The sequence below is a fragment of the Mauremys mutica genome, chromosome 6 (assembly GCF_020497125.1).
Source record: "Mauremys mutica isolate MM-2020 ecotype Southern chromosome 6, ASM2049712v1, whole genome shotgun sequence".
NCBI lineage: Eukaryota > Metazoa > Chordata > Testudines > Geoemydidae > Mauremys > Mauremys mutica.
Window position 1 is genome coordinate 122,095,855 of NC_059077.1, and position 138,503 is coordinate 122,234,357.

Sequence of the window (138,503 nt, forward strand, 5' to 3'; positions counted from 1 at the left end):
GTATCTGAAGTGTACTGGCCTAAGCATGCAGCAATTCTCCAAGAGGGACATATTTCTGGAGTTTACCGTACCCACCCTGCACACAGCCACATCAGATACCATTTGAAAGCTTAGTTTATGTATGTTTAGATGAGGTATGATGTGGAACTGTTAAGTGGTGCCATAAGCCTGTAGTTGAGGGCAAACAATGGTACCGAAATGAGACAATGTCACCTTTTGCACAGTTCCAGAAACACTGCAAGATGACTGACTAACTTAAACCGTAAAAACGGTAAACACCTTAAGGTGGTGTTTACTGCTCAAAGCCTCCAACTGACAATGTATTAAAAGATTTGTTATTGGTTTTGCATGAGCAAATATTTTTTTCAGCAATGATGAAGCTGCGTATTGTCATCTCTAATACCTGCAAATATCAACATTTTGCAATATACTAACATGAAATGATTTCATATTGCATTTTCTTAATTGTCAAAGTATCTCACGTGTGATAATACTTGTCTGTATTTTCAATTGAAATTCCATTTCACACTGAAAGTTGTGCACCAGTAGCAACAGATTGTGTGCTTATAGTTTGTATTGCATAGTGGGTAATAAATAAATATCCGTGAATTCCTAATGTTATGCTTCTCCATTTGTAAGCTTTTGTACATACAATGGTATCATCTAGTCTTCCTGGTAGAAGGTTTTAATTTGTAATGGTTTCCTCATGCAGTAGTAGCCTTTGAAATATTTTAGAAACTAGCTTTTTAATTCACAAATCTGTATACTTGTACAAAACAAAAAAGGATGGTGGTAATGCTAACAATGTACTTTGGGAATTTTACCTCTCCAGGGAAGTTACAGTATATGAAGACATGGAGGATACATGCTCCTTAAAGCTTATGTTCTCCACAAACTTTGAAAAATGTGGTGTTTGCCAAGAAAAGCAAAAAGGAAGAATAAAAAAAAAACTTTCAAAAGCCAACAGTGCTGGGCAGAATTCTGTGATGCTAGCAACAGAAGCCAAGAGAGATGAATTATATTGGTGGCTACAGGAAAAATTTTCCTGTTTGGATGATGTGCCACCAATACTCTCCCACAAGGATTGCTTTCAGCAATACATAAGCATGTCAAATTTGGTGCACACAGAGTTGTATTGAACTCATGAAAGAAAACTGGCTCTGAATCTGATCAGAGAGCATGACATTCACCTGCCTCTATAGTCACCAGAACAAGTACGTCCTCTAGCGATTGGTCCTGTTGCATTGTTTACTTGAGAAAACCCAAGAGGCAAGAAACTTCATAAAATAGAAACATTTGAGAGAGCAACCAACTTGAGGGAGGCAGCACTTCAAAAGAAAAGATGACAACATGCTGTACAGAGTATCTGTGGAAGACTTGGTTGCTAAGGATCCGGTTTATCACTCAACATGCTGCTCTTCCTACTTGAATAAAGCAAATCTTAAAGCAAAACCATCTAGTTACACTCCAACAATAGTCACCTTATGGACATTGCATGCTATCCAAGCTGCTACAAAGATATAAAGCCCTCAGACGTAGCAACTGCAAGCTATTCCAGTAGCAATTAACAGGCAAGATCAAAAAAACATTATAGTTCTGCAATTTCATTCCATGTACAGCATGGACAAGGCGAGTCTACCATTGTTCTATGCAGTGCAATAACATTACCGGATGCTACCCAAGCTGCTAGTAATCTGAAGCAGGAACTTAAGTTGTCCAAATGTTTTGTGGAAGTTCTTCTAGCAAGTGATCCTGATTTCAAATGAATGAGTGGTTTTGTATAATGCCGCTTCAACCCTTTGGTCTGCAATAGCCAAAATGAAAGCCTCAGAATATTATCCAAAACCAGGTCACTGACACAGGTCAGCTATTTTTCTGCCCTAACCAGTGCAGCAGTTTGTCCATTGGCTGAAAAAGAAGCATAAAATTCAGCCAGCAATGAGTATCATCCTTCAGAAGACGTTGAAAGAAGGTGCAGAGTGCATAGTATTTAGCACCCCCATATATAAGCCTCGCTGCACAGCAAACCCACGAGTTTGGGTCTCTCAATTTTATTGACATACTACCACGTCCGTGGATTCTGCAACACTCATGATGAGCTGAGGAAGGTCATCACTGGTGCGGCAGAAACTGAAGTAGAAAGACTCCTGGGAGGTGTGTTCATTCCACACCTGGTGCCACTTCATGCTGGTGGAAATCTCATCCATGAAGGAGAGGATAATACAGACATCAACGCAGAGACCATTGATGGAAAGAACACCTTCCATTCAATGGCTAGAGTGATACTGAAGAACAGTCTGCAGACAGTTCTGCATCACAAGAAATATCACTGAAGCATGGGGAAGAAAAGTCACTTACGCTCTCCGGGCAATCTTCCTTGCAAAAAACTACGTACATGCTAAGGCAATGAAGATGTCAAGGAACGATGATAAAAATGTTGATTAGAAATGTCATCAGCCCTATTACATTTCAATGATACCTGTACACATTTATTATATTTTGTTTTACAAGATAGCATGTTGTGGTGCTTTGAGGTCACAAAGAAATCAACTTTTGTGTCTTGACATAATATATAGTCTCATGAAGCTAAAAAAAAGCAAATATTTCAAAGTGGGTCATTTTAACATGTTGATGGTGTCATTGTTTATCCCATTTCTATGGTAATGGCACCACTTGACAGCTCCACATCATACTTCCTCTCAAAAGTAGGCATAATAAGCTTTCAAATAATGTATGATGTGCTTATGTGGAGAAGGGGCACATTAACTCGACCAAATCTGTGGCGTCTGCCGCTCGCCTACATGTAGATAATACTCTAATTCATCATGTATCCAGCTGGGGTATTTGTGGTTTTTTTCAATATAGGCTCAGTAATTTGTGGATGCTGAGATCTGGATGCTATAACAAATGCAGAAACTGATAGCACGGCCTGTTGCTAAAAATGAGAAATGCAAGTGATTATAGAACATTCTCCTCCTACACTATCTACTTTGGTACAAGGCAAATAATGATTGTTCACCAATGTTTGTTCCATGCTAAAATGTCCAAGTGTGCACATTCCTTTTCCAGAACTTTCTAGTTAGCCTTTGCTTTGGCTAAGTGAGAACTTTAAACATCTGTCTCTAGTTCAACTTGACAACCCACCATCATTTTCTAGACTCAACCTATCATGTTTTTGCTAAAATTAAGTTTTTACAGCTGTTGTGTTCTCTTCTTCTCCTAATTTTGTTATTCTATTCAAAAGCAGTTTGCCAAATGGCATGATTTTAACAAACAACAGTGCAGGTCTCTTTTTTAACAGTTATTCATATAAGTTAGGTGTTAAACTGCCATTCTTGAAATACTCAGTGATTTTATTTATATCCAATGCTTGGTATAATCTTATCTGCCTACATCATCATCAGAAACCAAAGTGAACTTTCAGTCAAGGTATCTTGTACTCCGGATACTGTTTAGATTACTATGTCTCTTTACTGTGTGTTTCTACACCATCTAAAGCAATGGAGCCCTGACTCCTAATTAGATCTCTCTTACTCAATGCCTCATGCACAAATTAGAACATAAGAACGGCCATACTGGGTCAGACCAATGGTTCATCTAGCCCAGTATCCTGTCTACCGACAGAGGCCAATGCCAGGTGCCCAGAGGGAGTGAACCTAACAGGTAATGATCAAGTGATCTCTCTCCTGCCATACATCCCCACCCTCTGACAAACAGAGGCTAGGGACACCATTCCTTACCCATCCTAGCTAACAGCCATTAATAGACTTAACCACCATGAATTTATCCAGTTCTCTTTTAAAAACTGCCATAGTCCTAGCCTTCACAACCTCCTCAGGTAAGGAGTTCCACAAGTTGACTGTGCGCTGCATGAAGAAGAACTTCCTTGTATTTGTTTTAAACCTGCTGCCCATTAATTTCATTTGGTGACCCCTAGTTCTTATATTATGGGAACAAGTAAATAACTTTTCCTTATTCACTTTCTTCACACCACTCATGATTTTATATACCTCTATCATATCCCCCCTTAGTCGTCTCTTTTCCAAGCTGAAAAGTCCTAGCCTCTTTAATCTCTCCTCATATGGGACCAGTTCCAAACCCCTAATCATTTTAGTTGCCCTTCTCTGAATCTTGTCTAGTACCAGTATATCTTTTTTGAGGTGAGGAGACTACATCTGTACACAGTATTCGAGATGTGGGCGTACCATGGATTTATATAAGGGCAATAATATATTCTCAGTCTTATTCTCTATCCCTTTTTTAATGATTCCTAACATCCTGTTTGCTTTTTTGACTGCCTCTGCACACTGCGTGGACATCTTCAAAGAACTATCCACGATGACTCCAAGATCTTTTTCCTGACTCGTAGCTAAATTAGCCCCCATCATATTGTATGTATAGTTGGGGTTATTTTTTCCAATGTGCATTACTTTACATTTATCCACATTAGATTTCATTTGCCATTTTGTTGCCCAATCACTTAGTTTTGTGAGATCTTTTTGAAGTTCTTCACAGTCTGCTTTGGTCTTAACTATCTTGAGCAGTTTAGTATTAGTAATTACCGCTATTAGATTTCCGGCAGGTCCTCTTGGATTTCAGATTCCAAGAAAGCAGCTCTCAGGGTCCAGTGCACACCAAGTTAGTTGAAAACCAAAGGGACGAGGGCTCAGAAGGAAGTCAACTGTGTATCTGTTTCAAACCACCATTGCAACAGCATCTAATGAATTGCACTGCCTATGACACCAGCAAGGTCAGGAGACACACTCCAAGCTGAATACGAGTGCAAAACTAGAGCAGTAAGGGAAAGCTTTTAGTTAAATTCCTTGCGGGCATACACCGAGTGGACAGCTAAAATCAAGTATAGGGAGGAGTCTTATCTGGAAGGTACAAAATTGCTCCTGGGGAGCAGCAGAGGAAGGAGGTAGAACGTAAACCGAAGCTCTTCTACTGGGTCTCAGTAGTAAGAGGAAGAAGCGAAGACTTAAGGGAGCAGGTGACTGCCAGATTGAGGGCTCCTCATTGGCCTGATCCACATCTTTTCCAAACAGCTTAACACCCTTGGGAGGATAGGGTGACCAGATGGCCCAATAAAATTGGGACCATCCCAATATTTAGGTGTTTGTCCCGCATCCCGATCTTTGGTCAGGATGCAATTTGTCCCGATATTTCACTCCGCCGGCAGCACTCGGCGGTTTTCTTTTTCTCCCCCCACTGGCAGACCGCCCCTCTCCATGTGTCCCAATATTTTCTCCCTCTCATCTGGTCACCCTATGGGAGGAAGATCCGCTAGTTTAGACTTTACACCTACATCTGCACCAGAGCTTTGTATCCAGATACAACTGTACTTGAAAGCAGCATCCAGTGGGTCTGACAAGAGCCCAGGCATGATCCAAAGTGCATCACGCAGGTAGGAGGCTGTCAGAGTAGGTTCTGCTAAGATGCCCACAGTTGTTTAGTTTGGATGTAGATAAGCAGGCTGGGAGGACTGCAACAGGCTTGACACTCATTCAATCCTTTCCAAAGGGACTTAAATGCAGAGGCCAAAAGACAGCCAGATGTACAGTCATGGTAAACTCGTACACAAAAGCAGGAGTGAATAGAGGAGCAAGACAACTGAGGTGAGTTCTCTCCCCTAATCTCCAGAAAACTGATACAAGTACTGTCTGTAACTGACTCTGCCTCTGAGACAGTAGACGGACTCACAGAGTCACTGCTGTTGCTGGATAGGATGGGAGAAAAGCAACATTCAACAAGCATGTGAAATGACCACAGAATGCATCAGCGAGGAGTTATTTCTTCCTGATACAGTATTACCCAATTGGGCAGTATATACTGCTGAGGCCCAAAAGAAAGCAGCAATTGTCTGATTCATTAACATGAGGTGCCGATGGGTTCTCTAAGGGTATGCCTACACTACGAAATTAGGTCGAATTTATAGAAGTCGATTTTTTATAAATCGATTTGATACAGTCGATTGTGTGTGTCCCGACTTAAGACCATTAAGTCAGCAGAGTGCGTCAGTACCGAGGCTAGCGTCGACTTTTGGAGCATTGCACTGTGGTAGCTATCCCACAGTTCCTGCAGTCTCCGCTGCCCATTGGAATTCTGGGTTGAGCTCCCAATGCCTGATGGGGGCAAAAACATTGTCGCAGGTGGTTCTGGGTAAATGTCGTCAGCCCCCCGTGAAAGCAACAGCAATAAATCGTTTCTCACCTTTTTTCCTGGGTTACCTGGGCAGCCGACACAGCACGGCAAGCATGGAGCCCGCTCAGCTCACTGTCACCATACGTCTCCTGGGTGCTGGCACACAAGGTACTGCATTGCTACACAGCAGCAGCTCATTGCCTTTTGGCAGCAGATGATGCATTACAACTGGTAGCCATCGTCGTCGTCTCCTGGGTGCTCTTTTAGCCGACCTCAGTGAGATCGGTTGGGGGCGCTTGGACATAAATGGGAGACGACAATGGCCAGCAATCGTACTGCACCGTCTTCTGGCTAGCAGTCGTATTGCACTGTCTCCTGCCAACCTAAGATGTATAAGAGAGATGGAGTGGATCAAACAATAAAGAGACCAGATTTGTTTTGTATTCATTTGCTCCCCCTCTCCCTCTGTGAATAGTGGGGGGAGGGATAGTTCAGTGGTTTCAGCATTGGCCTGCTAAACCCAGAGTTTTGAGTTCAATCCTTGAGGGGGCCATTTTGTATGACAATCCTGTAAGCCATGTCGTCAGTCACCGCTCCCTCCATCAGAGCAACAACAGATAATCATTTTGTGCCTTTTTTCAGCGCAGACGTCATAGCACGGCAAGCATGGAGCCCGCTCAGATCACCGCAGCAATTATGAGCACTGTAAACACCTCACACATTATCCTGCAGTATATGCAGAACCAGAACCTGCAAAAGCAAAACCAGGCGAGGAGGCGACGGCAACGCGGTGACAAGAGTGATGAGGACATGGACTTCTCTCAAAGTACGGGCCCCAGCAATGTGGACATCATGGTGTTAATGAGGCAGGTTCATGCCGTGGAACACCAATTCTGAGCCCGGGAAGCAAGCACAGATTGGTGGGACCGCATAGTATTGCATGTCTGGGACAATTCCCAGTGGGTGCGAAACTTTCGTGTGCATAAGGGCACTTTCATGGAACTTTGTGACTTGCTTTCCCCTGCCTTTAAGAGCCAGAATACCAAGATGAGAGCAGCCCTCACAGTTCACAAGTGAGTGGCGATAGCCCTCTGGAAGCTTGCAATGCCAGACAGCTACCGGTCAGTCGGGCATCAATTTGGAGTGGGCAAATCTACTGTGGGGGCTGCTGTGATCCAAGTAGCCAATGCAATCAAGAGCTGCTGATATCAAGGGTAGTGACTCTGGGAAATGTGCAGGTCATAGTGGATGACCTGCAATGGGATTCCTTAACTGCAATCCCAGTGCTGCAATGGGATTCCTTAACTGTGGTGGGGCGACAGATGGAACCCATATCCCTATCTTGGCACCGGAGCACCAAGCCAGCGAGTACATAAACCAAAAGGGGTACTTTTCAATGGTGCTGCAAGCACTGGTGGAACACAAGGGACGTTTCACCAACATCAACGTGGGATGGCTGGGAAAGGTACATGACGCTTGCATCTTCAGGAATTCTGGTCCGTTTCAAAAGCTGTAGCAAGGGACTTTCTTCCCAGACCACAAAATAACCATTGGGGATGTTCAAATGCCGATAGTTATCCTTGGGGACCCAGCCTACCCCTTAATGCCATGGCTCATGAAGCCATACACAGGCAGCCTGGACAGTAGTCAGGAGCTGTTCAACTATAGGCTGAACAAGTGCAGAATGTGCATTTGGACGTTTAAAAGCACGCTGGCACGGTTTACTGACTCGGATAGACCTCAGAGAAACCAATATTCCCATTGTTATTACCGCTTGCTGTGTGCTCCACAATATCTGTGAGAGTAAGGAGGCGACATTTATGGCGGGATGGGAGGTTGCGGCAAATCGCCCGGCTGCTGATTATGCGCAGCCAGACACCAGGGCAGTTAGCAGAGTACAAGAGGGCATGGTGCGCATCAGAGAAGCTTTGAAAACCAGTTTCATGACTGGCTAGGCTACGGTGTGAAAGTTCTGTTTGTTTCTCCTTGATGAAACCCACCCCCCCTTGGTTCACTCTACTTCCCTGTAAGCTAACCACCCTCCCGCCTCCCTTTGATCACCACTTGCAGCGGCAATAAAGTCATTGTTGCTTCACATTCATGCATTCTTTATAGGGGGATAACTGCCAAGGTAGCCTGGGAGGGGTGGGGGAGGAGGGAAGGACAAGGCCACAGTGCACTTTAAAACTTATTGAATGCTAGCTTTCTGTTGCTTGGGCAGTCCTCTGGGGCGGAGTGGTTGGGTGCCTGGAGGCCCCCCCACCGTGTTCTTGGATGTCTGGGTGAGGAGGCTATGGAACTTGGGGAAGAGGGCGGTTGGTTACATAGGGGCTGTAGCAGCAGTCTGTGCTCAAGCTGCCTTTCCTGAACCTCAACCATACACCGGAGCATATCAGTTTGTTCCTCCAGTAGCCTCAGCATTGCCTCTTGCCTTCTGTCACCAAGCTGACGCCACCTATCATCTTCAGCCCGCCACCTGTCCTCACGTTCATATTGTGCTTTCCTGGACTCTGACATTGTCTGCCTCCACACATTCTGCTGGGCTCTGTCAGTGTGGGAGGACTGCATGAGCTCAAAGAACATTTCATCGCGAGTGCGGTTTTTTTGGCGTTCTAATCTTTGCTAGCCTCTGGGAAAGAGAAGATAGTGTGAGCGTTGAAACATTTCCAGCTGGTGGAGGAAAAAAAGGAGAGTGGTAGTTAAAAAGACACATTTTAGAGAACAACGGGTAGACTCTTTCATTGTAAACCTTGCTATTAACATTACATAGCACATGTGCTTTCGGTACAAGGTTGGATTTTGCCTCTTATTGAGGGTATGCTGGTTTGGTGTGAGAGATCACTCACGCAGGCCAGGCAACAGAATTCAGCTTGCAGGCAGCCATGGTAAGACAGTCTTTTGGCTTCTTTAACCTTCATAACATGTGGGAATGGTTTCAAACAGCAGCACCCTCATTTCCCATACCAAGCAGCCGTTGGTTGGCCATTTAAAATGGGTTGGCAATTTAAAAGGAGGGGCTGCGGTTTTCAGGTTAACATACAGCACAAACCCAATGAACCCCCCTGCCCCCCCCACAATTCTCTGGGATGGTTGCTACACACACACACACACACACAGTGTGGCTAACAGCGGGGAACATTTCTGTTCAGCCACAGGCAAACAGCCCAGCAGGAACAGGCACCTCTGAATGTCCCCTTAATAAAATCAACCTATTTCAACCAGGTGACCATGAATGATATCACTCTCCTGAGGATAACACAGAGAGATAAAGAACGGATGTTGTTTGAATGCCAGCAAACACCGGGACCATACGCTGCGTTATGCAATGATTCTAGACTACGTGCTACTGGCCTGGCATGGTAAAGTGTCCTACCATGGAGGACAGAATAAGGCTGCCCTTCCCAGAAACCTTTTGCCAAGGCTTTGGGAGTACATCCAGGAGAGCTTTATGGAGATGTTCCTGGAGGATTTCAGCTCCATCCCCAGATACGTTAACAGACTCTTCCAGTAGCTATAGTGGCCGCGAATGCCAGGGCAAATTAATCATTAAACACGCTGGTTTAACCATGTATATAATATTTACAAAGGTACACTGACCAGAGGTCCCTTCTCCGCCTGGCAGGTCCGGGAGGCAGCCTTGGGTGGGTTGGGGGGTACTGACTCCAGGTCCAGGGTGAGAAACAGGTCCTCGCTGTCGGGGAAAATGGTTTCTCTGCTTCCTTGCTGTGAGCTATCTTCCTTGTTCCCAAAACCCACATCCCTGTTGCGTACTACTCCATTGACGGAGTCAAAGCACAGGGTTGGGATACTGGTGGCGGCACCTCCTAGAATGGCATGCAGCTCATCATAGAAACAGCATGTCTGGGGCTCTGACCTGGAGCAGCCGTTTTGCCTCTCTGTTTTTTTGGTAGGCTTGCCTCAGCTCCTTAAGTTTCACGTGGCACTGCTGCAGGACCCTGTTATAGCCTCTATCCTTCATGCCCTTTGAGATTTTTTTCAAATGTTTGGGCATTTCGTCTTTTTGACAGCGATCAGATCCTGTACCTCCTATTTGGTTCATGCTGAAGCTCTTTTGTGATTCTGGGACTCCATCGTGGTCACCTCTGCTGATGAGATCTGCACTCACTTGCAGATTGCCACGCTGGCCAGACAAGAAATGAGATTCAAAAGTTCACGGGGCTTTTCCTGTTTACCTGGCCAGTGCATCTGAGTTGAGAGTGCTGTCCAGAGCGGTCACCATGGAGCACTCTGGGATAGCTCCCAGAGGCCAATACCATTGAATTGCGTCCACACTACCCCAAATTCGACCCGGCAAAGTCGATTTCAGTGCTAATCCCCTCATCGAGGGAGGAGTACAGAAATTGATTTTAACAGCCCTTTAAGTCGAAAATAATGGCTTCGTGGTGTGGAGGGGTGCAGGGTTAAATCGATCTAACGCTGCTAAATTCGACCTAAACTCCTAGTGTAGACCAGGGCCAAGTTTATTTTAACATAGCCCCTAGTGTTTGCACCTCTAAGAAGTTCAAGAAACAACTCAATGAAAAAGGCATTACTACCTCCTAGATGCTTCAGGCAGATGCTGCAGTGATACACTGGATGGAACTTTTGAGGTCTCCAGACAGTACTCTGTTAAATCTTGGCTACCAGACTGTATGAAGCTGGGGTGTTTTCCCTGTTGCTGATGGAGTTCCCCTCCTTGCTGAATATTGCTAGAGTGTTCTTGAATTATCCCTGAGCTCAAACTACTTCTGAAGAGCAAATCCATAAAGACCCTTAGGGCAGGATTATATTGCCCCAAATAGCTGGTGCTGCCAAAATATTTGGGGAGGCGGGGGGAAGGAATACTCCATCTTCCCCTTATTGACAAATGTTTTATTCCTGCTCCTATTTCAATTTATTTCATTCCATTCCCTGGCCTATCAGTGCACACACTGGATTTTTCAGGAAAAAACATAAGCCCTCGGATACTTAGCTGATAGTCCAAATGATACTGTCTCCCCCCTTCCTTTGTTGTGGTGTTTGAAGACATTTGTTTAAATGGGAAACGAAATATGACACCTGCCCCATTAGATTATATTCTTTGCAAACTCACACAACACACACTACCGTGGATATATTGTGTGGCAGCTCATTACTGAAGGATTGGCAGCATATCACTGAAGTACTGGTATCACCTTAGATGCACTAGGGCAGGGGTACGCAGAGATCTTCCAGAGGGTACATCAACTCATCTAGATATTTGCCTAGTTTTATAACACGCTACATAAAAAGCACTAGCAACGTCAGTACAAACTAAAATTTCATACAGACAATGACTTGTTTATACTGCTCTGTGTACTAGACACTGAAATGTAAGTACAATATTTATAGTCCAATTGATTTATTTTATAATTATATGGTAAAAATGAGAAAGTCAGCCATGTTTCCGTGATAGCGTGTATTTTGTACTTTTGTATTTTTATGTCTGATTTTGTAATCAAGTCGTTTTTATGTGAGGTGAAACGGGGCTACACAAGACAAATCAGACGCTTGAAAGGGGTACAGGAATCTGGAAAGGTTGAGAGCCACTGCACTAGGGCATCACTCACTAAGGTAATGGGGACCCTTTCCTGTTGATGGAAATACGCAGCAATTCTTGCAAGAGACAGTGACCCTTATGTCGAAAGAGTGCAAGTGTCACTGAAATCTCCCTTAAAACTTTGCTCCTCTTCTGCTCAGGAAGAAACAATGGTAATAGTGATGTCATGGTTATAGGGTTAGCCACAGCTCTGGCCTCTTTCTGGCCTCAGAGCATCCCATCAGGTATTAGGACTCCAATGCTTACCTGTCTTGGGGTGCAATCTGCGTTTTCCCATTCTTAGACCAACATATGCTTACAACACCCCATTGATGCCAACTGCTTATTACTGGTCAGTCCCCATGAGGAGATTCAGGTGCCTGCCTGATCCTCCATTCGGGAGCCAGCTACCAGTGGTAGTGACCAACCACCTTCTTAAAAGAACAACACTTATTAGCAAATGGATCAAAGCATTAGAGAAAATGATTTTGAAACAAAAGGCCTACGCGCATCTTTAGTCTCATCTAATCTTATGCTTCACAACAAGCTATATTAGATGGGCTTTCCGTGAAAGCTACAAAAAACAAACATTTATACTCTCTTAGGAATTCCAGGAACTCCTGGGACCCAGGCTGGTCACGGTTTGTGTCTAAATGTCTGTCCCAGTCTGTTTTCTCTCTTTAAGAGAAGCTGGGATTTTCCAACTCCACACTCCCTGTGAGAGTCACTGGCCCCCAATAACCACACTGCTTCTGGGTCTGTTACAGGTCACGGTGTGAAGTCTTCCTTTGCTTGAAACTGTTTTTTCAAGATTGGCCAGCACAGACATCTCAGAGAATAACCCCATCAAGGTGACTCCATTGTTTGGCAGCTAGGCCCATTCAGCCTCCCTGGCTTGCAATCACAGGACTTCTGACTGTACCCACCTGTGTCTGGAAGGAAGTGTGTTGAAACGGTGTAATCCCCAGATAGTTGAAAACATCTTGGAAATCCTAAACGCAAGCCACATTACAAGGTACAGATTCATTGCTGAGCATCTCCACATTCGTCACAACTGGAAATAACAGAACCAAAGAAGAAAGCTTGCTACTTCCCTCACGTTAGCCGTTTGTCAACCACTCTATCGTCTCAATCCTCTCTCTCTCTCTGCCATAGATACTGAAAGTAACTTCAATTGCACAAAATGCACCAATAAGTCTTTTTCTTTCCCCCTCAAGCATGACATATAAACAACTTTCATACAAGCATAGACCACAAAATATATCCAAGAATCATCACCAGGTGAAAAACTCCTGTTTAGAACAGTCTCCAAATGTGAAACGCCACTCAAACCTCATCGGCAGGCATCTCTGAAGCATATTATATATTCACAGAGGCCTCATCCTCACTGTTGACAGCACTTCAAAGCATGCAAAACAGCTCACTTCAAAGTCAAAATCAAGCGAACTGTTCTTCCTCTAAGCCCAAATATACCGCGGCTGGGGATTTCTCAGATAAAGGAAAATAAAGTTTTTAGAGTAAATGGCCCACATATTGGAAACCTGAAGACACTGAGTAAGTTATAGGACAGAATAATGAGACCATCAATTTTGATGCCAGCACTAAATAGTTTATATACATTTCTATCGGTCTGAACCACTATGAAAACAATTAACCAATTCTTTGACTTAACATTAACTCACCACTACCAAGGGTAGTGCCTCAGATGTATGCAGATAACAGAACGTCCATATACAAAAGCTATTGAATTTTTTTTTAAAATCAATGTTTAGCTTAAGTGTAATTCTCACTGAAGGAGTATTGGAAATATTCAACCAGGGAGAGTCACAGTAGGCAAAGGACTATTAGGATTTCTGAACTTTTCCTGGGCTTGCTTACCTCTGAGGAGAATTTTAGTTTGTTGCTCAATAAGAGCTGCATTGGCAGGTGCAGAGCTTTCAGAGCTCGGTAGGAACATGGGTATAGTCACACTAACATGACTATTAAGCTATGTTTGTGAGGCTCTGGGAATTCCACAACCAAGCTCAAATAGTTTCTACTATTGTTCTGCAGATTAGCAATTGTGTTTTGGGATGATCATTTCTTTTTGGTTTATTCCCCCTACATTTCCAGGTGTTTAGTTTTCTATGACTCACAATCAAACCTAATTTAGTTCCATCAGTTCAGACTAGCACAAAAATCATGAAAATTAAAAGGTAATGATCAAAGAATTTATTTTTATGTCCAAAATCAACGCCAAAGACAATCTGAATAACTACAAATATAATATATTATACACAAAGCAATACAAAACATAAACTTATAAAACATGTTTTGCAACAGTATAGTTCAAAAGGTCACATTCACAACAGATGCTGATGGCGGTGCCTTTATCCATTCCTGAAATGAGGTATATGTGCGCATCATTCTTACTGTACACCTGAGCAACTTTCTCACCACGTAGATGCTTATTAAAAACATTAGGCTAGTGTGCAGATTTGTGTTCTTATGTATTTTTGTGTAGGGCATGGCTCAGGGGTCACAGTTGGCAAAAACAGTTGGTCATCACTTAACTATTCCAGCAAGTTACAAGAGGGGCAGCGAGGAACATACAATTACACTATTGGGAAAGACTTCAGTTGGTTTCTAGCACTGTTAATTTCTCTCTAGATGCCTGGAATACTTGCCAATAGTGCAGTGTGCTGGACTAACCAGAAACACCGATGCATAAATCACTGGTCTGTAGGTGCGTTTTCAAGCACCCAACAAAGCAAAAAGTCATGGAGAAATGATAGATGAACTAACAATGAGAATAAGGAGGTTTATGAAATATAGTGCTTGCTGACAGCAGAATTAGTGCTAAACTTAGAAGTTTATTATTTATTCACTTTTTAGTGACACACATGAACAAAGTGACCTTTCTGAAACAGATATCTCCCACCGATATTTAAACGGCCAATCAATGGCAAAACTATCTAATGAGCCTCATCTCCTCAGGACGATTACACGTCACTACCATTAGTGCAAGTGCAGGAACAGACCGCTACGTGGTTTAGAACCAGAGTTCCTTACAATTCCTAGCAAAATGGCAGAAATATTAAACCTTTTGCCTCTCCCAATATGAAGAAAACACCACACACAATTCTGAAAAATATACATTACTGTATGCAGATACTGCAAAGAAATTCACCTAGGTTTTTATATGCTTTGCAGTTTACTAGTGTATCTAGATCACGGGTTCTCAAACTGGGGGTCAGGACCCCCTGAGGGGGTCACGAGGTTATTACATGGGGGGTCGTGAGCTTTCAGCCTCTACTCCAAACCCTGCTTTGCCCCCAGCATTTATTATAATAATAGGAGATATGCCTGTCTCCTAGAACTGGAAGGGACCTCAAAAGGTCATCGAGTCCAGCCCCCTGCCTTCAGTAGCAGGACCAAGAACTGATTTTTGCCCCAGATCCCTAAGTGGCCCCCTCAAGGATTGAACTTACAACCCTGGGTTTAGCAAACCAATGCTCAAACCACTGAGCTATCCCTCCCTCCAATGGTGTTAAATATATAAAAAAGTGTTTTTAGTTTATGGGGGGGGCGGGGTTGCACTCAGAGGCTTGCTATTTGAAAGGGGTCACCAGTACAAAAGTTTGAGAACCATTGATCTAGATTAACCTTGAGATTCATTTAAACCTAAAACAGTAAATCCTTTTGAGGAGTTCCTACATAATCCCTGACGATCTTAAACAGCTAGGGAAGAAACCGCTAAAATAACCCAGAAAGCAACCAAAAATTAGATCAACTCTTTGAAGGCAAATTTACCTCTGGTTCATGAACCAACACTCTCTGGAGTGGCATTTTAGCTAGCCTAAGACCTTTTTCTAACTTTCAACCAGAGAGAAAATAGACTATTAGTATCTGTCAATCATTAACAATTAAAACAAAATATGGATTTGGGCAGGTTGGTTTTTTTTATTTAAAATTTGTTAATTGTGTCCAACAGAAGGTTGGACTCCAATATGACCCCGCACAGTGACATTAGCAGATGAGGAGTAAATCTGATACCATGTACAGTGTGGCAAATATATCCATACGCACAAATGCACGAAGAGTCCAAAGTACCTAAAATAACCTCCTCCATGCAACAGAAGTCACTTTATTTGCTAATGAATAGAGTTCCATGTATTTGGCACAAACATTTTACCAATTTAAGAAGTTTTGTATTTAGTGTAACATTTTGTGCAGTGCTAGTGTTGGATTCAAGCAAAAAAAAAAATGGTATACATTTCAGGGGGAAGATGCATTATAGAACTATATATAGGGGATTGTTCTGGTATATGCAGTATTGTATAGTACCGTTGTATTGTACTAGCTAGTCCTTTAGGTTCTTGGAGGAAAATGGACAAACTTGCAGCCTGAGAGAATTTTAGTTAGTTTTTTTTTTGCTTTTATTAACAAGCATATAATATTAATTGGCAAAACACTGAATACAAGCTTCACTATCATAAAATCAAAACATTAAGCAATAATCCCAAAAGGCTTATTCAGACAAAAACTAGCCACCAATAGTACAAAAATTACACAGCAACACAAAGCATAAAAAATGTAAACTTTCAAATGAAACTAAGTCAAAAATATGATTTTATACTGTGATAGTTTCAGTATCTTTATATACCACATATTGAGGATAAAGGCTTAGTGGTTGCACTGGCTTATTGTCCCTTAACCCTAAATTAATCTTGTTCCAGAAAAAAAGAAGTTTCCTTTTGTCCAGTTAAATCATTTGGATGTTAAGGATTATATTAAACCAATGTTGTAAATTAAAAGGACTTGTGCAGGCATGCCGCTAAGTAACTCTGCTCCTGTGAATAATCCCACTGATTTAAATGGAACCATCCATGTGAGTAAAGTTACAAGGTTCGGATTTGCAGTATTGGACCTTTACGCCCCAGTCCTACAATCTGCTCTGGGGCAGGCCACATTGACTTCAACTGGATTCCGTGAGGGCAGAAGGATCTACCAGGTCCTACCAGATTGCAGGACTCAAGCTTAAGTTTGTACATGAGCAAATTCAAACTCAATACTATTAAAAAAAATTAAAAATGTGGGCTTACCATGAGGAGCAAGTTTCCAGAAAATCTGTACCTAAACTCCGCTTTCATCAAAGCGCAGAATCAAAGGGCAGTTCAAAGCTAAATTATGCACCTTAAAATAAATGTTCTCTCTGCACCTGGTACCTAAGGAAATGTTAAGTGAACCTCTCCATTATAGTTAAGTATAGTTAAGTTACGCAAAAATTCTAGCCTATACGACGGGATTTTTTCTTTTCTTTAACTTTGAAGCAGAGGAACAAATATGTAGGTTGCTTTAAAACTTCCAGTGAAGCATCCAAACTGAAGTGATTACCTGAGGAAATACAGAAACTGGATTTTTCTGTAGAGTACAGTTTAAGCTGTCTGCATTAAATGCATTTCTTAAGTACAGATTACAATATAAATTTATCAAAGACTCATCTGTTGATGTACAAACTGGTTGGCTTTTTCCTATTACACTTATCTCAATGGTAAGATTCAAATAATTGTAAAACAGGGTAGCTATACCTCTACATTTACCATTCATTGGGGAGGCGGGGAGAGAGTCCAATGACTCTCCTAAGACTAATTATGCTGTTATGAAGACAATAGAGCCAGATAAGCTTTCAAAGGCTCAGAGCCTATTGGAAAAAATAGCACCATCATAGTTGTAGTCTGATATTTCATATGGTCCCATATCCCCAGAGGTTATAGTGTTGTGTGTAGTATTGCACAACCAATAAAAAATAAATATTCCCAGGTTAGATGGTACACAAAGATACCAGACGTAACAATGGCACAAAAACAATTTCGGATAGGCTGCAAGTCTTGCAGATTGCTTCCACAATTCACATTACTGTTTCTTGCCAGATCATTTATTTTAAAATATTGCTGACAGGTAGTTCTTGCACTTACACACAATTTTAAAACCCCAAACTTCACTTCAAAATAATAATTAAAAAAAACCAAAAATTAAAAATTAAAAAAAACAACAAAAACCCATTTGAATGTACATTTTAAAAATCCCACCTACATTCCTTCTCAATTTAGCGGTAAGTAGATGCTACATTTACAATTTAAACATATGCCTTATAAATGCATGTTTCAAACCTATTGCACAAAAGCATAAGTAATGCTCTTTATCCATACAAAAAACAAATAAAAACTACTCAAACTCAAAGTAAAAGGAAGAAGCTTGTAAAAACATCTCACAATTTCATTTTATATGCCCGTAAATAAAGCTGGACCATTGAAACCAAAATACTTGGATGGTAAAATAAGATAGAAGGCTTAAAATAGAATAAATAATTTTATAAAGTTAATTTTTTTTAAAACCCCCAAATCTTATTTAAATTCAATATTATATATTCTATCTGAATTATCTATTTTAAATGAAAACTATATCTAGTGAGACTATGAGCCTGGGTAATTAGTCTCATTGCTGCTGAGGATAATGCAACAAGATACTTGTACTGCAATTACTTACCAGCGTAAGCAGTTGTGAAAACTACTTCACAGTAACTCCATCTTCACTAAAACCAAAATAAACTGAACATGACCAAGCAGGACCAAGAGATATCTAAGCTGAGCCTGGCTTTCAGACATTAAACAATATTAAAAAAAATCAATAGTTATTTTTCCCCCATATAGTTTTGACATTAAATCAACTGTCTCTTAAGCTTCACAGAAGTAAAACAGAAATTTCAGAAATAGAATCCTTAAGGTCTCACACTGACTGTTGAATTTAATTGGATGCTACTCTTTCTACAAAGCTAAAATCAAACCAACTGGTGCAGCAAACCCCTATGGGAAATAGTTTCTGTAGTGAAGATATTCTGACATGATGCAATTTAGAAAAATAGGTATTTTTACCACTGAGGTTTTATCAGGTTAATACATTTAAAAAAGCAGAGTTACACACAATTATGAGCTATAACCAGCTGTTGGTGTTAATACAGGCTTCAGATTTATGAATCTATACAGATATCAACTGATATTTAAATATATTGATATAGCACCATAGCAAATTCAAGTGATTCCAAAGATAGCTACAAACTTACAAATATATATTCTGTACTGTAGATTGCTACAGTGAGAGTTAGAACTGAATGGCAGAAGGTTTTATGAATGTGCATGTTCATACCGTTTAATCGCTCCTCAGTTTTATTACACAGGAAAATATTCAAATTCTGATGTACTTCAGTGGCACTGCAGTAACATCTGGTTTTACAAAATGCTGCTGTAGTGCATATTCTGAGGTAGACACATTGTGTATATATATTTATTAAACCCTTAGATGCAAATGAATCAGATTGATTAGGATAGGGTCACTTGGCTGAAGTTCCCTTACACACCCCACAATGCGGACAACTGATTAACAGGTCCACAAAGTCCTGGTAAATCAATTGACGTATAGGGTCACATCACCTAGGTTCATTTTGTGAAAAGCTCACAATGGGCCAGTTGCTAAAACTAAACTACTGAAGTCTCCCCGTTCCTCTTCCGACACTTGTATTTTTTTCTTCAAGTTATACGTAGATAAAAGCAGAAATGCAGATAGGTGCATACACGAACAGAAAGACCAAACCAGAGCTAAATTCTATTCCCCCCCACCTCCAATGCTGAAATACTCCAGGCCTAGATGTGAAGTCATCCTGCCTGGCCCAACGAGCCCTCAGTACATTTACATCTCTCATGCCCTAGATTTGCAGAGAGGGCACTCCTACTAGTCCAGTAGATTTCCCTTGTTTCTCCGTTTGCACCCATTCTGATTTCCTCCTCATTCACCTCTATGATTATGAATAAAAATAAAAGAATGCAGCTTTATAATGCTGTTTTGAAATATATATAGGTGAGACTGTGTTCCCTCTCACAAATGTGGCAGTAGGAAAGCTAAGGGAGGAGGCAAATGGAGGAACGGAAGGCTCCAGCTAAGAATGTGTAAGGAGGCACACAGGAACATGATGTTTTGGGGAGGAGGTGGATTTCTTTCAGAATCAGGAGAAAAGAGAATGTACATGTTTGGATAAGCCAGTATTTTTCATGATTTACTTCCTGATGTTGAATCTAATTTTAAATAATGAATTTTTGCAGGGCAAAGGAGCACAACTGGATGGAGTAGGGTGGTGCCAACAGGCATAATGCTTATGTTAGCCAGTGACATTTGCCTTATGGAGGAATAAAAGGGTTTAATAATATGTATACAACACTGGTGTTTTCAGCTGACAGGGGAACTTTCCCTCCTGAGCATTTAAAAAGAAAGTAATAACCTCCAGCTGCCAGTGTGTCATATTGCACACCCTCTTTTCAGTATCTTACAATCCCTGTGCCAATCAAACATTTTAACATTTCATATTTTTATTATATGTTATACAGTATATCGCTTGCAGAAATCACTTTCAACCAGTATTAACAGTTTTTTTAAGTCACCTATTTTTAAAATGTTTTCAAATTTTTTTTTTTAAGTTAATACCCCGCTAAGCATTATCTGAGCGTGGACTTGATGACATACATAGAGTAGCGTCCGGCATCTCTCAAGGCTGAACACAAAAGCTAGATTAATAGATTTTAAGACCAGAAGGTGCCGCTGCGATCTAATCTGACCTCCAAGATAGCCAATGATTGCACTAAAGAAAACAATAGCTTCTTAAGGAAACCATTAAAGGAAATCTAGAACTGGTCAGTAATTAACAGCTGAATTTTTAAACCAGTGACATGGAAACTTGTGTAATTTTCTATGGGGTATGTTTCCCAAAATAAAAATGCTTTAACCACTAGTTACAAATTTAGCAAAAAAACAAAAACAAAAAAAACCATTCTCCCTAAAGACAAAAAAGATTTCTGCAAGCCTCTACTGTATAAAGACAAGTCTACCTTAAAATTCACAAATTTAGCACTTAGAGTACTCTTGTGTTATGATCGGATGCAATTTATGCCACAGCAAAATATTGAGCCATGTTAAAAAAGTAAATGCATTTTCATTAGCCTCATCAAAACATGCAGGGGATGCCAAAACATGAATGAAATATAAAATGAGATCAAGCATTGTGTGAAACTCATGGAGTTTTCAGATGCCTAGATTTTTAGGAAGTTTTTAATGCAGCATAAATATCACCAGTCTCTATAATCATAAGGTACGTTCAATGCTCTTCAAAGGGCTCAATGAAAGCCAAAGTAACTGAGGCATACTATGTAAGACAGGAACACCTTGCAGAATAGATCAAAATAAGCTTCAGAAGTTTCAAAAGATGGAAAGTAACTAAAGGTAATTTTGGTGTCAAAACCAACCTTTTAAATCACCCCCACAACATTTTAACTTATATTTGCGTAACTGCAGCAAAGAGATGAATCAAGTTGAGCTACATGGAACTGTGAAGTGTTTTCAGGATCTGTAAACTTAGTGCTGGTAGTGTCCTCTTGTGATTTATTTATTTCGTACAAAAAAAGTATAAATATTTTCTGTCCAGAAATCTGGGCAACACGTCCCCAGAAGAAATATTCAGAAGGTTGGTTGGCTGTGAGAGCACTACAGTCTTCCAAAAAATTCTGCTGGTTCGTGTCAGATGTGAGTTAAGTGATGCACTAAGAAGGTGCCTGATGATAGTCTCTGCAAAAAACGCTGTCCAGAAGGACAATAAAGGTCTCTTACAGCAAGTCCATTTTGGGTCTGTAATGTAGCAGGAGAGGTGCTTTCTGCAAGATAAAATAATGAGCTAATTTAAGAAGCAAAAGCAAAATGAATCCTCCTATGTGATAGGTAATCAACTTATCAAAATATGTTATTGATTTATATTTTAAGGCCAGAAGGGACTGACCATGTATCATCTAGTCTGACTTTATGTATAACAGATCACAGAAGTTCACTCAGTTAATTGTACATTGAGCCTAACTACAACATCCAGTCTGCTTTGAAGAGAAGAGATGGTGAATCCACCACTCAACCTTTAGAACAAACTACCAAGGTAACTACCTTCACTGCTACAAATTTGTCTTATTTTTCTAATTTGAATGTGTCTGACCAACTTCCAGCCACTACTTCTTATTATGTCATTCTCTGCTAGCTTAGAAAGTCTTTTAGTACTCAGCAATTTCTACCCATGAAGGTACTTTTACACTATAATCAAGTTACCTATCAATATTATTTTTGATAAGCTAAACAGATTGAGCTTTAAGTCTCACCATAAGGTATTTTTCCAACCTTCAAATCATTTTAATAGCTTTTCTCTTCACCCTCTCCAATTTTTCAACATCTTTTTTAAAAGGTAGACACTAGAATTGGACCCAGTATTCCAGTATCGGTCTCACCAATGCCACATATAGAAGTATTTCCCTATTCCAGTTCATTATTCCCCTTTTTATATGGCCAAGGATCACATCCACAGTATCATATTTGGAGCACACGCTGAGCTGCTTGTCCACCACTATGACCCCATAATCATTTTCAGAGTTACTGCTGTCTAAGGGTACGTCTACACTTACCTGCCGGTTCGACGCGGAGAGTTCGACTTTTTGGAGTTCGAACTATCGCGTCTGATCTAGACGCGATAGTTCGAACTCCGGAAGCGCCGCGGTCGACTCCGGTACTCCACCTCGGCAGAAGGAGTTGGCGGAGTCGATGGGGGAGCCGCGGAGTTCGACCCTGCCGCGTGTGGACGGGTGAGTTGTTCGAATTAGGGTACTTCGAATTCAGCTACGCTATTCACGTAGCTGAATTTGCGTACCCTAATTCGAACCCCCTTCTTAGTGTAGACCAGGCCTAAGATACAGTCCCCCATTCTGTAGGTCTGGCCTGCATTCCCTCTTCCTAGATGTATCACACTGCCTTTGGCAAATATAATTTGTTCGAACGGGCCCAGCTTAGCAAGCGATCTAGATCATTCTGCACGACTGCCCTGGCCTCATCTTTATTTAGCACCTGGCCAATCTGTGTGTCATCTGCAAATTTTATCTGCAATAATTTTATATTCACTTGCAGTTCATTGATAAAAAATACCAAATAGCATAGGTCTAGCACTGATCACTGGGGAACCCCACTAAAAACATTTCACTCAATGAGTATTCCCTATTGACCATACGCTCCAGTCCCGGGTGCGGGTGGGGCTAACCCCCGAACCCGCTAACTATCTAACACTAAACTGATTTAAACTATCAAAAACAAGAAAACCTAAGCTAAGATATTAACTATGTACAAATTTTTACAGAGAAAAACTATGAGGAAGCTAGGGAAGCGGAGGTCAGACAAGCTGCACGCCACTGTTCCAACGACCGACACGGGCGGTAAGAAGGAACTGAGGGTCGGGTGGGTCGGCTGAGGTATATATGCGGTGCCGTTATGGCGCCACTCTAGGGGGCGCTCAGCCGACCCACTGGGGTTGCTAGGGTAAAAGTCTTCCGGCGAACGTGCACGCGGCGCGCACACACCTAACTGGAATGGATATGAGCAATCACTCGAAGAATATTACATCTACGCAACTACCTTTATTAACCAAATCTGTAATTGTCAAAAAACAAAATCAGGCTTAACAAGACATTTTCCATAAAACCATGCTGGCTGGCATTAATTATTTGCCCATCCTTCAGTTCTATATTGTTTAAATCCTGTATCAGCTTCTCCATTATTTTGCCTGGGATTGATGTCAGGCTATTTACTCACGTCATCCTGCTTGCCCTTTGCTAATGTTGTGCCCATATGCACAGTTTCAGGCCAGAAGGGACCATGAGATCTTTTAGTCTGACCTCCTGCATACCACAGGCCATTAGTTTTCACCTTTTTCTATTAAGGCCAAACACTTTAGTTAGACCAAAGCATTCCAGACCTCAGGAAACTAAACTACTGTGTGTCACAGGGAGAGAACATGAGAAACCAAGGTGCCACCAATGCCTGAAGCCTCTGCAATGACAGGGAATGGATTTGGTGAGTCATTCTCAGATGATCCCAGCAGGCAAACCACATCCTGCTGCAGAGGAAGGCAAAAAAACCCCAAAGTCCCAGGCAATCTGACCTATGGGAATATTCTTTCCCACCCCCAAATCTAGCGATCAGTGTGTGAGCAAGACACCAGCTGGGCATCGAGAAAGAACTGTCTGAACCACCTCAGAGCAATGGCCAACCACCCAGTGTCCCATCTCCAGTTGTGGAGAAACTCTTCCCATCTTCTGGAATTTCCCCATTATTCCAAGGGCTCCTAGGTGCTATGGTAATATAAATAATAAACAGCACCAGCAATCCAGAGATGTCCTGAACCAACCCTTTTAGGGCTCTTGGGTGCACATTATCTGGGCCTGCTGGATGACCTTTGGTAAGTCACTTCATCTCCATGTGCCTCGGTTTTCCTGTCTGTAAAATGGGGATAATGTTTCTTATCTGATTTGTAAACCACTGAGATCTACTGATAAAAAAGCACTATATAAGAGCTAATTATTATCATCATCCCTAGCATCCTTAATGTCTTCAATTCCTAATGGACTGAAAAGTAGTTCATCATCGTCACATAACACAAGTATATCATCTTGCTTCTTTCCAAATACAGAACTACACATTGATCACTTTTACCTTTTCTGCATTAACATTTGCACCAGCTCCATGTAGTAAAGAGGCTATATCACTGTTAGACTCTCTCTTTTTCCTGATTTATCTGAAAAACCTACTGTCCTTAGCCTTGCCAGCCATGGATATTTTCCTGTTGTCTTTAGCGTTCCCTTTCCAATTTTTTACACTTCATAACTACTAATTTATATTCATAACTATCTACTTCCCCTCTTTCCCCAGTTGTTATATATTGTTCTTTATTTCTAGTTGTTGCCTTCACTTTGCCCCTGAACCAGGATGGACTTTTAACCAATTTTTTAGCCAGTTTTAAAAGTTACTGCAGGTATAAAACTATGTACGACAGATACTTTATGAACTCTGTTCTATAACCAGATTAATGACTTAATTTTAATTCTAAATATCAGTGAATTCATGAAAAAGCAGTTGTGTCGTACCTTAAATCTCCATCTAGTGACAACTACAAATTTGAGCGTATGGTCCTTGCCAAGAATTTCTTCATTGCATAATATATCCAGCTGATTGAAAAGGAAGAGAGACTTAAATTCATTAAGGGACACATCGAACACACTTCTGAGACAAGACAATGCACATGGATAAAAATCATGTTAAACATGTCCAGAATCATCTGAAGACAATGGAAAAATCCTAACCCTTGCCATAGTGTGGGAGTTGGAGATACAAGGTGGGTGGGGTAATATCTTTTATTGAACCAACTTCTGTTGGTGAGAGACACGAGCTTTTGAGCTTTCACCTTGAAGTGGCTTTCACCTTGAATGGTCCCTTGAAATGTGTGTTAACTACTCATGCTAAACATGTTCCACCTTGTACTCAGAGTGACACAGCTCAAGAAGAGCTCTGTGTGAGGTCGAAAGCTTGTCTTTCTCACCAACAGTTGCCATAAAAGATATTCCCTCACCCGCCTTCTCTCTCTAGGCATTATATGGCAGATGACAACCTGGGATGTAAGCAGTATTTTTAATGGCTGGTCTCTCCCTCACAGGGACGGCATTTTATATAAATTAACATTGGCTACAGTAGCTTTTTGCAGATTTGAAAACTAACATTTTAGTAAAAAGGTGTTAGAACCAGTAAGAGTCTCTGTGATAATTTAGATAATTTAAGTGTGTAATTACTTCAGTCCTTAAGTCTATTCTTCACTTGGGACAGGGATGCAACATCCCTTTGTGAGAAAGGACAGTTACCTGTTCCATAACTGGCGTTCTTCGAGATGTGTTGCTCAGGTGTATTCCACAGTAGGTGTGCGTGCTCGCCACGGGCACTGGTGCTGGAAGTTTTTCCCTTAGCAGTACCCGTATTGGGGTAGCACCGCCGCGACCCCTGGAATGGCACCTGTATATCACACTATAAGGGGGACTGCGCGCTCCCTCCACCCTCGGTTCCTTCTTGCCAGACAACTCCGACAGTGGGGAAGGATGGCGGGGTGAGGAATAGACATGAGCAACAAATCTCAAAGAATGCCAGTTACGGAACAGGTAACTGTCCTTTCTTCTTCGATTGCTCATGTGTATTCCACAGTAGGTGATTCCAAGCAATATCTGTTGGAGATGGGTAGGAGTTCACGATAGCCTGGGATGGAGTACCGCTCTGCCAAACCCAGTGTCATCCCTAGTTTGGGAGATGATCGCATAATGCGAAGTGAACATGTGAACTGAGGCCCAAGTGGCCACCCTACAAATGTCTTGGATAGGGACATGGGCTATGTAGGCAGCTGATGAGGCCTGAGCCCTCGTTGAGTGTGTTAACGATTGGTGGCGGGGGAACCCCTGCCAGATCATAGCACGTGCGTAGACACAAGGTAATCCAGTGGGAAAGATGCTGGGTGGAGATTGGTTGCCCCTTCACCCGCTCAGCTAAGGCAACAAAAGCTGCGAGGATTTCCAGAACGGTTTGGTCTGATCCAAGTAAAAGGTCAGCGCTCTGTGGAGGAATGGGGCTTAGGACAGAGCACGGGGAGAAAGATGCCCTGATCCATATGGAAGGCGGAGACCACCTTCGGGAGGAATGCCGGGTGTGGGCGAAGCTGGACTGTATCCCTGTGGAAGACCATATAGGCAGGTTCCGAGGTCAAGGCCCTGAGTTCGGAGACATGGCGGGCTGACGTCATTGCCACAAGAAAGGCTACCTTCCATGAGAGGTGAGACCAGGAACACGTGGCCAGGGGTTCAAAGGGAGGACCCGTGAGTCGGGACAAAACCAGGTTCAGGTCCCATTGCAGCACGGGGGGGCCTAGCATACGGGAATGAGTGGTCAAGGCCCCTAAGGGAACGGGAGGTCATAGAATGGGAGAAGACTGCGTGCCCTTGCACTGGCGGGTGGAAGGCCGATATGCCGCCAGGTGTACCCTGACAGAGGCGGGTGCCAGTCCTTGGGTTCTAAGGGACAGGAGCTAGTCCAGGATAAGCTGGAGAGGCACAGAGGAAGGGGAGACTCCCCGCTCACTTACCCACTTGGAGAACCTGGACCACTTCACCATGTACGTCCGGCGTGTGGACAGTTTCCTACTTTCCAGGAGGACCCGCCTTACCTGCTTCGAACATCTGCCCTCCTCCTCATCTAGCTACGGAGCAACCACGCTGTCAGATGGAGTGCTGCTAGGTGAGGATGGAGGAGGCGGCCCCCGTCCTGGGAGAGGAGGTCCGGGAAAGGCGGCAGCATCCTCGGGATGGGGGGGCGCCAAGAGGCAAAGGAGGGTCCCGTACCAGTGTTGGCGGGCCCATACTGGGGCTATGAGGATGACTTTCGCTTTGTCTGCCTTTACTTTCTGCAGGACTTTGTCAATGAGGGGGAACGGTGGGAAAGCGTAAAGGAGCTGGCCCGACCAATACAGGAGGAACGCATTGGAGATCGTGCCCTTCCCCACTCCTCCCCGGAGCAGAACTGGGGGCAACGCCAGTTCTGGCAGGTTGCAAAGATGTCGATCTGGGGAACTCTCCACTCTCGGAAGAGCCGGTGAGCGACCTCCAAGTGGAGCGACCACTCGTACTGGGGGGAGAAAACTCTGCTGAGGTGATCCGCTTGCATATTGCAGTCGCCTGGGAGGTGTATGGCCCTCAGGGAGATATCATGGGTTATACAGAACTCCCATAGGCTCAGGGCTTCCCGGCAGAGGGCTAGGGAGCGAGTCCCGCCTTGCCTGTTGATGTAGTACATGGTGGCGTTGTTGTCCGTGAGGACCCTGACCACCTTGCCATGAAGGTGCGTGTGGAAGGCCACGCACACCAACCGTACTGCCCTGACCTCTTTGACAATTATGTGAAGGGACAAGTCCGGGATCAACCACGTCCCCTGAGGTTGCACATTCCATGTGGGCTCCCCAACCCAGGCCTGACGCATCGGTCACCAGGTCCATAGACGGGTTGACATCCCGAAAGGGAACCCCTTGCAGCATGTTGCTTGGGTAAGACCACCATTGAAGGGAAGCCAGTATCGGGGGACAGAACCATGAGAACCTTGTCTAGCCCGTCCCGGGCCTGGGAGAATTGGGAGGCTAGCCAGAGTTGGAGGGGCCTCATTCGGTGCCTGGCATGGCGGACCACGTACGTACATGCCGCCATGTGCCCTAGAATTCGAAGGCACGCCCTTGCCGTTGTCACCAGGAAAGCCGTGACTGAGGTGATGAGATCTCTTAGGGCCTTGAACCTGTCCAGGGGAAGAGAGGCTGTGGCCCTTGAGCAGTCCAGCAGTGCCCCAATGAACTCTATGCACTGAACTGGAACTACGGTTGATTTGGTCTCATTCACCACTAGGCCGAGACCGGCGCATGTCGACACAAGCAGCTTCACGTGGATCTTTACCTCAGAATGAGAGTCTCCCTTGAGAAGCCAGTCGTCCATCAAGGAAAGATCTGTACCCCCTCCCGCCTGAGGTAGGCCACTACCACAGCCATACACTTTGTGAAAACCCTGGGTGCCATGGATAGGCCAAACGGAAGGACCGCAAACTGGTAGTGGTCCTAGGAAGCTGAAAAAGCGCCTGTGCCCCTCAAAAACATGGATGTGAAAGTACACATCCTGGAGGTCCAGGGCCGCATACTAGTCTCCCGGGTCCAGGGAGGGGATAACAGAGGCCAAGGATACCATGCGGAACTAGGAGCGGGCTAGAAAATGGTTTAGGCTCCACAGGTCCAGGATGGGCCTGAGGCCCCCTTTGGCCTTGGGATCAGGAAGTACTGGGAGTAGAATCCCTTACCCGGGAATTCTACTGGTACTCTTTCCACCACCCCCAGGTGCAGGAGACGGTCCACCTCCTGCCCTAGGAGGTGGGTAGGCTCCGGGTCCCTGGGGCCTACAGGGGAGAACGGGTGGTTTGGAGGGGGTGACGTGAACTGCAACCTGTAGCCCTGGGAAATGGTGCTGAGGACCCACTGGTCCAATGTGATACAGGACCACGCCATGCAGAAGGCAAACGGTTGCAGAACACACACTTTATTAATTGGGGGGGGGTCTCCCTGGCAACTGGCCCGGTGCCCCCCTGCAAATAGTCAAAACCGCCTCTTTCCCTGCCTCTTGCCCTTAGCAGGCCCAGGCTGCAGGGTGGAGCGGGACTATCACTGAGACTGGCATTTTTGGTCTCTCGGTCTCTTATACAGGGGCTCATATCTGATCCTCGCAGGTTGAGCTGGCGGTTGTGGTTTGGCCTTATCCTTAGCTGGATGGTCGTAGAGGCCCAAGGTCTGCAGGGTGGTGCGAGAATCCTTCATCCCATGCAGCCTGACATCCGTCTGGTCTGCGAAGGGCGCCTTCCCATCAAACAGGAGGTCCTGCATAAGGGATTGGGCCTCCGTCGACAGTCCAGACAGAAGGAGCCACGATGCCCTGCGCATGGAGATCGCCAAAGCCATTGAGCGGGCTGCAGTGTCGCCTGCATCCGATGCGGCTTGCAGGGCCACTTTTGTTGCTGCCGCCCCCTCTTCTACTAGCGCCTTAAAGTCCTTCCTGTCCTGGTCTGGGAGGAGAGGCTCAGACTTAGGCAGGAACTCCCATAGGTTAAAAGTCATATCTGCTCAGTAAGGCTGGGTGGTTGTCTACCCTGAGCTGGAAACTTGCCGCGGAATAAATCTTTCTACCAAAGGAGTCCAGTCATTTGGCATCCTTATTCTTGGGGGTAGTTGCAGGTTGGCCCTGACACTCTCTGTGGTTTACCGACTCTACCACAAGCGAGTTAGGTGCTGGGTGGGAATAGAGTTACTCATGGTCCTTGGTGGGCACTTCCTTTCAGCCTTCTTGGAGATTGGGGCCAAGGAGGCGGGAGTTTGCCACAGGGTGTTGGAAATGTTGGCTACACCCTGGTGCAGGGGCAGAACCACGTAGCCCGGTGCCGAGGGGGACAACACGTTAAAGAGGGGATCGGAGGGGCCCTCCATTTCCTCAGCCTGCAGCTGAAGGCTGGATGCCACTTGCTTTAGCAGGTCTTGGTATGCCTTAAAATCCTCCTGAGGGCTTGGTGGCAGAGGTGCCATTATGATGTCATCTGGTGCCAGGAAAGAGCCAGCGCAGAGCCATGGGCCTCGGTCGGTACTGGGGGGTTGAGCTCAGATCAGAGTTCAGGCGCGGGTCCGCTGACTCGTGGCCCGTCGATCTGTCTCTTAGACAGCTGGACGAGGCTGATGGAGCCTGAAACGCTCCGACAACCGAGCAGGACCCCATCTGGCGGGCATCGGCAGCCATGGTGCCCACTGGCACCACTGTCCCTGCCACTGACCCGGCTGAGGGCCCGGTGGCGGTAGCTGTCCTGGCCAAGCCGCACGGGCCAATGGGTGGCTGGGTGCCAAGGCTGAGATCACCATCGAGTGCCTGCGATGCCACCTCCCTTGGGACCTGGACCTCGAAGTTGAGGAACGGTACCCGCCCGAAGAGCGGCTTCAGTACCCATGACGGCAGCAGGGGAATCTCGAGCGCGACATCTCGTTGAGCGGGAACTGGAACGAGAACAACGTCTATCCTGTCGAGACCGGCTGCAGTAGTCGCGTCACGAAGGGAAACATTTCCGGCACCTCTCTTGATACCAATGCTTGCTGGCAGGCAGCGTAGAGGGTCCCCGAAACTCCCATCCAGGTCATGACCGAGACGGTCTGGTCAGCGTCAAGGGAGGGCGTGAGCTGCAGGATGACTGGTCACTGCGTGCTGAACGGCGCGGGGAATGGTCCTCAGAGTGGGAACTGCGACCCGCAGGAGAGGTTTGGTGGGCCCCCAATGGGGGTCTGCCCCAGGACCGGGGACCTATCACCGGTTGTGCGCCAGGAACCGAGAGACTCGTGTCTTTTGCGGCCTGCATCGCCTCTGGCATCGACGGTATCCGTACCAGTGGAGATGTGCACACGGATGGCGCCGGGCTGCTCCGCTCAACACAAGTCGGAGGCCTTGAGCCCTGGGGGGACCCTGGGCTGCCCGACGCGAGACCAGCCTCCCCTCTTTCCTTGCCTCGGCGCCGCTACAAGGTAGGGCCCTTTCCCTGCTTCTTGGAGGGGGAACGGTGCTGGCTAGTAGAGGGTGCCTTGCTACATACCGACGGAGCAGCGGCAGGAGCCAAGTCTGCCCGGCACGCCGGAGTTGCGGCCAACACCGATTCCATCAAGAGAGCACGGAGTCTAATGTCTCTCTCCTTGATCCGTGGCTTGAATGACCTGCAGATCTTACAACGTTCACTGATGTGAGTCTCACCCAAACAGCGGAGACACTCAGTGTGCGGGTCACTCCTAGGCATAGAATGGCGACAGGAGTTGCACGACTTGAAGCCTAAGGTACGGGGCATGCCCCGAGCCCACTCTAACAACTGAAGAAACAATTCCACAAACGGTACTACTAAGGACGAGTAGAAAGGCTGCAGCAGAGCTGGAGCACAAAGTTCCAACTACCTTCACTGGCGGCAAGAAGGAACTGAGGTTTGGGGGAGTGCACTCCAGGGGTTGCCGCGGTGCTCTCTCAGTACGAGTATTGCTAAGGGAAAAACGTCCGGCACCGGTGCACGTGGCAAGTACGCACACCTATTGTGGAATACACATGAGCAATGACTCGAAGAACTACTCCATGCGACCACACAGGGGAAAAAACCACTTATACATACAATTAAGAGCCAATAAAATTAAGCATGTTCCTTCACACTACTCAAATAAGATTTTTAATTGGTGACCGTAACAAGGGTACAAGTGGTCTTCTCTTGTTATATACATGAAGAAGTGAAGCTGTTTCACATGACAATTTCTATTTTAAGTAAAAGTAGCCTTCACAATAATTTTGAATAGAGGTAGGTCGGTAGATTACACACTGATTGGTGCTAGGAGTGGGTGATTGTGGCTGTGGTCAGGTAGGAAGGGGAAGGCTTCAGAGTCTGAAAGGCTGGCTGTTTTTGTAGGTTGTATTCTGAGCATGGGAGAGGATGTTTCAGAGCTGTGGAGAGGTTAGGTAGGAAGAGGAGAGAGGTGTGTAAGTGGGGACAGGGGTATTTCTGAGCAGAAAGGAGGTTCTGAGCTGGGAAGCAGATAAGGAGTTGGCAGGGCTGAATACCAAGGCAACACTCAATTGGGAATGAGGCTGTGAATGAACTGGTGGCATGTCCGTTGGGCTAGGACATGGTAGAGTAAGTACTAGATCAGGGGTTCTCAAACTGGGGGTTGGGACCCCTCAGGGGGTCGTGAGGCTATTACATGGGTCGCAAGCTGTCAGCCTTCACCCCAAACCCCACTTTGCCTCCAGCATTTATAATGATGTTAAATACATTAAAAAGTGTTTTTAATTGATATGGGGGGGAGGGGTCATATTCAGAGGCTTGCTATGTGAAAGGGGTCACCAGTACAAAAGTTTGAGAAACCCTGTACTAGATTGTGTGAGGAGAGGATAGGACTGTTTATAGGGACCCTTCATAATAATGTATCCTAGTTTTACAATCTGAAATGGAGGAGGTCAGAGGGAAGATGACCCCCTTTTTCTTCCTACTTCTTCATTCACCTCTCTTTCCCCCCACCAAATGGCTTCCCAGTGACCCACAGTCTCCTAGTTTTTCCACTTTGGAAGCATGATCAACCTGCAAGGAAGCATAGGAGCACGACCAACAGTCCCTCCAGATTATGTTGGATACATGCTGACCCTATACTTTGGGTGAAATTCATCCTTGTGCGTAACAGCAACACAAGGGCTATGGACCACTTAAGCTATATGTCTTAAAAAAAGACTTCAGTGGTGGATAGGCCTGGCACTGGCCCTATACACTGGGTGAAATTCTCCATTTTCTCTTACACACATGATCAGATAAACATACAACACTAATGGAAGACTATGCCAAAGCTTACTTTAATGACAATCATTTAAAACTGGATGTGGAAAAAGAAGAGTTAAGGTATTAGACAAGCCATGTGGCTCATACTACTAGCCCAAGAACCAACAAGGGCTGAAACCCCAGAGGATTAAGTTGGGGAAGGAAAGAGGTAAGTGCTTCAACATTCATATTTTACCTTTTTATTTTTATAAAAAGGTTGACAGATTTGCCTAGATCCAGCTCAGATGAAAAAGCTATTTAAGTCCTACTTCAATAATCACATTTTACCTCAAAAGTGGTTTGTTCAGTTCTCTCTAAGAACAAGATTACAAGGAAAAGCTTTGCTTTTAAAAAATGAGCTTCATACGCTTGCGACAAGCTTATTTACAGTGTGATTTTTCTCTTATGTTAAAATATTACCTCATTAAAAGAAGAAAGGTTAAGTTTTTTGGCAATGAACTTCTTTAGATGTAAGACTGTTGCTTGTGCTGAGCAGCGGATCCATTTTCGTTTCAATCCACGCAATTTGCTGCTATTGCATTCCAAGCAGATGCTTACCTTCAGGGAAAAGCAAACACAACCCAGAATTGGTTAACAGGATTTCCTGCAATCCTGATTATGCATTCTATAGGCAGCCTTCATTGGTCTAGCAAAATAAGGTCAAAACTTAAAAATTAAACATCTTTGCAGTCAAACGTTCACTGCACTTCACTTAAAAGCAAAGGAGTGGTCGGTCTATAACTTGTCATCTTACAGTTACACTTCACTTAACTCTTAAATGTCTGGATAGAAGTTATCAGAGGGGTAGCCGTGTTAGTCTGGATTTGTAAAAGCAGCAAAGAGTCCTGTGGCACCTTATAGACTAGCAGACGTATTGGAGCATGAGCTTTCGTGGGTGAATACCCACTTCGTCGGATGCATGTAGTGGAAATTAATAGATAGAAGTGGATAAAAGTTGACAGCCGCTAATCTGTACATTTTAGAGGTCATTCTGACTAACTCAGGAGCAGTCCAGGTCAAACCACAAACCAAAGGTGTACACACTGTAACAAGTCACTTTTTCAATGACTGTTTACAGTGTCATCTTTATATAACTTTAAAGGCCACGTTAATGTACACTCAGATTACATGCATGGTTTAAAAAGGATTATCAACTTGAAAGTTATTTTGTCTGAGATTTAAAGGTGTTACAAGAAAACAGATAAAAAAAATCAAAAGAAAGCTAGTAAAGCACCAAAAGATTTTTGCTCAAATTACTGATAGGTTAGGCTATAATTTTTTCATGGAAATTTTAATAAATGTCATGACAGGGGTGCAGGGGGAAAAAAGCCTATGTCACAGAAATGGGGGAAAGCAGATGGCCCACGGGGACGTGGGGTGGCTTTGACAGCAAGCTCTCTCCACACTCACCCCAGTGGCAGCTCCTATCCCACAAGGCTAGGCCAAGTTTGTTGGTCCGGGCATTGTGACCTGGCCCACGTGCTCACAGCCCCACTCAGATCTGGCACATCCACCCCGTCACCATCTACATGGGGTGGACGCACCAAGCCTGAGTGGTCTTGCAGCCATATGGGCCAGATTGCAATATTTGGAAGGGAAGGAAGCCGCTGCTGCAGGGGTAACTAACTTTATTCAAATTTAAGATTACCATGAACACTGACAGCTGTCCCAAAATCATAGCCTTACTAACAGGCACTAAACCGTAACAAGGTACTTTTATATTACAGTTTAATTTTTAACTAATCCTAACCTGAGACTGAAGAACACTGCACTGTCGGAAACATGAAAAGCAGAACAGGGGGCAATCTTCATGACTTTCAGAGAAGGTGGTGCATGGCAACAGAGCTCCACTTAGCAAAGTGATATCCCCCACCCACCCCCCCAAAAAATATCTTAGTGGTTTGTCACCAAACCCCACACCACATTAGGCAACTTATCAGGGTCCCCATCCCAAATCAGTAGGGCTTACCAAATTCACAGCCATGAAAAATGCATCACAGACCATGAAATCTGGTCTTGTGTGCTTTTACCCTATACTACACAGATTTCACAGGGGAGACCAGCATTTCTCAAATTGGGGGTCCTGGCCCAAAACAGACTTGCAGGAGGGTTCACAGGGTTATTTTTTGTGTGTGTGTGGGGGGGAGAGTGCGCAGCATTGCCACCCTTATTTCTGCACTGCCTTCAAAGCTGGGTGGCGAGAGAGGGGTAGCTGTTGGCCAGGTGCCCAGCTCTGAAGCCAGCGCCCTGCCAGCAGCAGTGCAGAAGTAAGGGTGGTAATATCATACCATGCCATCCTTACTTCTGCACTACTGCTGACGGCAGCTCTGCCTTCAGAGCTGGGCTCCCAGCCAGCAGCCACCGCTCTCCAGCTGCCCAGCTCTGAAGGCAGCATTGCTGCTGGGTAAGAGTAGCAGTACCACAAAGACACCCCCCCACAATGACCTCGCAACTCCCCCCGCTTTTTGGGTTAGGACCCCTAAAATTACACCACCTTGAAATTTCAGATTTAAATAGCTGAAATCATGAAATTTACAATTTATAAAATCCCATGACCGTGAAATTGACCAAAATGGACCGTGAATTTGGTAGGGCCCTACAAATGAGCCTTCGGCTCCACATATTCCTGCATGAAGTTATTAATGCTCACCGGGGACTGGCAAAGCTTACCGAGGTTCATGGCGTTGGGCCCTATATGAACCTCCTAAGGTTTGCCAGGGAGTTGGCTGTGGGTCAGAAGAGGTACAATGTCTCCTCATGCAGTCCTGAGCAGGTGTATAGGAAGGGGAACCCCCCCCCTGAAATTCTCCCACAAAGCCCTCTTGCAACAGCCAAACTTTAGGAATGCAGGAGAGGGTAACTCTCCATTTTCTCACTGGGCTTTGCACAGGAGAACTGAGGAATAGACAACCCCTCCCTTGTTGCTTCCTTTTGCCTCCCCAGGCCTGTCTCCGGAACTTGCAGCAAGTCAAAGCAAGCTCAGCAGCTCCTGACAGTCTATTCAATGTATTAATAACCTTAAAATTAGACTAATCAACTAGCATCTCTTGCTTACACAAAGACTGGAAGTGTGGAGATCCTTTGCTTGGGACACTCTTGGCCACATGATAAAAGTATAGTTACAGACTGCTCCATGGACTCCCACTTTGCCCAGTAAAAAGCACTAAATCCCCACCCAGAAGGGGTAGACGTGGGTAAGGTGTTTAATCATCTCCTACTAGCATCCTTCCAACCCTTCATAGCTTGGGAAAACACAAATGGGACTTGCAGTGTGCCACAAGGTGGATTAATGAGAGCAGCTTCAGACAGGGAGCAAGTGTCCCAAACCTAAAGGAGCCTTCAGAGAATGCTTTGCCAGCAGCCCTGTATCTGGGTGGCATCCTCACTGAGAGATCAACTTTCAGGAAAGTAGGTCCCAGGCCATTTGTGTCTTTATAGGTAAAAGCCAACACCTTCAATTGTAGCCAGTACTTGGGGGACGGGAAGCCAGTGTAGATTTAAAAGCACAGTTTCCTATGCTTTTTGGTGGGGTGGGGGGAATTCCATAACAGATGAGTTAGTTTATTCTACATGTTTTTTATCTGATGAGTGGTTTAAGTTGTAGCCCCATGTAGAGCATGTTGCATTAAATTTATTCTGGAGTTGACGAAGGTGCAGTTAACAACAACAATCACCTGGCCATACGAAAGGTAAAAAACTGACCTACTTTACTAGTAGATGACAGTCCAGACAGATTGATAAAATGCACACCTGCCCCACAAATGACAACTGAACACCCTCAGTGGAGGTGGTATCTCTGTCATTTTTTCTGTTTTTTCCCCGACCAACATCACAACTCCAACTTCTATGGATTTTGCCTCAGACATCTGGCTCTCATCCAAACAGCAGACTAGGCAATCAATTGCTTTGCCTAGGTCAGGGGCTATGGAGCTGGTCCTATGACAGATATTTTGGTCCTGATCTTGAGTATAAAAAGATGTCATTAAGTTCTCTTCCTTCCTTTCTGTTTTTGCTACAAAGCAGCAAAAAATCATCATCTGTATTAAATATATTTTAAGGTGTTAGATAAAGTTGTAGATTTAAATTACTTTGCATTTTTATAGAGTAATTTTCTCAGCCACAGATCTCACATATCAGTTTTGAGGCACATTTTTTAATTCATTTCAGGATAGAAGACAATCACAATTATAACTGCCACTGATCCTTAATGACATTTTCTTGAAAAACAAACGCCACTCCTTCCCTATACATAAAGGCACTTGGTGCAACTTTATACATTCTACTAAAAAACACAGAAAAACAGTGCCTTGCTTCCATCGATTGATCAAAGTATGGATATAAAGATTATTCGTCCCTCATAGCACATAATGAAAATAAAGCTAAATGGCAACCTAAAACTAAAAAAACCTGGCTGATTTCAAAGTAAAAGTTGCCTGAAAGATATTCTACCTGTTCATCACTTCTGTGATAGTCATTATCTTCTTCCTGTTTTTCTTCTGATGTTTCTTTGTTTGAACTCTCATCAGCTTTAGTTTCACCTTAAATGAGAAAGGAAAGCATTATTAACATCTTGTAATTTCATGTTAAACTGTAGGTAATCTCAATCGATAGTAACAAAAATCAAATCAAGAGAAAGCAAATGGGGTTTTATAAGTTTTTGAATGCATTAGACTGGAGGTGAGCTCATTTTATAAAAATTGAAAAGGAGCTTAATCATCTTTGGTATTTGGTATTTTCTGAATGCATACTTAGCTAGATGTAGATGCACGGGCAGTGCACCTATGTTTCAAGGGCCCTAATCCAAAACCCACTGAAGACAATGGACAGACAGACACTGGGCTTTAAATCAGGACATAAATGCAAAGCTAAGTAAGAACGCATTTGTTGCTTTGAAGAACTTACAAGCTCTCGACAGTCACCATGTCCAAAAACATTTTTCCTCCATAAAAAAAAGATATTATCAATGCACCATTACTGTCCCAAGATTGTATTCAAAAGTCAGGAATTTCAAAAACTTCAGGTTGCCAAAGAAATGTCAACTCTGCCAAGTATTATATACGCAGTAATTTCTATTCCTCTTCCTCTCATAAGGAAGCCTTATGGTATTACATTTACTAGTAAAATATAATTCCAGCCCTATCTGCTCAGTTCCTAGCATTAGAGTGAGATATCCCTAGCTTTATGCATTGATGTGCTCTTCACTCAAATTTTAAGTAAACTCTGAAAAACTGTTGTGAGATACTTTTTTTTTGGTCACTAAAAACGATATTTAATGGGAAATTTGGGGGTGGGGGAGGTTGAATTATGCATGCACAATCAATCTCTACTGATTGAAACAAAATTATGGCCCAAATCCCTGGATATGGCAAGAGAGGAAAGCACAGCTCAGGAATGTGACCTTTGCTCTCTACCAAATCTTGGGCTTGCTACTTTAAGCGACTGTCAACAGTCCCACAGGTCCACGGTGGCAACTGGGTATCAGCAGACCATAACCCACACCATGCCCAACTTTGCTAGCAGCCAGTATCACGGTAGCATAGGAGCTCCTACACGAGCACTACTCCAAAAGATCCCCCATGCTGGGGTGGTCTTCCTATGGCCAGTTAAGATGGTTTAAGAGTAGGGGTGGTGTGATGCAAAGCGGCTTCACCACACCCCAGGAGGTGAGCGTATAGTACTCCTGCGGGAGTTCTGCGCCAAAAAATTAAAAATTCTGCAAGTTTTATTGGTCAAGGAATAAATGTGGAGGTTCCAGCATGGCATTGGGGAGCACAGGCCACTGGCTGCACGGAGGTGGGAGATCACCCTGCAGCCTCCCTCCCCTGTCCCAGGACACTGAGTTAGCAGTGAGGCTGCATCCAACCTGACACAGTGCAAGGGCTGGGCCTGCCCCAGAAACACTCCAGGGCCCTGCCGCTCCATGCCAAATGCACCGGGTGTGGGCAGGCAGGAATCAAGTGGAGAGGGGCCCAGTGTGTGGGACAATCTGAGTGCGGACAGCTCAGTGAGGAGTCCAGGTGCAGAGGGAATCTGGATGCACAGATGCTTGTTCTGGGGTTTCTGGGTGTGACGGGGCTTGTTGGGGTGGTCCAGGTGCAGCGGGTGGTTTGGGTGCAGAGGTGGGGGTCTGGAGACAGGGGGTCTCCAGATGTAGGGGCTGAGGTTCAGCAGGATAGGGTTCAGGTATGGAGAGCTGTGGGGGGGGAGGGGGTTCTGGGTGTATGGGGTGAGGCTTGACAGGAAGGGTCTGAGTATGGGGGGTCCAGATGCAGGAGGTTGGGCGGACAGGGGAGCAGCTCCCCATACAATGACCCCTTCCCCGCGACGGAGGCGTGATGAGGGCAGGAAGCAAGGGAGGATGCTGAACTTCCTGCAGCCAGGGAGGTTTCTGGGGGTGGATCTAGCAGCTGATCCCAGGGCAGGGTAGGAGCCACCATGATGATTTGCCTCTCCACCAGCTGCTCCAGGTGCATGAAACTATGTGCCTGAGCTGCTAGGGAGGGGTGCGTGACCACTCTTGCAACTTCCCTTTGCTTCCCCATCAGAAAGTCATTTTTCTACGGGGAAGCAAAGAAATCTGTGGGGGACATGAATTCTGTGTGTGCATAGGGCACAGAATTTCTCCAGGAGTAGAACAGCTTAACACTATTAGATGTTTAATGCACTCACATTCACAATGTACAATACTCCATAAAACAATTTCTATAATTATGATTGGTGTTTAGAATAACCGTATCAGCATAATGGCATTTTTCTAAAGAAAGCAAACGAAAATAAATTACCATTCCGATGCGAATCTAAATGTTGCTTAGCAGAGCATGTCTCCCCTTTGATGTCCCCTGGTACTTCCATGCCTAGTTTATGATAGAATTCTCTCTGCTTTCTCATTTCCGCTGTTTAAAAATGTAAACAGTTTAATTAATAAGTGCCAATGTAACATCTATAAAATTGTTTCAAACTCCTCCCACTTCCTCGTAGAAGACACTTCCCAGCAAGAAGAGTGTGAACACCGCTATCCCTTCACTTTTGGCTGCCTCTCTGCTCTTCCTAATTACAGCTTTACCAAGCTACACCACATATCTTGTCATTCAGCTGTAGAATAACCAACTCATCTTCTGAGGCTGCTATTACATCATTTCTGTGATTTCAGATCATATGGAATTTAAAGCTACTCCATATTTTTCCATGTATCCTTCTACAAATCTCTCAGTTGAAGTACATGCTACATGCCAGTTCAGTTACACATGTAAGAGATTCTGAATTTCCTTTTTTCTCCCTACTTCTAATTTTTAGCCTGGAAGAATTTCATTTATATATAGTCTCTTTACTTAAGCTTGCATATTTAAAAGTGAGAGAATGTCCTCTTGACTTGACAACTTCGTTTCAATGAAAATTTTCCACCTAAACATAAGAAAGGCAGTAAAACACTATTGAAAAAAATGAGAATGACCCAGTAGTTAGTATAGCATATTCCTTCAGCTCAAGACACCCATTATTGTCAAAATATTACTGTTATGAGAAGAAGCACACAAATTAGAAGTTACCTGTTAGCAAAGGCCTAAAGTATGCACTCTAACAAAAGGAAGAAAATTATGCTGAAACTAAACACTTTCTCTGCATTAAATGCTTCACTTTTGACAACATAGGAAAGCAGCAACCAAATGATTGAATAAATGTAGAATTTAAAACAAAATGTGCATACAAAATATAATGCCAACACAAAAAGGTTTCTTCTAAGGTGTTATGCAACATTATACAACGTTTTAATTTTCCTGAAACATCTTCAAATTTTCATTACTGGAACATTTTCCAGTACTGGGTGTTAGCATTACTTTTGTTGAACATTAACAGAAAGCTCATATTAGAAGGAAAAAGTAAAATCAGTGCTAGAATTTGAATAAGTGCCGAAATGCTTCCACTGTATATTTTTCACCACTATCTTTGTCTAAAAGCAGCAGACAGGTGAAAAACCTATGCTATCCCTTAAACATGCACTGTAGCTCTTTGTAAATCTAACATTTACAGCTAAAATAAGACATACCAAGACTTACCTTCTTGAAGGCCTGGCACAAGTTTGTAAACAATATCTTGCATTGTTCTGTCATGACTGGCAAAAAGAACAAAACAATTAGAATTTGAAAACTTCCTATTTTTTAATCAATCATCTCTATTCTAAATGTCATCTCACTTAAAGAGAAAGACTCCAAGATTAAATAAATTATGCAACCAGGAATATAGACTTTTAAACACCACAGTAGATAATATTCAGATTTATAAATGGTACTTGAACATCAGAAAGATGTCATATGAGAAAATGATTTTAGCGGACAAGAGGGAGCTAGATGAGAAAGTATCAGAGGGTTAGCCGTGCTAGTCTGGATCTGTAAAAGCAGCAAAGAGTCCTGTGGCACCTTATAGACTAACAGATGTTTTGGAGCATGAGCTTTCATGGTTGAATACCCACTTCGTTGGATGCATGACGAAGATGAGAAAGGAAGCCTGATAAAGCCCCAACAGTTGAGGTAGGAGGTAACAAAGTGACCCATGTGATGTGGAGGATGACATACTAGAATGTTAACAGGATGTTTGAATTTTCTGAAGTCCACCCTTAACGGAACACAGAAGAACATGAATGATCCGTCTAGAGCAGAATGTGGAATTGTGCCCAACTGCATCAAGGTACACATGTTGGTAATGCACATTTTACTATACCTTGATAGAATTTTGACCTAAAGCAGGCAATTTTTAGCTCAAGATGAGGAAAAATACACTTTAACACAGCCTTCCTATTCAGCACAGTATCAGTCAAAGGATATTACTGAAGGTTTGCAATGGTAAAAACATCTTTATGAATAACTGTACATTTCTCATACATGTGGAACAATACTTAAATCAAATTTTCATTAGTTATAGTGCACTGCACCAGAGAATCTGGTCCCAGCTGTTTCTGATGCTATGCAGCTTGACTATCTAAATTACAGGGTCTCTACAGAGTCTAGAAGATTTTGTTTTCCTCCATACACAGCTGTTTCATGAAGTTACATACCACATTCTTTGCTGGTGGTAAATAGGTGAAACGATAACAACTTCAACAGAGATTTACCCATTTCCACTAGCAATGAATTTGCCCATATGGGATTAGACCAACACTTCTATATAAATAGATAGAGATAGACCATTTTGTTATGAGACTGCACAGAGACACTAGGAGACATTAACATCCCCAGGTCCTTCAAGCCTGCATCTGGGGATGTCTGGAGGAACTATCCATAATATGCTCCTTTCCTACAACAGCTAGAGAAAAGCATGCATAGGAAAAGCATATAAATGAAGAAATCGGAGTTCAGCCCATACATTCGGCTGTTTATAAGCAGAGGCAGTAAATTGCTCTTAATCCAACCACTTCCATTCAAATTTAAGAAGAGCAATGAGCACCTCTAGAAGCTGTGTTGTCCAGTGATTCTTAAGCAGAAAGGTAAGGTGGCCTGACACTAGGCATGGAGGGGGGGAAAAAGAAAAATTGGTTAAGACCCTAAACCTCTAGCCCTCAACCTCCTTGGAGAGGCTAATATACTGATTTGCTTTCAACAGAAGTTCAAACAAAGAAAAAAAATCAAGAAAGGGCAATTCTATCTAGAAAAGTTACCATTTGAAAGAGCCAGAATATCACCAGACCTCTGAACCAATACCACCCAGTTCTAATATTAAGCAAAAACAGTGCAATCATTTTAAAAATACACCCATCCCAGCTGATATCTGGCATTAACATGGTAAATTTTTCCAAGGTGAGCACTGGCTCTGACTCCACAGCAGGAGTGTATGCTCCTAACAGAGGTCAGTTCTCAGTAGTACTCCACAACAGTGGAAACCACTTAAACCAGACAGAAACAGTAGTAACAGAGTTAGCAGCAGTTCATTCATTACTTCAACCTTTTAAACAATATTTTAAGAGCTGGGGGAGGACAATTAGGTTTAAATGAACTAATGGAACACTAAAAGGTAGCTAAGTCTCTAACATGGATGTGAGGGGTCTATTTCCAGATTGCAAAAGCTTCACCAAGAGCATTTCAATATAAATGAACCATAGTCAAGCAGTCAGTCAATCTACAGTAACCAACCCACAGCAGCAAGCAGGTATGAAAACTTAACTGCCTTCTCACCTCTGAATCACAAGAGGTGCTTAGGTTACTTATTTCCCAGCTGGACTGGGGTCTGTGGAGGGGAAGAAGTCACGCTATGGGTCTGCATAACAAGTGATTAACAGAATTAAGACTTATGTAAAACAATTTCCTCCCTGTACACATTCTCTATTCCAAAAATCGTATATCTTCAACAGCAGCTTGAACAAAGGAACCATTGTGATCATCTAGTCTGACTTCTGTATAACACAGGCCAGACAACGTTCCCAAAATAATTCCTAGAGAATCTCTTAGAAAGAGATCGAATTTTGATTTAAAAAGTTACTCATGATGGAGAATCCTCCACGACCCTTGGCAAAATTTTTCCAGTGGTTACTCCTCTCACTGTTAAAAGTTTACACCTTATTTCCAGCCTGAATTTGTCTAGATTCAACTTCCAGCCACTGAATTATGTTAAGCCTTTTGCTGCTAGACTGAACCTATTTGTTCCCATATAGGTACTTATAGACTGTAATCAAGTCCCCCCTTAACCTTCTCTTCGTTAAGCTAAATAGATAGAGCGTCTTGAAACTAATCACTTTAAGCCAAGTTTTCTAATCCTTTAATCATTCTTATGCCACTTCCCTGAGCTCTCTCCAATTTATCAACAGACACCAAAGCTCTGGATACAGGATTCCAGCAGCAGTGGCACCAGTGCCAAATACAGAGGTAAAATAACCTCTCTGGGAAACTTGAGTTTCCTTTTTTTATGCATCCCATGACTGCAGTAATCCTTTTGGACAGTGTCACACAGGAGTTCATGTTCGACTGATTATTCACCAGGATCCCCCAATCTTTTTCGAGTCACTGCTTCCAGAATAGACTCCCCCATCCTGTAAGCACGGCCTACATTCTCAGTTCCTAGAAGTACACGGTTACACTAGCCATATTAAAAAACACATTGGTGCTTGCACCCAACTCATCAAGTGATCCAAATCGTTCTCAATCAGTGACCTGTCTTCTTCATTATTTACCACTCCCCCAATTTGTGTCATCAACTAGAAAATGGGGGGAAGGAAGGCAGGGGGTTGACTACACTTTTCAAAATCCACTGCTTTTTTATATACATATTCAAAGTAGTGCAACTAACAATTTCATCAAATACTTTGCTTGGAGGCAGGGCAGAAGTGCACCTTAAAAGAAAGAGCTGGTGTAGATGCACTGCCCCGATCCAACTTACAGCGCTGCATTTTCAGCAATGAAAGCTGCAATGGTACAGTTCTTTAGGGTTGACCAAGCCACGTGAGGAAATATCAGCAGCTGATTATCATGGTGACCGATGCCTTAGAAATATTTAAGTTGAGAGGAAACTGTAGGAGAAAAAGTAAGGGAAAGCACAACCTGCAAAAATATTATACAGTAGAGACACAAGAGAGGACAATACAGGCAGGATACCACAACCACGCTAGGGCATGTTGTGAATGGACGCTGAGTGGCTGTGGGGATAGGAGGAGGGTAGGTACAAATCCTTAAGCATTGGCTCCAACCAAAAGAGGTCAGAGCTAGTGTCTAACCTTTCTGCTGCTTTACCTCTTTTGTGTGTAATTAGATAATCCTGCAAATTAACAGTCACTCAGAAGACTAAACAATGACAATGCTGCCATCTTCAGATTTCAATCTTTGAATAGTACCTCAAGTAAAACATTAAAACCATAGTGCATCTGCCATAACAAAAAATACATTTGAACTACCAGTCGTGAATATAATGAAATATTAGATAAACATGTAATTCGCCCAATCAGAAATAGATACTATATAACCTATGAGAACCAGATACAGTCTAACCAGAAATTACTAAATCCAACTAAACTTCAGTAGAAATTGGTAAAAACTAGACAAATATTTCGCTTCTTCTTAAATTTGACAAAACACATTAAGTTTCAAAGATCACTTCAAAATTCAGTCTCCCACTTTGTTTACACAGAACCGTTATTTTAATTTCAAATCAAGCTGATCACTTAAGTATTTAAGAAAGAACAGCAGGGAAGTAAGAAAATCTAGTAAAGAATTGTGCCATAATCTGAGATATCTACACATGACCTGCAGAGATTTTAATTATCTGTGATTTTCATTGTATGCAGCACACTTACCCAATATACTGTAGCGGATGGCTCTGATGTATAACAATTCTACATGTTGGACAGGTGTTATTTTCCTCCAAATACTTCACCAGGCAACTTCTACAGACTGCAGACACATTTATAATTAGGAAGAAAAAAAACTATTAAAACAAGTTCACATTTGTGTTCTTGTGAATATTTTAAAAGAAATTAATTTACATACAAATAGTCACAGAACAACTCACACACAATTCAGATTTTGTCCCTTAATTTTTATATAAATAAGTTTCTAATATACCACTGAATAACACACAATTTCCATTATCTTTCATGGGAGTTCTTAGAACAATGGTAGATTATAAACAACGTATGAAGGACATACTATGTTATTGTCCTATTCCTGAACAGGTAAAGCTTACTTCAGAACTATTAGAATACATAATACACAACCCAAAATACCATATGCTAGAAAGAAACTTTGAGCTGTGGCTGTAAACAAAAGGAAATTGAGGCAAGGACATAAACTTGGGGCAAAGAAAATATTTCCTTCCGAGAAGTTGCTGTTTAGTGACCATGCAGCTCCTACCTGAAAGGGCATTCAGGTGCTATTTCACCTCACACCAAACACAACGTACATCACAATAGAGCACTGAACAATAGTTTGATTTTGGACCTGTTTCAAAGTCTACATACATAATTCTGTTTATTTCATTTTACAGAAATTTACAAACAAGTTACGCATTTTAACCTAATACTATTAGCCGTTTAAAGAAAATCATACAAAATTATTTACTTGGACAGTAATTGATTATAGAGAAGATGGGTGAAACAGAGAAGATTTTGACCTACACAGAGCTCTTCTTCTGGACTTTCATCAACAGAAGTTGGTCCAATAAAAGATATTACTTCACCCACCTTGTCTCCCTAATATCCTAGGACCAACCCAAGTACAACACTCCAAACAGTAATTACTTATGTGATAAATAAATTCCAGCTAAAGATTTTTCTTTTTTTCTAATGATTTTTGAGTTACTAAAATTTCTGTGTATATATGAAGTGGGAAATTTGGGTAAGTGAGCATCTTTCCAATAACTCAGGCTAATTCATTATTTTTACCCAACAGTGCTATAAGAGTTCCAAAGACTAAGTTACAGGGGTATACTTTCTGCAGTTAAACAGTGCCATCTACCTCTCAGACAAGTTGATGTATGTTTGAAGAATAATTACAAATCAAAAGCCAAAAGTCAGCAAAGCAAAGGTGTAATGTATGAATGTATTACACTATTTTCAGTCAGTACATTAAAGATGACAACAGCTGCTAGCAATGTTAATGACTTAACTAGCAGGACAGCATTCTTATCCTGAACAATAAAACAAGTCTAGTAGTATTAGCAGGTAAATATGCCCAATGATCGATGATGGGATGTTAGATGGGGTGGGATCTGAGTTACTACAGAGAATTCTTTTCTGGGTGTCTGGCTGGTGAGTCTTGCCCACAGGCTCAGGGTTTAACTGATCGCCATATTTGGGGAAGGGAAGGAATTTTCCTTCAGGGCAGATTGGCAGAGGCCCTGGGGGTTTTTCACCTTCCTCTGCAGCGTGGGGCACGGGTCACTTGCTGGAGGATTCTCTGCACCTTGAAGTCTTTAAACCATGATTTGAGGACTTCAATAGCTCAGACATAGGTTAGGGGTTTGTTACAGGAGTGGGTGGGTGAGATTCTGTGCCCTGCATTGTGCAGGAGGTCAGACTAGATGATCACAATGGTCCCTTCTGACCTTAAAGTCTATGACTATGACTCTACTGCTCACTGAAGCCCAGATCCTGCAGAGGAACCTGCTTCAGTGGGACTCTACACAGGGGAAGGGGTCCAGACTAGCAGAGTCTCAAGCAAAGAGGAAGCCCAGGAAGGCAACCAGGAGGCCCAAATCCTGCTCTCAATGAGTCAATGAAAGCAGAATCAAACCCATCGTTTATAGCTTTAAACTCAATTGTAAGGTTTTTTTCTTATTTTAAACTATAATTCAGAATGTTTATTTTAAAAAGCATCCACTAGAAAACAGCAGTCACTATCCACTGCAATATCCTGCACCACCTTTCTTACATTTTCATTCCTGCTGGCTTTTTTTTTTTAAATCTATCTTTCTTCATCTTTTATTATCCTTTTGAATGCTGAAGATAAAAATCTGTATTTGGAATATAACTTTTCATGACACATTAAGACAGCTTTCAGGGGGGGAGGAATAGCTCAGTAGTTTGAGCACTGGCCTGCTAAACCCAGGGTTGTGAGTTCAATTCTTGAGGGGGCCATTTAGGGATACAGGGCAAAAATCTGTTGGATGATTTAATTGGGGACTGGTCCTGCTTTGAGCAGGGGGTTGGACTAGATGATCTCCTGTGGTCCCTTCCAACCCTGACATTCTATGATATACACACTGCCGTTCAAGTATCAAGGCAGAAGATGAAGTATTAAAACAATTTAACAAAAGCAGCATTTTGTTATTGCCATTGTTAATGAAAAGGCATGAACAGGAGAAGACTGTTAATAGCTACCAAAACATAGTATCTGTTGGAGTTTGTCCCGGCCAAGTCATAAGACTGGAGAGTTATAATTACCAAGATACATATGAAGGAAGCAAGCATGGGAAGAGATGGAGGAAATTTACTTTCCCCATAATTCTGATCCTCTGCAGGGATTCTCACCCTAGTTTTAAATTCCTAACATGACAGATGGAATCCCTGAAATTCTAAAGGTTTGAGTATCCCTGAAAGCAATAAGCAGCAACCAGACATGTGAGCCACCCCGCTAGTGACCAGATAGTACCTTGGAATCTTCCAGTTTGGTTCTCAGTTATTAGAAAAAAAAAAGATCCTTAAAATTAAAGCCAGACACAAAAATAGAATTGATTGAGAGAAGTCAGTGCCTTGACAGCATGTAATATGTGTAAATGTTGCAAATAATCCAACATCTTAAACAGACTCCTCCAAGATAATATTTCCCAAAAGGGAAAATTAAAAAGGCAATTAATTTTCCTTCCTCTAAAGATACTTTACAGCAGAGTGTGTCCTGCATACTCAAGGGATATCCCAAAAAACAAACATATACCCACCAAACAGCACATGCAATATGAACAATGCCAATACCAACAAGAATTTGTTGTAGTTTTTAAATTATAGTAAGGTAACATACTCCTATCACCTGTCCAGCTTAACGTAAGCCTAAAGGATGGAACCAGAAGTAAGCAAACTTTCCAAAAGCACAGACAATGCAAACGAGTGACATACCTGAAAACACAAAAGCTCGAGGGGCTGGAGATTTGAGCTCTCTTATTTCAGATACAGGTTCTGCAGGATTGTCACCCCAAACCTGTGTTCTTCTCAAGTCCCAATCCAAGAAATAGTGTTTGGCAAGCATATGTAGCAATGACCATATGTATGCCTTGCCTATGTGAATGGAACATGCTTGCCTGCCATGCACATTTCTGAGCTACCGGCAAGCAAAGGCTTTCCTGCCTCAGATCAAATGAGCCTTGACATGATTTTCTAGCCTTAGGCCTTGCAGATCGTATCAATCAGCCATTTAAACACAGTCCTTTTAGTGATAGCATTGCTGAAGTATGATACTAGGTGGATCAGCAAAAAAACTTTCAACTCATTCCACCAGGGAGGAATGATTCCAAAACTAGACTGGTAATTCATGAAGCAAAGAGTAGCAGCAATGTACCGGCAACCTCTTCATCAGAAGATATCCCAGCATAACATTTCAGGGTTATGGGGCACAGTACAGCCCTGGCCACTTCTACAACCAAATTCTTGCATTGGGGTGGGAGAAGTAAAAACTAGTACAGGACAGGGTGGCAAGACTGGGTGGTGTTTAATCGTAGTACCTCTCTCCGATGGCCCTTATCAACATAATCAGAATAGATAGAAAGCAGAGAAAAACCACTAAAAAGAGATACTGCATCACCCCAAAGCTGGAGGGGACAAAGAGCTAGAGTGGTAACTGAAGAAAAAGTTGAACAGGTGGTTTAAAGGCAAGTAGTTAAGGTTACTGTGAGGGCAGGGCGTGACCACAAGTTTGGGGAGAAGGGACTAGCACTCATGGCTGCTACTGCCTATAGTATACTCTAGAATTTGGGATCTCTGCCTGTCTCACGCCAGGGTGAGTTCTGAACAGACGCTATAACCAGAGAATAAGGTTTGTTTTTTCCAAAACAACTTAGTTACAATTCAAAGTCCTTCTAGCATTTGTCTTCATATTCTGAAGTACAAATTTTCTACTAAGTATTTAGTATGATAATTTTTTTAACTACCAATATTGCGAATGTGAAAAATCCATCTGATTATTGCTGTTGAGATAACTACTACTTTTTTAAATCACTGCAAGATATTTTTTAAAACCACTTCCATTTATTATACATGTATATGGTTTCAGCTCTGTGCAACACAGCTAGGGCTCATGGTTTTGCTTCTCTTGTTCTCTTCATGAGACAATATAATTTTTGCTTAAAACGTGAAGTATATACCAAAATTTTCATTGTTTTGGCAGAGCCACAATAGATTTTTAAATGTCAACTGAAAACGGAAGTATCTAGTATGTAAAAAAACATTAATCTTCTTTAACACACTATAGAATCATAGTCATACTCACAGGTATGTAAGCATTCTGTTACAGTGGTAGCATCGATAAGGTATCCATTGCAGAGACGACAGGTTATATGGGCATTAATATCCCAGAGTTTAATCTTTCTAGTCAGCATCTTTGGTGTCTGTAGAAGAAACACACAATTGTTAGCATCCCAGGTGTACTGATTATGTAGCAAGTCTTGGAGTAACCTAATAATTTGTATCACAGATATCAATATGCAACTTCAGGCTCCCAGGCATTTTATGTATGGAATAAGGGTATTATATAATTTTAAAGGATTTACCTGATAAAAATGGGCAGTGAAACAAACCATGTAAGAATCATAGAATCTCAGGGTTGGAAGGGACCTCAGGAGGTCACCTAGTCCAACCCCCTGCTCAAATCAAAGCAGGACCAATCCCCAGACAGATTTTTGCCCCAGATCCCTAGGTGGCCCCCTCAAGAATTGAACTCACAACCCTGGCTTTAGCAGGCCAATGCTCAAACCACTGAGCTATCCCTCCCTCTGACTTATCTAGTGCCTTCCACTGGATGATCTTGGGGGCTGATCCAACTCCAGTAAAGGTAACTGGAGTGCTTCCATTGACTCCAGTTGGCTTTAGCTCATGCTATTAGTGGACAGGAATGGGCCAGATTTCATACTAGTTGCTTCAACGACCCTTTATTTTGTATTTGAAAATTATACTTTGAATAATGTAGATGAGAGGGATTGGTAATTACTACATTAATATAGCTCAGATTCTGTAAGCAAGTAGAAGGAGTTGATATTCTGATCTTAACAGTTTTTCTTCTAAATTATGCCAGCATGTTGCATAACAGAGCTCCTTTACCGACACAAAAGACTACATTTTAGGGCCAAATCCTGCTTGTTTTACTCATATAAGTAATCTCATTCAAGCCAATAATTAAAGCATATGAAAATGAGAAGAGTGGACCCTGAAGAAAGTTCATCAGAGCACAATATCAAAAGGAGTAGGTCTGGTTCGGTAAAATTTATCAAGTTGTACTTTGTATTTATAGCCTATTTTCCCTATAGTTAAAACTTTACTTAGAAATTGAAGAAAAATTGTATTTGAATAAAGTGGCTGTAAAGTAAACTGAAATGGTTTTCCTAAAAGCTAAAACTAGGTTCTCACAATGAAAAAATATGACTTCAAACATAAAATCAGCTCTGTACCAACAAAGTTGCCTCCTATGAAACTAAGAAATCTGAACTGAACACTTTTTTCCTTCAAAGGTGAAGGAGATGACAAATACCATAACAAAAGGAAAGGAAGACAGGGATTTCAAAACAGAATAGCTCTTTTCAAACCATTTTTCATGGCATTTCTTATATCACTTGCAGAGCAAACAGAAATCTGCAAAAGCCTTTTTAGGGGATGGTACATGCCTCTGATAGTTAAAATACACCACTACCTATTATACAAAGAAATAGGTATGTACTTTTTCCTCTTCTGGAATCACAAGAAGTCTGCTTGAAATTTTAAGAACTTTGTACTTCACCCTTAAAACCATTTTAGGATGACAGATATTTATCAAGAGCACTTGAAGCCTGAGAGCCACACTTGTAATTCACTAGTATTAACTTTCACCATAAAGTTTTTGATAACCTGTATTTTTTTTTAAATTGCTTTTGGATTCAGAGAACATGATCAATTTTTTAACACTACATACATTTTGTTGCAAAACAAATATTTTTTGGAACTGTGGAGAAAAACTTCACAAGAAAACAAAGTAAATGGCTACGATAATGCATTTTGTCAAAAAACAGCTTAACAAAGTTGGTTAAACTAAGGGCTCTCACACAAACAAGTAGCTCACACCTGAAATTAGACTACAGCATGCAACGCTATATAGCTTCCATATCCCTTTACTTCCATAAGCATACAGTACACAAGCAACATATACGGAATTAGATTTAAATGCTGGCCCCTAGTATATTTTAACACACTAAATCTTTTCCAAAATTTCAATACATGACCACTAAGTGTATAATTTATCTCCTCTGTTGCTGTTAGCTGATCCTGCTGGAAAAAATGTGACTTCGTTGCTGACCTGATGCAGGTAGTTTGTTAGCCCCAGCCAGATATTAAGGAGCAAGGATTGGCTCTGTAGAAAGGACCCAGGGTGTGAACTGAGCAGCCCACAAGGCAGAATATGGGAAGCAACCAAGTCTGAGGAAAACACTTAAGCTAAATTCTGTGCATCATTTTAGTTCCTTTTATTTAAACAGCAGACCCAGAAAGGGCCAAGCTATGACCTGCTAAAATCTGTGCAATTTTAAGCATGGTAAAGAAGCCACCTGCTTACACATTCTTGCTGTAAAGGAACATATATTGGTAGAATAAAATGATAGCAGTAACATTAAAGCAGGGAGAAAAACTGGTTTTACAATGTGTTACATTCAGCTCCCACACTGCAGGTGTTACCAAACTGCATTTCAGTAAAATGATTGACGGTGTTTGGTTCAGAACTACAAATTTTAGTTTATTTTGGAAAACATTTCATAATCTGAATGAAGATCTTCAGAGCATGCAAGCTTCCCTATTTGGATACAGCAAGAAGATAATGTTTAACCTCTACCTTACACTCTTTGCTTTTTTATTCTTTCCCTCTGTTTAATTCGGGTATGTAATTAAACATTATGGACCAGCAGAAACCAAGCTTTTGAACCAATATGAGGCGTAACTGGACTGAAAGGAGTACATTACCCTCTATTTTAAGACACTAAAATGCATTTCACCGCTAGCACTGTAAAAACATAGCATGTGACATGAGAAAAAACTTGAAGTACTTCAAATTCTTAAGGCTGAGAAGACAAATAAATGTACAAAAAAGTGTTGTATGGAATTCTAAGGTTTCATAATCAAATGAAGTAGTGACTAGCTGTTAAGGACGCATCAAAAATGCATTTAACTTGTGCTGTATAACAGATCGGTCAGAACCTAATTCCGTAGCATAGATTACTCCTATTCCAATATTCATTTTCAAGCTTAGTTTCCAAGCAACTGAAAGATTTAGCAGTTCATAGATAGCAGGAGTCTCGTTAAAAAGATTGTTGCATAGAAGACAGCTGTGTTTACAGAAGCCAAAGAGGACAGACTATTTGTGACTTATTCTTAAAATGATGTACAGGAGTTGGTACAAGTAGTAGCTACTGATAAACCACTAGATTAGGCCTGCACAACTTGAAAAGCGGCGAGGGCCACATTACTCCAAAGAAAACAGCTGAGGGCTGAAACCCCCCCGGCCCCGCGGAAACACCCCCCCCCCAGCACCTCCCAGCCCCGCAAAAACACCCTGCCCCAGCACCACCCAGCCCTGCAGAAACAAACCCTCCTTCCCCAGCGCCGCCCCACCAAAACAGCTGTGGGCCAAAAAGGAAGGTTGGGGGTGGGGAGGTGATACTTGATTTTAAATCAACCAGGGGCTCCCAGCTGAAGAGTTGGCTGGGAGCCCTCAGGGGCAAATTAAAGGGCCCAGGGCTCCAGTGGCTGGGGGAACCGGGAGCTTTCCGGGGCTGGGGCAGGGATTTAAAGTGCCCAGAGCTCCTGCCACTGAGGGGAGCCTGAGCCCTTTAAATCCCAGCCCCAGCCCATCCGCTGGAGCCGCGGCTGGGATTTAAAGAGCTCTGGGCTCCCCGCGGCTGCGGGCAGCGCAGAGCCCTTTGATTCCTGGCCGCAGCTGGGATTTAAAGAGCTCTGGGCTCCCTGCAGCTGCGGGCAGCCTAGAGCCCTTTGATTCCTGGCCGCGGCTGGGATTTAAAAGTCTCTGGGCTCCCTGCAGCTGCGGGCAGCCTAGAGCCCTTTGAATCCAGGCCGCGGCTGGGATTTAAAGGGCTCTGGGCTGCCCGCAGAGAGCCGTGTGCGGGGGATTTAGAATCCCCCCGCAGGACGCACAGTGAGGCGGGCCGCATGTTGTGCAGGCCTGCACTAGATAATGGTGATCACGACCAAATTAGGTTCCACATCTTCAGAGGGGAGAGGGGGGAAGAATCATACTGTCATGGTGACAACTAAACTTTAGAAAAGGGCGTTTTAAAAATGATTAAGCTAGCCAAATGAAACTAGTGCAAGTAAACTTACATGTAGCCTTACAATAATCAAAGGCACACATATCACTAAACAAAGTGGAAAGGTAAAAAAACAGTTTGGTGAAATGGCAACTTTCAAGAAGTTGATCAAGCCAAACAGGAGTCAGTCAGAAAATGGAAATTCAACACTAGAAGCTCATAGAAAGTACAAATCATAATAGATAGCATGCTAGTTAGGAAGGCTAAGAAGATATTGGAAGGGCAAACAGCCAAAGGCATAAAAACAAATATGACTAAGTATTTTAGTAGCAATCTAGCCAAAGAACTGATGAGTCCACAGAAACAGCAAGGAGTAAACAGAGTAATTAATAAGGATAAAAATACTGGTGAACTTTGAGGCAAAAACATTTACCTTCTCTAGAGAATGATGGAGGAATTCTTCACATTGTAAAGATGAGCTACTATCAAAACACTGAAAGAGCAACAAGTGGTGCTAGAACAATCTGAGCAGCTAGCTAGCAAAAGGCTACCAGGACCAAGTGTTACACATCTACCAGATCTGAAAGAGCTAAAGAATGAAGCAGCTGAGATACTAACAAAAATATGCAACCTCATTAAAATCTGCTATTATACCAGAAAACCAGAGGGTACCAAAGGATGCAGCAGGGGCAAACCTGGGAATGAATTAATAGTTTAACTAACTGTTCTGGTAAGGGAAGGTCTTAATTAATAAACCCCTGAATGAACAGGAAAACAGAACAAGCCAGCATAGTTTCTTGTAAAGGAAAACTACACATCTCCAATCCATTAAAATTCCTTGAGCATGTTAACAAAATTAGAACACAACACTGGTTGACAAACTTTCTTAGAACTTTCAAGGAGTCTGGATAACTCACAAGAGAGTACTGTAAAATTAAAAACTGGCTAGAGAATAAAAAGAGTAGACGTGCTTGTTCAGTTTTCAACATAGCTAACTGTTAACAGTGGTGTGCCTCGAAGTTCTGTACTACAACCAGTGCCAGATATATTTGTAAATATTTGGACATGGGGTGCGCAGCAAGTGTCAAATTATGAAGATCCCAACTACTTAGATTAGTCAAACCTGAGAAGACTGAGGTAGTACAGAGGGAAGGTAGATAAATGGGGACATAATGGTAAATTCAACGTTAATAAATGCATATTAATGCACATTGGAAGGAATAATTCCTACTACTTGTATTATTGGGTTCACTATCACCTTTAAGCACTGAGGCCCAGATTTTTAAAGGTATTTAGGCAGTACTCAGCATCACAAGGTTTGAGTCATTTAGGGGGTGTCTGCATCACAATCAGGAGGCGTGACCGCAGTTTAGGCAGGCATACCCACACTGACCTTCATCTAGCTACTGCTAAAAATAGCAGTGAAAATGCAGCAACACAGATCCCAGCACAGACTAGCAACGCGAGTACTTACCCAGTGTTCTGGGCAGGGTTCTACAGCCCACGTTAAAGCCTGTGATTACGCTTAGGCACTTAGGCCCTATTTTTTTTATAACTATTTAGGCACTGCTCAGCTCAGCATCACAACTCCTAACTGACTGAGGAGCCTAAGGAGATATCTATTCTACAAACTGCAGTTGACGCAAGCCATATCAGCATACAGCTGCCAAACTTTGCCTATTGCTCAGGCGTGTGCATACTTGGCTGCTTGCAGCATCACTGCACATAGACACGCATTCCTGGTGAGTATGTAAATTGCAGTGTACCACAGGTAGGTATCCCAGTATGCCACCTGTCCCTGCCAAGCACAATACCTTTTAGGAAATTTTTGCAACACGTTGTGGGATAGAAATGGCTTGCCCAGGGATCTCTTGGAGCTAGGGGTCGAATTCCCAGCATGCAACTTTCTCGATCCCACAATGCCATCCGTATCCCATAATTCTGACACCACTTTTTAAAAATTCGACAAAGCCACACAGCACTTTTTGGTGCTTGCCATCTGTGACAAGCATGGAGTTTACAGAGCTCTGCACTATTCTCATGAACACTGCAAATACCGGATGAATGATTCTCCTGTATTTGCAGACCTACAAGTAGTACTGCAGCAATGAGGGACAGGAGAATTTCTCCAAGGACAGCTTGCTGAGAGACACAGTGAAAGACCATTCAAGGTTGCTGGTGGCATTCAAAAAGCAGCTGCAGACTGTGCAGCACTGCTTCTGGGCCTGAGAAACAAGCACTGACTGTATCACAGGTATGGGACAACAAGCAGCAGCGGCTGCAGCACTTTAGGATGCAAAAGGCCACATTCCAGGATCTGTGTGCAGAGCTCGCCCCAGCCCTCCAGCACACGGACACCAGAATGAGAGCTGCATTGGACAGTGGACAAGTGGGTAGCAATCTCTCTCTGGAAACTTGCAACATGGGAAATCATTTTGAAGTTGGAAAATTCAGTGGAATCTTCTTTGCGCCTGGAGCTTTGGACGCTGTTTGAATTGTGTAGTGCTTGTTGTACACATTCATAAATATGACAGGGTTTTTCCTGAAGCTATGAATTCCTTGGTGCTTGGTGTGTATTTATAAGCACTGAATGCTTTGACTAACTCTGCATTCTGCAATATTTGTTGTGAACTACTAAAGATAATAAAATTACCCAAAAATAGAACTTTACTGAATGGGAGGGAGGGGGAAGTGCAGAAAACCAATATGCCAAAAAATAAACCAACCTTCCCGCAAACCCGCCCCCCCCCCCCACACACAGAGACAATGTTAAACAAGTTTCTAACAAATCAAGGAGATAAAAATTTAAAATTAGAAGAACAAATAATTTTGTCCATTTGAGTGCACAAATGTAGTCTGTTATGGCTACAAATATAGTGAGCTGTGTAAACCACAGATTAGCATATGCGAAGGTGTGGTTTTCCTTGCTGTCCCCCCACGTGGAGTGGCAGGGTAAGGATGCAGTCTGTGATGACATGGTATTTTGGGGGTTGTAGGGAGCAACGATCATGGAGTTCTCCAAGGACTGCAAAGGGTAGAATCCAGCATTTTTGGACTTGTAGGTCAACTAGGGTCTGCAACATTTGAGTATGCAGCCTGAGAAAACCCATTATGTCCAGGTGCATTTCCCTCTTTTTATCCTGCTAGGACTCCTGAGCCTTTTCCTATCCTCTCTGCCTTTCTCCATGCTGTCAGTCATATTGGCTCTCCAAGCCCTTTGTTCAGTCTGATGCAGCACTGGTTTGAAAGATCTCACAGCACATGTCCTCCTTAGTCCTCTTCTTTTCATCAGGGTCAGCCATTCTGAGAGCGTGGAAGGGACATCCCTCAAGTCCCCCATGCCAGAAGCTGCTGATAAAAATGGAGACTAAATCCAGTGGTGCCAGTCACAATTCAAAGGGAAAGTATTTTCCAAACTCCCTTCCCTTATTCCCATAAATATTTTTAATAAGAAATTCTTATTGACACTGCAGCTTCGGAAGGCCTCGGCACAGCATCAATCTCCTGCCCCAGCCACGGTGAGAAAGTATTTTCTCTTACATGAAGCTATAACATTTCAGTCCTTATTCCATGGGTAGGAATATAGGACAATGGCACTGAGTATTGGCACTATTTTCCACAGGCAGTGGTTATTTCAGCTGATATCTCACTCCTGAGCACCACAAAGGTACAGCTGCTACTGGCATCCCAAAGCTGCCATGGCCTGTAATGCTTCTTGCCTGTTTAGTCTCAAAACAGATCCTGGCTCATAGCATAGCTGGAGCCTCCACATCTCCCCCTCACTGTTCATGTCAGGGGTCCGTGTCTTGGACTCCTCCAAGGTATCCACAATGGTCTATGCGGTGCTGGTGGGGTCTCTACCAAGTATGGTATCCAATTCCTTATAGAGGCAGCAGGTCTGCAGTGCAACACCAGACCTATACTTGCACTCTCAGGCCTGGGGTATCTCTGGGAAAGTTCCTTCACTTTCACCTGGTACTGCTGCTGTACCCAGCTGCCTGCATCATCTCTGCAATCGGCTCATAGGTCTCCACATTTCTACAGCTGTATTTGCACTGCCTTTTCTCCCCACAGGCCCAGGAGATCCAACACTTCATGTTTACTCCAGGCAGGGCTGCATCTGGTGCATGCAGCCAACATGAGTTGGGCAATTGCACACAACAAGGGTGAGCTGCTAAGCGTGCTCACCAAGTTGGGCAACCAGAAGAGGCATTTTAAAAACATTCAGGAGCTTTTAAAGAGGGGTGATTTCCAGCCTCTATGCCCCTGCGCAATGGAGTTTAAAATTGTGACGAGTGTTCATACCAGTTAGTAAATATTAACCCTTTTAGTCCTCTTTTCCTTTTTATATATTAAATTCACTTGCCTATTAACTATTCTTTATGGTATTAGCCGCCCCCACTGGCCCAGAGTGGCGAACTGCAGCCAGTGGGAGCCGCGATCGGCCGAACCTGCGGAGGCGGCAGGTAAACAAACTGGTCCGGCCCACCAGGGTGCTTATCCTGGCGAGCCACGTGCCAGAGGTTGCCGACCCCTGCAGTAGAACCTGAGAGTTACGAGCACCAGAGTTACAAACTGACCAGTCAACCACACACCTCATTTAGAACCAGAAGTACGCAATCAAGCAGCAAGAGACCAACAAAAACAGAGGCAAATACAGTACAGTACTTTGTTAAATGTAAACTACTAAAAAAATAAAGGGAAAGATTTGACAAGGTAAAAAAAAAAGAAGATTTCACAGGGTAAGGAAACTCTTTGTGCTTATTTCATTTAAATTACGATGGTTAAAAGCATTTTTCTTCTGCACAGTAAAGTTTCAAAGCTGCACTAAGTCAATGTTTCAATTGTAAACTTTTGAAAGAACAACCATAACACTTTAGTGTTCGTAACTCTGAGGCTCTACAGTAAAAACAAGACTGAGTGATTGATAAGGGGTGCCTAAGATTTAGTTATGTTCTTTGATTGAGGAGGATCTTGTTATTTCTGATGTTTTCTGTAATAGATAAAATAAGGATCCAATGAAAGATGTTTATGTTAACTCAGTACGAATTACTGGTTGTCACAGCTATTAGTAATAATGACTGGATTTATAAATTCCCTTTATTTTTATCAATCATGTAACACAAAGATAACAAAGGAAATTCCAGAAGTAATCAGGTAAAGAGAAAACGTCAAAATAAGACAGTGGAAATTAATTGTGGGAAAGCATTTTTCCCTCCAAAAAGGGGTTTCTTTGTCTCAGACCCTATAAAGAGACAGAGGGGTTTTGGAAATTAGATGAGGAGTGCAAAACTGTCAGCATCTCACCAGTTACAGAGGTGCGAGAGACAGAGGCCAGCTCCTTCCCTCACATCCCACAGTAATGCATCTATCCTTTCTGTATTCGGTATAATGCTGTACTAATCTCTGATTGATAATCTTTGATTAAATAATACTGAGATAAATGAAGGGGAGGGTAGCTCCCTTTTATGGACACCCAGCAAGCCAGTAGCTATAAAATCCTTCCTAATAGCTGTTCTGTAATTGCTCTACCTGTAAAAGGTTAAAAAGTCTCATTGCTATGCATAGGTAAAAGGAAGTGAGTGGGCACCTGGCCAAAAGAGCCAATGGGAACGCTAGAAACTTTGTAAAATTGAAAAAAGGACTCCCCTTTTGTCTCTGTCTGTTGTTCTCCCGGGGATAGACAGACAGGGCAGCAGCTATGCTGTAAGAAGCTTGAGCCAGGTATGAAAAAATCATCAGTATCATACCTACAAACTACTCATTTAAAACCCCAGATATGTACGGAGATCAGAAAATATCTAGAATACGTGATTTGGTTTATCCCTTTTATTTCATTATGGCTTGTGGAGTCCTCTGTGCTAACCCCAGGTGCTTTTGTTTTGCTTGTGACCTTTAAACTGGATCTCAAGAAAGCTATGCTTGGTGCTTAATCCTTGTAGTTGCTCTTTTAAAATCTAACAATAGCCTGAGTTCCCAGATGTATTTTCTTTCTTTCTTTTTTATTAATAAGATTGACCTTTTTTAAGAACAGGATTGGATTTGTGTCTTAAGAGGTTTGGGATATGTTGATTAATTAGCTGGTGGCAACAGCTAATATCCTTTTTTCCCCCCTTCTTCTTCTTCCTCCTCAGCTCTTCCTGGGGGTGGGGGGTGAAAGGGCTTGAGGGTACCCCACAGGAAGGAATTCCTAAGTGTACCTTCCTGGGCTCTCAAAGGTTCTGCACTTGGGTGGAGGCAGGATCTACCAATCCAAGGTCAGAGAACAGCTGTAACCTTGGGAGTTTAATACAAGCCTGGAGTGGCCCCCACCTTCTGCACTCGAAGTGCCAGAGTGGAGAATCAGCCTTGACAAATACCATTTAAACCTGTTTTTTAACAATCAAACACACAACAGTGTACACTGTTGCCGAGAATGAGGCACTGTGGGACAGCTTGGAGGGCTGTTAGGGTTGCCAGAGGTCATGCACTGTCTACACTCGCCAGACAGTGTAGACTTCGGTAGGTCGACCATGCCCCTATGCTGTTCAGGGAGGTGGTTTTATTGTGTCGCTGTGAAAAGGCACTTACATTGGCCAGAGACAAATTGAGTGTTAGACCATACATGTAGACACACACATCGACCTAACTTTGTAGTGTAGACCAAGCTTTACATCCCATTAAGTTTCAGTGAGAATTAGACTCCTAAATGCTTAAGTCACTTCTGAAGAGAAGACTTAGGCCTTGCAATGTTGAGCTGAACAATGCCTAAATACCTTTAAAAATCTGTAAAAGCAGCAAAGAGTCCTGTGGCACCTTATAGACTAACAGACGTATTGGAGCATGAGCTTTCATGGGTGAATGCCCACATCCGATGAAGTGGGTATTCACCCACGAAAGCTCATGCTCCAATACATCTGTTAGTTTATAAGGTGCCACAGGACTCTGCTGCTTTTACAGATCCAGACTAACATGGCTACCCCTCTGATACTTTAAAAATCTGGTCTTTAAGACCTCGGCCTTACTGTGGATGGCTCCATATTGGCAGTCAAATAAAGGAACAAAGGGTTAGTATACACAGAAAACATTATCATTGATTTATCACCTCAAACACTGTTTTCAGTTATGGTCACACAGTCTCAAAAATATACAGCAGACAGAGGGGTTTTGAGCCAGTTAAAGAATGACTTCTACAAGATTTGCACTAGAAAGGCCAGACACTGTTTCATTTAGAGAGGAAATGGCTAAGGAAGACATGAAAAGGTACAGCAATTACTGATATACAGAAAGTAATTTGTATCATATTCATCCTCCCTCATAATGCAAGAGAAGGTTCAATAATATAAAAACAACAAATATAGGTCCAAATAATATAAAGACAACAAATTTTTAAAAGAACAAAAGGAAATATCTTGTAGCAGTCAGTTCCCCAAGTTGATTATGTATTGTGTATAGTATTGAGGGCAGGTGCATGGAATTATTGATACCAACAAAACCATGCAGAATTTTTTCTTGAGTACTATGAAATAGTTAAGTAGAACCCTCTCCCTTGATGCTGAGATGGCACTTACTATACAGCTCCTCACTCAAGGAGAGTCTCTATCTCCTGCTGAAGGATCTCCTTGAGAGAGTGGTCCCTGAAGATGGGCCTGGAGGGGGTTTTGGAGGAGGCAGAGAATGGCTACACCTCTGAGTTTGTAAGTGGATATTTGGTACCCACTTATCCTTTGTTATAGCATTCCAGTTGTGGGCAAAGTAAGGTAGGTGGATGCCAAAAGGCGAGTATGGAAACAGATGGCGATGGCATCACTGTCAGGTTGCATCTCTCAAGTGTCCTTTAGAAGTGAATGAGGTTGGGTGACTGTCATTGAGGTGGATGGAGTTGCATACCTTGGCCCGCACCCTTTGATGCTTGTGTGGCGAATCATACGGTTGCTGGTGACAGAAACGCTGGGGAGGAGGCCTTGGCTTATGTATGCCTGTTTGTGTTGCCTTCCTCTTCAGGGCCAGGATATAAATGCCCAGAGACCAGAGGGCTGTCCTGGAGACATTTAATGAGTGCGAAGACTGTTTTCTCATTAAAGAGATTGGTTCCGTCAACGGGCAAGTCCTCGATGGTGTTGCTCACAGTTCAACAGGCTCCGTGATATGCCTCCAGTTTATCAACAGTCTCTTGGAGGAATCCCTTCACCTCCGCAAGTATCCAAGCAGTGTTTTCAAAACAGAGTAGGATTTATTAGTCAACTGAAACACAGCACTGGAAATCCTTAGGTTAGCACAGAGAAATAAAGGTTAACATATAGTCAAGCCAGATCAATTCACCCGCCAAGCAGTAATGAACTCCATTTTCAAGCTCTGTCTCTGATTTTCTTATTCAGTCCCAATAGACAGCAGCCTGCTTCTTCCAAAAATCCACCCCCACCTGAAACCTTAGTCCCTTGCTCTCAAGCCAGGGGTCTCTGCTGAGCTTCCTCCTCCTCCCTCAGGGTCACTGTTTCTTAGGCGTCAATGTTCTAGTGATTGGGGTTTTCCATTGTCTTCTCAGGTTTTCCACTGATATGGGTCTGCTTGTCTTTTTAACAACCTAGTCAGTCTGCTCAGATAGACCTGGGATTTTTATAACATGCTTCCACAAACCCAATCTTCCTACCTCCACAGCATCTTAGTTGTGGGAGATCGGCAAGCAGTTTCCGAGAGAGGCAGGCTAAGGAGCTGGTAGAGGATTGCTCAACCAATCCAATCTAGCTTTGACACTGAAAAGGGAGTGCTGAATAATAGGTATACATTCAACATCACGTAGCCATCTCACAATTTCTGAATATTGTAACATTCAGAGACAAGCTATTATAGTGCTCACAAGAAGTACCTGGATCCTTACAGCGACTGAAGTTTAAATGCAGTTATACATTTTCTGTTTATAATAAATAAAAAGTATCCATACACAGACTAAGCACCCTGACAATTATTTAAAACTGACAAAGACAAAGCACAATAAAAATAATTCACACCTACCTAGCAGCAGCAAATCAAACACTAAGGCATCATATCAGCCTATTTAGGCAATATTTGAACTGAATTTTCTTACCCTTTGGACTTCTCTCCAACTGCAGTGAATACCTAAGACAATCTTAAAGTTCCTTCACCAAATCAAAGTATAAATTAACAACTCTCTATGATCAATTAATGTAGTGTGACCAAATTAGGTACACTGTTGTGTTAGAAGACTGGCAGTATAGGATTCAAATGGAAGTCAAACACTAACTTTGGCAAGAACTTGAAGTAGGATAAGGATGAAAATTCTGGCTTTTTCCCGGGCTGGAGCTGCACTGCTAATAAAATATCTCAAATGCAGTCTAGTATAATTGTCACTGTGGGAATCTGGATGGGAGAAACATACTCTGCATCCCTACCCCCCGTTTAAGGTGTTTTAAGCAATAGTCCACGACAGCAGAGACTCCCAGATAGACCAAACAATATGTAACATTTTGCCAAAGATTTTCATAATCTAGTGACTACTGAAGGTTGGACTTGAAAACTTTAATTCTTATCTTAGCAAAGGAGCAAGTGCCCAAAGTCATGAGAGGTAACATATGTTAGTATTGTAATCTAGATTTGTGGACTATTAAAATAAGATACTCTGGATACAGTAAGTCTTTCTAACTCTGATAATCATGAAACCTTTGTCAACTCCAGGACAGATCTGAAGTTAAGCTGAGTCCAAGTTGTTCAAAGAGGGAACAGGAAGCATGAAACATAGGTCAGCCCTTGGCAAAACTGAGCACTGGTGAGTCAGTCTTTCAAGTAGGTGGGTTCTTGAAGACCTTGACAATGGAATTTAATAGCAAGTGATGCCAGACTCTTAGTCAACAGCTGGAGAGTCGCTACTAACCCAAACAGAAGCAATTTATACTGGGAATGGTCATTGTTCAATCTGAACTAACGGTACATACTTGTGGCCATGATGGAGAAATGTGAAACTTCCCCAAGTCTGACAGTTCTGAACCAATCCTGACAAACAAGGAAAAGATTATAGCTGTTACTTTGAAAAAAGTTGCTGAGCTCTCACTGCACTAAAATTGGTTAACTCTGCTTTCTTTTTGTGCATAAGGGGGGAAAAACCTATTCTTGTGAAGTTCTCCAAAACCTGGTTCTATTGTTCCGAATTATAGGAGGAACACTTTTCCTCAGTTTGAGAGTCATCCTTGAAATGGACGTGAAAACAGTAGGGTGAGGAAGCAGCACAGATTTAAATTGGAAGGGAATGCCATCTCTAGCATCTATAAAACTAAGTGTAGACGTGATCATATACCAAATCTGTAGAGGGAACGAAAGCGGTCCCCTAAGAGATGGAACATGGAGGCTAAACTGGAACCAAGGAACAATACCAAGCTCCCTCTCAACATACCTTAGGCCTGGTCTACACTAGGCATTTAAACCGGTTTTAGGAGCGTAAAACCGATTTAACGCCACACCCGTCCACACTAGGAGGCACCTTATATCGATTTTAATGGCTCTTTAAATCGGTTTCTGTACTCCTCCCCGACGAGAGGAGTAGCGCTAATATCGGGATTAACATATCGGAATAGGGTTAGTGTGGCCGCAAATCGACGGTATTGGCCTCCGGGCGGTATCCCACAGTGCACCACTATGACCGCTCTGGACAGCATTCTGAACTCTGATGCACTGGCCAGGTAGACAGGAAAAGCCCCGCGAACTTTTGAAATTCATTTCCTGCTTCCCCAGCGTGGAGAGCTCATCAGCACAGGTGACCACACACAGCTCATCTGCACAGGTAACAATGCAGTCTCCTGAGAATCGAAAAAGAGCCCCAGCATGGACTGCACGGGAGATACTGGATCTGATCGCTATATGGGGAGAGGATTCAGTGCTAACAGAACTGCGTTCCAAAAGACGAAATGAAAAAGTATTTGAAAGAATTTCTAAGGCTATGACGGATAAAGGCCACAGCAGGGACTCACTGCAGTGCAGAGTGAAAGTTAAGGAGCTCAGACAAGGCTACCAGAAAACCAAAGAAGCAAACGGTAGGTCCGGGGCAGGTCGAAAAACATGCCGCTTCTATGCTGAGCTGCATGCAATTTTAGGGGGCTGCACCACAAGTACCCCACCCCTGACCGTGGATTCCGAGGTGGGGGTTGTAATCTCTGCCATGGCTGAGGATTATGCAGACGGGGAAGATGAAGATGAAGAAGAGGACGACGACCTAGCAGAGAGCACACAGCACTCCATGAGCCCCAGCAGCCAGGAGCTTTTTCTCACCCTGACAGAATTACCCTCCTCCCAGCCCTCCCAAGCAACTATCCCAGACAATGGAAGGGACCTCTGGTGAGTGTACCTTTGCAAATAGCAAACATTGTTTTTTAAGCAAGCGTTTTTTAATGATTGATTTGCCCTGAGGACTTGGGATGCATTCGCAGACAGTATAGTTACTTAGAAAAGTTTGTTAACATGTCCGGGGATTGAGCGGAAATCTTCCAGGGACATCTCGATGAAGCACTCCTGGAGGTACTCCAGAAGCCTTTGCAGAAGGTTTCTGGGCAAGGCAGCCTTGTTCCGCCCACCATGGTAGGACACTTTACCACGCCATGCATGTAGCAAGTAATCAGGTATCATTGCATGGCAAAGCATAGCTGCGTCTGGTCCCGGTGATTGCTGGCATTCAAGAAGCATCCGTTCTTTATCTCGCTGTGTTATCCTCAGCAAAGTGATATCGTTCAGGGTAACCTGGTTAAAAATCAGGAATTTAAGTAAGGGGGATGGCCATTTTCCTACTGGGTTCGTGGACTGCAGCAGCTTAAAAAAAAACCTTTCCTGCACGTAGCCAAGCGGGGGGAGGGGAGGAGTGAAATGCCGATGATCTTTTTCGTGTTTGGTCAGCGGGGATCTTCCCCAAGCTACCAGCCACGCAGTGGGTGGGGGGGTGGGAAGGGTGTTGATTAGCAGGGAGCTAGCGTGATATTAGCCATGTGTTGGGGGGAGGGGTAAAACACTACAGAAGCCGAAAGACAGTGGCTTACCATTGCCGCATGCAAGCTGAATTCTGATGCCCGGACCTGTGTCTGTGAGATCTGTAACTCCAGAGCTGCAGGCACTCAGTATTAAGATGAAAAATGCGACCTTGTAGGGAAATCACATGTGCTATGTAAGGTGAATAGTGCTGTTCACTGTGAAAGAGTATAACCATTGTTCTGTAAAATGTATCTTTTTAAATATTTCTCTCCCTCATGCAGCTGCAAATTTTTCAAGCGTCCCTCCTCCATCCCAAAGGCTAGCAAAGATAAGGCGGAGGAAAAAGAAGACGCGAGATGAAATGTTCTCGGATATTATGGAAGTTACACGCAAGGAAAGAGCTCATCTGAGTGAGTGGAAGGACGTGGTATCAAATTACAGGAAAGATGCCAGTGAACGTGAGGACAGGAGGGACACCCGAGATGAGAGGTGGCGGCAGGAAGACCGGCAGGAAAATCAGCGGTGGCGGCAGGAAGATCAGCGGTGGCGGGATGCAACTCTGGGGCTGCTGCGTGATCAAACTGACATGCTCCGGCGTCTGGTGGAGCTTCAGGAACGGCAGCAGGATCACAGAGTGCCGCTGCAGCCCCTGTATAACCACCCTCAACCCTCACCATGTTCCACATCCTCCTCACCCAGACGTGTAAGAACGCGTGGGGGGAGGCTCCGTGCACCCGCCCACTCCACCCCCGTGGACAGCCCAACCAGAAGGCTGTCATTACTGTGAAATTTTTAAATGGCCTTCTCCATCCCTCCTATCCTCCTCCCAAACCACACCCTTACTTCTCTCCCTCTTTTTATAATGAATTAATAAAGAATTCATGATTTTTATACTATAGTGACTTTATTTGCATAAGTAAGCTGTACTCGAAGGGGGAGGGGGAGTTGCTTACAGGGAATGAGTCAATCAAGGGGGGGGGGTGTTCATCAACAAACACAGCAGTCACAGTGTACCCTGGCCATTGATGAAGCTCGTTTTCAAAGCTTCTCTGATGCGCACCGCTTCCTGGTGTGCTCTTCTAATCTCCCTGGTGTCTGGCTGCGCGTAATCAGCGGCCAGGTGATTTGCCTCAGCCTCCCACCCCGCCATAAAGGTCTCCCCCTTACTCTCACAGAGATTGTGGAGAATACAGCAAGCAGCAATAACATAGGGGACATTGGTTTGGCTGAGGTCTGAGCGAGTCAGTAATGTGCGCCAGCGCGCCTTTAAACGGCCAAATGCACATTCCACCACCATTCTGCACTTGCTCAGCCTGTAATTGAACAGATCCTGACCACTGTCCAGGCTGCCTGTGTATGGCTTCATGAGCCATGGCATCAAGGGGTAGGCTGGGTCCCCCAGGATAACGACAGGCATTTCAACATCCCCAACTGTTATTTTCTGGTCTGGGAAGTAATTCCCTTGCTGCAGCCGTTTAAACAGAGTAGTGCTTCTGAATACGCGAGCGTCATGAACCCTCCCTGGTCATCCCACGTGGATGTTGGTGAAACATCCCTTGTGATCCACCAGTGCTTGCAGCACCATTGAAAAGTACCCCTTCCGGTTTACGTACTGGGTGCCCTGGCGCTCCGGTGCCAAGATAGGGATATGGGTTCCATCTATCGCCCCCCCACAGTTAGGGAATCCCAGTGCAGCAAAGCCATCCACTATGGCCTGCACGTTTCCCAGAGTCACAACCATTCGTAGCAGCAGCTTAGTGATTGCTTTGGCTACTTGCATCACAGCAGCCCCCACAGTAGATTTTCCAACTCCAAATTGATTCCCGACTGACCGGTAGCTGTCTGGCGTTGCAAGCTTCCACAGGGCTATCGCCACTCGCTTCTCAACTGTGAGGGCTGCTCTCATCTTGGTATTATGGCGTTTCAGGGCAGAGGCAAGCAAGTCACAAAGTTCCATGAAAGTGCCCTTACGCATGCGAAAGTTTCGCAGCCACTGGGAATCGTCCCACACCTGCAACACAATGCGGTCCCACCAGTCAGTGCTTGTTTCCCGGGCCCAAAATCGGCGTTCAATGGATAGAATCTGCCCCATTACCATCAGGATCTCCAAAGCGCAGGGGCCCGCGGTTTGAGAGAATTCTGTGTCTACGTCCTCATCACTGTCATCGCCGCGCTGCCGTATCCGCCTCCTCCTCGCCTCGGTTTGAAGGTCCTGGTTCACCATATACTGCACGAGAGTGCGCGAGGTGTTTAAAACATGCACGATTGTGGTATTGAGCTGAGCAGGGTCCATGCTTGCTGTGTTATGGCGTCTGCACAGTTCACAAAGCAAAAAAGGCGCGAAACGGTTGTCTGCTGCTTTCAGGGAGGGAGGGGTGAGGCTGTACCCAGAATCAACCGCGACAATGATTTTTGCCCCATCAGGCACTGGGATCTCAACCCGGAAATTCCAAGGGGCGGGGGAGGCTGTGGGAACTATGGGATAGCTACGGAATAGCTACCCACAGTGCAACGCTCCAGAAGTCGACGCTAGCCTCGGACCGTGGACGCACACCACCGATTTAATGTGTTTAGTGTGGCCGCGCGCACTCGATTTTATACAATCTGTTTTGCTAAACCGGTTTATGTAAAATCGGAATAATCCCGTAGTGTAGACGTACACTAAGTTATTGCTTTGATAGAAGCTGTGGCTGGAACCAAGGCAGTTGAAGAGAGTACTGGTGAGGATATGATTTCATTGCTGGATCACTGGGACTATTTTACAGTGCTTTTTGCATCTGATATCCCAAGTAATCCAGTTGGGGTGACTAACAAGGGCATTTGAAGTACAGTCCCATCCTAAAGGAAGAAAATCTTTAATTGGGGGGGAGGAGGGGAGAGATAGGCTGGGTGTTAAGCTACAGTCCTAGTCAACTTGTAGTTTCCCAGAGTATAGTTCTGTCAACAATAAAGAAGTCAAGATCATCAAACAGAAGGTTACGCAGTTTATTCTGAACCTCTTATAGTAAACTGAAGATTTTAAGTGGTGACAGTGATGAGACATTCTTTCTGTTGCGATCAAAAGCCCCCTGTTCAGATATGCGAAGAGACTCCAGAGCTGAAAATAGAATTTTATTTTTCAGCATGGACTATAGAAGTACTGCCCAGAGATTTTGAGGACCCATTTTGGTCTAGTGGAAGTTCAGTTTGGAGCCTCTTCATATTTTCTGGGACTTGAGTAGAGGACAAGCAAATGGACATCCCTTCAAGGAATGGCCTTGTCCCCAGTGGTGTACGTGCTAGTCAGGAATATTTCTGGCTACATGAGGCATACCTCTTAAAACTGCATTTCTTTTCAGAGTCTGCCATCCAGAGACCTGAAAAGACAGAAAAATAATCTGAAAGTTAAATACTAGAGCGGCCAGAAATCCAACCACTGCTAACAAAAAGATTTAACTGACCAATTCACCTAATACTAATCTAAATTTGCTAGTCTAACATTCAGCAGCAAAATGTGTTACTTTCTGCAGAGGAAAAAAAAAGGAAGGAAAAACCCTGCCATAGCTAGTAGAAAAAGGAATTCCAGGAAGCTCTCATATGATGTTTCTTAACATGGCTCATCATATCATGGGAAATTACTTAAAGCTCAAGTTTTTCTGTCACCATGTGGTGGCCAGAAAGAACAATCTCCATTTATCTGCACAAATAAGACAATGACAAAAAACTCAGCAGGACCACAAATTACATGCTTAATTTAATAGATCAATCATTTCCCATCTGAGGTCAAAAGATTTTGGACGGGAGCCAGTTTAACCACCTCCAAAGTGAATTTCAGTATTTCAGTTTTCAAGCTTATTTTTAAAAGCTTAGGCTCTGTCTACACTACAGATCTTACAGCAGCGATGCCGCTGTAAGGACTCCCGTATAGCTGCTGTATGCTGACAGGACAGAGCTCTCCTGTTGTCTTAAGTAAACCATCCCCAATGAGTGGTGGTAGCGCTGTTCACACCGGCGCGTCTCTCGTTGAAACTTATGTTGGTCAAGGGTGTGTTTTTTCACACCCGACTGACAAAAGTGTTTGTGTAGATATATCCTTATCCGCTATCTATTTCTATTAGATTGATTCAATTTGGAAATATTTGTGCAAACTCCCTATTCCATTTATACACACACACTACTGAACACGTTTACAATTTAAGCAGGGGCGGCTCTAGACATTTCGCCGCCCCAAGCGGGGAGGCATGCCGCGGGGGGGGCGCTCTGCCGGTCGCTGGTCCCGCGGCTCCGGTGGACCTCCCGCAGGCGTGCCTGCAGAGGGTGCGCTGGTCCCGCGCGGCCACCGAAGCTGCAGGACCAGCGCACCCTCTGCAGGCACGCCTGCGGGAGGTCCACCGGAGCCGCGGGACCAGCGAACCCTCCGCAGGCATGCCTGTGGGAGGTCCACCGGAGCTGCCTGCCGCCCTCCTGGCGACCGGCAGAGCACCCCCCATGGCATGCCGCCCCAAGCACGCGTTTGGCATGCTGGAGTCTGGAGTCGCCCCTGAATTTAAGTGTCATAAAAGGAAATTGTTGTCTCCATTATCTTCAGCAAGGGGATAAAGTCATCGCATGTTAATGGTTTTAGTTTGACAAAAGAAGGAAGTTTTTTATTACGCTAACGTCATACTAGAAATACTCAGGTATTATAAAGACAAACAGTGAGAACTCCCTCTTCAGTCTCTTTCCTTAGGTTATGTCTACACTTAAAATGCTACGGCGTGCCGCTCTAGCACTTCAGTGTGGACACTTAATATAGCAACAGGAGGGGTTCTCCCATCGCTCTAGTAAATCCACCTCCCTGAGAAGCACGGAGCTAGATTAACAGAAGAATTCTTCTGTTGACCTAGTGCTGTCTACACAGAGACTTGGGTTGGCTAAGCTAAGTTGCTCAAGGATGTGGATTTTTCACACCCTGAGCGACGAAGGTGGGTCGATCTAATTTTTTAGTGTAGACCAGCCCTTAGAAACTGAAGAAATTGCAAACAGTAAGATATAATTCACAACCACCCTTGTATTAGACCAGAATTGGGATATAATGCAACAGAAAAATCTACAGGCAACCCCTGTGGGAGCATTTCTGCTGACTGCATTCAGAGAGGAATCCACCATTGCTGTACTAAAAGCAGCTTAGATTCTTTGGAGTGACATGAGATGTCCCTGTGCTGAAATCGACAACTCGGGGTTTTAAACTGAGGGAGTTCCTGGACACATCTGTATATAAGAGTAGGAAGCCAAGAGCAGGATTCTAACAGGTATCATTTGATACCCCAGCAAAAAAAACCCAAACCACCAACATTAATGCTGGCAATAACATTATAATATTGCGACTATAAAAATTGAGCCAATTTTACAAATAGAGCATTTTCGAAGTGTTTTGTGTCTCTTAAGAATACACTACTTATCTCTTTGCAACCCACGCCTAATTCAGGTGTCTGTAAGGGATCATTAACATTCTCTCCCTTACTGCTTCCCAGCTGCCTGGAAGGGATGTAGAGCTCCCCTGTGGTACTCACCGCTCACATGACCCAGGGGAGAGGGGTGTGTAACTTTCCTATATTATGTTTTTGGGCTTTGTTTTGTTTGTTTGTTTTGATGGGTGGCACATTCCAGTTCTCTGCTATTGAGGCAAAGTCAGGACTGATCATAAGCATGCCTTTGAACTTTCCAATACACATGTATCTGACAGGGCTCAGCGTTGGAATGTGCACCTATGTGATGTGAAAGTGAGAGAGTGCATACACACACACTGGGGAAAGCTGATAGTAGCTCTCACTGTTGCTGCCTGCTCTTTCACTAGTAGCAGCATATGGGTAGTTCCATTATTAGTATTGTTAAATATTTAGGCAATAGTAGCGTCCAGAGACATCCTGAAGGATCAGGTGCCCTCATTATGCTCAATGCCATATGAGAGAATAAAATACCCTATGACTAGGACTAATCTTCATGATCAAAGCATTTAACAGGGCCTGGTGGCATAGGACCTTCATGCTTTGGGCATGACTCGTAAGTGATGTGCCTGGTCTATGCTTAAAACTTATACTGGCATAGCTATGTCTGTTAGGAGTGCAATATTTTTACCAACACAGTTACGCTAGTATAAGCCCTAGTACAGATATGCTTTTATGCTGGTATACAGTACTTTTGCTGGTATGTCTTATGTTTCTCATTGAACTGTTGTAAGTTATGACAGCAGAAGCAATTTTATGCCAGTATAAGCTACAGCTACACTAGGAGGGTTTGCCAGTACAGTTATACTGGTATAGCACTACCAGAAAAACCTTTCTAGTGTAGACAAGGCCGTGGAGAGAGAGAAGAGTGAAACTGATCACTATTAAGACTGGCTCCTGGTGACCAGGCAAGTGTGTTTCTGAATATGTTCAATAACTTAAAATATGAACATTGTGACTTGGTCCTAAAAATGTAAGTCAAACAAAATCCATATTACTAGAGTCACAGCCTTCTCAAGGGCTGGCACAGGATTGGGCTGAATTCCCATAGGAACTATGAACCACGCACAAAAAAAAGTCATCACCTCACTTTCCACTTGCTAAGCATACTCTGACCTTGCTTTTACCAATATAAATACACTGCAGTATACAGGGTTTTTTTTGGTTTTTTTTAAATAAACCAATACCAACAAAACTAGTTTGTACACATATTCTCCTCCTGGGGAGAGGGTAAGGGAAAAGAGTGAACCACATGTCATCACACAGCTCAGTGAACTACTGGAAGGTGTTCAGATATTACTGTGATGAGAGATTATTCTATAAAAGTTTTGACACTGTAAAGTATGTATGCTCTATTTCACAACTGTTGGTATTAAAAGAAAGTGAAAATTCCAGCTTCAAGAGCCACCACCACATTACACATTCCCATGAGTCAACCAGACATCTTGGAAAGTGTGGAGGGTTCGAATCAGGAGAATAAATCCTGTCTAACACACACTTACCTGACCTGTAGCCCTATCTGATGTCCTGTTTCCACTTGGCTGCACTGATCAGATGAACCAAAGTGGCCAAACCTAGGTCAAGGTTAATTAAGCTTTAGAAACAGACATTGCCTGCCTTGGCGACCAGCTTTATTACTCCTATTGGCTACCAACAGTTTTCAGTCCAAAAAAAAGCTCTCTTCAGACTTTACAGCTCTTTTCATCTGGTTCAATAATTACCAGCTCATGCTAGCTAGACAGGAGATGCCTGCAAAATTCTGATTCCAATAAGAAGAGCCTATCCTGAATCCTTTCTCACTATAAACATACGTATCAGTTTAGCTGAAGTGTAATATCACTGCTCAAGAGGTCATAATCATTACTTAAAGCATGATGTAATTGGAGGGCAGTATTGCATTGTCATGAGGTCACAGACATGAAGTATGAAAACGAAGAACCTTAACCTCATTTCAATCAACAGGAGTGCAGTATACAAGTGAACAAGACAATGACATCATGATTGACCAAGTTAAACCACCACAATACCACCACTCACTATTTTTCAGTCTTGAAATCAAAGTTTAAATCAAAATAGTATGTCCTGTTTTACCAACACTCTTTAAAAAGCCCCACATAGCACACACGCATATCCCTTGATATGTTGGAAACATTTTCATAGTATTTATATCGATTTTGCATAATTTTCTCTCTTTGGACACTGTCATTTATGGTTAAAAAAGATTTAAACCCAGATTGTAAAGGATGAACGAAACAGGTTGTGCATCATCAGGTCAAGCCATGCTCCACTTCCTCACTCTGCTAACCAGTGAAGTAATTTCATAGGGCAGTCTCACACCCAGCTGCTACAGGCCAAAAATCAAGGAGCAATTTAATGAATTACATTGCCACCAGATAAATGCTAATACTTGGCACCTCTGCAAAACCTTTCCATCCTAGTATATCAACATGCTTTGCAATCACCAGTTGACCTTCAATACATCTGGGGATATTATCCCCTATTTTGTTGATCATCACTTTCTATACAGCAGGGTGGACCGATTCTAACCAAAGTGATTTAAATCACTTATTTTAAATCAAGATTTAAATCACTGGGCAGGAAACCTTAATTTAAATAATCAATTTTAATGATTGTATTTATACTTTTTAGTTATTTTCTTAAAGGCTGATTTCACTGGTTGGTAACCATTAAAACATGTGATTTGTAACTAATTATACCCTTTACACTAAATGTGGTGCTTCTTTTTGCTAATGAGGAGGACACACTATATCTATACATGTTTATTTAAGCAGTTATATAGTTTAATTCACGTTCATTCAGATCCATAATTCTACATTTTTTTATTATGTTAGAAAATTGTGAATAACATTTTTTTTCCTAAATGGGTTTTGTGTGTTTCTGTGATTTCTGTCAAGTTCTAGTTGGATGGAAATTCAAATTCAATTAAAATACATAAAAAAGCATTTTTAATTAAATAAAACTATGTTAAATGTACTGGATATACAAGACAAGTTTAGCAAGACATGTTTTGCATTTAAAACTAACTGATTGGTTAGACAACGTAATTATTTATCTGCAGTTAGAGAACTGAACTGATTGTTTCTGGTCACCATGTCCTTCAAGATTTTAAATATAGTAGATCTCTGTGACATTCTATACCTTGGGGGAGCACCCTGTAACCCCCATATTCCTCATTTATATATAATTGTGACCTTGCATATATAGCAGACCATGTAAGGTATCAGAGGAAAATAGTTATGATCTACTGCTGTCAAAAGCTAGGTTGGCATTTCAACCATCTCTGCCTTCAGGAGCTTAGCCAGTGGCTTCAGCTAGTCCAGTGGTCTGACTTTTTAAAAAAGTGATAGCAAATATGTACTGCTTAATATTTATTTAATTTAAATTATTTCAATAGACTAAGTTTAGGCCTGAACACAGACTGTCAATTTCAAGATTAATTTTAAATATTTTAAAGAGATCGCTCATTTAAAATTAAAAAAAAAATCTGATTTAAATTAAAAAAAACACTTTTTTTAAAGAAAGTAATTGATTTTATCCACACTGCTACAGGGTCTAAAGTAACGTGAAGAACAAAAGGACAGTCTATTAGATACAACATAGGAGACTGAAGGAAGAAAGGAGATGGGAAAGCAAAAGTTTATGAGGTCCTTTGGTTTAAAAACAAGTTGTTTATTTCAGGAGTTTTTGTATTGTTGGTTTTAATTGTTTTGGCCACAAACCTGCTAAACAATTTGCCAACCATTTAATAGAGAATAATAAGTTCAAATATGGCTCCAGCTACAGATTTTCGCAGAAATATTTACCAAGTGTAAGAGTAAAAAAAAGTTTTTCATGAAATGTTTTACAGTCCCAGTAGAAAAAGGTTAAATTTCTTCCTGCAGCGTTTGCAACTTAAATAATCATAGCATTGTGCTACCAAGAGTAAAACTATCTAAAAACAAGTGAATACTTTTTCTTTGTCCATGTGGAATGAAATGCAAGAGGTAAATTCACTTAAAGAGCAAAAAGTGAATTTGATATTTAAAATTCTGTTTTATTAAGTAAGTCAAGTTATTAGCAGCATGGGCATGGTCATTTGTTAAATTATCCGATTAAATGCAACCAGTGTAATTCTGCATAAAGTTGTTGGGTATGATGTGCAAGCTTCATATATATGTATAGAAAAAGACGGTTACTCACCGTTGTAACTGTTGTTCTTCGAGATGTGTTGCTCATATCCATTCCAGTTAGGTGTGTGCGCGCCGCGTGCACGTTCGTTGGAAGATTTTTACCCTAGCAACACTCAGTGGGTCGGCTGGGCGCCCCCTGGAGTGGCGCCGCTATAGTGCTGGATATATACCCCTGCCGACCCATCCGCTCCTCAGTTCCTTCTTGTCGGCTACTCCGACAGTGGGGAAGGAGGGCGGGTCTGGAATGGATATGAGCAACACATCTCGAAGAACAACAGTTACAACGGTGAGTAACCGTCTTTTCTTCTTCGAGTGATTGCTCATATGCATTCCAGTTAGGTGATTCCCAAGCCTTACGTAGGCAGTGGGGTCGGAGTGAGATGTTGCAGAATGCAAAACTGCTGAGCCAAAGGCCGCATCATCTCTAGACTGTCGAACCAATGAGGCAAAGGTGTCGACCGAGGACCAGGTAGTTGCACGACCTATCCCCTGGAAGGGGAAGTGAGCCAGGAAGGCAGCAGCAGAAGCCTGAGCCCTGGCGGAATGTGCAGTAAGGTGGTTCAATGGAACATGGGCCAAGTCAGAGGAGGTGCGGATGCACGACCTCTCCCAAGATGAAATCCTCTGGGAGGAGACAGGTAGGCCCTTCGTCCGGTCTGCCAGTACGACGAAGAGTTGGGGCGTTAACGTGGTCACAACTGCACCGTGCCCTTGAGAAACACAGTATACCAGGGGTTCACCATGAGAGCCTGAAGCTCGGAGACTCGTCTGGACGATGCAAAGGCTACAAGGAAAAACTGTCTTTCAGGACAGGTATACCAGCGAGCATGTTGTCAGTGGCTCGAACGGGGCAGCCATAAGACTGGTTAGAACCAGGCTGAAGACCCAGCTTTAGGAGGGTCAGATATGCTAACGGAGTGGAAGGTTTCCTACCACCCAGGAGAATCCTGTAGAACCGAGGCAGAACAACGTAACTCGGATCAGTTTAACCACACTGCAGCCATGCTGTGAGGTGCAGGGATTGTAGGTCAGGGTGGTGAAGTTTGCCGAGATCCTGCGTTATGAGGTTTGGGCAAAGAAGCAGGGGAATCGTGTTGGCCACCGACAGGCCTACAACATGGTGTACCAGTGCTGCCTGGGTCACGCTGGAGCGATCATGATGAGGAGCGCTCTGTCCCTGCGGAGTTTTAGCAGGACCCTGTGAACTAGCGGGAACGGTGGAAAGCGTACAGCAGTCGGCTCATCCACGGCATTAGAAAGCCTCCAAGATCGAGCCCAGGGAGAGGTCTTGGAATGAGCAGAACTTGCCTCTCTCTTTCCGTCCTCGCGAGAGCGAAGAGGACTATGCGGGGAAAGCCCCACTTCTGGAAAAACGGAATGTATAACGTCCGGAGGACTTGACCACTTGAGAAACCGGAAGGATCTGCTGTGGCGATCCGCCAGAGTGATCCTGACCCCTGGGAGAAAGGACGTTACCAGGTCTATCGATTGGGCTGTGCCGAAGTCCCAGAGTCGGATAGCTCCCTGCAAAGAGGGGAGGACTGTGCTCCTCCGTGCGTGTTTATGTAACACATGGCCATTGTGCTGAGTGTGAACACCGAGACACAACGCCCTTGCAGGTGCTGCTGAAACGCCTGATACACAAGGCAGACTGCTCTCAGCTTCCGGACATCGATGTGCAAGGCCAGCTCTTGAGCCGACCGAAGGCCTTGAGTGCGAAACTGACCCAGGTGAGCCCCCCAGTCGAGAGATGGGGCATCCGTCGTGAGGGACACCGAGGGGTGAGGTGGATGGAACAGCATCCCTGCACCCACCAGGGAGGGCATCGACCCCCAGTCGGGGGAGCCTGGGCCGCTCGGGGGGATTAAGGCGACCCTGACTATGCTGTCTCCGCCCGGGTGGCACCCCGAGGTGAGCCACGATTGAGATGGATGGAGGCGAAGCCTGGCACGATTGGTTACGAACGTGCAGGCAGCCATGAGACCCAGGAAACCTAGGCAAGTGTGAGCCAAAGTTGTCGGGAAGGTCCGTAGACCTTGTATAATTGTTACCATCGCGTGAAACCGAGGCTGAGGTAAGCAGGCTCTGGCGAGACTGGAGTCCAGGATGGCCCCAATGAATTCTATTCCCTGTGTGGGAATCAGAGCGGATTTCTGTATATGGATCATCAGGCCTAGACGCAGGAATAGATCCTTGTCGACGCCCACATGACTGGTAACTTGGGCTCCGTTGGTCCCTCGAATGAGCCAATTGTATAGATACAGAAAACGTGTACCCGACGGTGGCGGAGAGAGGCAGCTACTACAGCCATGCATTTTGAGTACACTTGGGGCTGTATAGCTCTAGCGGGGCGTCACCCGACAGAATGTCTACGACCGGATACCGTATCTCCAAGACTTCCCCCCACTTGGGGATTCAGATTGAGTGCCCCCCTGTCTCAGGAGGTCCTGATGGCCCCCCAAGTCGATTAGAGGAGGGCCCGAGGAGTACGCCCCTGCCAAAGCCTCATCTGGTGAGGAGGAAGAAGAAAGGCCGGAGACAAGCGGGTCCTGTGTGGGCTCGCACTCCTGGACAACCTCCTGATCCGGTGGGACCGGTCGGAGGAGGGCGGCTAACTGTCTCCTGGCACCCAGTGCTCTGACGGAACAGAGTGAGATGGGATCACAGGTAGGCCTTTGGCCTGATGGCACGCCCAAGATGTACAGGGTGACCACAGATGGGGTCAGGGTCCTGGGCCTGGGGCACCTGGAAGACTCTGGTGTGCACATCTGAATCACAGTCCTGCGCGTATAAATTGCCTGCGCAGGACAACAGTGATGCATATTTGGATGGCCATGGAGGAGCTAAAAAGCCCTGAGCAGAGTCTCCCTCTAGCTGACGTCGCTCGACGCGCAGGGGATCGGTACCGGGAGGCATACCGGTACCGGGAGCGAGAATGGGACCTGCCACCAGAGCGGTGCCAGGAGGTCGACTGACATCTCGAGGCTCGACGTTGGGAGTGGCAACGGGAATCCGGTGCCTGGAGCGGTACCGGGAGCGGGATCGGCAGCGAATGAACCGGGCCGGCGAACGGGACGCTGATCGGTGCCGCGAGTATGACCGGTACCGAAATGGAGAACGGTGCCGGGACTGTGAGCGGCGTCAGCACCTGGATTGGCGACGGGACCGAGAACATCTGCGGGACCGCGATCGTGAACGGTGCCGCTCCGCGGTGCCAATGCAGGGTGGTCTGATCAAGGCAGGCTTGCTGATCGACCATATAACCCGCACCGGCGGTGCAGGGGGTTGAGGCAGCGCATGCGCTGTCATTGCAATCAACTTCCTCGACGTGGAAATGTCTCCGGCGTAGAGGGAATAGTGAGCTCAACCACGGCTCGCACCAGGGAGCATTCAGGTACCAGACTCGACGGCTCTTGCGTGGCCGGAGTCGACGGTGCTGATATTGTCGGTGCCGCGACAGGTATCGGAGCCGGGCGGTCAGACTCAGTACAGCGCTCGGGCTGCGGAGCCGGCGGCTCTGACGCAGCTTAATAATGAGCTCAACCACGGCTCGTACCGGGGAGCTTTCCGGCACCGGACTCGACAGCTCTTGCGTGGCCGGAGGCGACGGTGCCAATACTGTCGGTGCCACGGCAGGATATCCGTGCCGGGCGGTCTGACTTAGTATAGCGCTCGGGCTGCGGAGCAGGCGGCTCGGACGCAGCAGGAGTCCTGTGCCTCTTGATCCTCCAGGAGAGGGATCCGTGCCGAGTGGACAACGGTGCCGGCGACAGCCGGTGCTGGAAGGCCTTGGCGGTATCGGTGATCCGGTGCCAAGGGAGCGCTTCTTGAAGACTTACCAGCGCTCGGTGCCGAGAGCGGAGGCGTAAGAGCTGCCTCCCTCAGGAGCTACTTGAGACCAAAGTCTCGCTCTCCTATTGTTCCTGGCTTAAAGGCCTTACAAATGCGACACTTATCTGTCAGGTGAGATTCCTCGAGGCACTTAGGAGAGGATCTCTTGTCGGCATCGGCTTATGGCCGGGCGAGCACGGTTTGAAACCCTGTGAACCAGGCATACTACCCGGCACCGGGTGCGGGGAAGGGAATAAGCCCCAAACCCCTGTGACTATATACACAAACTATACTACAAACGAATAAAGTTAACTATAGAAATCTGAACTATATATACAAGAATTAACGAGAGAAACTACGAGTAGCTAGGGAAGTGGAGGTCAGCTAAGCCGCGCTCCACTGTTCCAACGACTGACATGGGCGGTAAGAAGGAACTGAGGAGCGGATGGGTCGGCAGGGGTATATATCCGGCGCTATAGCGGCGCCACTCCAGGGGGCGCCCAGCCGACCCACCGAGTGTTGCTAGGGTAAAAATCTTCCGACGAACGTGCACGCGGGGCGCACACACCTAACTGGAATGCATATGAGCAATCACTCGAAGAAGAATATATATTATGCTAGCCGTATTTTTTAAATTCTCAAAAATTTAAGTAGTACTCTTGACAATTATCCCCTCCACAGAAAAATAATAGCTCCAGTAGAGGGCACCAAACCACCAACTTTATAAAGCAAGCATATAAGCTAATAATAGATTCATTTTCTGCAGGTCTGGGGAAAGAAGAGACTAAAAGCCCAGTCATGCAAGCCTGCATGAATGCTCTTCTAATGCAGTCAAAACCAACTTCATACCAGGGGCCTGAACCTCAGAGGTGCCAAACACAATAGCAGCATACAACTTTTAAAAGACCGACGCTGTGCTGTATTTTGACAGTATTTGAAACAATTAACCCAGTCAAAATCCTCAGTAATCAGAGCTACAAACACTTTCTGTGCCAAACAAAGTTGTGAGGAATCCATTTCAATTCCAAGCCCATTGAATTCCAGTTGATTAACTGCTTGTGATTTCTGACACAGAAACAAGCATTATCATCATTAGCAGTTCAGTTCTCTCCCGTTCTTGGGAAGATCAGTATTTTAACCATTTTCAAGATTGAAAAATCTGAGCTGCTCTCATTTCTATGCCACAGTAACAGTCCACCATCTGTTTCGTTTGTCAGAGTACCTCCCTTCCTCCTGAGCACTGATTGGCTAAATAATTAAGCTAAAAAGCTGATCATATAAGGATTGGTCCTCAGGTGAGTATTAAGTGATCTGAGGTTAAAAGAGTAATGGATACCTTACTTTAACACAACCCATCTCAAAGCAAATCCACCAGTCTTCTCTGGCTCATTTATGTCAGGCCAAGACTGAAAGGACGCCAGGATATAGGTCACTTAATGCAGCCCTAAAACATTCAGTAAAGAGCTCTCTTTCTCTCACTAGACTCTTCTCAAGTGTTTGAGGGCAGTCTTCGGGGCAGGGACTGTCTTCTTATCTGTGTTTCCCCAGCAAAATAGGTCCCTGGGACTTCAGGCACGATCATAATACAAGTATTTACTCTCTACCACCTTGAGCCTCTTACTTGACACTAACACACTTCCTGTATTGTAAAGTACAGGCTAGTGGGTACATACTTCATTGACAAGTCAGAGGACAGCAGAAATGAGGAAACACACACAAAGACACTCTTGCCTTATTTTAAAGAGGTTTATTCTGAAGTAAAATAAATGGTCTGGAGGTTCTCACACACCAGACTTAAGTGAATAGTTTGGGGTTTGTGAACAGGATCAAAGTGCTCCACCAAGATTTAAAATAAATGCTCATTCCATAAAATCCTCTTAATTGAGACATCTATTACATATCTTCTCCCAATTAAGAGAAGATGCCATTTTTATAAAACTGAAAATCCTTAAAATATACTAATTAATAAAAAACACAAGACAATCCATTTTAATTCATTACATCAGAAAATCTAATAGCTCCTTGCAAAAAAGAAAAATCTTCAGGAAAACCTAACGAATACACCTGATAATAAGCATGGAGCGTTCCTTTAATAAAGGATTTTTCTGGAAAGCTTAAGGGAGGTCAGTCATGGATTTAAATGTGGTGATTGGAGTTAATGGTCTGCATTTACAGCCACAACTGAACCTTAAGCTATCAGAAAACTGGAGTTTAAACTGGGTAATCATTTAACCACTTTATACTTACTGAACAAGTCCCTATTTAGAACTTTAGAGTATGACTATACTGCCATTAAAAAAACATGCCACCATGTCTCAGAGCCCAGGTCAGCTGACTGGAGCTCACAGGGCTATAAATCTACAGTGTAGATCAGGGGTAGGCAACCTATGGCATGCATGCCAAAGGCGGCACACGAGCTGATTTTCAGTGGCACTCACACTGCCTGGGTCCTGGCCACCAGTCCGGGGGGCTCTGCATTTTAATTTATTTTTAAATGAAGCTTCTTAAGCATTTTAAAAACCTTATTTACTTTACATACAACAATAGTTTAGTTATATATTATAGACTTATAGAAAGAGACCTTCTAAAAACATTAAAATGTATTACTGGTACGCGAAATCTTAAATTAGAGTGAATAAATGAAGACTCGGCACACCACTTCTGAAAGGTTGCCAACCCCTGGTGTAGATGTTTGAGATCAGGCTAGACCCCAGGCTCTGAGACCTTGCAAGGAGGGGAGGGTCTCAGAGCCTGGGGTCCAGCCTGACCCTGAAAAGCTACACTGCAATTTCATAGCCCCGCAGCCCCAGCCTGAGTCAGCTGACCCAGGCCAGCCACCACCATGTCACAGATCTTTTATTGTTGTGTAAACATACCTTTAGCTAGTACTTTTCCAATTAAGCAGAAATAATTGTTCATTAACACTGAGCTAAACTGATTCCCCTGAAATGTCTCAGGGATAGCCTGTCATCTGTACAGTAATGTGAATAAAGTCCAACAAGCTATACTCTAAAAAGATGAATAAACCTACCCCAGTTTCTCCAGTATTTGAGTTTCCATCCAATTTAAGCCCCGGGTCTCCTCATCTGAACAAATTTACCAATAGTATTCCAGAATCGGTCTTAAGTTCTCTTCACTAAAAGGGAAAAGAGGACAGGAGATGACACTCAAAATGTTTTGATCTCCACATACAACCCTTAACATCAACATACATCTCTTACCACGTCATAGAAAGGCAGGAAAGTGAAGTCCCAGGCCCCTTCTGAACACTTTAATTAATGTGCCTTCACATGCACATTAAGAGAAGTATTTTTCAAGTGTGGCAGAAACTTTAAGAATATTCTCCCATAAAACACAATTAATTTTGAATCTGGTGCAAAAGCAGACCACACTTGTTGCCTGAAGAAGCGTGTTTAAAACTAGAACAAAGATGCTTTTCACAATTACTTTAGGGAGGACTTAAGTGCCTGAGGTAGATTATTGATTTCTTCCTAGTACTGTGCATTAGGTGAAATTCACAACTTACGTGCACTCTATTAACATAACCGTACTTTGTCTATTTCCTAATGAGACCAGAAATAACTTGCATAGCAGCACAACTCTTAACATACACTTAAGAGGCAAGCAGAAGGTGGGAATATGAAAACATCTGGAAAATAAATTTGTATTCAAAGCTTTAGACCTTAGAGTGTTCTTCACTCTTGGGACTCTCTCAGTTCTTCACTCAATATGGCAGGATTTTTTAAGAGACACCATCATTAACTTACACACATTTCTTGTTTGATGGACAGCAGAATAAAATCATTAAGATAATAGGTAGAAACTTTTCACTATATCTCAACAGCACTACTGTTACACAATGGTTGGCCAAGGTTTTAGAAAACTGGTAAAGTTAGGCTCGTAGGCTAGTATTTTTAAGGGGCCTCAGGAAGTTGGGTGCCTAAGCGCCTTTGAATATCCCAAGCAAGAGCCCATAATTAGACAGCTCATAAGTGGCCTGATTTGTTATGGATGCTGAGAACCCAACAGCTCCTGTTGACTTCAATAAATGTTGTAGTAAAATGGTTGATAAGTAGTCACTGCCATGTAAGTAGGTCTTAATATGGCTTCCTGAGTAACTGCTTCTAGCCCAATTTGAAATATTGGCAATACACCTCTACCTCGATATAACGTGACCTGATATAACACAAATTCGGATATAATGCGGTAAAGTAGTGCTCCGGGGGGCGGGGCTGCGCACTCCGGTGGATCAAAGCAAGTTTGATATAACGCGGTTTCACCTATAACGCGGTAAGATTTTTTGGCTCCCGAGGACAGTGTTATATCAAGGTAGAGGTGTATTTACTATTTTAGACAAGTTAAAACATCCAACTTACATAAAAACATAAGAATTTCCATACTGGGTCAGACCAAAGGTCCATTTAGCTCAGTACCCTGTCTTCTGGCCAATGCCAGGTGCTTCAGAGGGAATGAACAGCACAAGCAATCATCAAGTGATCCATCCCCTGTAGCCCACTCCCAGCTTCTGGCAAACAGAGGCTAAGGACACTTCAGAGCATGGTTCTGCATCCCTGCCCATCCTGGCTAATAGCCACTGATGGACCTATCCTCCGTGAGTTTATCTAGCACACTTAATGCTACTCTATGTTCTGTTGCCAATTCAGAAACAGTCAAACATCAGAAACCCCAAGGAGGTATATTTTTATTGGATTCTTCAAACAGCTGAACCAATGTAACTTTTATTAAGTAAAAGAAAATATGTATAAACAGGCCTGATCTTCAGCCACAGGCTATTTGCAATGGTTAAGGTATTAAACCTTTAAATATAGGTTAAAAATAAAAATAAAATAAAATAAAAACAAAAACAAAAACTGAGACGACCTTAGTAGTAACATCACCAGTCAGGTGAGACAAAACAAAGAACAAACAGATGGTAGAGCACATTACTTCTGTGTAAATCTTCTGTGAGACTCGCTGTATGATCAGATATATAGATTTTATTAAATTTGTATCTACTACTAAGTCAACACCAGGTTTTACTCAATACTGTGGCTTAGCATGCTCAAGGGGCCAGATCTAGTGCAGGCTGCATTTACATCTACTTTGAATAGACTTGTCTGATTCTTAGGTTAAGGGGATATTTTAGTTTACTCCTGTGATCCTGGCAGTTAAGACTGTTTAAAGAAAGTCCTAATTAGGTTTACTGACATTCAACATGACAGAGAAATAAAAGTGACATGGTGATGAACAAATAAGAAACGGTCACGACAGAAGATAGATGGACTAGACAAGTTTTGCAGTGTATCACCTACAAAGAATTTATCTGTAGATTGAGAAAAGACAAAATTCGAATTCTTGACTAGACATTTGACCTAAGTACTTCCGATGTCTTCACCACAAAATATGTTGTGTTAGCTATCAACATTTATAAAACACACTCTTTTTTCCCCCACTGAGGATATAGCCTTATATGCCACAGTTACAGACACTCTATTAAACTGAGCACAACTCACAATAAGGCACTCTATTAGGAAACTGTGTCTTTAACATACATGTGTGTTTTAAAGCAGCAGCAACTATGGTGACATAACACTTTTAATAATTCCTCTGACCAATCTGCAGGGGGGAGAGATATCTATTTCCTCCAGGCACTGCAGCAAGAGCTTGAAACTTGCTGGCAGCATAAAACCAATCCAGCTTTGGGCAAGTTTTGGAGCTAAATTAAGATGGTCAAATCACTGGTGGAAAATTACCAGTACAGCTTGCTCCCAGTTTGCTGCCAAAAACCTCTATAATTCTGTCAGCACTGTGGCTTATTCCAGCCAAACCACGGAAAAATGTGTAACTGATTTATCAAAATAGGCTTTGTACTAGGCTAAGGTGCAGTAGACTGGGAACCTGGAAATCATGCGTTCAAATTCAACATTTACCGACTTGTGATTGTCCTATCTACTTCACTACTAATTGAACAAGGCCTCCGAACCCACTGAGAGGTTATACAGCTGGGAATAGAACAGCTCTCTAATATGACAGACCTAAGTCCCAGTCATTTCAGATACAATGGGTATGTCTATTTAGTGTTTTGGAGCAAGCCTCCCAGCCCACATTAACAGAGTCTGTGTAGCACAGCTCATTCTAGTGCTCTAAAAATAACTATAGAGTCAGCACTTTGAAGTTGCAGCTCAGGTTAGAGCCCAGGCTCTGAAACCCAGAGTAGGGTGAGCTTCAGCATCTGGAGCACAACTTCAGAGCTCTGTCTAGAGAGCTATTTTCAGAGCACTAGCACAAGCCCCTCTAGTCCGAGTCTGCCAACCTGAGCTGAAAGGCTCACTCCCGCTTGCTCCAGAACGCTGCATAGACATACCCAATGTCTCTATGAAAAAAAGTTGGCCCAACTTTAATTATCGGCTATGCTGTTTAAAATGGGGCTATTCGGGCACATAAAACCAACTGTTATGGTGTATTATGCAGCTGCATCTCCTAGTGGGTGATGCACAAATGGTAACAGGTTACTCTTTCTGCCAACATTTGTAATTAATATCGTAGCACAGGTGCTAGTAATCTGTGCTGTAATGTTGGAGAGTTATTTGCACATAATTCTATTTATTTTACCTTTAAAAAAAAAACTAGTAAATTACATAAAGAAAGTGACAAAAAAAGTTAAGGATAGAAAAATCAAATACGTTAGGACAACTAGAATAAAGCTTACTTGTTTAACTTCAATTCACTAACCACCAGCCCCCCACCACTTGCTAGGAACGATGAGAGTCTGTAATTACATGAGCACATACTATTTTTTCCACAGGACCCCGGCTTCATTCAGTGGACAGGATGGATGGTGCTCAGGGAATAAATCAGGGTTGTGTAGGGAATCAGGTTGTTGTCTGTTGAACTTCTGTCTCATTTGTTGTAGAAGTTGAAACGTGTGTAGCAAATGAGACGGGGACTGCAGAAAGAGAAAGGATGGTCATAGGGTTAAAGCAGTTGAATACCTAGTCCTGGGGGAATTGTGCACCAAAAAATTAAAAATTCTGTACTGTAGTGGGGCAGCTGCCCCACTCCCAGAGAGTGTAGGCTGCAGCAGGCCAGTGCACCTGCGCAGACGGGCTGACAATTAGAAAAGGGCTTGTTGGGAGCCAATCGGGGCCAAGATTGGAGACAGCCAATCAGGGCCAGCCTCAGCCCTATAAAAAGGCTGCTCAGGGAAGGGAGAGTCAGTCTGTCCCAGACCTTGGACAGGGGAAGGTCTGTCTCCGGAGCTGGGAGACTAGCACCGTGGACAGAGCAGTGCTGGCCAGGCTCAGGGGGCAGAAGGGAGCTCTAGCCCATAGCCTGCCAGGCTGCAGACCCTGAAGGGAAGGGCCTAGCAGGTGCAAGGGGCCGCAGGTGAAGCAGCCCGGGGAAGTGGACAGACGAGGGGAGAGAAGGAGGACAGCGAGGCTGCCGCCGGAGGGTCCCTGGGCCGGGACCCAGAGTAGAGGGCGGGCCTGGGTCTCCCCCTTGCAGTACACCAAGCCATGGGGAACGGCCATCACAGACTACGCCAGATCCCTGACAACAGGAATTAGACTTTTGGGTCTGGTTGGACATGGTGGCTGGGGCGTAGGAAGACTGCTGATCAACACACACACACACGGAAGGGGTGAGGATGGACAAAGGGGCATTGCCAGAGGGCAGTGGTCCGGAACAGGGTAACACGAGCTCAGATGCCAACCAACGGCAAGACACCACCAGGAGAGGGCGCTCCATTGGACTGAGCTAATTCCCGGAGACAACCAGTAGGAGGCACTGCAGTGGTGAGTCCCAACCTTGTCACATGCACCAAAAAAATTAAAAATTTCTGTGTCCAATATTTTAAATATTTAAGTTGTCAAAACACCACAATATAATCACTCTGGTTTCAATTATTTTGGTAATTTATTTAAACTACACCTCTACCCTGATATAACACGGTCCTCTGGAGCCACACCCCAAAAAAAAAAATCATACCGCACTATAGGTGAGACCACATTATATCAAACTTGCTTTCGCCACCCTGCTCATTGTCCCCGACCACCCTCTCCAGAGGCCCCCATCCCTAATCACCCCCAGGACCCCACCCCTTACCCAACCCCCCTGCTCCCTGTCCCCTGACTGTTCCGACCCCTATCCACACCCCCAGCCTCCCGACAGGCACTCACCAGCAGTGGCGGGAAGCAGAGCAGCCAGCTCCAGCCCACTCCACTCCGCCAGCTCCAAGCTGCAGCCATTGAGCCGCCGCCATTGAGTGCGGGGAGGTTGGGGAAAGGATGCCCCACATACTCACCAGCGGCGGGAAGCAGAGCGCCGCAGCCCTAGCCCGCTACGCTTTCCTTACCCTGGCCCCAGCCGTGTCGCTGGGCTGGGGGGGGGCGGGGGGAGGCCCCGCACTAACCGGCTGTGGCAGAAGCCCAGCCCCAGCCCGCTCCACTCCACCAGCTCCCAGCTGCGGCGCTCCGCTTCCTGCCGCAGAGGTGTATGGGGGGTGTCCTTTCCCCAACCTCCCCGCACTCACTGGCAGCGGGAAGCGGAGCACCATGGCTGGGAGTTGACGCGCTGATCTGCCAGAGCGCTGCTTTACCGCATTGTATGCGAACCCGTGCTATATCGGGGTAGAGGTGTACAATACAATGGATGGAAAATGGGAAGCAATGGAGGAAATTCCCAAACCCCCTTGCTAAACAGTGATGTAACTAGGTTTGACCCTTTATTTCTAGTTATTAGTCAACAAATATATGCAGCCATATGCTCAGTGCTACATCATAGGTAACTGAAGAGCAAGTGAGAGCTGAGGAATAAAACTCACAATTTATATTGGCTACTGACCATCTCCAGAAAGGTCAGTAGCAACCAGTTCATGGAGCACATTTTGATAGAAATCTTTCAGTCCAAAAATTTACATCAGTTCTAATCACGAAAGCACCATAAGCCTTTATAAGGCCATACTGTCTTTTTTTTTTTTTTTTTTTTTTGCCTCTGTCTTCACAAACAAGATCAGCTCCCAGACTGCTGAACTGGGCAGCACAGTATGGGAAGAAGGTGACCAGCCCTCTGTGGAGAAAGAAGTGGTTCGGGACTATTTAGAAAAACTGGATGAGCAGAAGTCCATGGGGCTGGATGTGCTGCATCCGAGAGTGCTAAAGGAGTTGGCGGATGTGATTGCAGAGCTATTGGCCATTATCTTTGAAAACTCATGGCGATCGGGGGAGGTCCCGGATGACTGGAAAAAGGCTAATGTAGTGCCCATCTTTAAAAAAGGGAAGGAGGAGGATCCAGGGAATTACAGGCCAGTCAGCCTCACCTCAGTCCCTGGAAAAATCATGGAGCAGGTCCTCAAGGAATCAATTCTGAAGCACTCAGAGGAGAGGAAAGTGATCAGGAACAGTCAGCATGGATTCACCAAGGGCAAGTCATGCCTGACTAACCTAATTGCCTTCTATGAGGAGATAACCGGCTCTGTGGATGAGGGGAAAGCAGTGGATGTGTTATTCCTTGACTTTAGCAAAGCTTTTGATATGGTCTCCCACAGTATTCTTGCCAGCAAGTTAAAGTAGTATGGGCTGGATGAACGGACTATAAGGTGAATAGCAAGCTAGCTAGATCTTTGGGCTCAACGGGTAGTGATCAACGGTTCCATGTCTAGTTGGCAGCCGGTATCAAGTGGAGTGCCCCAAGGGTCAGTCCTGGGGCCGGTTTTGTTCAATATCTTCATTAATGATCTGGAGAATGGCGTGGACTGCACTCTCAGCAAGTCTGCAGATGACACTAAACTGGGAGGAGTGGTAGATACGCTGGAGGGTAGGAATAGGATACAGAGGGACCTAGACAAATTAGAGGATTGGGCCAAAAGAAACCTGATGAGGTTCAACAAGGACAAGTGCAGAGTCCTGCACTTAGGACGGAAGAATCCCATTCACTGTTACAGATTAGGGATCGAATGGCTAGGAAGCAGTTCTGCAGAAAAGGACCTAGGGGTTACAGTGGATGAGAAGCTGGATATGAGTCAACAGGGTGCCCTTGTTGCCAAGAAGGCTAATGGCATTTTGGTCTGTATAAGTAGGGGCATTGCCAGCAGATCGAGGGACGTGATCATTCCCCTCTATTCGACACTGGTGAGCCCTCATCTGAAGTACTGAGTCCAGTTTTGGGCCCCACACTACAAGGAGGATGTGGAAAAATTGGAAAGAGTCCAGCGGCGGGTAACAAAAATGATTAGGGGGCTGGAGCACATGACTTATGAGGAGAGGCTGAGGGAACTGGGATTGTTTAGTCTGCAGAAGAGAAGAATGAGGGGGGATTTGATAGCTGCTTTCAACTACCTGAAAGGGGGTTCCAAAGAGGATGGATCTAGACTGTTCTCAGTGGTACCTGATGTCAAAACAAGGAGTAATGGTCTCAAGTTGCAGTGGGGGAGGTTTAGGTTCGATATTAGGAAAAACGTTTCCACTAGGAGGGTGGTGAAGCACTGAATGGGATGCCTAGGGAGGTGCTGGAATCTCCATCCTTAAGAGTTTTTTAAGACCAGGCTTGACAAAGCCCTGGCTGGGATGATTTAGTTGGGGATTGGTCCTGCTTTGAGCAGGGGGTTGGACTAGATCCCCCTGAGGTCCCTTCCAACCCTGATATTCTATTATTCTAGCCCTCTGGCAATGTGAAGGAGCCTTAAAACTTTTACACCTGTTTTATACTCCTGGGGGGAATTCACAAAGACAATGGGAACAATTCACTAAGCAGGCAGAGCAGAGGGGACAGAGCATGCCCCATGCCTACCTCCTCAGAAACACCCTGAAGCCCTGCCCCTCTACGCCGAGTGTGCTGCAATAGCGAGAGAGAGGGACAGTGTCTCTCTCTCGCATGACTGCCCAGCCCTCTTCCCACCCCCTGCATTGATTTACATCTCTGCCGGCTGCTCCAGGCACCCGAGCCAACCTTCCAAAATTCCATATTCACCTGAGACATTTTCAATACAGTCTTTTGAACTCTCAGGTCTTCCATCGGTCACATCTCCCCACTATTGACATTACAAGCAATCCTGGCCCACAATAATACATAAACTTAATGCTATACAGTCTTTCAAGAAAATTACAGGAAATTGCCCTATCGGTCACATTAAGAACTTCAAAAAATTCATCCCTGAGGCCTCAAGTTTGGCAACCAATCATCAGGCACACAAGATTAGCGGACAAGTTTTGGTCTGAGGGCCTCAGTTCCCAGTATATGAAAGCCCTCCATATCTAGAAGTGTGCTGAGGGACGCCCATGAAAAAAACAGTATGTAACCACAGCGCTACCAATTAATTTTATGACAAGTTGCATGATATTTGGTGTTTCTTAAAGCCCCAGATCCTGGAGTCCTGCAACTACATGGAGGTTTTCAGCTTTCATTTAAAGTTTCTAGCCTTCAGGTTTGCAGAGAAAAGCTTGAACACATTACCCAATTGTACCTTAAAAATTCAAAATCCAAAAATGCAAATAAGAACCAAAAACTTTTTTTCAGCCAATCTCATGATTTTTTCCAATGCTTGGGACTGGCAATACTGCCATCATGTAGCTGAAGCCTATAATGCATAAGCAGGAAGCCAAATTATGTATAATCAAAATTATTTTGAACATTTATCTTTTCTGGGCTTTACTATGCAAGCTTAAAAACTTTAACCTAGGTTTTCTGTACATACAGGACCTTGGTAACAAGTGAATCAAAGTTATTGTCAAGTAACAGCTTTTCCCAATGACAAAGTAAACAAGTGTTTGGTTTATCAGTGACAGAGGAAGGCAGAAAGAGTAAATGGGAATCATAAAACACTAAGAACTGTACTCATTTACAAGTGTGCTTAGGTATAACCAATACATTATTTCATTTGATCTAGTGCAGTACTGAAGTTACAGCCTAGAGTGATAATGAACATTAACAAGAAAGGAAGTATTAGGCTGCTTATACCTGAATTTGTGACAACCATGCAGTAGGCTGCAGAATCATGAAATGTGTGATAAGACCTTCCATCTGAGGCTCTCAAAGTACCTTACAAACATAAAAAAACCTGTTACATCACCCATGAGATAGGCTAGTATTACCCCTATTTTAAAGGTGATGAAGAGCAACTTGCTCAAGGTTACACAGAAAATCTGTTGCAAATCCAGGAGTAAGAGGCATGTCTCCTGTCTCCCTGTTCCATATCTTTAGTTCAAGACCATCCCGCCTTCTCATGGAATCAACTGTAGATTGATATATGAAAGCATACTATTTCATATCTTTGACCTTCTCATCTGCGAAATGCCCACTAAACCACTCAAAGCAGGGCTACTTCTAACTCCAAATTTAGGAGGAATTTGCCAATAGTCCTTTTTCTTTAAAGTGTTTACCATAAAAGTGATGTCTTTTACAAATATGGGTCAAGAAAAAAAAAAGCCTTAAAAATCAGATAGGCTTTTCAAAGAAACCTAAGGGAGTTTTGGCACCCTACTATATCAAATTTCAATGGGATTTTTGTTAAATCCCTTAGGCTCCTTTGGAAATCTCAGCCTACAGAGGTCACAAGTCTGTTAGCCAAGATTTACCTTATTCAATCCTGCACCAGTGACCAATATAAGACGTATTACCTCAACATCTAGAAACATTCATCACTGGAGACCTGAGTTTCATAGCTTTCCAGTTAAATACAGCACTGACTTCCAGCTCTGGTCAGTCACTAGACATCAGACCTTAGGACCAGGCAATCTTGGATGGGGGGCAGGGAGAGGGGTATTTTAGGAGGGTCTTCTAAATCTATTTAAAGTCTATACTGCTACTAAGTTCATCCTCCCTCTGCCTTTATAGTTGTGTTCATAGTACTAGAGCCATCTGGCTCTTCAGGATGATAGATGTTAAGAGTATCTTTTAAAAATAAATAAATAAAACCTCTACAAAACTTAAGTGAAGCATGACTTCACAGCCTGATGGTTTAAAAGTTGCATCGTCTTTTGGAATGACCGTATTTCATTTCTGCCCATTTGATTCTAAAATTAGGTGGAACAAGCGGAAAGTCAGACACAAGTTATTTCTGCTCCCTTCACCAAGGTAGTATGATTGTCATTTATCAGTGAGGTTGGCAACCTAAAATCTTGATCTCTGCTACTCTGATAAACAAATAGGACAAGCTGCCTAATGCGATTTCGCACTGAGCTCAGCAAGGTAACCACCTGCTCATTCTAATGGAGACCTCACCAGAGTCATTCATTTGTCACCTTCAGACTGAATCACACCAATTTGCTTTTGTGGATAAAGAGCCAATGTAGTTTTTATACATTTTCACAAAATGCATACTTAAATCTTAGAAATATATTTCAGCTTGCCAATATGGCATAACAAGGGTCAGCAACCTTTCAGAAGTGGTGTGCCGAGTCTTCATTTATTCACTCTGATTTAAGGTTTCGCGTGCCAGTAATACATTTTAACGTTTTCAGAAGGTCTCTTTCTATACGTCTATAATATATAACTAAACTACTGTTGTATGTAAAGTAAATAAGGTTTTAAAAATGTTTAAGCAGCTTCATTTAAAATTAAATTAAAATGCAGAGCCCCCCAGACCGGTGGCCAGGACCCAGGCAGTGAGAGTGCCAATGAAAATCAGCTTGCGTGCCGCCTTCGGCACATGTGCCATACGTTGCCTACCCCTGTGGTATAAACTTGTGGCTTGTGATTTTCAAGAACCATATATTTATGTTTGTGGGTTATAACTTGACACACACGACTATAAAATTTGCTGTCTAAAGTGCACTGTCAATTCTACCACATGTGTGAACTGGCTATGACAAGTTAACTCAAATACCCCAACTCTCCAAAGCAGAGTTAGAGACCACTTCTGAAGTTATGTTACTTTCCACAAGTGATGTCAGCAGCTTTTCACAGTTTAATTGGTCAGAGCATAGCTAGCTGGTTGTAAATAAATGTATACTGTCAGTATAAAGTGGAGTCAAACTTACTTGCTTTTACAAGTTGCTTATTAGTACAAAACTCCTTCACTGAAAGACACAATGTTACTCAGTCTTACTACTACAGAGTCATGATCTACTTATTTCTCACTTCTCCATTCTTATTTTCATCTGTTTTATTTTTGGCAATTCTATCAGTGTTCATAGGCCCAGCCTCCTGCAAATGATTAAGAATAGTTTGCAGCACAGCATTACCCTTTCCACACAAAAAGGCATCCCCAGACAAGTTAGTCAGTAAATCACGGAGTGCAATCAGCACCCCTCTTACAAGCTTTGTAGAACAGTAACACCTTCAAGAATTTATGCTCTAAAGAAAATAACCATACATTGAGAACAAAGACCAGAATTAGAACAGTTTTACTGTTCACAGGGCTCATGAGGATGGAATCATAGTCCAATCATACAAGACACTAATACAATATGCTTTGCATGGTATGATGGAAAGGCCTCCAGCCGGGGACCTCAAAGGGCCTGATACACTCTGTCACAGCCTCTTAGTCGTGTCTTTTCTAAACTCAACAATGCCAAGTTTTTTAATCTCTCTTCACATGGAAGCTGTTCCGTATGTCTAATCATTTTTGTTGCCCTTCTCTGTACCTTTTCCACTTCTAATGTACTTTCTGAGATGGGAGACCAGAACTGCATGTGGTATCCAAGGTGTGAGCAGATTTATATAGTGGCATTATATTTACTGTCTTATTATCTATCCCTTTTCTTAAGGATCCTAACATTGTTAGCTTTTTTGACTGCTGCTTCACATTGAGCAGATGTTTTCAGATAACTATTCATGATGACTTCAAGATCTTTTTCTTGAGTGCTAACAGCTAATTTAGACCCGTAATTTATTTTGTTGAAGCTAAGGCCTCAAACCTTTCTAAACTCGTAGTAATCCTATCCAAATAAAGAACTGTCACAGGGATAATTTTTTTTTTAATTAACCAATCCCATTGTATTCTTCTCTAAATACAGTCTAGCTCATTAATAAGTGATCAAAATCACTGGTGCAGGCATCAGGATTTTGGTGGGGGGGAATATTCATTTTCATATGCTATCCCAAATTAGGTATTCTAACAAAAGTTAGAGAAAGAATTTGTAATATACTAGGAGAAAACGTTATAATGGATTTTTTGTTGGGAATTTAAAGCCACAAATTACCAGGCATTAAAAAGGCACTTGGATTCAATTTAGATCACACTCTTGTGTAAAAACATGCATCAAAAGGAGATGAAGATTCTTAACTTCCAGTTATTAAAGAATGGTTTAAAGAATCCTCATACTTACATCATGGAGGACAAAGTCCCTTCAAAATCATCAAGACATCAACAAAAGGCAACGCTGTGGTGAGACACCAACCACCACTAGCTGCTAAAAGCAGAATGGTGCTGGAACTTAATTGATTGCTCCTATTTTATTTGTAACTTTCTCATTTTTACTAGGATGTTACAAGTTTTATTAAACAAAGCCTGAATTAGAGCATTACAGTCATTCAACTCTAACTAAACTTCAGGCTCCAACTGAAAATCTGAATATCTGTATATTTCTGCTACCGAAAGTCTCAAACAATGATCAAAGTCTTCACGTTCCTTGATCTTTTTGACCCAGGGACAACTGTCTCCTATTAGTTGGTAAATCAGAAGGTGAAAAAGGTCATTCTGTGAAATGCTCCATAAAAATCCTTGTAACTGCAAGAAAATCCGCCCCCCCCCCCCAATCCCTTCCTAAGTTTAATATTTAGACATTTGAGTCCAAGGATACCTTCATTCAGACTTGCATGAAGTGAAGTTATCCAAGAGCCTTACAGAGTTCAGTGGAAAATGAGCCTAAACTCCTTTGGTCAGCAGCTCTTGAAACCCACAGGATGGTGCCCGCAACAACATACAGAAGTACTATGCTCTCATCTTGCCACCTACTCTCCCCAGCATTTTGCTCTTTCAGAGATAAACTGAAGCAGCCACGAGAATACAGATTGTACAGTTTGTTGACCCTATTTAACATCTATATCTGGGGGCTGGGAAAGCTGCAGTTCAGGTTTCTGTGATTTAACTATCCTGGTCCTCCAACAATGTTGTCAAACTCCAACAAAAAAGGAAGGTTAGAACCTGATGTTCTACTTTGTTTACTTACACAATTTTTTTTTAATATGGCTTTTTTTTAAAACTCAAGATTATCTTTAATCATGAAAGTATTAACAGGCCCCCACTAATTGATTTTCAGTTCATCTTTAAACATTCTCCACATTTAAGTCTTATAGATCACAGAATATCAGGGTTGAAAGGGACCTCAGGAGGTCATCTAGTCCAACCCCCTGCTCAAAGCAGGACCAATCCCCAGGCAGATTTCTATCCCAGCTCCCTAAATGGGCTCCTCAAGGATTGAACTCACAACACTGGGTTTAGCAGGCCAATGCTCAAACCACTGAGCTATCCCATACATTTCCTAAACTTTAAAGAACTATGCAGCTAAAGAGGCAAAACAGATTAATTATTAGATTGTAAGCACTGAGGCAGGAACTCTCTTACTATATTAATGCACAGCTTCTAACAATGGGACTTTCTTTTCAACTGGAGCTTTTGGCTATACCTGCAGCAGTACCAGAACAGAATTACAGAATGTGCATTTAAATGTGGTATTACACCCAAGATACAAAATTTTCTCTTTGTCCAACAGAAATTAATTTTTTCAGAGACAATAGGCAAATTGATCTGTTGACCTGCAAGTTTCTTTTCTTCATGTAATTAGATCCAGAGATGCCTGACAATGAATACTTCAGCCTGTTTGCAGTTCAGGGGAGGAACCAGACCTGTCAGCCACTGGAAGCAGGAGAGTGTCCCACACTCCAAAGCTCCCTCCAGTTGCCATCTAGCACCTCTCTTCTCCACAATAAAAGACTGAACAAACATTGCAAACAGCTTAGATTCATCAGCAGAAAATTAGTCACTTGTTTTACTTGGCTACCGAGTAAGAAGTTTGAAAATGTATCCAGAGTAACAATTCTTCATATAAGGACTTTCTACTTTGCTGATACAGAAGGATTTTGCATACCTAGGAAAAGAGACTATAAAATTCAGTGAGTAACAGAATTTAGCCTACGCATAGTCTCTAATTTCCAATAAAGTTTAGAAGTCAAATTTAATTACAAGAAAGCATTTAAAGCCCATAAATTCAGAAGTCAAGCTATTCATTAAACATTACCAAGTCTGCAGAGATACCGTATGTTTAGAAACTATAACATAACTACAGGTTAATCTAGATAGAGTAGAAGTTTATAATCTTAATTTACTTTGTCACTGTCATAACATTAGTGTTAACAGAATTCCCCTTTGTCAACTAAAATAAAGTTTCACAGTAACTGTTTCCAAGAAATCATGGTCAATGTGAACATAAGACATTTCAATCAATTTAAACACCTTCAGTTGAAAACATATAGGTTTTACCTTCAGGTAAGTGTACAACAGGTTGCCATCTGAAGTTACTATTTATTGCACATATAGCAAGAAAATGTTCTTATCACTATTAGTCAAATGAGAACACATAAGAGCACACACAGCACTAAGCAGTCTAGTATGAAATGTAACTTTCACTAATCTGTTGGGCTTGCCTTGTTTCAAAACAGATATACTTAAAGCAGAACCACCAGCTAGGCCTGGTCTACACAAATTTTGTCGGCATAACACATGTATGTTAGCATGCGGGGATGAAAAAAAAAGCACACCCACATTTGTAACAAGCCTAGCCATGCAAGCAAAAGATCTCGTGTAGATGCAGTTACGCTGGCAAAGAGTTATTTTGCTGGAATAGCTGATTTTGTTCAGAGAGCTAGTATAAGCTACCTTCTTGCCAGTATAAACTCCATCTCCCCTGGGAGATTTTTTCCGGTATAGCTATATGGGCAATCTCTTCCTTGTGTAGACAGTTATACTGATAAGAGCGCTTATAGTGGCATAGCTTATTCCATCCAATTATGGAAATAAGCTATACTAATATAAGCACCATCATATAGGAATAAATGCGTGAATTAAAAAACAAACATGTAATGTCTCCACAACAATATCAGGGTAAGAAAAAAATAATAATAATCATACCCTAACCAAGAATGTTAATTTGTACAAAAAAATGTTTACCTTGTTTTCTGATCTCCAAGGTCTGGTATACACTTAAAATGTAGACTGACATGGCTATGGCATTCATGGGCATGAAAAATCCACATATCCTGAACGCCATAGCTCTTCCAATCCAACCCCCGTTGTAGACGCAGCTAGGCCAACAGAATGATTCTGTCGACCTAGCTACCATTGCTCGGGGAGGTGGTATTCCTACAGTGACTGAAAAACCCTTTACAATTTAAAGGGTAGCTGCTTCTACACTATGAGGTTATATTGGCATAGTTATGGCACCATAGCTATGCTGCTGTAGTCCCACGGCATAGAAACGACCTAAACTACAAACCACATTTACACCCACTGCATTAAGTAAGTTGTTTTAATTCACATAACTGGCGGTTTACCTCATATTAACATCCTAGAATAAACAGGGCAACTTGTAGTTTTCACACATTAGCAGGTCAAAAACTGTAGGATGCCGCTAGATCTGCTAATATATGTAAAAATTACAAGCTGCCTTGTCCACACTCGGATTTTACCAGGTATTCATTATCATGAGATGTATCTTTTTCCTCATGAAAAGAAAAGTCACAGGTTAACTTACACTAGATGACTTTGGCAATCAATTAACTCAAGGAAAGTACACTATGTAGTGTAGACAAGTCCCAAGCTTAGCATACTTCTAGTGACATGTTAGGAAAATAACGTAACTACTTCTAGTTAATGACATTTTGTATACTGTTCTACAGCACTATAGATTTAGTTCAGTGGATTTGTCAAGTTAACTTCTGGGGAAAACAGTAATAAGTAGTGTAAAATTTCGGTAAAGTGAGTTTAAAAAAACCCAACTTAATAGCCTTGTTTTCTGAATTCTTTTCTTCACCCTGCTCTTCAAAACACCCCCCAAAAAATCAAGACCTCCCTCTGCCTATCATTACTGATCTCACATCAAGAGGGAAAACCTAGAGCACAGCCTTTCAGTGGGTTGACCAATCAGTAAGCAGCCAACAGTTGCCTCCTGGGGATGAAGAATCTACAGTCACAGTCTCTTGCACCAAACATTCTGGCCTCCAAAGGGTGTCAAAAGAAAATTAAATGAGTAGCTAATACAAAGACTTGAGCACAGATGTTGTACTCAGAGCTGCTTGCCCCACGTACGTCGTGAGCAACTATACTGTACATTAGCTATATAGCCCAAATATTTGAAAATCCATATTTCACACAAACTAATAGGCAACAAACCCTCATTAGCGGACACGTTTTGATAGCTCCCTGATGACTTAATTGTCACATACAAAGGTGGGTAACGCACACAAATGTGTGAACAAGGGACAAGCTACAAGTACAGTTTCAGATCCTCTGGAAAATTTGGCCCAAACATTCCAGTTTCACTTCAAGTGTAACCCTAAACATAGCTTATTTCACTACTTTTTCTCAGAGATGGCCAGGTCAGGGAGAACCATTGCAAAGTCCACTTTGGAGAAAAATGTCACAGCTTTCCTAAGAACATAAGAACCGGCCGTACCGGGTCAGACCAAAGGTCCATCTAGCCCAGTATCTGTCTACCGACAGTGGCCAATGCCAGGTGCCCCAGAGGGAGTGAACCTAACAGGCAATGATCAAGTGATCTCTCTCCTGACATCCATCTCCATTCTCTGACGAACAGAGGCTAGGGACACCATTCTTACCCATCCTGGCTAATAGCCATTTATGGACTTAGCCACCATGAATTTATCCAGTTCCCTTTTAAACATTGTTATAGTCCTAGCCTTCACAACCTCCTCAGGTAAGGAGTTCCACAAGCTGACTGTGCGCTGCGTGAAGAAGAACTTCCTTTTGTTTTAAACCTGCTGCCTATTAATTTCATTTGGTGACCCCTAGTTCTTGTATTATGGGAATAAGCAAATAACTTTTCCTTATCCACTTTCTCAACATCACTCATGATTTTATATACCTCTATCATATCCCCCCTTAGTCTTCTCTTTTCCAAGCTGAAGAGTCCTAGCCTCTTTAATCTTTTCTCGTATGGGACCCTCTCCAAACCCCTAATAATTTTAGTTGCCCTTTTCTGAACCTTTTCTAGCGCTAGAATATCTTTTTTGAGGTGAGGAGACCACATCTGTACACAGTATTCGAGATGTGGGCGTACCATGGATTTATATAAGGGCAATAATATATTCTCAGTCTTATTCTCTATCCTCTTTTTAATGATTCCTAACATCCTGTTTGCTTTTTTGACCGCCTCTGCACACTGCGTGGACATCCTCAGAGAACTATCCACGATGACTCCAAGATCTTTTTCCTGACTCGTTGTAGCTAAATTAGCCCTCATCATATTGTATGTATAGTTGGGGTTATTTTTTCCAATGTGCATTACTTTACATTTATCCACATTAAATTTCATTTGCCATTTTGTTGCCTAATTACTTAGTTTTGTGAGATCTTTTTGAAGTTCTTCACAATCTGCTTTGGTCTTACTATCTTGAGTAGTTTAGTATCATCTGCAAACTTTGCCACCTCACTGTTTACCCCTTTCTCCAGATCATTTATGAATAAATTGAATACGATTGGTCCTAGGACTGACCCTTGGGGAACACCACTAGTTACCCCTCTCCATTCTGAGAATTTACCATTAATTCCTACCCTTTGTTCCCTGTCTTTTAACCAGTTCTCAATCCATGAAAGGACCTTCCCTTTTATCCCATGACAGCTTAATTTACGTAAGAGCCTTTGGTGAGGGACCTTGTCAAAGACTTTCTGGAAATCTAAGTACACTATGTCCACCGGATCCCCCTTGTCCACATGTTTGTTGACCCCTTCAAAGAACTCTAATAGATTAGTAAGACACGATTTCCCTTTACAGAAACCATGTTGACTATTGCTCAACAGTTTATGTTTTCTATGTGTCTGACAATTTTATTCTTAACTATTGTTTCGACTAATTTGCCCGGTACCGATGTTAGACCTACCAGTCTGTAATTGCCGGGATCACCTCTAGAGCCGTTTTTAAATATTGGCGTTACATTAGCTAACTTCCAGTCATTGGGTACCGAAGCCGATTCAAAGGACAGGTTACAAATCTTAGTTAATAGTTCCGCAACTTCACATTTGTGTTCTTTCAGAACTCTTGGGTGAATGCCATCTGGTCCTGATGACTTGTTAATGTTGAGTTTATCAATTAATTCCAAAACCACCTCTAGTGACACTTCAATCTGTGACAGTTCCTCAGATTTGTCACCTACAAAAGCCAGCTCAGGTTTGGGAATCTCCCTAACATCCTCAGCCGTGAAGATTGAAGCAAAGAATCCATTTAGTTTCTCCGCAATGACTTTATCGTCTTTAAGCGCTCCTTTTGTATTTTGATCATCAAGGGGCCCCACTGGTTGTTTAGCAGGCTTCCTGCTTCTGATGTACTTAAAAAACATTTTGTTATTACCTTTGGAGTTTTTGGCTAACCGTTCTTCAAACTCCTCTTTGGCTTTTCTTATTACACTCTTGCACTTAATTTGGCAGTGTTTGTGCTCCTTTCTATTTGCTTCACTAGGATTTGACTTCCACTTTTTAAATTAAGTCTTTTTATCTCTCACCACTTCTTTTACATGGTTGTTAAGCCACGGTGGCTCTTTTTTAGTTCTTTTACTGTGTTTCTTAATTTGGGGTATACATTGAAGTTGGGCCTCTATTATGGTGTCTTTAAAAAGAGCCCATGCAGCTTGCAGGGATTTCACTTTAGTCACTGTACCTTTTAACTTTCGATTAACTAACCCCCTCATTTTTGTATAGTTCCTCCTTTTGAAATTAAATGCCACAGTGTTGGGCTGTTGAGGTGTTCTTCCCACCACAGGGATGTTGAATGCTATTGTATTATGGTCACTATTTGCAAGCGGTCCTGCTATAGTTACCTCTTGGACCAGCTCCTGCGCTCCACTCAGGATTAAATCTAGAGTTGCCTCTCCCCTTGTGGGTTCCCATACCAGCTGCTCCATGAAGCAGTCATTTAAAGTATCAAGAAATTTTATCTCTGCATTTCGTCCTGAAGTGAAATGTTCCCAGTCAATATGGGGATAATTGAAATCCCCCACTATTATTGGGTTCTTAATTTTGATAGCCTCTCTAATTTCCCTTAGCATTTCATCATCACTATTACTGTCCTGGTCAGGTGGTCGATAATAGATTCCTAATGTTATATTTTTATTAGAGCTTGAAATTTCTATCCACAGAGATTCTATGGAACATGTGGATTCACTTAAGATTTTTACTTCATTTGATTCTACATTTTCTTTCACATATAGTGCCACTCCTCCCACTGCCCGACCTGTTCTGTCCTTCCGATATATTTTGTACTACGGAATGATTGTGTCCCATTGATTGCTCTCAGTCCACCAGGTTTCTGTGATACCTATTATATCAATATCCTCCTTTATCACAAGGCACTCTAGTTCACCCATCTTATTATTTAGACTTCTAGCATTTGTGTACAAGCACTTTAAAAACTTGTCCCTGTTTATTTGTCTGCCCTTTTCTGATGTGCCAGATTCTTTTTTATGTGACTGTTTATCATCTGATCCGGCCCTTACATTATCCTCTTCTGTCCTCTGCTCCTGACTATAATCTGGAGATTCTCTATCATCAGACTCTCCCCTAAGAGAAGTCTGTGTCCGATCCACATGCTCCTCTGCAGCAATTGGCTTTCCCCCCCATCTCCTAGTTTAAAAACTGCTCTACAACCTTTTTAATGTTTAGTGCCAGCAGTCTGGTTCCACTTCGGTTTAGGTGGAGCCCATCTCTCCTGTATGGGCTCCCCCCATCCCAGAAGTTTCCCCAGTTCCTAATGAATGTGAACCCCTCCTCTCTACACCATCGTCTCACTGTTTTCAGTGGTAGAAGATGACAGAACAAGGAGTAATGGTCTCAAGTTGCAGAGGGGGAGGTTTAGGCTGGATATTAGGAAAAACTTTTTTCACTAGTAGGGTGGTGAAGAACTGGAATGGGTTACCTAGGGAGGTAGTGGAATCTCCTTCCTTAGAGGTTTTTAAGGTCAGGCTTGACAAAGCCCTGGCTGAGATGATTTAGTTGGGTTTGGTCCTGCTTTGAGCAGGGGGTTGGACTAGATGACCTCCTGAGGTCCCTTCCAACCCTGAGATTCTATGATCCAAGCATTGAGACTCTGAAGCTCCGCCTGCCTACTTGGCCCTGCGCGTGGAACTGGGAGCATTTCTGAGAATGCCACCATAGAGGTCCTGGATTTCAGTCTCTTCCCTAGCAACCTAAATTTGGCTTCCAGGACATCTCTCCTACCCTTCCCTATGTCACTGGTACCTACATGTACCACGACCACCGGCTCCTCCTCAGCACTACACATAAGTCTGTCTAGATGCCTCGAGAGATCCGCAACCTTCGCACCAGGCAGGCAAGTCACCATACGGTTCTCCTGGTCATCACAAACCCAGCTATCTACGTTTCTAATAATCAAATCTCCCATTACTAACACCTGCCTTTTCCGGCTGTAGATCATAAGGCACTACGATCCATAAAACCTAGGAACAGAGAAGGAGATATCTGAACTTTAAGGTTGCAAACCATTTTGGCAGAAGGTAAAGATGGCCAACACACTAGAAAACCCCTTCATGCCCTGCTTCAGTTCACTTCAATCCAGAGCTCATATGCTAGAAGACTAATAAAGCCTGCAGAATCTTGGTTTGGTAAGATTCTACGTTTTCAAACAAAGCTTAGCACAATGGGGTCCAGATTCAGGCTTCTAGGCATTACCAGAATACAAATGAAAGGTATTTACAACTAAGCATCAGCATATTGAGGACACTGCAGCACAGAAAATCATATTTCTCTCACACACACACTGAACAAAAGAGAATGCTGCAGAATCCAACACTACCCTCAAAACTTTTGGGAGATAAGCAGCAAACCCTGTTAAGTGTTACTCTGTTCTCTCCTACATGACCCAACGGGAGAATTAAGAGGACCTTGTGGTCAATGGTATAGAGAATTGCTGGCAGGCACAGTACAATCAGCATGAACCCCTCTACTTCACTAGAAGTTCAATAAACAACGATATTACACTGTATTCTATACCAAAGTCTGAACACAAACTGACAAAGATTAAGAAAAATCTGACGTTCCTGAGTTGGCCCAATACCACCTTCTCAATAACCTTATGTAAAATCTACAGGGAGGTTAGAGACCATAGTAATTGTGAGGGTATTAAATTCCCAAGATGTTTGTTTCAGCAATAGTTTAACCACCGTTAAAACCTGACTGTACATTGCCTTTGTGAACCGATGTATTAACAGTTCACATCACCAATGGATTGATCTCTATTCTCATTTTAGCTATGAAAGTCATAGGTTCAACCTACCAATGTTTCCCTAAAGTTTGCAAATACACCAAAAGCCCCTGTAAGTGCAAATGGGTAAAATCAAACCAATGGATTTTACTTCTCACTGAAGTCAAAACAGCCCATATCTGTTTGAACTTAACCTGTTAAATTGGACAATGCCTTACTAGTAGAACAGGTTTGAAAAAACCACTTATTTCTTCCCTCCTCCCACCCCGCCACTCACCCGATCTGTTGTTACAGGTTTACAGAATTCATGTTGTCTACAAACATTTGTTTGTCCTCCGACTCAGGATGCGGGAGGGGGGAATTCTACTCCCTTAAAAAGGAATAATTTGAAATAACTTGAGTTTTGGAAAGCTACTAAAAAAAAATCCATCTCCAAATCTTCACTCACTAGAAAAACAGCCAGCATAGACTAAAGCTGAAGTTTTCAGTATTGAGTACTTACAGTTAAACACTCAAATAAAAAAGAGCCTTAATTCCAGAGATACTGTGCACACAGATCCCACTGACCAATAAAAAAAAGTTGACTTAAGTAAAGCCCTTTGAGTTTACTTGGGACAGTAATCTTACTTGGGAAACTAGTAATCAGTTTCTAGACGATAAATATTACTTCACCTTCACTTTTGCGAGTGTTAGATGTGCATTACTGCAGTTATCTAAGATTTCTCATTAATATACCCATTCATTAACTACAAAAGTAAATGGCACCACAGGACAACATTTGAAGCATCAGTTCAATGTACATAATCTGCTTTGAGGGAATAACCTGCAATACTGCAGTCAGATTTCAATTACAATTCTAATGCATTATAAACTCAAAGCACTATCACAAAATGTGAAATACTATTTTCAGCACAACAATGCCATGAAATTTTTCAAATTTTATCATGAAATTCTTAACCTTAATTATGCCACCCAACTCTGTAAGCCAAAGTGCACGGCAGGCCTTCCACTATTATTTAAGCAACAACTGTGCTTTACATGGACCAGCAGGAAATGATCATTCATTTTAGACCTACAGATTGTTTAATGACAAGTACAGTATGCCCTCTCTTATTCTTGCAGACACTAGCACTTATTGTGAGCCCCATAGGCCTTTTGTAGCCACTGATTTCTTGTGGTCCATGATACCATGCAGATACCAAGCACTGCAAAATTTAAAAACTCTCCTCGTAAAGACTGTAGGTTACAACTCCTGTGGGTCAAAACACCATTTTCACTGCCCTGCTCCAGATGTAGAACTGTAAAACCACCACAGCCACTGTGTCTATTTAAAAGGAACGCCTTTTTCATGGCAGATCATCATCACAGGTTGATTCTCTCTCCTCTACAGTGCTAAGGAGCACTGCAAAGATACCAACACCTGTCTGCTTTCCACAGAAAGGAAAGAGCTACCAACACAAAGCACAATCAGAACTTGTGCTCCTTTTTCCCCCCACGGCCATGACCACATTCCATCCCCTGACACATAGAAGGTGCACATTTGGGCCTGGTCTATGCTTAAAACTATGGCACTATGTGAAAAATCCACACCCCAAGTGTCATAGCTATGCTGGCTGAACCCCCAGTGCAGATGCCGCTACGCTGATCGATGAATACTTGCAATGGTGAAATCTTCATTTTTCATGTGACACTTGGGTATTAAACAGGAGCAACTGCTCTTCAATTAAGCTAATCTTGAAAAACAGCATGAAAAGCCTAAATTATTGTGGCTGGGTATCAAGGTCAGTGGTGGTCTCAAAAAGTCTCAAATGCACGAATCTCAGTGTAGCATGAGCTTTCGTGAGCTAAAGCTAAAAGCTAAAGCTAAAGCTAAAGCTCACTTCTTCTATGCATCCGAAGAAGTGAGCTTTAGCTCACGAAAGCTCATGCTACAATAAATTTGTTAGTCTTTAAGGTGCCACAAGTACTCCTGTTTTTTTTGCGGATACAGACTAACACGGCTGCTACTCTGAATCTCAGTGTGGAACCCTGGCACTTGTGTAATTCAATGGCATATTTGATTTTGAAAATCTTTTTAAAATAGTTTGTCTATATTTGTGATGAGCACAAATCTTTTTTTTTTATCTTGTTGCTTAACTCCTGACAAGGTTTATATTTTACTTCGAATGGACTCAAGTTCCAAAAATCATTTTTAATTGCTTGTTGCCAATCACTTCATTCACTTCAGGGAAGGAAACTGATTACCAGTTATCTATGTGTCAAGGTATCCAACACTAATTTCACTATTGATCAGCAACCTTTGCATTTACTAGTTAGAATGAGAAAGGAGCACATCATGAAGTGAACACTAGACTAGAAGCTGTGCCAGTTTTACATACAACCATATAACCACATGCCATGCCCACTGGTATTCTAGAAAGTTAAGAGATTCTAGCAAGCCAAGCCACCCTAGCCTACCATTCACAGTCAGCCCACAGCCTTCTTAAAGAGCCAATGATAGTAGATTCCACCCTCTAGCCCACTTCTAATTAGCAACACTCAACTACTCCAGATTTCAGATAATTTTTACTGTTTTCTAATAGGCTTAACACGAACCTTAATGTGGTCATCCCTTCCCTTTTAACTTTTAGGAAAGTTTAACTTCAGTCAATTAATGGAAAGGTTTTGTCTAATGTGCCCATTCTCAAACTTCAATAAATGTTGTTTTCATGTAGTTACTCCATAATGATATTCAAAACCACCAAGAAAATCCCCAGAAAGGGCACAGAAGACACTAGTTTTTACCCGACCTAAGGAAGCAGCACTGGGGAAGAATGAGGATGGAGTAGATACAGGAAAGAAAACAGATGGAGTAGAGGTTCCCAATTTGTGATCTGCAGAGAGCTGGCAGCTAACATGTTGCTGACCCTTTGTTCTATCTGATAAAAACTGATCAGATGGGAAGATGATGATGAAGTGAAGAGCGAAAGTGGACAATGTGAGTAACTGAAGGGACAAAACACAGGCTCTAAAGACAACTTTAAAATACATGGGAAAGTAAGAACGAAGTTAGATAAGCAATGGTGCAATTAGGCTTGTACAGACCCTTCACATACAAATAGGAATATTTTAATGTATTAATTTGTCAGTGTTACAAACACAAATATTACATGTAGACATAAGCTAACTTCATGTACAGCACAGAACCTCACTAATTCACAATAGTGATTGAGAAGCCTATTGAAACTAGCAAGTAAAGAAAAGAGCAAAATGATCTATCAAAGTATATTTGATAAATAGTTCGACTTGGTTATGTTCCTTTCTTATGTATTATATATGTAATACACTTGGAGGTATGAAGTCAATTTGAGAACTTTTGACACTATATACCAGCTTTGTTGATAAGTAGGTAAAAGCCACCATTTTCAGTGTGCCAATTAGCAAGGTTCTGCATATACTGTATACACACCCAGTATCTGAACTAAATGTTGGGTGGAGGGGATTTCCTGCATTCTGATGGGGTTCATCCTTCTGTAAAGAATCTGACACTCCATACCATAGATGATATATTCTTAGCAACAAGACCCCTCTAAAATCCAGTTGTTTGCCTTTGTAGTATAGTATCCTATTATTTGATGACAGGTACTTTCTAAAAGCGTTCTTGGGGAGATTAACCCTGAAGCCCTCCTACTGGCCTTCATTCTTCCCCCAGCTCAAAACTACTCAGTTCAAACACTGGATGAAAATGAAGGTGGTAGACATGAGAGGGGACAAGGTGATTTTTAAATGTAAAGATGCCAAAAACTAATGCAGTCTCTTCAGTGGTACTCCAATGGTAGAATTTGGATCCTGGCTGTAAGTCATCAAGTAGCACTCTGGCTGATCGATTTGTGCCATAAGGCAAAATTTGAAGTATCAATCATTATGCTCAGCTTAAACAGACAGAAGGATCCAACATACCCTAACTCACAGAAACAGTTTACTTACCTACATGTAGCCAAGTTGTGTTATTCATCTAGTGGGATCTCACTTTACTGCATCAGTCTAGCCTTTTCAAGCTGAGATATGTTTTCCTTTCAGTCTATGGCTATCCATACAGGAGACCAATTGTTATACAGAACTGCCCATTTAATAACTTATTTAGACTAAGTATAATTTATGTCTATCCTTGGAACTTATACAAAATATGAAGTTATTTAATAAAGCAAACATTTGCTCTCACAAAGTCAGAAAGTGCAACTACTATAAACCTAGAGTTCTACCACCTGTTAGAGCTAGCTGATCCGCCACGGTGGCCAGAAAAGATCACAGATGCTCCAGAGCTGCAAGTTGCATTGTTGATTTTAGGGGCCGGAAGATATGTTTTATCAACATGTTCCCCTTATTTTAAAAAAAGAAGTGTACTGTGTGCTTTATGTTGAGAAACCCATTTGCCCAGGCACAAGTGGCAAAACACACACTTTTCCTTGGGTGAGGTGGGCCTAAACTGCAGCTAGAAACTATTTAAATTCTGCAGGAACAAAGGTAACTATCCAGATGTGAAATTTGTTAGTCCCCAGGGTGCCACAAGGACTCCTGGTTGTTTTTCCTGATACAGACTAACACGGCTACTACTCTGAAACCTATCCAGATGTTAACTGTCTCTGTTTTTAATTTGCTTTCATACAAATATAGCGCTGCTCACCATGATATCTAGGCACTGATATCACCTTCCTCAGTCTGGAGACAAACAGCTCCAGTGCGTCTACTGCTTGCTGCTTTCCCTAAGCAGAAGCAGAGCAAAGTTAACAAAACACTAGGCACATTCTCAGCTGCTATTCAGAATGTTGTGGGCAACAGTGAAACAAACAATATTCAGGCCAGTCTTGCTTAGCTGCTATGTGAAGAAGCTGCAAGCACCTAAAGTAGGTACTGGGAGGTGTTCAAAGAGAAGATTTCAAAAAAAAAAAAAAAAAGATAGAGTAGCAGAGATGCACCAGTCCCAACAGGTCAGGAGTTCTGGTCCAACCAGTAGTTGTTCTTGCACCAATGAAATACCCCCCTACCTTTTGGTGCACAATGCCTAACTCCTCCTTTTTCCACCCACCCTTTTTGGGAAAAGCTGTGGCTTCTCAGAACTGGACTGGCCTCTGACTAGTATGTTATTCCCAAAGGCTAGCTGAAGTCTACTAACTTTTTCCTGCTTTGCCCAGACACTACCAATTATTTAAAAATAAAACAAAAACAAACAAACAAACCTTTCAAATCAATTCAAAAATCTTTTAATACTTAGGGGAAAAAACTTATAAATGTTATCAGATTTAAACCTATATCTATCCACACTGCAAATTTTTTATTTTTTACAATCTTTGCTGTTTAAATTGTTTTAATACAAACATTTTTCCTTTTTCTATTTAAATCTACAGTGAAATAATAATGCTGAATGACAACATTTCTATGGTAACGAATATCAGCAGTAAGAGGATTATGACTTAATTGAGAGATCAAATAGAAAGATAAACCAGACTGAAGAAAACTATTAAAATATAAACAGCAGCAGAACAAGATAGATCTAAAGATCTGTATGAGGGATTATTTTTTGTTTTAGGTTGAAAGTACCTCTTAAAATATGACTTGCACATTGTGACAATCAGAAATTTATAGTTATCCAACACTGCCACTACTGCCAGATTTTTTCCTTACTCTTTGTTTGATAACCTTTTGGACCATTTTGTTATAACGTGAAGTGTTAAAAGCGAAAAGTTTGGATGGCTGGTAGGAGCGAGGATCCCACTTGGGAAGCCACATGAACAGATCTGCACACAATACACCCAGATAATCTAACAGAGTGATTCTCCGCCAGGGGCATGTGTACCCCTGGGGGAACATAGAGTTCTTCCAAGGGCACATCACCTAATCTAGATATTTGTCTAGTTTTACAACAGGCTACATAGAAAGCACCAGCAAAGTCAGTACAAACTAAAATGTCATACAGACAATGAGAAAGTACACATTTTTTCAGTGATTGCGGGCTGTGACACTTTTGTATTTTTATGTCTGATTTTGTAAGCAAGTAGTTTTTAACGGAGGCAAAACTTGGGGGTCTTGCAAGACTAATCAGACTCAGTACAGTAGTCTGGAGAGGTTGAGAGCCACTGATCTAAGATACTCTGTTCAGAGGCATTTGGCTGTATTTAAATTTACACTTAAATTTAATCTTGTTTTATGTTTCCGTGATATGAGAGGAAGGATTATGCAGTGGTTAAGGCACTAGCCTAGGATTTAGAAGACCTGCTTCAAGTCCCTCAACAAACTTGGGTAACTCACTTAACCTATGTGCCTCAGGTCTCCATCTGTGAAATGGGAATGGTACTTCCCAACCTTACAGGAATGTTGCGAGGACAAACACACTGCAAGGCTCTCAGACACTACATTATGGAGGTCATAAGTATAGAGTAACTCCAAACAGAATATGGTGTCTCATTAAGAGTTGCTGACTTTACTGGGACTACTACCGAGATAAATGAATATCCAATTTGAATATTGGTAATACAGTGTTATCCTCTACATCAGGGGTAGGCAACCTATGGCACGGGTGCCGAAGGAGGCACACGAGCTGATTTTCAGTGGCACTCACACTGCTTGGGTCCTGGCCACTGGTCCGGGGGGCTCTGCATTTTATTTAATTTTAAATGAAGCTTCTTAAACATTTTAAAAACCTTATTTACTTTACATACAACAATAGTTTAGTTATATATTATAGACTTATAGAAAGAGACCTTCTAAGAACGTTAAAATGTATTACTGGCACGCAAAACCTTAAATTAGAGTGAACGAATGAAGACTCGGCACACCACTTCTGAAAGCTTTTCAACCCCTGCTCTACATGCTTACAGCACTTACTCCAAGTATAGACTATTTTCTGAAAAGTCAGAAGTAAACAATTCATGAGATAGCATTAGCTCCCTTTAAGAGATCTACGTAACATTTTTAGCTCCCTATAGCTAAAAATGACACAATGACAGTTCACTCAATTTATAGATCTTTGGGAGGGAGAGGAAATGGAGGAGAAAGAGGGAAATGTGTCATAATCAGATTATCTGAAACACTCAAATTTTGGTAGCCACCCTAACCCAAAGTTTGAAAACCCTACAAAAATGTAAATAGCTTGATATGTGCTTTGGCCAAAAGCTTCTAAATTCTAAACTAATTTTTAAAGAAAGCTGAGCTTTTGTGAATTTATAGTTCTTATCTTGGCAGTCTAATATCAGAAATATCAGAGTTATGGGTTGGGTCAAACAGCAGGGCCAGTTGGCACCAGTCACCTCTAAGTCAGAGAAAGGTATAGCCATTGTTTTACGTTACTTACATCCTTCCCATACTAATGTTGGCACACAGGACAGAAATGAGTCTCTTTCCATTCTTCTCTGTCATTTGCTGCTGCTTCCATCTGCTCTATTGTGTTAAGATAGATTGTTCTGTCCTCCCTGCTAGGAGTTTTTCTTAACTGTTTCTTCTGGGCGCCCTTGTTTCTTCACAGCAGTTGACTTCCACCTGACAGCTTCATGTGAGAGTCTGTATGTTGGCATCTGGTGTACATGTCCCAAATACATCCAGCACTTCCTTCTGATTCTGGGGGAAAACAAGCTTACTGGTTGGTGATTTCTCTGATCTCTCCACAGGTAATAAGTTCTTACATTGGTTGGAAAGACTTCATTTTCAAAGCTTCTAGTTTTCTGTCTATCACTTTGGCAGATCTCCAGCTTTCACAGCCATATGTTAGCACTGAGATTATGTTTGAATTGCAAACTCTCAGTTTTGTTCTGATGCTCTCTTCTCCCCCCCTCCACCCCCCATATATTAAGTTTAGTAAATGCTGTGGGTGCCTTTCCTATCTTGATGTCACTTTCTTCTTAAGATCTGTTGACCAATATGTTGCTCCCCAGATGAACTGTTCTACTTTCTTGATATTTTTGCCTTCTAATGTGATGTTACTGCCTGATGTCTGAGTTTCAAAGATGTTTGTTTTAGCATAACAAATTTTAAGCCTGGTTGACCTGCAGTTTCTGCCAGCTTGTCTATCTTTCGCTGTAACTTTTCGGGGGTGTCACTCAGTAGCACAGTATCATCGGCAAAGTCTAGGTCTTCTGGGCATTTGCCATATGCCCATGATATTCCAGTCTTTGTGCTGCTAATACACTTAGGCTTGGGCTACACTACCAATTTCAGTAAATCCACAACTCTGTGACATAATTATACCAACCTAACCCCCAGCGTACGCAGTGGCATGTTGACATAGCTACTGCCTCTTGGGGAGGTGGAATACCTATGCCAACATGACAAGCTCTCCCATCGGCATAAGCAGCATCTTCACTAAGTGCTGCAACTATGCTGTTGCAGCGCCACAAGTGTAGACAAGCCCATAGACTCAGACTTTAAAGCCAGAAGGCACCATCATGATCACTTAATTGGACCTTCTGCACATTGCAGGCCACAAATCCTCACCTACCCGCTTCTGTACTAGACCCATAACTTTGGCTGAGTTAATCAAGTCCTCAAATCGTGATATAAAGATTTTTAGTTACAGAGACTCCACCATTTATTCTACTTAAGCCAGCAAGTGACTGATGACCCGTGGTGCAGAGGAAGGCGAAAACCCCAGAGGATCTCTGCCAATGTGACCTGTAGAAAAATTCCGTCCAAACCCAAATATGGTGATCAGTTGGAGCCTGTGCACATGGGCAAGACCGATCACCCAGACACCTTGGAAACAATTCACTGTAGATTCATAGCCCTCCCCATCTAGTGTCCCATCTCTGGCCACTGGAGATATTTGCTACTAGTAGTCGTAGATGGGCCATATGCCATTGCTGGCAACTTCATTATACCATCCTCTCCATAATCTTATCAAGCTCAGACTTGAAACAAGTTAGGTTTTTTGCCCCCACTGCTCCTCTTGGGAGGATGTTCCAGAACTTCCCTCCTCTGCTGGTTAGAAACCAGCATCTAATTTCAAGCCTAAACTTGTGAGGGCCAGTTTATATCCATTTCTTCTTGTGTCAGCATTAGTGTCTAGCTTACATCTTCCCGCTCCCTCCCTCCTGTTTATCACTCTCATGTATTTACAGAGAGCAATCATATCTCCCCTCAGCCTTCATTTGGTTAGGCTAAACACGCCAGGCTCCTTAAGTCTCCACTCATAAGGCAGATTCTCCATTTCGCTGATCATCACAGAAGCCCTTCTCTGCACCTGTTCCACTGAATTCACTTCATTATCCAGTCTATGTAAATGCCAAATAACAAAGATAAAATGCAGTCGTGCTTCACGCCAGTGTCCACATTGAATCACTCTATTGTCTGGTGGTTCGCCCTTACAGAGCACTTCGCATCTCTGTACCTGGCCTTCATGATATTGACTTTAGCTGGGATTTCATCAGACTGAAGACTATTCCAGAGTGCGGACTGGCCACCACTTTCTGTGAAAACTACTACAAAGCAGTTTAGGAGAAGTGTCTCACATTCAACAGATGCTAGCCTACTGAGATTAATTCTTCTCAATTCATTACAATACAGCAAGTTAGAGCACCTATTGGATTTGATTTTGAGAGTTAAAATATACTTTGCCAACTTTATCACAACCAGGTTGTCCTTTCCAGTTGGAGTAAGGCAGCCTTACTCCAACTGTGGGACACAATGCTTCAGGAAAGCAAACCACCAACTGGGACGTGTGGAAGTATTGTGTAAGATCGGTAGGCCTTTAACACATGGCATGGGTGTACATTTTATTTATTTTCCTGAAGGGGGATTATATAGCAGGAGTTTGGGAAACACTGTGCATGGGGAAACAATTCAGGGTTCACAGCAGACAAGTAACTCATCACAAGATCCAAGGGCAATGCTTTGGCAAAAAGAGCTAATGTGATTTTTGGATATCTAAACAGGAGCAGGAGTAATGAGCAGGCTTAGGGAGGTAATTTTACCTCCATGTACAATATTTGTGAAACCAGTAATGGAACACTGCATCCAGTTGTGGTATCCGTACTTTTAAAAGGATGCTGAAAAGTTGGAGAGGTTGCAGGAAAGAGCCACAAAAATGATTCACAAGCTAGAGTCAGTGCCTTACAGTGAGATTTAAAAAGCTCAATCAAAAAAGATGGATTATGGTGTATAAGTACCTTCATGGGAAGAAAATACCAGTTACTAAAGGGTCTTTAATCTAGCAGAGAAAGGCATACCAACAAATGGCCGGAAGTGGAAGCCAAACAAATTCAAATTAGAAATTAGGCAAGAATTTTCAACAGAGAGTGGGATTAATCATTGGCACAAACTATCAAGGGAAGCGGTGTCTTCAAATCAAAAGTTCTGGAGCACAAGTTACACGTCTCAAGACGGGGCAGCTGCGTGAAATGTAAAGGCCTGTGATATACAGGAGGTCAGACTAGATGATCTAATGGCACCTTCTGGCATTAAACGCTATCATTGGAAGCCTCACTTCCAATGGCCTGATACACTTTGGGGTTTGGACTGGCCTAATCTGATGACAGTTTGTGAACAAAATCGTGAAAAAATAGATGGCACTGTCACAGCCAAAGTTCTCAACACTGGGCTTAAGAGAAATGTGGAACACATATTGAGTACCCTGAAGCCTATTTCTGGTGTAGAAAGAATATTTTCTGCCTTTGGACTAATTCATTCCAAATTGAGAAATCGTTTGGGACCTGAAAAAGCAGGAAAGCTTGTTTTTCTTTTCCAGATTATGAACAAACAGGAAAATGATGGTGAAGCCAACTGAGTTAGCTGCAGAAGCCAATATTTTAAGTTTCTCATGTTGACCTGGCTGACATAGTCGATTTACCGGTAATATTTTGTTTTAATATTTCATTTAACTATTTTAGTTAAAAATCAATTTTAACAAAAACAAATTTGATTTTAAAAAACTTGATTGTTTAACTAAATTCAAAAATTCATGCGCTTGTTTTGTTAAAATATTATATGTTTGCTGTTGAAGAAAAAAATCCAGAATACATAACATTGTTATTTTAGTTAAATAAAACAATTTTAAAGGTCTGTCTGGTGATGCTCTCCTCCTAATACAGCATAGCAAGAAAATCCTCCAAATATTAATGATTAACCTGTTGAATTGGAGATAGTTCAGCTCCCAATGACTTAATAAATATCTGCTTCAATTACCTTTGGTAAATGAAATAACCAAGCAATCATTCATTTTCTGATATAGCAGTAAAACTAATCTGAAAAGTTTTCAAAATAAATCACTTAAAAATGTATAGTGTGTGCCTTCTAAAATGAAATCTACATCTCTGAGTTGTGAAGAATATGTATTAATATTATAACTAACAAGAATGCACTTTTATGTAGAAATCCATGATTAAATCGAGTCTTCCTGACTAGTGATTTAAATCAAATCCACCCTGATTACACCATGAAAAATGCCTTGCTCCTGTCTAATACGTTAACACACACAGAATTAGTAATCAATTTACTCATAGCTTCAATTATGCCAATCTATGTACTTAAACCAATAAATGACTCCCACATACTAGGAAACACTATCTGCAAAAGTGAACCATAGCTTTCCTAGATAAAATACTTGAAAGTACAAGAGAACTAACTAACTTCAAGTTGTACCTTCAGTTGACAAAATGAAAAGAGCATTGTATAAGAATATTTCATACAAAAACTGTGCAATCTGGGGACACCGGCTAGGTTTACATATTGTTTTAAATAGGTTGAGGTTTATATTTGTACACGGTTAGATTATGTTTTTGAATGCACGCTGTTCGAGAATCTCTCAGAGATAATCTATTGGGCTAGGTCTTTCTTAATTTTAAATTACAGTCATAATTTACCTAAGATTTAGAATACATCCACTGCCACTGCAATGGATATATGTTCTACTGAAGATACGGAAGTGTAACATATTGAATATCTGGATACAAGAATAACGGTGAAAAATTATTCATGCGTTAGTTAAACTGAGAGGTTTGTTGACAAGATAATCATTTGCAAGTCAGCAATTCAACGGTATTCACTTTTAACTAGCTAAAAAAACTTGCTACTGCACAGCAGCATCAGGTGTGTACTAAGGAATAAATGTTTCCCATCTTAACAGAAACCAAGACAAAGCTATGCTATTTCTGAAGTGTAGACAATTATCCCCAAGTTCACCTGATACTAACAGAAGTTATTGCCATTGAATTACAAGTTTTAACCTTAAAACTTTCGGACATTTTAAGTTACTGTCAGTGACAAGGTTAGAATATGAAAGGATCATAAAGTTATGTGTCAATAGCAGCTCAAACGCATGTCCATGGAGATATCATAAATTCACTTCCTGTCACTCTAGAGCAAGATAAAAATAATGATTTTGAGGTAGTTGAAAGAAATATGGAAGGAACTTTCAGGTGAGAGGGCTTTTAAAACACACACGCACACAGAAACATAAAACAAGATTAAATTTAAGTGTAAATTTAAATATAATGATGAAAAGTACAAAGATGGGGAACTGCTACTTGGGGTTTCCTTGAAGTAAACTATTCTCTTGCGGCAAATCCACTTTTCAAATTAATCTCTATAAAACATTTTAAAACGTATTTGAGAATATCTTCATTAATAAAACACTCAAAAAACAAATGGGAAGGCTGCATTCCAGTATCAAATGCTTCATACCATCATCAAAGCAATGCAAATGCACTTAACATGTTTCATGAATCAAGTTCATTGCAGTACATACATAGGTAGATACCTTTCCAGAGTTTGCACACATCAGTGCAGCTGCTAATCAGAAGCACCTCTGGGGAAAAGCACTATTAGCACTAGTTCAGGTATACACAGCTACGTTACAACTGATTTGGTTATAGTAGGAGGTGGCCTTTTTCAATAAGCAAATACAGTAACTATTGTGTCTGGCAAGGGCTGACAAGTCACTTCAGGAACGGACAATTTTCTGATTTTCCCCTGAAGAGAATTTTCACTATTTTGCACAAACATAGTTCTGTCTCTGTAGTTCCTTCTGAAAGGTTAAAAAACTCTTACTCTCACCCAAACAGCAGCCTCTCTTGTGAAAGAGTAAAAAAAGTGTCTGAACTATCAAGCCATTGTTTGCTTCTGTTCCACTCCCTCCTCCCGACAAACTTAGCCCCGTAACATGGAGGGAAGAATTCTAAACCTCTGAGATGACAGGTTTTGTTAATGTCTTCAATAGCAGTCAATGTTTTCAACTCCATGAGTTCTCACCACTTTTCTCCAGTTTTTTTCCCCCTCGTTACTATGTACGCTGTGAACTTGACACACAGGTAGAGTATTAATTCGGAAATATGAGTTATATTTTCTTGAGTGAATCTAAGTATGGCAATGTTTCTAAACTGTTGAAAATTAGTACTGTTGCACTATAGTACAAGAGTGTAGCGTATGGATCTCTTCTACCAGACTAGTGGCATCATCTCTAACAAAAAGCCAATGGCATTTCACAACAGCTGGGATGTCTTCTGGTGCAAAGCAACTTTCTTTTATCCTCGCTAGTCTACATGAACACAGCAAGTAGAGAGTCTTTAAGCCAGTCAGCCTGACCCTTATTTAATTGCTTAACATTTGCCTTTAGTTTTACTATGAATTTAGTTTAGACCGAACTTTTGTTAATAAAAATGAAACACATAACTAGCAGATTCTGGACACTGACAGTATCTACCCAGATCTGAACTTATTTTGATCAGACTGAAGGGCAGAAAAGATAGAGAAAACTAGCACAAGACAAAATTGACAGTGTACTTATACCAACACTACTGCATAGCCCTAGATGACATTCAACCATTTTTATTAGGGATATCAAAAAGTAGTGAACATTCAAGAGCACCTGGCGGTGGAAGAGCTAAAGTTAGTTGTATATCACCAAGCACCATGTGCTCCAAATTATTAATAAATGCTTCTAAGTATTTCTGTTTCAAACTATGTACCAAGTAGGCCACCTGCCCAATATGAAAGAGCACCAAAAAATGCTGGCATTCAAATTCCTGCAAGACATCTTGCTCCACTGCATGTTTTTAAGATATTACAGCCTCAAAGACAACAGTTGATGGGAAGCAGATGATTACAGACTTGAATGGTTTTCAAAACACAGGTTCATACCAATTCAACAGGTGATTTCTCCCTAACATCAATAAGCCAGTTGGAGTTTCCATGCAGAGATTTATTTTAATGTATTCCATGGGTGGTTTACTGTAGAGTCAAATTTTCAATAAGATTCTAATTTTCAGCTCTGAGTAACCACCACACTGTCCATTTTTTCAGTTAACTAAAACCAGTGTAAGGAGTCATTTGGGAACATAATATTGAAGTCCATTAAAGCAGAAATTTAATAATCAAGGATGTTAGTGGAGAAATAATATTTAGTAAGGTTACCTGTTTACAATATAAGTCTATTTCACATTTAGTGGACACAGTTTGGGCAGGTCTACACTACAACGGGGATCGACGCTCTGAGATCGATCCACCGGCAGTCGATTTAGCGGGTCTAGTAAAGACCCACCAAATCAACTGCAGAGCACTCTCCAGTCAACCCCTGTACTCTACCCCAGACAAGAAGAGTAAGGTAAGTTGACAGATTTTTCTCCCGTCAACCCCCTGCGATGTAGACCCCACGTAATTCAACCTAAGGTACATCAAGTCCAGCTATATTATTCACATAGCTGGAGTTGCATAGCGTAGGTCAACTTACCACGGTAGTGTAGACATAGAGTCATCTGACTAAGGCTATGAGAATGCAGGATTAAGTTGATCAGAACTAATGATTATAGTACTGTACCTTGATGTTCTGGTTCAGAGTTTATCTAGTAGTAAAAAAACCTTCATACAATGGTGTTTAGTTTTATCTAGATAGCAATGCTAGCACAATATAAATACTTATCGAATCTCAATCAGCTTCAAGACAACACAGAATTTAACAAGCATTCATCCTTGACTCACATGATCAGATTTGGCTAGATCAGTCCATATGAATAAAAAATATGACAGATTTTTGGCCCAATAAGGGCTTTGAAAAAATGCAATCTTTATACCAGCACCCAAATTTAAATCAATTAACTTTTCTGCTGTACCTTCTGTAGAGCACTCTTTAAAAAGATTGGTGTCCCTCATCTTATGGGGGTAAATGATGACTGACTTCTTCCAGTTCCACACAGAATGTATTCCCTTACATACACTTTTAATTAATAGGTTTTAGTGGGCAACTAAAGAAATTTAAACAAGGCCTTCTATGAAGTGTACAAGTCATCCATTCCCAGAAAGGAAACTTCTCATCTACCAAATAAGTCTTATGAATTACAAACAAACCTTTACAAGGCACATCACTGGTTAAAACAGTTTTTTATTTAAATCAGTTACTGAGGGATCTTATCAATATGGAACACTTAGCACTAAGAAAGGTTGTACTTAAGTCCTCAAAGTACATGGAATTGCCATTAATAATATGAACTTTAGATTGTTTCATAGTGTAGAACGAACATTGGAAGTGACACATCTGATTTACAAGTTGTAGTACACATTGCACCTTGAGGTATACATGCCTATAAGAAAAAAACTTCAAATGTATAAGTATATTTGTTTTTCTAAGAAAAACAAGTAGGACAGTTTGGCAGTAATAAAGCTGGAGAACATCAAAGTTAAAAGTTTTTAAAGGAAAATTCCAGAGCACAATGTGATAATTAAGCAGAATCTATAAAGATTGGATTTGATATATTGGTAACTAGAAACCTGAGTGCAGAAAAACAGTTACACTAACCCTGGGTCCCTGAATTAAAGTTATGTTAAACTAGAAGTATTTAATTTTTTCAGACTGAGTTCCACTAGCATTAGTAAAAGGGCATTCAAATAGTAATACGGTGTAAGTACCAAGACCTTTAACCATGATAGTATCAAGTTCATGATACACTACATTTCTTCACAGGCCAGTTTGAGGTGACACTAATCACTTGTGGACTAAAAGACACTGCAGTGTTACTATTAAATTTGCACTTTGCTGAGAAGACACAACATTACAGTTGCAAAGAATCGTGTGGCACCTTATAGACTAACAGACGTTTTGGAGCATGAGCTTTCGTGGGTGAATACCCACTTTGTCGGATGTGGGTATTCACCCACGAAAGCTCATGCTCCAAAACGTCTGTTAGTCTATAAGGTGCCACAGGATTCTTTGCTGCTTTTAGAGATCCAGACTAACACGGCTACCCCTCTGATACTAAACATTACAGTTGAAAACAACCGAACTTCACTGTGTAACATCAGGCCATGAGAAAATTTTGGCAAAAACAGATCCATTATTTTACCAATTGGTACCACTTCAGGTGATCCTTTTCACAAGCCTGAAAACCTATGAGCTATTCCAGATTCCCACACAAACACACCACTAAGAGCCATAGCTATTCACAGATAAGGTCATGTCTCACCCAGTTTAACCCCACTTCTCTCGATGGCCCCAGGGACAGACATTTTTCAAATGCTGGGTTTTTCTTAGCAATGTAAACCAACCCCTGACTGGGGGTGGGGAGGGGGGAGGCTCAGAAGGAGACTCAGCCAACCCGCACCCCAAACCCCCCTCACCGTACCCAGACACACCTGAGACACTGCACAACAGGGGAGTCTCTGCCAAGCTTAGCCGGCTGGGGCCGGGCACTACCAGGACAGGCCGAGCGGGCTCCCCCACATGCCAGGCGGCTCTGCATACTGGGAGAAGGGGGGCTGCAGAGAGGAGAGCCCTGGCCATGCAAAGGCGGGGGAGGAGGAGGGGCGGGCGGACAGACAGACACACGGGAACTGGGGGGGGGGATAGAAGCACAGACACCCCCCCACCCACACGGGGATGGGGGGAGGGATGGGGAATAGGAGCACAGACACTCACACCACAGACGGGGGCGGGCTGGGGGGAGCGGACAGGCACAGGGGAGGGGGGCGAACGGACAGACAGTCGGGGGGGAGGGGGGGACGGACAGACAGTCACAGTCGCGGGGGGGGGGACGAATGGATGCACACGGGGGGAGGGACGGACGGACAGACAGACACAGTCGGGGGGGAGGGACGGACAGACAGACAGACACAGTCGGGGGGGGAGGGGTGCAGACGTCCTTGACGAACCCTGCTGCTGCTGCTGCTGCCGCCGCCGCCGACACAGAAAGTTAAAGCGCCCCCTCCCCCGGCTGTGGGGGCGGAGGGACCGGCCCTGCTCCCCTCCCCGCGCCCCCTCCCTGGGGAAACGCTGCGGGGGGGAGGCGGTGTCTCCCGGGGGAGTGGGCGCCGGACCCTCCCCTGCCCCACGCCGGGGGTCTCGGGGCTGCTCCTCGGCAGCCTGCCACGGCCCGGCCCGCCGGAGCGGGGTCAGCCCCGCGGGGCCGCCGCGGGGGGGAGGGGGCCCGGGCACTGACCTGGCGGCGCGGGGACCGGGCGGCGGGGCGCCGTGTCCGCCCGCGGGGGGGCTCCGCTCCCTCCGACTCTCCCCCAAAAGAAGGAAAAAATTCCGGCCGGAGTTTAAAACAAAGAGGCGGAAATAGCCGAGCGGCGCCGAGCGCGGCCGAGCGGGGGCGCCGCGCACCAGGAGCATGCGCACTGCCCGCGCCCGCCTCCCCCCTCCCTTCCCACGCGCTGAGGGGAGGGGGCTGCGCTCGTGCTGCCGCCTGCGGGGGGTCGGCTCCCAGCCCCGCGCGGGGGAGGGGAGGTGACGTGTGCGCGCTGGGAGCGTTAGAGCAGCCGCGCGCCCCCTCCCCCCGTGCGGGGAGCCCTGCGCCCCCCCCGCAGGGAATCCCCATGGGAACCTGCCCCGTGCCCGCACCAGTGGGTGGGGCTGGGAACGCCCCGCCCACGGACACGGGGTGTGGGGTCCAGAAGCACCTAGCAGCACCCTACACCCCCCCGCCGCCAGACACCCCCCAACCCGCCACTAAACAAACCCCTTCATCCCCACCCCCCCTCATCTCACAGGGCTGGACACCCCCAACCCTCCACTAAACAAACCCCTTCTCCCCCCACACACGCACCCTCATCTCACAGGACTGGACACCCCCCATACGCTCCACTAAACAAACCCCTTCATCCCCCCCCCCCTCACACACACCCTCATCTCTCAGGGATGGACCCCACCCCCCAACCCTCCACTAAACCCCTTCCCCCCACACACACACACCCTCATCACACAGGGCTGGACACCCCCAACCCTCCACTAAACACACCCCTTCTCCCCCCACACACGCACCCTCATCTCACAGGACTGGACACCCCCCATACGCTCCACTAAACAAACCCCTTCATCCCCCCCCCCACTCACACACACCCTCATCTCTCAGGGCTGGACCCCACCCCCCAACCCTCCACTAAACCCCTTCCCCCCCCACACACACACCCTCATCACACAGGGCTGGACACCCCCAACCCTCCACTAAACACACCCCTTCTCCCCCCACACACGCACCCTCATCTCACAGGACTGGACACCCCCCATACCCACTGCCAGACACCCCCCAACCCTCCACTAAACAAACCCCTTCATCCCCCCCCCACTCACACACACCCTCATCTCTCAGGGCTGGACCCCACCCCCCAACCCTCCACTAAACCCCTTCCCCCCCACAGACACACCCTCATCACACAGGGCTGGACACCCCCAACCCTCCACTAAACAAACCCCTTCTCCCCCCCCCACACACACCCTCATCTCACAGGGCTGAACACCCCCCAACCCTCCCCTAAACTCCTTCCCCCCATACACGCACACCCTCATCTCACAGGTCTGGACACCCCCCCCCATCCCCACTGCCAGACACCCCCCAACCCTTCCCTAAACAAACCCCTTCTCCCCCACACACCCTCATCTCACAGGACTAGATCCCTTCCCCCCAAACACACACACACACACATCTCACAGGACTGGACACCCCCCATACCCACTGCCAGACACCCCCCAACCCTCCACTAAACAAACCCCTTCATCCCCCCCCCTCACACACACCCTCATCTCTCAGGGCTGGACCCCACCCCCCAACCCTCCACTAAACCCCTTCCACACACACACACACCCCCTCATCACACAGGGCTGGACACCCCCAACCCTCCACTAAACAAACCCCTTCTCCCCCCCACACCCTCATCACACAGGGCTGGACACCCTCATCCCCACTGCCAGACACCCCCCAACCCTCCCCTAAACAAACACCTTCTCCCCCCACACACACACCCTCATCACACAGGGCTGGACACCCCCAAACCCTCCACTAAACCCCTTCCCCACACACACACCCTCACACAGGGCTGGACACCAACCCTCACTAAATCTCTTCCCCCCCACACACACACACACCCTCATCTCACAGGGCTGGACACCCCCCATCCCCACTGCCAGACACCCCCCAACCCTCCACTAAACCCCTTTCCCACACACACACCCTCACACAGGGCTGGACACCCCCAACCCTCCACTAAACCTCCCCCCCGATACACGCACACCCTCATCACACAGGGCTGGACACCCCCTAACCCTCCACTAAATCCCCTCCCCTGCCCCCCCCCCACCCTCATCACACAGGGCTGGACACCCCCCAACCCTCCCCTAAAAAAAACCCTTCTCCCCACACACACGCACCCTCATCACACAGGGCCAGACACCCCCCATCCCTCCACTAAACAAACCCCTTCTCCCCCACACACATCCTCATCTCACAGGGCTGGATACCCCCCAACCCTCCACTAAACCCCTTCCTCCCGTGCACGCACACCCTCATCTCACAGGGCTGGACACCCCCCATACCCACTGCCAGACACCCCCCAACCCTCCACTAAACAAACCCCTTCATCTCCCCCCATGCGCACACACCCTCATCTCTCAGGGCTGGACCTCACCCCACAACCCTCCACTAAACCCCTTCCCCCCCACACACACCCTCATCACACAGGGATGGACACCCCCCAACCCTCTACTAAATCCCTTCCCCCCACACACACCCTCATCTCACAGGGCTGGATACCCCCCATCCCCACTGCCAGACACCCCCCAACCCTCCATACACACCCTCACACAAGGCTGGACACCCCCAACCCTCCACTAAACCTCTTTCCCCTCCCCACACACACACACACACACACACACACACATCTGGACACCTCCATCCCCACTGCGAGACCCCCCAACCCTCCACTAAAGGCTCTAGGACAACCGCTCCCCGCCCCCCCCACACACACACAGAGGAAGGGCACCCCCCATATTAGACAGCCAGATACCCCCAACCCTCCACCCTAGCACTAAAGACTCCTTGACAACCCACCAAACACACCCCAACAATCTCCTCAGAGACAGGGCTAAACACCCTGAAGTGCCAGCTCACCATAACACCCAGGCATGCGCGACCACCACCACAAGCAAAAGGCTCCAGAAATATCTGCTGGTGCCCACTCCAAAGCACACAGCACCAATCTCCCACACCCTGCTAAAGGCACCAGAAAAACATCTACTGAAACCTCCACACAGCATTGCCAAAAAACCCAAGCCTTCAAAATCATGAGTCACCCCCAAAAATCATGATTCACTTGAAAATCCTGACCATTTAAAGACAATTAGTTTTTGGGAGCTTTTTACTTGCCTTCCAGTTTGAGTCTCAGGTTACACATCTTTTTAAGCTTTTTTTTCTACACCTCTGAAGGCTAGAAACATAACTTTTTAAAGAAAAAGAAGAAGAATGACATTCGATCATATACCTCCATGAGCTGAGGTTTAAGAAATACACCAGTTACTGTGAGACTCACAAGAGCTGGCAACACTGAATTATATGCAAATTACCCAATGAGCTAATTTGCAGATAGACCATACACTATCATACACATACAGTGTATGGTCTAAGTAGATTTAGTGCTGGTGAAAAGCATTGGTTTGGTTTGACAAGTGTACATGAAGTCCTCTGCATTTAGTGGATAAGCTTCCCACATTGCCATTAGAGCAATACTGATCTGGGGGAGCAGCTTCCTCTAGGAGTAAAAAGGGGGTATCGTTCAGACTCCACGGTCCATGCAGTTATTACGTTCTATCAAGATTTTCAGACCTAAAGAAGAGCTCTGTGTAGCTCGAAAGCTTGTCTCTTCCTCATCCACCTTGTCTCTCTATCAAGTCTGTCAATGCATGCAAGCATGGTGGTGAGTTTGTGATGTGGGATCTGTAACTGAGGCCCAAACTCATCCCAAATAGGGGATACTAATCATCATCCCTTAGAGGGAAAATTATAAATTCTGCTGAGCTGGACTGGGGTCAAACTGGTAACCTATAGATGAAAGGCTCCGTAGCTCGTAAGTAGTGCCCTGAGGCATCCAGTCCCTCAGTAAAGTGCTAATAACACACCTTCAAGAATTAGGCTTGTTTTCTTGAAATATAGATTTATTAAATGCAGTTCTAATACAATATTAACACAACAGCCAAATTCTGTTCTCAATAGATTGTGATCATGGAATAGTTCTAATGGGAAATGGTATTATATTGCAGAAACATTTTCACTGAGGGGCACAAACATATACAAAAACCACAGAAAAGAACATGAAGGTTGCAAGACAAGTACTCCAAAATTAAGACTTTCCGAATTAAAATTACCAGTGCAAACCTGCATCTCCCCCTTGTACATATGTTCCATGGTACTCTTTAGTTACATGCTCACACACTCTTTCCCCACATAGTTGTTCAGCAGTATTTTAACCCAGGACTTTCAGAGACAAAGCATAGGTGGCTTCCACTTCAACTAGAAGAGCAATTGGTAGCACAGGTAGGCTGTCCTGTGTGCTACAGTCCCTAGAGGGGACACAGCACTTTGCCCATGGGTTACCCAATATTCCACCATTGTCTTAAACATTTATGTATCTATTCCTGAGGTCTGTTCCTGGTTCTAAGAGCAAAGTGTTATCTAGTGACTAGATCAGTGGGTACATACAGTAAGCCAAACCTATAGATTTGGCACATTTAGCTTCAAAGGCAGTATGGCCAAGTGGAGGAGACTTGTCTGGAAGAGAACTGGGTTCTAGTCCCAGTTTTGCCTCAAATGACTGTATGCAGTTCTTCTGTTACCTTATTTAAAACATGAAAACTGATGGTTGCCTGCCTCCTGGGGTTGGGATATGAGACACTGACCAGTAAAAAGGGTAGTGAACTGCACAGAAATATTATCAGTACTTAACAGAAATGAAACTAGAACCCATAGTCTCCTGGCTTTTTCCAGCCTAGTGTCTTCTCTTAGGCCAAATTACCTTTTTGGTGCGGAAAGGTCTCTGGGCAAGCATGGCAGAGCTAACAAATGTGCAAGTGTCACAAGAGGAGATGCAACACCAAAAAACCCCAGTCGGCGGCGGGTGGGACCTCTGGAGCTTATTGCATGAACCTCTGCATGACCTAAAAGCCATAAGGGTATTAGCTAAGGCCAGGGCCAGCGCAACCCATTAGGCGACCTAGGCAGTCGCCTAGGGCACTAACATTTGGGGGGCAGCGACCGAATGTTCGGCCGCCGCGGTCGTCGGTGATATTTTGGGGGCGGGACCTTCCGCCGCCTCTGTTGGGGGTGCCATTTTGGGGGCGGGACCTTCCGCCACCTAGGGCACCAAAAAGGCTGCTGGCGCTCCTGGCTAAGGCTGTAGAGCAGACTCATTAATCTCTCTCTCTTTTTAAGTGGTCTCGGTGCCACTAGATGGGACAGAGCACCACACCCAGGAGGTGTGTGAGTTAGAGAGACACTTAACTAGTCAAGCAAAAGCTGCAAGACAAATCCATCAGCACCTCCCCAGTACGTATGTCAAATGCTCCAGGACTTGGCTTGGCCTTAAGGTTCCAATACCTTCCAGCAGTTCTTGTAAAAGTTTATATGATGTTTTATATTACTGAAGGGCCTAAACCTCCTATATCTCACCCTACAGCTGGGCAAAGATAAGGCCTGAACTCTGCAGCTTCTAGTTACAGATATTTCTCCATCTCTAGTTACAATATTTTGTAAGAGTCTGCTTCCTTGGGATGTCTACATCAGAGTGAGACAGGGCCACCCAGAGGATTCAGGGGGCCTGGGGCAAAGCGGGGGAGCTGCGGCGCTTGTACTCACCCAGTGGCGGTCCGGATCTTCGGCGGCATTTTGGCGGCGGGGGACCCTTCAGTCGCTCCACGTCTTCAGCAGCACTGAAGGGCCCCCTGCCGCTGAAATGCCACCGAAGACCCGGACTGCTGCCGGGCAAGGGCTCACGGGGCCCCTGTGGGGCCCGGGGCAAATTGCCCCACTTGCTCCACCCCCCTCTGGGCGGCCCTGGAGTGAGACGACAAGACCACGTCTGCTCAAGGAATTAATTTACTTTTAAATACCCTTGAGAGCAAATGTGTGAAGTGACTGTCCTGACCCTTCACTGAGAGCTGAGGCCATAGTTTCTTCTCACAGTAACCTCTTTGCCCTAACATTAGTTCTGCTGCTGCTGCTACCCATTGAACAGTGATTTAACCTGTAAATAACATTTCTGACAGGCAAGGTCAGCCTGTAACTAAATACAGTTCTACTTACATTGTGATTGAACAGGTACAAGCGGTCATAGGAACTGTAGCATTTGGAACGAATGCTGAGCTGGAACTTCCTGTTAGCATCTCAATCGTCAACAGTATTGCACCAAAGGAAAAGCAACAAGAAGAGAGAAAGAGATCTGGATGGAACAACAAGAATTAGCAGTTAAAGAATTTCTCTTTGATATGTTTAATAAACTTTAATCCTCAATGCCCCTGCAAAACCAAAGTGTTATAATTATAAATTAACCAGAGGTTAAGAAACTTGCAAAAGATTACAAGGGGAATAAGTGTCAGTGCTCTGTACTGGAAACACTCCAGGCTGAATAAGATTAAAGAGCAAAAATCCAAGCTAAAAGTGAAGGGGGAAACACATCAAACTATACAAAATTTCTGAGATAGCAGCTAACGTACAGGATAGTCCAAGAATGATTTTTGGAAATATCATTTACAAGCAACCAAAGCGTGAAGTGGACAAAGTCAAACTTGCAGAGATCTAAACTGCAGTCCCCCAAAAGTAACAAGAAGTGATTACTTCTCAAGTACAGAAGCCAAAATGGCTCATCAAAAGGCTCTATTTGTACAAGCATAAGTCTCTAGAGTGACTAATAAAAGAATGCATGGAAGACAAAACCACAGCTTTACTGATCTGCTCTAAGGGAGCATTACCTCTCAGCTCATGAGATGAAAAATACTATTCTAGAAGAGTAAGTCTTAACATTTGATCTTTGACATCTAGACTATGACAGCATTCAGTATTGCCAATTCTTGCAATTTCATCATGAGTCTCACGATATTTTGTGTTGTACTTCCTTAAAGCCCCAGTTTCTGGAGATAAACCCTTAGGCAAGAGTCTCAGCTTTAAGTTAAAAAATTGGTGCACCTTTGAGAGCTAGAGAAAAAGCTTGAAAACATAACTTGAATGCACTCATAGTTTCAAAAATGGATGTTAAATACTTCCAAATTATGTAAGATTTACTCATTTTTAAGCCAATCTCATAATTTTGGGGGCTGGACTCATGGATTTTCAAACATTTGGGCTGGCAATATTAGCATCTCAGCCTCACTGAAGGTTAAGGGAAGTTGAAACAGAGCACAATTTCCTCATTGGAACTGGAGAAGCACACATGAATGAAGGAAGGGATAACACACAGGGCAACCTTATCTTTGGAAACACCAATAATGAAGGTTTAATGAGCCAGAGACAATAGGTTTATACACTGGGCACACAGATATAATGGCTTTTAGAAGAACCTACTTAAGAGTTAAATGTTTCAGAGAAACAAAACCATGTTCAGAAGTATTGATACAGAGAACATGTAGCACAGGAATCTGTCTCCATGGAAGTCTTTAATTCTCACAATAGGAACATTTGAACGAGGACAATGACCTATGAGACTCCCTTGAATGCTTCCTAATAGCCAAGCTTGCATCAAAACTCTGATGAAAGAAACCCAAAGTCTTGTTGACAGGGTCCTTGAGCTTAATCATAGAACCATAGGGTTAGAAGGGACTGCAAGGGTCATCTAGTCTAACCCCCTGCCACGATGCAGGATTTGTTGTATCTAAATGGATGTGTCACACCATAATGACAACTTGTTCCAAATTCTGTAAAACAGGAAACAGATGGTCTCATGAACCTTTAAAGTCATAGATTCTGAGGCCAGCAGGGAGCACTGTGATCATCTAGTCTGACCTCCTGGATAGCACAGACCATAGAACTTCCCCAAAATACTTCCTAGGACGTGTCTTTTAGAAAAACATCCAATCTTGATAAATTGTCAGTGATGGAGAATCCACCACCACCCTTGGTAAATTGTTCCAGTGGTTAATTACCCTCACTGTTAAAACATATGCCCTATTTCCAGTCTGAATTTGTCTAGCTTCAACTTCCAGCCATTAGATGGTGTTATACCTTCTCTGCCAGACTGAAGTTTGTAATCAAGTCACCCCTTAACCTTCTCTTTGTGAAGCTCCTTGAGTCTATCACTGTAAGGCATGTTTTCTAACCCTTTAATCATTCTCAAGACTCTTCTCTGAACCCTGTCTAATTTATCAACATCCTTCTTGGAGAATAATGCTCTCAAGTACATCTTTAAGGTGACATGGCATCCTAGAGGCTGGCTATTTGGGCAGAAGGAGAGGATTCAGTTCCAGCTCCCAACAAGTTCCCCAATGTACAAGCTTGGCTGTCAGGAGGGCAGAATTTGTGCCCAACAATGAAGCATGACTTCATGACTCCTGTGCTGCTACTCTGGTTCCTCGTCAGTTAAAGATCTGGCCGACAGTCTGGCATGACAGCAACAGCAAGGCTAAAGTGCAGTGCCTCACCGATCAATCAATCAATGAACAGAAATTCACAGCGTTCTCCATCTTCTTGGCTATTTTAACATCCCATGCATTTGAAGGCCTGTCTAGACTGGCAAAATCTGCACTAAGAAAGCAAAAGGTGGTTCTGGACAAGATGAAACCTCTTCCTCTCCACCGTGCAAGGCAGAGCAAGAGTGGGACGCTGACAAGAGGCTCCAGCACAGCTGGACCAGCACCCCAAAATTATGCCATTCAACTGGTATGTGGTGCTGCTTCTCAGAGCAGTGAGAGAGTGGAAGTGAAGGAGCCAGTCCTTTTCGTCTAAAGCCCAATCAATTTCTGTTTGTTCATTCTGGATTCTCTATGTGTCTTCTCCATACCTAGACACATAGCATACAGTTAGAACAAGCTTCACTACAATACCAACTTTATCCACTAAATCTTAAACTTCCTATAGCATCCACAGGATCACCAGCACATCACAATGTCATTTAGCCAATGGTCCATTTAGCCCAGTATCCTGTCTTCTGGCAGTGGCCAGTGCCAGGTGTTTCAGAGAGAATGAACAGAACATGGCAATTATCAAGTGATCCACACCATCCATGATTTTATAGACCTCAATCATATCCCCCCTTGGTCATCTCTTTTCCAAGCTGAAAAGTCCCAGTGTTTTTAATCTCTTCTCATGTGGAAGCTCTTCCATATCTTTAATCATTTTTGTTACCCTTCTCTGTACCTTTTCCAATTCTAATATACCTTTTTTGAGATGGAGCAACCAGAACTGCATGCAATTTTCAAGGTGACGCAGTACAATAGATTTATATAGTGGCATTATGATATTTACTGCCTAATTATCTATCCCTTTCCTAACATTGTTCACTTTTTTGACTGCCGCTGCACATTGAGATGTCTCAGAGAATATCCGCAATGACTCCAAGATCTCTTTCTTGAGTGGTAACAGCTAATTTAGACCCCATCATTTTGATGTATAGTTGGGATTATGTTTTCCAATGTGCATTACTTTGCATTTATCAACATTGATTTTCATGTGCCATTTTGTTGCCCAGTCACTCAGTTTTGTGAGATCCCTTTGTAACTCTTCACAGTCTGCTTTGCACTTAACTATCTTGAGTAATTTTGTATTGTCTGCAAATTTTGCCACCTCACTATTTACCCCTTTTCCCAGATCATTTATGAATACGCTAAACAGCACTCGTCCCAGCACTGTTTGCCTCTCTCCATTCTGAAAACTGACCATTTATTGCTACCCTTTGTTTCCTGACTCTTAACCAGTTACTAATCCATGACAGCTGACTTTACTTTTGCTTGGTGAGGGACCTTGTCAAAGGCTTTCTGAAAATCCAAGTACACTTCATCCACTGGATCACCCTTGTCTACCTGTTTGTTGACCATCCCAAAGAATTCTAACAGATTGGTGAGGCATGATTTCCCTTTACAAAAGCTGTTTTGACTCTTCTCCAACAAATTGTGTTCATCTAGGTGTCTGACAATTCTGTCTTTTACTATAGTTTCAACCAATTTGCCTAGTGCTGAAGTTGAGCTTACCAACCTGTAATTGGCAGGATCACCTCTGGAGCCTTTTTTTTTTTTTTTTAAGAATTGGCCTCACATTAGCTATCCTCTAGTCATCTGGTACAGAACCTAATTTAAGTGATCAGTTACATACCACAGTTAGTAGTTCTGTAGTTTCATATCTGAGTTCCTTCAGAACTCTTGGGTGAATATCATCTGGCCTGATGACTTATTACTGTTTAATTTTTCAATGTTTTCCAAAACCTCCACTATTGACACCACAGTCTGGGACAGTTCCTCAGATTGGTCACCTAAAAAGCCTGGCTCAGGTGTGGGGATCTCCCTCACATTCTCTGCAGTGATGATCAATGCAAAGAATTCATTTAGTTTCTCTGCAATGTCCTTATCGTCCTTGAGTGTTCTTTTAGCACCTCAATCATCCAGTGGCTCAACCGATTGTTTGGCAGGCTTCCTGCTTCTGATGTACTTTAATAAGTTTTTGTTGTTAATTTGAGTCTTTTGCCAGCTGCTCTTCAAATTCTTTTTTGGACTCCCTAATTGTACATTTACACTTGACTTCTCAGAGTCTCTGCTCCTTTTTATTTTCCTCAGTAGGGTTTAATGTCCAGCTTTTTAAAGGATGCCCTTTTGCTTCTAATTGCTTCTTTTACTTTGTTGTTTAGCCATGGTGGCACTTTTTTTGTCCTCACCGTGTTTTTTAATTTGGGGTATTCATTTAATTTGAGCCTCTACTATGGTGTTTTTAATAAGTTTCCATGCAGCTTTCAGGCATTTCACTTTTGTGACTGTACCTTTTAATTTTCATGGAACTAGCTTCCTCATTTTTGTGTAGCTGCCCTTTCTGAGATTAAATGCTACTGTGGTGGGCTTCTCTGGTATTCCCCCACCCCCCAAGAAGGTCACATTTATGGTCGCTATTACCGAGCAGTTCAGCTATAGTCACCTCTTGGACCAAATCCTGTGCTCCACTTAGGAGTAAATCAAGAACTGCCTCTCCCTTGTGGGTTCCAGGACTAGCTGCCCCAAGAAGCAGTCTCTTTGACTGCCTGGATGTTTCTATCTTTCCCCTCATGGCCCCTGCTACACAGCTGACAAGGCCCCGTGTCTCAGACTCCAGATGAACAACTTTAGCCACTGCTCTGATCTGCAGTGTTTTTTCTTTCTTGAAGGATAACAAACACAATACCCCAGGCAATTTAAACCTAAAAAGATTGGTATTTAGCTGTACCTTCAGTCCTAACAACCAGCTGAGCTCTTCATTCCCCACTTTCATTTTCCTCAGATATACCTACATTCCCCATAAAAAAACTTGCTGTTTTCTCTCTATTGAAAAATTCAAATAACCCATTGGTTTCTTTACACTTTGTAACAAAATCCATTAAGCTACATTTAATGGGATGAACCTATTTACAGATCATTGGAAAAAATGCAATATGAACACTATTTTAGCAAGTATCTGACAACATGTGAAATAATCATATTCCTGGAAATATCCTCACTAGTGAGAGATCAGAATTACTGGGTTGGCTAATTAGCCACTGTTAGCTGGTATAATGGATCGGTTAATTCAGCAAAGAGCCATCCAGGGCTCAGGAGTTTATGGTTCACTGGGGTAGTAAAAACTCCTGAATCCTGTATAAACTAGAATCTATGCTAGTGGTAGAATCCCTGCTGGGAAATGACACTTAATTAACTTCTGTAAATATACCCTGGGTGTGGAACACTCCTTTCATCCCCCTACTTAGAGAATAGCTATCCTTAGCTTCCCATATTAGTCATCTGAACCTATTGGTCCTTCTACCCACCAGTCCTGCTTTCTTATTTGCCCTAGATACTGTGTTAGACCTAAGAAGGGAGATAACTTCCTGCCTGGTGTAATTCAGCTAGAGAATCTACACTGTCACAATCACTAATGATTCATCAACTGATGTATCAGACTATGCATATATTTAACAGGGGGAAGGATTTTTAACTGCAAGGTCATGGGCACACCTCAATGTGTGGAAAACATTCCAAGTCCCACCTTATTTCTAACCATCTTCATTGTCCTTTTCTAGAACTTTTGCATCTAAGTTATGTTTCTAAGATGACTCCCAAGGCTGGACATGCAACTCCAGATGAAGAGGCAAATATAGCATAACATTTCCGAGTTCTTTTTAATGTACCAAAGTATCCGATGTGACTGTACAAACTGATCTCTCCCACTAGGCTGACATCTGTTCAGCTACTCACCACTGTTGCTCCTGAATCCTCTTCCTAACAGTTCAGAGCTCGGCCTGACAGTCTGAGGAGCCAAATTGACTACATGGGTTGAACTCCACTGAAGCTAATGGATTTATACCCATTTATGCCTGCAGTGTGTTTTGCCATTGTGTACTACCTTATACCTACAGAAATTTAATTTGTCATGTTTATTTCACAACATGATCAGCCTGCAGCTATCCTCCTTCAGTCTTCCACGTATTTTACTACCCAGAACAATGGATTTAGGACTCCGCAGACTTCATCAGTTCCCTGTCCACTTCCTCCCTCAATGGTTTCTATGGATCTGCAGCTCTGGTCCCAGGGCCAACCCCTGGAGAGTCCAGGCATCAACCTCTCTGCCTTGGGAAGCAGCCATTTACTACTGGCCAGAAGTAGTAAACCTGGTGTAAAGCTCTATTGACTTCAACTGAGTTGCATTTGCTGATCCTAAGGCTAGATTTGGTCATATGACTCTCCTCTTAATAACCAGTTATTTCACAACCAAGCTTTGCGTGTTACCCTGCTTATTGTGTTCATTATTTATTTTCCTTAAGACTTTTTGAGGAACTCTGCCAAAAGTTTTTCAAAACTCCAACTGAAGTGTTCTCTGTATCTGGCTGTTGAGTTTTTTAAATGCATTCTAGAGAGGCACAATATTCCCTTGCAGACACTCTGCTGGCATAAGCTGTGCTGACCACAGTCTCCTCTTGTGCACTGAGCGCTAACAAAACTGCACATCCTGACTGATGCTTTAGACCCAAGCTCCTAACTCATCTCCGTGCCATAGGCTGTGATGCTTTTTGGTCTCTGGAGGCATATTCCTATCAACTCTTGTCAGGGTACCATAGCCCGAACATGCAATTCACCATTTAAAATGACTTATCCCACTCTAGAAAGGGAACACCAAGGATACTAACTAGGTCCCACCTTACAGAGAAAGCCGCAGGTAGAGTGCAGACAGGCGTGCAGTATAACAGGGTTTGTTAGGGTCAGGTACACTCCAAGACACCATACCGCATTCGTTAGTTAACTGTATTGCTTCAAGAGATACCACTTCCTTTAAGCTCCATTGTCTCAACATGTCCTCTTAGGTCAGATCTGCTTTGATGCATGGATTTCAGGTTCAAAGGACAGTTCTCGCCAGTATCCCAAACCTCTATGCTTTCCTGGGTCAACATCTCTGCCAGGAGAAGACCAGTGATTGGACGTTAAAGGACTCCAAGCAGAGAAAGGTTCTGACTTAACAGAGTCACATTCAGAGGCCTTAGGAGATCCCAGGTGCTCTGCTCTCTCTGGACAGCTTAGGTTAATACCTTCAGGACAGGGAAAGACCCTAATAATCCCAAAGGACTGAATTCATGAACACGATTTCAGGCCAGTCTAGGAGAAGACAAACACAGAAACAATCTCCAGGTGCTCAGAAGATCCTGAGCTGATGGTTGAGAGCCAAGGCCATCAATATGCAGGATGTTCAAAGTATCACCCTGCCAGGCAAATGTGGCCACAGAGCACCACAATCAACCCACATAAACTGCTACAGCCCAGAAACGTGCTGCTTCTGATGCAAGCAACTCAAGCAACCCAATTTTTACAGCTAAGTGTCAGTGGGAAACTAGGGAGTGAGGAGATGCCATGGGGAACTAAAGGGGAACAGAGCAAATCAGTTAGCGGCCACAAAAATACCATCCAAACCAAAACTAAAGTCCATGGGGCAGCAGGGGCTGGGACCAGGCTAAAGAGATTCAGCGTCAGTGGGGAGCCCCTTAGCTGAGTGTGGGCAGAGAGGAACATGCAGAATGTTCAACAGGTGGGTGCTGTGGCCCTGGCAAAAAGATGCTGCACAGCTAGTGGCTCAAAGGGCCAACAAAATCTGAGAGTTGGGGCAGTTCTTACTGGTCTCACGCTGCGACCCGAGACCCGGGAGCAGGAATCCAGACAGCATGATGTTCTCAGAGAATCAGAACTATATCCGTGTACATATCAAGTACTTTGAGACCACGGGATGAAAGACACTAGGGGTTTGTGGCAGGATCTCACCTCTTTGCCATGGGAATGCAGCCATTTCCTTGCTTGGTTTCTCTCTCCAGCAGAACTAGACCACCCCTCTCCATAGTACCTATCATCCAAATAAACCAGAGACCCACATCAAAATGAACTTGGTTTTTACTCTTAAATTAGAGAGGCCCTCTCAACCTTAACTCCAATTTAAAGTCCTTTGCGGCTTGAATTAGGAACAGTGTGATTTAGAGTATCTATCCTCAGCTGGGAGACAGTCTAAGGAACATTTTGTTACCCTGTAAGTCATTCTGGACCACAAAGATCACTTGATGCAATGTAATGCCCTGGCTCTGAAGTTTTGTCAGCCCAAAATCACTTGTTTGAAGTTCCCTAAAGAGCCGTTTAAAGAGACATTTTACTCACCCTTGACAAAGGTTTCTCTGGGTTTACCAATACTATCTGTGACCTTTTCCCTAGTATGGGTGTGTTGTAATACCTCTTAGCTTGAGCAGATTAAGGTGGCCCTAGGCTCCCTACTTCGACCAACTCAGTGGAGAAAAGAGGCATTGCAATGCCTGCTCTCTAGGGAGGAGGCAGCGGCCACACAGAGATAAAGGTTTTTCCAATGCAGACAAGCCCCTTTATAGGTATAAGCAGCTGTGTTACCACAGGGTAATGCCACCTCCATGACACTGTCTGGCCAGCAAGCTCCCAACAGTAAGCGTCTCCTGCAGAGCCCTGCACAGTCTCTGCCCCTGCCTGCCAGGCAGTGTCATGGAGGGGGCGTTCTGTGCCTCCCTCCATGCTGGCTAGCTTCTTCCAGCTATCAGTGCCTCAGGAGGCAGCCATCCATCCAGCACCCCCAAGATGGGGCTGGGTGCAAAGGGGGAGTAGGGCATGGGTTCCTAGTGGGAAGAAAGAAGCAGCAGACAGGGACTGGTACAGGGAGGCGTAGAGGCACTGTCTGGGTACTGAGGGTTTATGGAGGGAGAGCAGGGGCCAGGACTTAACCCTGAGCAGGAGGCAGAGGGGTGGTTTTTTGGGGTATAGGGGAGACAGAGGCAGCTACTTCCTGGGGATGCCAGGGCAGAGGCAGGCAGGGGCAGTGGAGGTTTCCTGGGGGCGGCTGGATGGGTGTGAGGGGAAGTTAGGAAGTGGTGGAAGCAGAATTGCTCAGCGTCCTGGAGCAGAATGAGGAAGTGACTGGCTGCTACCAGCACAAGGAGCGAGTTGGAGACTGGGGTGCAAAGAAGGGGAAGAGATGGGCAAAATGCAGGCAGGAGAGAAACAGAGCAGGAGAAAACAAGGGAGACTAATGGAGTGGGAAGGAAGGCTGGACAGCGGGTATATAGTAAAGTGTGACTGAGCAGGGGGTGCTGCTGGACTTTGTTGGAGCTTGGAGGGTGGGCTGAAGGAGTTGGGGGCTTTGAGACCAATGTGGAATGAATGGGTGGCTATTGGTGAGCGAGAGGGCATAATGAGAGGAGGGGTGGGTGGTAAGAGGGTGAAGACAAGGGAGTGTGACAGACCCAGACCAGTTGGGTGCAGGAGTCTGGTCAAAGGCAAATATCCTGGCCACTGGATGAGTAGTTTTCTGTTCCCTGAGTGACCAGAGCAGGGGCTGCACTAGAGTAATCAGGAACCTGCTAGAACCAATTAAGACAGGCAAGCTAATTAAGACACCTGGAGCCAATTAAGAACTTACTGGAATCAATTATGGCAGGCAGGCTAATCAGGACACCTAGTTTAAAAAGGACCTCCCAGCAGTTAGTGGGGGTGTGTGTGCAAGGAGCAGGGAGTGAGAGGGTGTGGTGCTGCAGGACTGAGGAGTACAAGTGTGATCAGGCTTCAGGAGGAAGGTCCTGTGGTGAGGATAAAGAAGGTGCTGGGGGGAGGCCAGGGGGAAGTAGCCCAGGGAGTTGTAGCTGTCGTGCAGCTGATACAGAGGACGCTGTAGACAGCTGCAATCCACAGGGCCCTGGGCTGGACCCTGGTGTAGAGGGTGGGCCTGGGTTCCCCTCATCCCCTCAACTCCCTATCGGACACAGGAGGAGTTGACCTGGTCTGTGAGACACACCAGAGGGAAGGTCTAATTTGGAAAGGGATCTGGCCTGTCCCCAACCCACTAGGTGGGATAACAGGGGCTGCGGGGATTGTTCTCCCTTTCCCTCATGCTGGCCAGCGATGAGGTGAGCGGAGTGAATGGCAGGTTTGAGCCACTAGGAGAAGTGGCCAAACTGAGGACTGCTGTGAACCTCTGAGGTGAGCAAATCTGCCAAAAAGCGCAGGACCTACCAAGGCAGAGGAAGAACTTTTTCACAGGAGAAAGGAGGAGACAGGGGGAAGAGGAGAGGGTGGGGCAGGAGACCAAAGTGGGCAAGGAAGAGAACACAGAGAGAGAGAGAGAGAGAGAGAGAGAGAGTGTGTGTGAACTAAAACCCTGAACTGAAAACATTCTGGGAAAGACAAAGGAAATGGGTTAATCCCAGCGTGTGCTGGAAGGAAAACTGTAACAGATGGACAGGGAAGGAAAAGCTAAAGCAACTGAAAAAAACAAGTAGTCCTTGTAGCACCTTAGACTAACAAATTTATTTGGGCATAAGCTTTCGTGGGCTACAACCCACTTCATCAGATGCATGGAGTGGAAAATACAGTAGCAGGTGTGTGTGTGTGTATACACACACACACAGTACATGAAAAGATGGAGTTGATGGTGGGGTGGACTCCAGCGTGAAACTGCAGAACTGGAATTAATTTGCAAACTGGACACCATCAAATTAGCCCTGAATAAAGACTGGGAGCGGATGGGTCATTATAAAACCTAATTTCCCCCTACTGTTACTCACACCTTCTTGTCAACTGTTTGAATGGGCCACCCTCATTACCACTACAAAAGTGATTAATTGAATTGTCTGATTCGACTGACCCCCCGACTTGGTAAGGCAACTCCCATCTAACACGGCTGCCACTCTGAAACCTACAGCAATTGAGGTTGGGTTTTGTTTGTTTGCTTTATAGAAAGTTCACTGCCTGTGTATATAAGTTGTTTCCTCACCTATCATGCGGGTCCATAGACGCTACAAATGTACTCATATTGAAAGCCCCACTAGAAAGCTTTCACATAGCTGAGGGACAAGGTTAATGGTTGGTTCCCATCCACACCACAAGGTTTTATCTTTGCCAGAGATGATCATGTGGCAAGCAGATCTACTGACACAGCTGTATTTGTACTGCAGACCAGATCCTTGAGTTTACGGTGGGCCTGGGGCCTTCTAATTTCTCCTTCCAGTTGGTAGGATTTGTGGAGTGTAGAAGATCTCATGGTAAAGTTTCTGTGCAAAGACAAAGTGTCATCTAGCTTATTGGGTTTTTGTTATTTTTGCAGCTTCGCAATGTTGGCTTATCACTTGATATTGTATGCTGTAAATATAAATATCACTTTATATTACAGTGGGTTCTCCCTTGATAGATGCAGCAAAAACTACACGAAGGTGTAGTTGAGGTTGCGAATACCTATTAATAATTTGAGGTTACATATGTTGCTGGGGTGGTGTAATTATCCACAAGTCAAGCACTACAAGCCCAGGCAATTCTGAGTTAAGGTTA

The 138,503-nt window shown here is 43.5% G+C and overlaps 1 protein-coding gene across 5 annotated transcripts; it reads right to left on the reverse strand.

Moving 5' to 3' along the window:
* Positions 1-15,225: 15,225 nt before the first annotated feature.
* On the reverse strand, positions 15,226-120,793 carry PCGF3 (polycomb group ring finger 3). Of its 5 annotated transcripts, none has more exons than XM_045021518.1 (12): positions 120,667-120,790; positions 85,685-85,839; positions 81,925-82,029; positions 68,721-68,763; positions 49,453-49,570; positions 44,832-44,928; positions 40,615-40,670; positions 39,346-39,456; positions 37,013-37,101; positions 32,984-33,121; positions 24,727-24,807; positions 15,226-21,435 (listed from the first exon to the last, which is right to left on the reverse strand). In XM_045021518.1, exons 5-12 carry the CDS (start codon positions 49,559-49,561, stop codon positions 21,388-21,390), a joined length of 729 nt encoding a protein of 242 aa, XP_044877453.1. In that variant the 5' UTR covers positions 49,562-49,570; positions 68,721-68,763; positions 81,925-82,029; positions 85,685-85,839; positions 120,667-120,790; the 3' UTR covers positions 15,226-21,387. The 5 variants fall into 5 exon arrangements, with proteins under 5 accessions (XP_044877453.1, XP_044877452.1, XP_044877455.1 ...); XM_045021517.1 differs by lacking the exon at positions 120,667-120,790 and adding an exon at positions 90,849-90,912; XM_045021520.1 differs by lacking the exon at positions 85,685-85,839 and having other exon boundaries at positions 120,667-120,702.
* Positions 120,794-138,503: the final 17,710 nt, after the last annotated feature.

Bases quoted from the DNA above. Each gene is read 5' to 3' on its own strand.
- PCGF3 (XM_045021522.1), bottom strand. From the start codon at position 49,561: ATGCTGACTAGAAAGATTAAACTCTGGGATATTAATGCCCATATAACC. The intron at 39,457-40,614 runs GTAAGTCTTGGT...ATTTTTAAACAG, and splicing joins TGTGCCAGGCCTTCAAGAAG to CGGAAATGAGAAAGCAGAGA. The intron at 21,436-24,726 runs GTACGACACAAC...TTTATCTTGCAG, and splicing joins TCACTAGATGGAGATTTAAG to AAAGCACCTCTCCTGCTACA.